This window comes from Rhincodon typus, chromosome 1 (genome assembly GCF_021869965.1).
Source record: "Rhincodon typus isolate 14 chromosome 1, sRhiTyp1.1, whole genome shotgun sequence".
Taxonomy (NCBI): Eukaryota; Metazoa; Chordata; class Chondrichthyes; order Orectolobiformes; family Rhincodontidae; genus Rhincodon; species Rhincodon typus.
The window spans coordinates 86,530,767-86,653,044 of record NC_063332.1 but is presented as its reverse complement, the minus strand read 5'-3'; the positions used below and the strand labels follow the sequence as shown (position 1 = coordinate 86,653,044).

The following is a 122,278-nucleotide window of genomic DNA, read 5'->3' as shown; positions in this document are numbered from 1 at the left end:
CCGGCACCCTAAACCCCCATCCACCCATCACCCTAAACCCCCATACACCCGGCACTCTAAACCCCTATACACCCAGCACCCTATACACCCATCACCCTAAACCCCCATGCATAAGGCACCCTAAACCCCTATACACCCGGCACCTTAAACCCTCAGCCGCCTGGCGCATTTACTTTACATCCTTACTTTTTCACAGTAGCTGTCAAAGTGCTTGGCTGTGCTGAATGCAGCCCACTGAATGTTGCCAAAGGCGGTGTGGTTTCTACGATGGTCGTCTTCATTGCTGGATCCTGGACAGGATTGTGACCACTAATTGGGCACCTTACAGGAGGATGAGAGATCATCAGAGAATACACTATCACATCATGCCCTCTCACCTTCCACCCATGCAGATACACTCACATCCATGGGTATGCATTTACACACTCAGTATCACGACCTGGTGAGCATTTGGCAGAAACACACAAAGAGTTGATGGAGACTGACAGAGGCCTGAGTAACAATCTCTTCATTGGAGAGCCCTTGTCTCCCAGTATCCATCCCTGTGGCATGTGGGTGTTGCAGAACTGGGAGAATCCTGGTAAGTTGATGTTGTGTTTTCTTCTTAGAAACGATGCATATGTACTTGAAGAATCCAGTTGCATTGGTTGCAAACAGGTTGTTCATTGATCAGGTAGAAGCTCTTCCTGTTGATGAAGGTCACTGGCAGGTCTGTGGGATGCAGTCGATCATAGCCTACATCAGAGCAAATCTACAGGTGGCGCTGAGATCAGTGGCTCACACAGTTTGACAGAATGGATTAGTGCAAAAATATACATAATGATAGGCCCTTTGTAACAAGTTATTGATCACCACCTTGATGCAACAATGAGTCACCAACAGCGAGATTGCTGGAAAGATCTGGAAACATCAAAGATCAGCGCCATGGTGACCTTAATTGTCCCTGGCATCAGAGATCACCAACAGCGTTGAGACTCAGCTTAACCTCTATCATGACTCACAAATCGATGACAACCTCCCAGAAGAAGGACAGCCTTCAGCAACCTGACTCTTGAATATTTGAAGGGAATTGAGCCTCTGAGGTTACACACTCACAAGAGTAACCAGTTCCGAGCACAGGAGCTGCTCACATGCTCCTCTTATACCCTTCTGTATCTGTACCACAAGGCTGGTTGTTGCTGTCCCATTGTCTGTGGCTGCACCTTTCTCCCTCCCTGCTGCTTCCCATGCAAAGTCCTAAATCCTGAGTTCCTACTCGCTTACCACCTACTTACTGAAGTGATGAAGCTCCATGGTTCTTCTGCATTCTTTCCAAAGTCTCATGTCAAGTTGCTGTCAAAAGATGGTCAAACTCTGTTGCCCGTACTTTCAAAAGGCATCCAAAAATTCTGGTCCCATGTGCATAGGGGCAATCTGGCAGGTACAAACCATAGTCATGCTTTCAGGGAAGGAGAGGGACGTTCCTTCTTATTTGGGGCTTATTGTGTGCTCATGACTTAGTACTGATGCACAGACCAACTCAGTTTGGGCACTGTCTACAACTTTGTTTTTAACCTCTGGCCAACATTATGCTCCACAGTAATATTTTCCAAATTAATGGAGGTAAAGTACCTCAAGTATATTGTGCTAAATCCTTCACAGATATGAACAAAAGCCTAGGGATTCATTACCACTGTGAACATGGTTCTAGTTATTTTTATTCTTTTTGATATTGCCTTTTGATGAAAACTTCCTCCCTGTCTCTCAAAGTTTGCATTCAGAACTTATTAATTAGCTGCCAGTTTCCCATGCTGTTGCTCACCTCTGCTAGAGTGATCAGATAATGTTTGTTGACATCACATGATTAGAAGAGAGACTTTTATTCAGTTATAACTACAGATGTTTATGGGTAAATAAATCATTTTTCACATGACACAAGGTTTTCTTGAAAAAATCCATTCTGCTCATTTTATAAGATAAGGATTTGTTGTCATGTTTCACTTTAGAGTTTGCACATGCAACACTCTATTAACTAAAATATTTTGAATGGTTGGTGCTAAGCAGACCAATAGCATTTAATCTTCTCCCCACATGGCAATTTGTTCCTTTATATATAACTAATCTGTTTATCTGACTCTACCAGAACTTTTTTTTTAATTTGTTGGATGTCAGCTTCACTACTAAGGCAAACTTTGTTACATGACTCTATTTATCCTTGAGAAGGTAATGGTTTGCCACTTTCTTGAACCTCTACAATCCCAGGTTTGAGATAGGGGTGGAGGTGTGTGGTTAAGGAGGGAGTGGAGGATAGGTGCACCCATCAAGTTCTTAGAGAAGGAGTTCCATAATTCTAACCCAGCAACGCTGAGGGAATAATGATGTAGTTCTACATCAGGATGGTGTGGAGTTGAAACCAGAAAATAGTTTTTACTTACCTGTATGATGAAACTGCTCTAAAAATGGAAATTAGGTCTGATAATTATCTCAAAATCTACTGCACTTTGAGAAATTCTTAAATATTGTGGCCACCCTCTTAGATTTCACATTCCAGAATCCTGGAGGACAAACAATAGTTTCTGGAGATGCCTTGTCCTTTATGAAACTTTCATTTTCAGGAATGTATTTGTTCCGTTTCTTTCCAACTCATGTCCCCACCCCCTAAGTTTCTATCCAGTTCTCCTAAAGTCACTGATTTAACTAGGAACTTTGTCACCACTGAATGATGTCTATTCTTCAACTGCAACACCAGCAATGTGTCTTGAGTGACCTTGTTGACATCAAAGGGGCATGAAAACTGTGAACGATTGTGTCCTCTCTCATTGTCCAGTCACAGCTGGTATCCTTCAGGGAAGGGCCAGCAACAGGAACCCTGACAACTGTTTTGAGGTGACCAGTTACTATGGTGGCTCTAATACAAGACCATGCATTTCACTACTGCGAAAATTATGTATCCATGAAATATCTTTAGGTTGTGGACTTTAAGCTGGAAGCAAAGGATACCATTAATTCCAAATAAAAATGTGACTGCTTAATGTGTTGCATTTTGTTTCTGCCAATATTATAAAATTGAGACCAGAGTTCAAAAAAAACATTAAATAAATAACAGGGCCAGAAACTGTTCTTCCACCTAACTTTCAGTGGTAGAATTACAAATATACACATATATTACTTTGTGGTAAAGCGATGTTAGTAAGTTTAGGAAAATTATTAAGTACACGCTGTTTTAAGTTCATAAGAGGTTGGCTTCACTGTGTAAACAAAAAGACAATATGCTTCTAATGGTGAATTCCTAACCCAATTAATACAAATTGTGAGCAACTTCAGCACTGGGGGACTTGCTTCATTGTTTTCTGGTAATCAGTAGCCTACAACTAACTGATTGTCTTTAGGGTTCGAGACCAATGTAGAGTTCAATATGCTTTAACATGGGATTTACAAATCCATTCTGTCACTTTAGCTTGCCAATCTGGAAGGCCTTTCTTTCCACACTTTGCGTAACTTTTAACTTTTAAAACATTGGCCAGGTTTGGGTTGAATGAGAAGGTTAAGATTTAAAACTGTTTCCCGACAAAAGTCCACTCATAATACCCATTTCCAGCTTTAACTGAGGCCAGAAGGAAAGGATCAAGTTTGGAGGGAAGAGATGTGGGGTAGGTTTGACTAGCCGAATCTAAGCAAGAAGATTGCATTTTAATTATGATAATATGATTGCAACCTATTATTATTGCTGTCAGACAGATCTCCCCATGCAGAGAACCCCGTCGCTTCTTCAAAGCCAGCACTTGGTGAATTCAGGAGGAAACTGCCTTCAAACCTACCCCCTGGATCCAGGTACCGGTCTGAGAAACCTGAGAACAGATCCATCTCCTTTTGTGTCCTCGAAATATTTCCACCACCACCGCCACCACCACCACCATTTCACCCCACAAGGCCCAGCCTACCCCAGCCTCACTGCAACCTCCAATCCCCACCCTATTTCCAGTCTCCAATTCCCTTCCAGTGCAGGGCTTCTGTCAGACCCCACCTTCTCAGTTCCATGACCTTCAGCTATGTTGCCCCTTGTGGTCAGCAGCACATCCAATCAATTCCGCTTTCCAAGCAACAATCCCTCAAGCCCATCAATCAGGGTTGGCCTGCAGTTGGCCTGTTTCACACAGTGTCAACTTAAAAGTGCCACCTTATGGAGGGGAGAGTTCTTAACTGCAGGTTCCTTAGGATCTTTCTTAATGGCCTATTTACCACAGGTTGGTATAGCCTGGGGAATGTTATGTTGTGGTAGTTATGCCCCTACCTCTGGACTAGGAGTCCAGGGTTTAAATCCCACCTCTTCCAGATGTGTGTAATATTATCTGTGAACAGGTTAATTCAAAATATCTCAAAGGGGCCAAAGAATATGCATGCTTCAAATGTTGCTGCAGCACATTTTTCTCCAGCTTTCATTAACCCTGGATAATGTCAGTAGAAAAAGTTATTTAAATTTCTAGTAATTTCTATGTGTGCAGCCAGCTATTTACATTAGATTTAAGTTTAAAAAAAAGCTATTCCTCAGACCACTAGCTTTTGAACCCATACAAAAGAAATTTTCATTAAACAATCCACAAACCACATCTTCTGTATCAGAGGTTTGATCTAAGAGGGACTGTTATAGCAAATTAAAATCAAAGCATGTTGTCGTTAAGAAAAGTCAAAGTGAATTAGCTTAAGGGAATATTGGAAAGTACTTTGGTGTGCACTTTTTAATTGTGTAATCATGTCTGCAAATTACATATCAATGAGATGGAACTTTGTGCAGGCCCACATTTGTTAATGTAACTAGGCTTACAATGTGGTTCCCAACCAGTGAATCTGTGACCAGCTGAAAATTATGCCTCAGGTCTCATTAAGATCTCAGTGATATTAACAAGGGGTGCTGCCTAGCATATTCTATCTCCATACAAATTTGCCCAAATCTCCAAGAATTATTTTAACACAGAAGGTATGTTTTGGAAGGATCATCGACCAGTAACTGATGGGATAAAATAGCTAATGCTGGGCACTATGATATACAATTGCAGTTTTTGTTTAAGTGGACATTGGTGATCATGGAGATGCAGAGGATTGCTTAATAGAGCATTCCCAGCGTTTGCTCCACTGATCAGTTACTCATTTCCGTGAGGGGACATATAACAGCAGTTAAGGAGCTTTCTGCTTCTTTTACCCAGCCATTTAGGGGACATCTGCAGAGCCACTTCCACCAAACGGCAGCACCCATAACACAGGCACAGTATACTGTCCTGAAATATACATTTTCTGTCTGGAGATTTTTTGCGAGGAAAACCAACATACAACCAAACCATGTTATATCAAGGTAATACAAACAGGCCAGCTACAGAAGTCTTCAATATGCTCTTCATAGACTTCATGAATAGTTTTATAAATTGGTTTTATTGTGCTATATTATTTACAAGTCAAAACCCCAAAAACCAAATTTATTTAAGATGAAAAATGGTGATGGAAATGTTTGCCTTTAGTGTATCAGCATAGCTAGTGATGAGTCAGATATTGAACTGCTTTTTTGACTGTGGCCCTAGACATACAGAATGTTTTTTTTAATGTAATGATTTGTACTGTTGAAAGTAATCACGTTGCTTTGCAGAGATTTATATTTTTCATAAATGTTCTATTTAATTAAGAGTTTTGTTACAAAGTTGCTATTTATTAGAGAAAATAATGTTGAAAATGTGATGAGCAATAAACTGAGTTGTGGATGCATTGTTTGTATTAATTAAATTGAGTATGGAACAGATCTTCCCCGGGTCTTTGTATTTTATATTGAAGGTAAGCTTTCAAGTATCTAGTGTAAACTTGTAATTACAGCCTTGTCACATCTAAATTGTTCACACAGCAAATTATTTCGAAGTTCACGGAGTATTTGTGTAACATGTGACTTGCAAGCATATAAGCCAACAAATTCAGTCCTAATCATGTCCCCTGTTTCCATTATAATGAACAAAAACACTGTAATGGTCCTGCATAAAATCAATTTCCACTTCCAAATAGCCAGGGGCCAATAGCACAATATGGCCTCTAATTGAGCATTCATTGGCACTCTCACTCCCAGCGATCAGAATGCCAGGTGCAGCAAGTGGAAGGATTTACGTTGATGCAGCGAGGAGTGCTCTTCACAGACTCAAGTTGTCGAAATACATTGGAAGGAAATGTTGCTACTTGATCTTGAGCACCTTGCTAACAGTGAATGTCCAAAATTAATTCCATGGCATTAATACCCCTACATTTGATGAGCACAGTATTCACAGTAAAACTATTGGGGTGGGGCTGAGGTGGAGGTAAGGGTCCACTCAATCCCAGGATAATAAAATTCCAATTGTAATTTGATTGAGGACACAGTAACCTTCAGCAACACAACACAAAGCAGCTAATGTGTTGACAGTAAACTTTTCCTCTGTTGTGATTAAGTATTTGGAATGTTGTTTTCTCAGATCAGAAGTATTTCCTGTACGTGTAATTACTACAGCTAGGAATCTTAGCACCAGACATAGGGCCAGGAAAATCAGAAGCAGTTTCCATCCTGTGACTTTCTGGCTGCTGATGGTGATCAAACTATTCCAGTTGAAATTTAACTGCTGGAAAAGATATCTGAAAATGAAACAAATGTTCACAGGTAGCAGGTGATTAGCCAAGGTCTTTTCCCTCGTGTAGGGGAGTCCAAAACTAGAGGGCATAGGTTAAGGTGAGAGCAGAAAGAGTTAAAAGGGAGCTGAAGGGTGACTTTTTCACACAGAGGGTGGTGCGTTTATGAACGAGCTGTCAGAGTAAGTGGTAGAGGTCCAAACAGAGGCAAGTGGGACTAGTTCAGTTTAGGAAACCTAGTCGACATGGACTAGGTGGGCCAAAAGGCCTGTTACTATGCTGTATGACTCTGTATCCCAGTTACAGGTAATTGGCCTACCCTGAGCAAACTACATTCCGCAAACATTCAGTCAGTAGATTTAAGTAAAATGTCATCGCTTCATCTCTTTGAGTGCCCTGTGCCTGGGTCAAGAGGAGAACTGAGGCAGCAGAACTTTCTGTTCCTTACAATAGGTTAACCTGCAAGCATGGAACAAAGTTTATTCCCCTTTGAAAGAGCCTGAAATGTCAGCACTGCATTAACAAGAGTGCAGATCTGTTGGACTGAATTACTGTCTTTTTTTCTGGACCTATGCACCGATGGACCTAAGCAATGCACCAGAGTTCAGATTTATGAAGATTAACAACTGGGACCATTAGTCAAATCCCAGCACTGTTCTGTTTCTTAAAATGTTGTTAAACAGCTTTAAGAAACAACTAAGTAGAGAAAAGTCTAACAGATTAGACATGGGAAATGCAGGTTTCCAGGGAAAGGGTAGGGGGATGGGTCTCTTGGGATTCTCTGATGGTTGGTGTGGACTTGTTGGGCTGTTTCCACACTGTTGGGAGTCCATGATTCTATGATTCCTAGATGAAAGCAAAATATTGTGGATGGTGGAAATCTGAATCAAACACAGAAAATGCTGGAAAATCTTAGCAGGCCCGGCAGCATCTGTGGAGAGAGAAACAGACTTAGTGTTGTGATTCCAATATAGCCACTTCAGAGCATCTTAGCTGTTATTTAGAAATAAAAATACCTTGCAAAGACAACCATGATAGCACAATAGGACACTTCCATTAAACACTAGCAGAGAACAGCCTCATCCACCAACCATGTACACCTTCAATAATTAGGAGCACTTGGCCTTTGGGCATGGTTTCTTGCCATCTGTAAATAATTGGAAAATTACTCCTGTTAACTCAATCTAACAGAATGATTAATCAGCTGGATTGTCACGTCAGGAATCTTACAGTTCTATGTTTTATCAATCATTCATTTAAACATTCAGTCAATACTGCTCAGATACTAAATAACCATTCTCCTTTTCTTTCTTTCTGAGCCATCTTACAACTCAGGGCTATCAGCTTAGGACTAATCAGAAGCAACAAAGAAATTGTAATCTTAGCAGTGGCAGATATCAAGTGCTAATCTTTAAAGCAGTGTTCAATCAGCTGTGTAAAGTGTCATTAATAACTGGAACAACAGTTCACATGGAAAGTGAACATAATAGAACATAGAACATAGAACATTTAGAACATAGAACATTACAGCGCAGTACAGGCCCTTCGGCCCTCGATGTTGCGCCGACCTGTGAAAACCAATCTGAAGCCCATCTAACCTAAACTATTCCATTATCATCCATATGTTTATCCAATGACCATTTAAATGCCCTTAAAGTGGGCGAGTCTACTATTTTTGCAGGCAGGGCATTCCACGCCCTTACTACTCTCTGAGTAAAGAACCTACCTCTGACATCTGTCCTATATCTATCACCCCTCAATTTAAAGCTATGTCCCCTCGTGCTAGCCATCACCATCCGAAGAAAAAGGCTCCCACTGTCCACTCTATCTAATCCTCTGATCATCTTGTATGTCTCTATCAAGTCACCTCTTAACCTTCTTCTCTCTAACGAAAACAGCCTCAAAACCCTCAGCCTTTCCTCATAAGACCTTCCCTCCATACCAGGCAACATCCTGGTAAATCTCCTCTGCACCCTTTCCAATGCTTCCACATCCTTCCTATAATGCGGTGACCAGAACTGTACGCAATACTCCAAGTGCGGCCGCACCAGAGTTTTGTACAGCTGCAACATGACCTCATGGCTCCAAAACTCAATCCCTCTACCAATAAAACCTAACATACTGTACGCCTTCTTAACAACGCTATCAACCTGGGTGGCAACTTTCAGTGATCTATGCACATGGACACCGAGATCTTTCTGCTCATCCACACTACCAAGAATCTTACCATTAGCCCAGTACTCTGTATTCCTGTTACTCCTTCCAAAGTGAATCACCTCACACTTTTCCGCATTAAACTCCATTTGCCACCTCTCAGCCCAGCTCTGCAGCTTATCTATGTCCCTCTGTAACCTACAACATCCTTCTGCACTATCCACAACTCCACCGACTTTGGTGTCATCCGCAAATTTACTAACCCATCCTTCTACGCCCTCATCCAAGTCATTTATAAAAATGACAAACAGCAGTGGCCCCGAAACAGATCCTTGAGGTACACCACTAGTAACTGAACTCCAGGATGAACATTTCCCATCAACCACCACCCTCTGTCTTCTTACAGCTAGTTTCTGATCCAAACCGCTAAATCACCCTCAATCCCATGCCTCCGTATTTTCTGCAATAGCCTACCATGGGGAACCTTATCAAATGCTTTACTGAAATCCAAATACACCACGTCAACCGCTTTACCCTCATCCACCTGTTTGGTCATCAATTAGTTGCAATAATTTAGATTACAGACTCAGTACGAAACAAGATCCTAGAGCATTACTGCATAAATATGATTACTCACAGTTATGCACATTACTTCCTAAATCAGTAGGCAGGTTGTTCTGTTATCTTCCATGACAGTTATTATTTTTGATGTATTATTTCTCCGCATAACCCAGCTCCATTTCTGTATATTAAATACACATATATATAAAATATACAGCATGAGAGGAATCAGTGGAAGCTGTTAGACTACCACTACAGGTAGCTGTGATAAAGGTTAAAGCACATTAGAAGGTTATCTAATTCAGTAACTACTGGGCACACAAGCAGACAAGTGGCGGTCACAACTGGTCTCAGCGCTGGGTGGCAGCAAAATATTGTCAGTGATATCTGGCACATGCCCAGCATAACCCAGAAAAGACAGTCAAAGTCCAAATTCCTGGCCAAAGGGGCATGGGGGCAGTTGTAAATAGGTTTCACTGGACCCCTCCCATAGAGTTAAGGAAAAATCTGTTGTCTGGTAATTTTCAACCAATTTACGAGATGAGTGAAACTTATCCACACGAGTTTGTTCAGCTCCAGCTGTTACTCAAGCAGTGAGAGAAGAGGTGGTTCCCTAGGTGGAGAAAACTATTGCAGATAGATTCAAATGAGGGAATGCATTTTGCTGGACAAGTGATTAAGGAAGTTTGTAAGCTGCTGGGAATAAAACTGAAAAATACGAACTCAAGCATGTTTTAGTGAATGAATAGGACATTAAAGAGAGCGCTAGTTAAAACCATCCAGGTGATGAGCTGAGTATGGGCAGAACCGTTGTCCAGTATCCTAATGGAGTACAGGCAACATCCAGTACAGTGAGCAGATTAACTCCATGTGAGTTAATAACGGAAGGGCGATGAGATTGCCTAGGGATGATATGACTGGTGGCAAGGCAGTGGGACCTTAGAACATAGAACATAGAACATAGACCTGTGAAAGAAAGGGACTTTAACCATTGCTGTGAGGGCTCTGTGTAAACAGCTACATGGATTGAGACAGGAAGATAGCGATCAACGGATTATATACTCAGCATGAAGGTAGAGGCAAAAAGAGAACAGGTAATGGTGAAACTGACTCCAGAAAAATCAGGTTTTGCCCCTAATTGATTAGGACCTTACAAGGTAATAACGATTAGCAATATTTGTGCCAATGTGATATGGAAGGGAAGGGATGCTGGTCACCTTGGTCACAATTGAAGCAAGTCACTAACTGATTTTTCCAGGAACAATTAGTCATGAGAGTAATTTAATATGTTAACGATAGTAGTGGCATGTATTTTGGGGATACTAACTGGCTCCCCAACAACTCCTGAGGAACTATCAACAAACGGTTAATGTAGGGTGGACCAGGGACAATTTAACATAATGACTTGTGACATTATTACTAATGCTGGCCAGGTGGAAGGAGAAGGAATGAGTAACAAAGTAATTGTCCTATGCTTACAGTTTACAAACAAATGACAGCACTCAGATCTTCCTCAGGTAGACTCATAACAATGACATTGACAAGCGATTGTGTGCAGCTTGTCTGCAATGTCACCACACACATCTCGGAAACATTTCAAAACCAATCCAAGGATGGGCCCTATGCCAATGTGGTTTAGTGACAGCGTCAGCTAATCCAGAGATGTTAACAGGAAAGTGGTGGTTTTGCCCACACAACAATGAGCCTACCACAATGGTAGTGACAATGATCACACACACTGCCCACAGTGGAGCAGGGTTTGGAGAACCAGGTGTATAAGTAACTGACCCACCTTGTCCAGCTTTAATCCCAGGACTAGGAAATGGACTAGTGCTAGTAAAGGATTATGTTTATAGAATAATATGCACCATGAGCTGGTACCCATCATTCTAAAACACTCCAATATTGCCTGAGTGACACTCAGTTCAGATCCAAGTGTTATCTGCAGCTTTGGTAAACTAAGCAACAATGTAGGCATCTTGGTCGACCAGCGGCAGGTGGCCAATGGCTGCACCTCCACTCACGGAAAATGTTGACTGAAATGCAAACTGATTAATAATGTTCACCACAGCATTTCAAACAAAGGACATCAGCAGGAAATTTGATTGATTTGGCAAAAGTGGACCACAAGGTAAGGACCTGAGAAATATCTGTCAAACCTGTGATCAGGAATGCTGCTGGCTGCCTGGACTATGTGTGCTCAAGCAGATGAGGGAAAACCTGTGACAAATTCATGACAGTAAGGTTCCACCAAGGATGGAAAAGGCAGAACTGGTGAAAATCTACAGGATGCAAAAAGCTAACATACAGGTGGAGGAAGACATTGAGGACATTTTCAGTTTTCTCCTTTCCTCTCAGCAACTGAATTATTGGTGAAACCAGTTTGTTGATTTCCTCAATGTGTTATCTGGACCTTCTTGCTTGGTTTGATACCTGTTAGTTGTTGTTGGGGACTTTTCTTTGCAAGGTGGGGAGTTTGAACATTTTACTTGACCTTGTCCCTTCTTATTCCACTTACTCCCTAATAGCAAACTTGAATTTGGAATGGATAGCTGTTCACTGTAGTGTGCAGCAAGCTGACTTGATTCAGTGTAGATGCATTTGTGTCTATCACAGAACATTCTCTCAAGTGGTGTAGTTGGTTTAATTGCTGCCTTTTTGCTTGAGGTTCTTCTCGAGTTGGCACTTGGAATATGAACTCTCTTCAGGTCTGATAGCAGTGGAATACATTACAGCTAAACCAGCACATTTGACTAACTTATGGGATGAAACAAATGTTTCACTCCAACATAACTCTTCTGAGTATATCCTGCTTGTTATACAGTCATAGAGTCATACAGCATGGAAACAGACCCTTCGGTCCATCCAGTCCATGCCGAACATAATCCCAAGGAAAAGTAGTCCCACCTGCCTGCTCCTGGCCCATATCCCTCCAAACCTTTCCTATTCACATACTCATCCAAATGTCTTACATTCTGCTGTGAGCTGATAGAGCCCAGTGAAATTTTCTACTGGCTTCTCCTTGAACTTTTGGCCCTTAATCCCTTACACATTTTACATGAGATTGAGGTCAATTTGTGTCCTTCTAGTCAGGAGAAATAAAGTGCTTGGTTGTGAAGTACAAGTTTCAAGCTCTTCTTTGGTCTAATCAAATTCTTATAACATCATCACAGTAGGTGGTGCATTCTCAACAAAGTATTAACATTCCATATTCTTTCAGACCCGAAACGCACAACCCCTTAACAATGTTCAACACGCTCCCTCACCTCCGACATAATTACCTGCCCTCAGCCCCTGACAGTACTGACACTTCTCACATAGGCTGGGCAGGAGCTGGGCATTTGGAAGATGAGAGTGAGTGCACTGTCCAGAGGCAGAGGGTGATGGAGATGGTTGGGGGGGTGGTGTGAGCCAATTATGCGGGAGAGGGAGTTGGAGTGAGAGTATTTTTAGAAAGGGGAGAACATTGTTAGGAAGGGAACAGACATTATCTGAAGAGTGGGGTGAGTATTGTCAGGAGAGGGAGTGAACATCGTCATGGGGGGATGGTGGTGGTGGTGGTGGTGGTGCGGGGTTGTTGCACATTGCCAGCAGAGAGGGTGAACATTATAGCGGGGAGGAGGGGTGCGGGGTTTGGTTTAGTAGGAGGGCGAGCCACGATAGGGTAAGCAGGTAAACATTGTTGGGGTTACCTGTGTGCTTTGAAGATCCGGCTGATTTACTTAGAATGGTGTTGCTCATCAGACTTTACACCTGCGACGAAAATCTCTACATGAATCCAAACAATTTGAACCTGTATCGTTCTGGCTTTCTGATCCAAATGTCACAGGAAATTGCAAAGATCTGGGTGGTGTCAAATCAGCATTGGAAGTTTAATCTTCCTACCTATGTACTGTACATGTCCCTTTGTCGGGTCTACCTCTTGGTTCTGAGGCACGTCAGGGACTTGAGTTATTTGCCTCTTTCCCTGTCAAGTAAGGTGGCCATGATGCAGCTAGGAGAATATGAAAATGTGCCTTTTGTTTAAAGACCAACTAGTTCAGAAGTTAAATTGCAAAATGGTATAAATGTCTGCTCCTGAGAGCACATATTTGTTTAGATAAACCAGTGTCTGTAAGTAGGGAGTTAGACTTGCTGAGTTTGGATGCTGAATATGCATGGGGGCAACCTCTTGAACCCAATTTAATTTTTAACTGCTCGAAGGCTGTTGAACCAATCTGCAAACAAACACCTTTTCAGCAGCAATTTGAAAGAATGGCTTGTAAAATGATTCAATGTAAATATTGACTACAGTTAAGGTCTAAACTTTTCATCAGACAAACACATGTTACACATTGGAACACAGTGAAGCTGAAAATTCGAATGAAAAGGCTAGACAAATTGTAGAACAACTCTTCACTACTAAGTAAGTATAGTGAAACAAAATGTGGCAAAGAGTTTCACACCACAACCAAGTTGCAAAGTTATCGGTTTAATTTACTGCAAATACATTGAGCTACAGATTGATTCAACAACAATAACTTGTTCTTCTATATCATCTTTCACTTAGAAAACATGCCTCAAGGAGACATCATCAACCAATAGATGAGCTTCATGTATTTATTTCAGATTTCCAGCATCCAGGATTGTGCTTTGTATTAACTTGAAGGCTACCTTACCTTTTATTTAAAAAATCAATTTCAAAGCTTCCAAGAATTCTGGCAGAACAGTGCAAACTGTAACTAACTGCTGTAGCTACATAACATCAACAATGAAGACAACTACGTTCCAAATGTCTGCTAATTCTGTTAAATTTCTGTAGTTACCCATTTTTCTGTGGGCTTGCCTAGACACATGCAGTCCTGTTACTGAAAGGAAAGAAGTGTTCTTCTGAATTCAATCTCTTTAAGGACCAAGGCAACATTTCCACACTACATTTAGAAAAAGCTCAAGATTACAACATTTGTGCTTTATCACAGAATTGAAGTTAACATAAAATAGGCTCCATGTCAACTTCATTATTAAATTTAACATTAGTCATTTCCAGCAATATGTTATGAATGCGGCGGAAAGTTGTGTATAATTTGAAAGCTGAAATAAATACTTCAACTTCAGAAGGATTGCCACTAACAAATCATCGATCATTCATAACATTGTGGATGTTACGAATTTGGAATCAGGATCAACATATACTGTTCATGCCACATGCCATGTGTTAGAATGAAACATAATTTTGTTAACTAACCATTATTGAATTCTAGATGGATAACAATTTAATTTTTTTTTACATTGTTTAACAATTCCCCTCCTTTTCTTTACTCGCAACGTCACTAGCTCTTCCACTGGCATCTTGGATATTTGCCATACCATGTGCAGTGAGGGAAAAAGGATTCAATTCATGGGGCCTCTTTATCCCAATAAAGCCACACACTTAGCATAAGGTTTTGTCTCCATGACAACAAGGAAGCAAACAATATCTTGAACATTTTTGAATGGAAGTTTAATGCTGATATGGGATCAAAGCTCTCTCTTACAGATTTAATTCCATATGGTAACAGAATCCCAAAGCTGTGGCGCACTGCTGCACTCTGATCCATTGGAGGTCAAGGCTTCGTAAATTTCATTCTCTACTAAACTACCAACTCCAAATCACGACCAGAAAAATTGCCATTTTAAATGTTATGAAATGACCCCGGATTAGATTCCTCAGTTATTATATTTCCAGAGAGGTTACTTCAAAATGTTAAGCTCCCAGGTGAGGAACTGGTTTCCTTTAGTTATTCACCCAACCCCTCAGTTGATCGCAATAGGGTTAAGACCCCTCTCCTATAGATACTTTGCCCCCAATCCAAATGAACTTATATTTTAAAATGCAACAAGATCAGGACAATATCCAGGCTTGGGCTGACAAGTGGCAAGTGACATTCGTGCCACACAAATGCCAGGTTATGACCATCACCAATAAGAGACAATCTAACCACTGCCCCTTGACACTCAATGGTGTTACCATCACTGAATCCCCCACCATCAACATCCTGGGGGTTATCCTTGACCAGAAACTCAATCGGACTCACCACATAAACACAGCAGCTACAAGAGCAGGCCAGAAACTAGGAATACTGCGGCGAGTGCCTTACCTCTTAACTCCTCAAAGCCTGAGCATCTTCTACAAGGCACAAGTCAGGAGTGTGATGGAATACTCCCCACTTGCCTGGATGAGCGCAGCCCCAACAATACTCAGGAAGCTTGACAACATCCAGGACAAAGCAGCCCGCTTGATTTGCATTACATCCACAAGTATTCGCTCCCTCCACCACCAACGCTCAGTAGCAGCAATGTGTACTATCTACAAGATGCACTGCAGAAATTTACCAAAGATTCTCAGACAGCACCTTCCAAACCGATGACCACTTCCATCCAGAACGACAAGGGCAGCAGATAAATGGGAACACCACCACCTCCAAGTTCCCCTCCAAGCCACTCACCATCCTGACTTGGAGATATATCGCAATTCCTTCACTGTCGCTCAGTCTAAATCCTGGAATTCCCTCCCTAATGGCATTGTGGGTCAACCCACAGCAGGTTGACTGCAGCGATTCAAGAAGGCAGCTCACCACCACCTTCTCAAGGGCAAGAAATGCTGGCCAGCCAGCAATGCCCACATCCCACAAATGAATAGAAAAAAAAACCCATCCTGGTCCACCCACGTCATCGCAATGAAAGGTGAAGAAAGCCAACAATGCCTCTACCTCCTCAGGAGGCTAAGGATATTCAGCATGTCCACAAGGATTGTTAACATTTTTTTATAGATACACCATAGAAAGCATTCTGTCTGGATGCATCACAGCATGGTATGGCAACTGCTCAGCCCATGACCGCAAGAAACTACAGAGAGTCATGAGCACAGTGCAGTCCATCATGCATCCAGCCTTCCATCCATTGACTCCATCTACACTTCCCGCTGCCTTAGGAAAGCAACCAACATAATAAAGACCCTTTCCATCCCAATTACACCCTCTTCCACCCTCTTCTGTCAGGCAGAAGCTATAAAATTTTGAATACATGTACCCACACATTCAAGAATAACTGTTTCCCCAATGTTATCAGACTTGTGAACATACCCCGCAAATGTTAATTCTGATCTCTCTCTCTGCACCTTCTCTGCAGCTGTAACACTGTATTCTGCATTCTGTTCTGTTAGCCTGATACACTTCATATGGTACAATCTGCCTGTACAACACACAAAACAACACTTTTCACTGTATCTCAGTACGTGACAACAATCAATCAAACCATCCTTGAATTAACAAAAGATTTATGAATGACTAAATGTGAGAAGAAATAGCTGCACAACATGCATACATAAAGCTTGGAAATAAGAGTTGAGTCGAAAAAGATAGAAGTTAAATAAATAGAAGTTGCTGGAAAAGCTCGGCAGGTCTGGCAGCATGTGAAGAAAAATCAGAGTTAAATTTTCAGGTCTGGTCATCCTTCCTCAGAACAGGACCCAAAATGTTAACTCTGATTTTTTTTCACAAATGATGCCAGATCTGCTGAGCTTTTGCAGCAACTTCTGTTTTTGTTTCTGTTTTGCACAATCTGCAGTTCTTCCAGTTTTATATTCAAATCAATCCCTGAATTATTTGTGAAGAAAGTTGAACATTGCCTCTGTTGCAGTGAACACAAATAGTAGTATTGATGTTGCAAGTTAAACAGTTGATTTTGAGATTCCTGGCTTTGTAGGTCGCCTGAAATTCTTTTGTCTAAAGACAAGAACAGGCACAAATTGGGCTGAAACTCATTTTTAACGCTATGTTTTTTACCCAGGCTACTGTCTTTTTTTCCCATTATGTTTACAGTCTGAAGTATTCCCAGAAAATTGCAAATTCAGTTTATAGTGTAACTTTTTCCTTTGAAGTTCCTTTATTCATTCACAGGATGAGGGCGTTAAGATTATTGCCTGTCCCTAGTTGCCCAGAGGGCAGTTAAGAGTCAACCACATTCCTGTGGGTCTGGCGTCACATGTAGGCCAGACCAGGTAAGGATGGCAGTTTCCTTCCCTAAAGGACATTAGTGAACCTGATGGGTTTTTCCTGACAATCGGCAATTGACTCATTAGACTCTTAATTCCAGATATTTATTGAATTCAAATTCCACCATCTGCCCTGGCGGGATTTGAACCCGTCCCCAGAATGTGATCTGGGTCTCTGGATTAACAGTCCAGCAATAACACCACTAGGCCATCACCTGCCCATCTTTGACACATCATCAGGTGTGACATTCCAGAGTCTCATACTCCAGACAACCACTGAATTCTGAGGAAGGGTCACTAGACCTGAAACGTTAACTCTGATTTTTTCTTCACAGATGCTGCCAGACCTGCTGAGCTTTTCCAGCAACTTCTGTTTTTAACCACTGAATTCACTTCAACAGTCAACTTTTGGCTGCATGCTCTTTTTCAAACAAAAATACATTGCAATTAAAGTTTAGCATGCTCATTCATGGTCAGTTTAATGATTCATAGTTATACCATTTAATGAGAACCATTCCTGTTTAAAGATAATTTTATATTCAGAACTGATTTTTTTGTGTATAAAGGGCATTGTCAGACTTACTAAGTAAATCATCCCTTCCCCATGACAGAAGAGGATGAGATAAGGGACCTAGTAGGAGAGAATATTCTATAATGCACAAAAACTGAAAAGTTCAGAAACAAGACTTATTGTATTTGTGGAAAAGTTCATTGCTGCTTTTGCTGGTAGCCAACACAAAACAAGCAGAACTACATGTACAAGAGGCTTGGAAACAGAATGTGGCCAAATTTGAACATTGATGAATGTGTTTTTGGCAGATTTGTTTGGAGCCCATGATGTTAATGCAGAAATGAATATGAGTCTGAAAATGATCTGAAAGTAAATTCTTATTTCCAGTGAAGCCACATCTAGGGAATACATTCCTCTATCTCACCAGAGTTCTTTTTACAAGTGGAAAAATCTCTGAAAATTGTAATTCTGTATCAAATGCCAAAGCAAAAACTATTCAAGTACATCAAAGTGGTTAATACATAAAATACATAAGAAATCAGTTGTGGAAGCCAACTTGTTTGCTCTTAATCTGTACAAATTAAAGTAATTCAATCTTGAAATAACCAATATAAAAAAATGCAACCAAATCTTGAGAGATAGCAAGAACTGCAGATGCTGGAGTTAGAGATAACACAGTGTGAAGCTGGAGGAACACAGCAGGCCAGGCAGCATCAGAGGAACAGAAAAGTTGATGTTTCAGGTCAGGCCCCTTCTTCAGAAATGGGGGAGGGGAAGGGAGCTCAGAAATAAATAGAGAGAGGAGAGCTGGTGCTGGGGAAGGTAGGTGGGATGGTGTTAGGTGAGTGCAGGTAGGTAGTGGTGGGGATTGGTCAGTGAGGTGGGAGGGGCGGATAGTTGGGAGAGAAGATGGACAGGTTGTGTCAGGTTAAGGAGGCCGGGATGAGAGGGAGGGGTGGTCATGGGATGAAGCCGGGGGTGGGGAGATTTTGAAACTGGTAAAATCCACATTTAAGCCATTGGGTTGTAGGCTCCCGAGGCGGAATATGAGGTGCTGCTCCTCCTGTTTCCGGGTGGCGTCATTGTGACACTCATCCCCACCTCCTTGACCTGACACAACCTGTCCATCTTCTCTCCCACTATCCGCTCCTTCCACCTCACTGACCAATCCCCACCACTGCCTACCCGCACTCACCTATCACCATCCCACCTACCTTCCCCAGCCCTAAACCTCCTCTCTATTTATTTCTGAGTTCACCTCCCCCTCCCCCATTTCTGAAAAAGGTTCCCAACTAGAAACATCAACTTTCCTGCTCCTCTAATGCTGCTTGGCCTGCTGTGTTCCTCCAGCACCACACTGTGGTAAACAAATCTTGAATTACCTCATTGCAGATGACAGTGTGATGCTCCTTAATTTACAATTTCTTCAGTAGTATTTGCCGTGCTGGAGATTGGCATGAATTATAAAGTAAAATACAGATTGATTCTTTTATTTTGGGTGGACGTGCCTGTGTATATATTTACGGGGCTCTGGTAATATCCATCTCCAACGATTAGCATGAGGCGTTGTTTATGAAAATTTTACAGACTCCCAAGTCCTGGCTTTAGTGTGTAAAAAAAATTCTAAACAAATAGGGCTTCTTCCTCTAAAGACAGTCCAAACACTTGTAATTTATGAGAGTTCAACATTTCAGAGTGGCTCTTAAATCTGTTCAGGTGTGAGTAGTTTTAGAGAGTCCATTTGCCAGGTTTCACAGTAAACTTTGTTGTTGTTCCCAATTTATGATTTATAATTGCAACTGCTAAGTTTCCTGGGCTCCCAGTTCTTATGAGCTTTTAATTGTTTCTTTCAAGGTAGAACATGCTGAATTTCACTTACTAATTTTGAGAAAATTTTATTTGAACGTTGTGTCCAATCGTTGAATGATGGGTGAGAATTGTTTGATGCATAGCTTGTGTTTACAGCTGGAAAACAGAAACCACTTTGGTCCCCTGAAATAAAACCAGAAAACGTTGAAATGTACAGCAGCACACTAACAAAAGCAGTAACTTCTATTTATGTCACTGTTCACACCCACAGGACAATGACACAGCACTTTGTAATAAAGAGGAAATGGATTTTGTGGAAAAATGAGCAGCTCATAAAGGGAGGGAATGAAGAAGCTCAGAGAGAGATTATTGAATGGGGGTTTCAGAGTATAGAGTAAGGTAACATGGCAGAGGGAACTAGATAAAGAATTCTAGAAAGAACAAACATATTGAACAAATACTTGAATTGAAGGCACCACAAGCCAAAGAGATATCTTTTTGACAGAGGAGAAGACAAAATCAGTAAGGGAAAGCACAAGAAAGGAGCAATGAGGGATTTGAAAACACAGACCAGAGCCTGATATGGACAGGGGGTGATGGAAGGCAAGAGACTGAGTACAATTGTGCCACCCATAGGTCAGTTTTGAATGAATTTGATGTTTCGGAAGAATTAAAGTCAGTTGGAAGTGTGTCGAAGATGTCAAACCTTGTGGAAATGGAACATGGACCAGGATTTCAACCTCTAAAAGGGAGACCAAGAGACAGAAGTGGAAAAAGTAGCAGGGGTTGAAGAAAATGTTTGGAAGGAAACGAGTCTAATAGAATAATCAAGACTATGCATTTTCTTCGATAACAAGGTATAGAGCTGGATGAACACAGCAGGCCAAGCAGCATCAGAGGAGCAGGAAGGCTGACGTTTCGGGCCTCGACCCTTCTTCAGAAATGGGGGAGGGGAAGGGGGATCTGAAATAAATAGGGAGAGAGGGGGAGGCGGATAGAAGATGAATAGAGGAGAAGATAGGTGGAGAGGAGACAGACCGGTCAAAGAGGCGGGGATGGAGCCAGTAAAGGTGAGTGTAGGTGGGGAGGTAGGGAGGAGATAGGTCAGTCCAGGGAGGACGGACTGGTCAAGGGGGCGGGATGAGGTTAGTAGGTAGGAGATGGGGGTGGGGCTTGAGGTGGGAGGAGGGGATAGATGGGAGGAAGGACAGGTTAGGGAGGCGGGGACAAGCTGGGCTGGTTTTGGAATGCGGTAGGGGGAGGGGAGATTTTGAAGCTTGTGAAATCCACATTGATACCATTGGGCTGCAGGGTTCCCAAGCGGAATATGAGTTGGCCTTCCTGCAACCTTCGGGTGGCATCATTGTGGCACTGCAGGAGGCCCAGGATGGACATGTCGTCTGAGGAATGGGAGGGGGAGTTGAAATGGTTCGCGACTGGGAGGTGCAGTTCTTTAGTGCGAACTGAGTGTAGGTGTTCTGCAAAATGGTCCCCAAGCTTCCACTTGATTTCTCCGATGTAGAGGGGGCCACAATGGGAACAGCGGATGCAGTATACCACATTAGCAGATGTGCAGGTGAACATCTGCTTGATGTGGAAAGTCTTCTTGGGGCCTGGGATGGGGGTGAGGGGTGAGGTGTAGGGGCAGGTGTAGCACTTCCTGCAGTTGCAGAGAAAAGTGCCGGGTGAGGTGGGGCTGGAGGGGAGTGTGGAGCGGACAAGGGAGTCACGGAGAGATTGGTCCCTCCGGAAAGCAGATAAGGGTGGGGAGGGAAAGATGTCTTTGGTGGTGGGGTCGGATTGCAGATGGCAGAAGTGTCGGAGGATGATGCATGGACTTCACAAGCTTCAAATTCTCCCCTCCCACTACCGCATCTCAAAACCAGCCCAGCTTGTCCCCGCCTCCCTAACCTGTCCCTCCTCCCACCTATCCCCTCCTCCCGCCTCAAGCCCCACCCCCATCTCCTCCCTACTAAACTCATCCCGTCCCCTTGACCTGTCCCCCCCCCCCGGACTGACCTATCCCCTCCCTACCTCCCCACCTACACTCATCTTTACTGGCTCCATCCCCGCCTCTTTGACCGGTCTGTCTCCTCTCCACCTATCTTCTCCTCTATCCATCTTCTATCCGCCTCCCCCTCTCTCCCTATTTATTTCAGATCCCCCTTCCCCTCCCCCATTTCTGAAGAAGGGTCTAGGCCCAAAACGTCAGCCTTCCTGCTCCTCTGATGCTGCTTGGCCTGCTGTGTTCAGCCAGCTCTACACCTTGTTATCTCAGATTCTCCAGCATCTGCAGTTCCTACTATCTCTACGCATTTTCTTCTTCAAGTTTAAAACTGGAGCAGAGACAGTCAAGGTTTTAAATGTTTCAGAGTTTAAAAAATTATTGACAGATTCTTATTTTAGAAACTTCAGGAGTGTTTTTAAAATTAAAGTGAACGGTTTGTTTTATTTAGTGATTCAGAAATGAGAGCACATTACAAAAGTAAAGTGGTTTTCATGCAAGATCTGCTTCCAAAGGGTTCCACAGGAATCATTCAAGTTCATTCAACATTAGGTCTCTCACAGTCACTGCTGTAGTCAGAAAGTTCCAAAAAAATACTTTTACAGTGCTGAAATAGGCATTGGCATCTATTTGTTAATTTGTTACACTTGGAGCCAAACTTCACAAACATCACTTGAAGATATTAATGAAAAACTGTCTGCTGTGATCCAAGGCTGGGCAGGTAATGTGAAAATCCCTGTTCTAGCAAGAACTTATTTTCACAAGGCAATATTTTACATGTCAAATCGATGAACAAAGGAAAACATACTTGGGTTTGTTGTGGAAGATTGGATCATTACAGCTGACATTTGGTCAGCTCAAATTGAACATTCTGAAGGCTCCAAAAGCAGTAATTAGCTATGACCCTTGAACCTCAGATCAGTTCAAATAAGTTTCAAAAATGCTAGCTACACATAAGGAAACATAAACAACAAATTGCATTCATGTAGTCCTTGATAATAGTAAAACATACGTTTGAAAAATGGCAATAAATGAAAGGTTTCAATCAGAGACAGTGCATTGTTAAAGTCAAATTGTTTTATATTTGATAGGTTTTCAGAATTCATATTAGTGTTCTGAGATTATATTCTGCAGTTCAGTGGGGACAAATGTCCAATTTGCTGGAGTCAGCAAAAAATGGTGGTGAAAAGGGCAAATAAAGCGAGAGCGGGCCTGCAGACATACTCCCCCACTTCCCACCACCTCACCAATTAATTACAAGTGTGACAAAGGATATTGGGGGCTTACTTGACTTGCAGCAACTACAGCCTTTAAATACTAAACAAGCAGCCATTTAAAGGCATCAACTCGCCACTGATGTGATTACCTGGCTTCCTAATGGGCAAGAAAGGTGGCTGGAGTTCTGACTGGAGAACCAGGGCAACCTGCCTGCCAAATGTTGCTTCCATTTGCCCAACTTGGTGCCAAGGACAGTCAGCAATGAAGCAGGGGCAGGGAGTGGTGGCAGCTGAATGACAAACCCTTGACTTCGCCTCTGATCCATCCCCTGACATCCGTCTATCTGCAACCCCAGCCCACGCAAAAGACCTCGGTCTTTAGGACTCAGGAGATCCAGCCTCTGATTGGCCAACAGCTTCTGTTATGATTGGTTGAGAAGCTCACCCACCAGCTGATTGGAGCTCAATTGGCTGAGCTTCTTCAGAGGTGGGGATTGGTGACTCAGTCAGCACAGAACACAAGTCAGAGAATCACAACCAGTTTGTTTATCCATGAACAGTGAAACCCAAAATACTTCTTTAAAAACAAAGGTTTGAATGAAAGAAGAGAAAGATCTGAAATTTATATTGCACCTTTAACAATGTCCCAAAAGGCTTCAAAGCCAATGGAACACTTTTGAAGTGTAGTTATTCTTGTAAAATTAGGGAAAATAGCAACCAATTTGCATATATGAAGACCCCACAAATAGCAGTGAGATAAATGGCCAGGGAAACAGTTCCAGTTATATTGATTAAGGAACAAATACCGGTCAGGATACCAGGAATGCTCTTGCTCAAATTGACCACTGATTTTTGTTTTCCATTACAATGTAAGGCACACAAGATTCATCTGTAACAGACAATTTAAATACACACACTGCACAAAGAGCATTAGAGAGCAATTCTTTATTCTACTGGCAATAAATCTTTATAAACTTTAATGTAAAAGTGTAGCTTACAGCAGTAGTTCCCAACCATTACAGTATCGAGGCACACTTCAATGAGAATCAACTCCACAACACACTTTCTCACAACACACGTACAAAGGGGAGGCCTTGGAGAATTGTACAGATCCAGTCAGTATGGAGGCCTGATGTCAGCACATAACTGCCTTTAATGATAGATATGAAGACTCTGGAGGAGATCAGACACATGCTCAGCTACAGCAGAAATGCTTCCCCAAGTTTTTGCAGAACACTTCTCACCTTGTCCTGGCACACCAGTTGGAAACCACTGGCTTAGAGAAATCAACTATTTACAATAGATATTCATTCCATGCTGTGAATCCATCAGGATCGTGTTGTAGAAATTAACTCCTACTCTCTAAGCAGCAAGAAAATGGCTTCAATGGGAGGAGCTCCTACTGCGAATGTCCCATGACCACATAACATCATTTAGCTTGCCTCCTAGGAAGAAAGAGGATTGGTCTCTCCTCAAGGCTTCTCAAACTCAGGGGTTTTGTCCAAATGGTCTTCTGCAGTTATTTTGTTCACTCCATTACCACTTCCCAGCTTTCTATCTACCATCCGTGGCTATAGTCTATACCGTTCATGGACCTGCCTTTCAATGCTACCCCACAAGTCTGGAAATCTGCTCCAACTCTGGTGTATCTCTCTCTCTCTCCTCCTCCCCCCCACCCCCATATGGAGCTTCTCTAGGTTAGGGGTGCTGTTAGTTGGTCTGGTTAGACTTCCAGCAGTGGTGTACCTACTCCCATTCCCGTCTCACTTTTCTAACCACTGTACCAGGCTTCCTTCTTAGATGTTCTTCCATTACCCATGGCCTCTGGCAAGCTAGTAAGGGAGAGACAAAGTCACCAGTCTCTTCAGGAATGGGGTCCAGAGGAACGGATGTGCTCTCTCCCCCAACATCGACCCCTGCCGTCAGAGACTCTGCTACACATGGTGCAACATCTTATGTAAAGACAACACATAAGACAGAACTGAAGAACCATCTTAAGTTATGTGCTGAAGTTTCCTTTGTGAAACCTAAACCCACAATTTCTGAAGAGAGAATGCTGCCACAACAACAGCTGAAGGACAAAACTTACAAAGCATGTGTTATTTCTCTTTATGGAATTTGAAATCAGAACCTTAACAAGCATCAGAAATTGAAACATAATAGGAATGACTCTTTTCATTGGCTCCCTTAACATTTCTCAATCTTAACATCTAGCAAAAGCTTTCAAACTGTTCACAAATATTTCAGAAAAATCAAAGAATGCGGATGCTGTAAAGCAGAAACCAAAACAGAAATTGCTGGAAAAACTCAGCAGTTCTGGCAGCTTCTATGGAGAGAAAATAGAGTAATGTTTTGAGCCTGAATCAGAGCCCAACACATTCTGATTCCTGAAATGTTAACTCTGCTTTCTCTCCATAGTTGCTGCCAGTCCTGCTGAGTTTTATCCAGCTATTTCTGTTTTTGCACAAATATTTCAGAGATAATTAACAATCGCAATTAATATCGGGGCACTCAAATGACATTCAAAAGACTTTGGAAGCTATTGGTCATTGCTAATTGCTATTCTACTTTTTAAGATGTATCGAAGAAGGGTTAGGCAAAACTATTTAGTTTGGAGAAGAGCCAAGCATCATTTCCATTAAGGTGATTATGCACACAAGCATTGCAATGATGTGTCTCTGCAATACTTGTTTATAGGCAAATAGAGAAGGCTTACCAAACATACTTTTTTCCAGGAAGGTAATGCCTCTAACTCATATACTCCACTTTTCTAGCAAGAATTTAGCAACCGAATGAAGTGGTGCTTATTCTAGTTCATGTCTGTACACTATTTATACATATTGTATATAGTTTCTTATTTTATATGCAGACTGTATAGGTTTTGAGCATCATGTATTGCCTCAATCTGATGCATACTTTCACCATAATCATTCTTCATCAAGCATAACTTGCCAATTTCACACATTTCAATGACTGAAGGTCACATTTCACTTAGATAGACTTGGCACAAGTTATTACATTGAGATTTAATTGTGTAATAAATAAAATACCCCACTTGTTGTGACACCATGTTGATTCTTCAAATATCGTGTTAAAGCTGACAAACATCTTCCAAAATTCAGATACTAATGGTTCAAGATGCAGTTTTTTTTTGTTATTCCAATACCTGAATTGAAGATAAAGAGGATTTCTGATGCAGTAGAGATTGGGTAGAATCCATAATAACAGAGTTTGTCAAGAGTAACCTAGAATGATAAGTGAAGTGAAGGACCACAAGGTATAAGTAAATTGCATCACAACAGAAAATGTAAACTGAACGTTGGACTTGAACCAGAAAGTTGTAAGGGACTGTTTCAAACAATAAGGAAATACTAGAAAACGTCATGGTAAGTAAAAGTAGCTGAGATTATTTTATATACTGAGATAAGAAGGGTGTGCTGAGGTAAGGAGAATTATTTTATGAGCCCTTACTCCTAATAGGCAGACTCACCCACTGACCAGCACGTTGGATAGTTTTCAGATGCAACAAGCAGCACTGAGTCATAAAATTATCCCTTACATAGAGTAATGAAGGGCAACTTCAACTCGGTGTAGACTGATAATGTCAGCACACAACCAGAATTTGATAAAAGTGATCAAATGTGTTGATACTATAGAGTAAATTAAGATAAAATTTGCTGGAAATATTCAGCGGGTCATGTTCTTACGACAGATTATTGACTCTAAGCCTTACCCATCGATTTGAAGCTCCATCCCAAGGTTTTGCCTTCCAATGCCCACACTTCCCTCCACCCTGTCCAACATGACCTGCCACACTGCCTTCACCAGTGCCTTTCAGTTTGGTCCCAGCTAGAACTCCAAATTATTTGGTTGTCCAGCTTCAAAACAGACCACCACCTCCTTGGTCTACAGCCAGTGTTATCAGTGGCCAGTGCTCTTGCTTAGCACTGCCAGTGTACAGAGTTGCTTATGTCTGACTGACCAGCAGCTCCATGAGGCGGAAGATCCTCTTGGAGGCAGGCAGACATCCCACTTCAAACTAATTAAAAGATTGTTTTAGTTTTTTGGGTGACAGTCAGCACCAGCTATAAGAGGCTTGGATGCAGGACGTCTGCACTTATAATGGAGGGAAGGTGATTGATGAAGCAGCTGAAGATGGTTGGGCCTAGGACATTACCCTGAGGAACTCCTGCAGAGATGTCATGGAGCTGAGATGACTAATCTCCAACAACTACAAACATCTTCCTGTGTGCCAGGTATGCCTCCAATAGCTGTTTTCCACCCAGTTTCTATTAATCTCTGATTTCCTAGGTCTCCTTGAAGCCACACTCCAACAAATGCAGCCTTGATGTCAAGGGCAGTCACTCTTACCTGACCTCTGGAATTCAGCTCTTTTGTCCATGTTTGAACCAAGGCTGTAATGAGGTCAGGAGCTGAGTGGCCCTGGCAGAATCCTAACCCAATCAGTGAGCAAATGCTGTTTGATAGGACTGTTGGTGACACCTTCCATCACTTTACTGATGATTAAAAGTAGAATGATAGGGTAATAATTGGCCAGATGACTTTATCCTGCTTTTTAAGTGTAATAAAGCCTGAGTAATGTTCCACATTTTCAGGCAGATGCCAGTGTTATAACTGTACTGGAAGAGCTTGGCTAGGGGACTCAACAACTTCTGAAGCAAAAGTCTTCAGTACTATTGTTGTCAGGGCCCATAACCTTTGCTGTATCCAGTACCTTCAACTGTTTCTTGATATCATGTCAAGTGAATCAAATTGGCTGAAGACCTGTGATGCTGGGATCTCTGCAAAAGGCTGAGATGGACTATTTACTCGGCACTTCTGGCTGAATATTATTGCGAATGCTTAAGCCTATCATTTTCACCTTGGCACTGTGGGTAAAAAGTCAGGAGGGAATTTCTTAGGGTGTCCTCAACATTGACTCCATGAAGTCTCATGGCATGATGTCAAATATGGCCAAGGAATTCCCCTGCTGATTACCACTATTCCCAAACACACCCCCAAGCCTTCAGCTGATGGATAAGTGCTCTTCCACATTTAACAGCTCTTGAAGGAAGTACTGAGCATGGCAAGGACTCAGAATGTGCTCTGGGTGGCTTGGAAACTGTTCAGGTCCTAAAGGACATAGCTGCTAGACGGGGTCTGTGATAGGTCATGAGGGAAAAATATACTTGAATTGAATTAACTTTATTGTCACATGTACTCAAATGAGTACAGCGAAAAGTTTATAAGTTGCCATTTACAGCACCATCTTAGGTACAAAGTTACAAGATTAGTTACAATGTAACAATATCACCAACATATGGCACCATCCTAGATACAGAATACCTTGGTACAATCCTTAGTTACAGAATCCTCAGTTACTTGTCCTCACCTTTACCAAGCTGCCGGCTGTAGATGCATCTGTCCATGACAATATTGGTAAGAGTGACCACTTTGATGTTGCCGTGGTGGTGAAGTCCCATCTTTGCATTTTGGATACCCCTTGCTGTGTTGTATGGCACTGTCATTGTGCTAAATGGGACAAATTTTGAACCGATCCAGCAACTAATACTTAACCTCCAATAGATACAGTGTGCAGACTCATAGCCTGGCATGTCCCCCAGTATACCATCAAGCCAGGGGATCAACCCTGGTTCAGTGAAGAGTGCAGGAGGGTATGCCAGGAGCAGCACAAAACATACCTAAATGCCTGGTTAGAGGCAAAAAAAACTGCAGATGCTGGTATCCAAGACAAACAGGAGGCTGGAAGAAAACAACAAGCCAGGCTGCATCTGGAGAAAAGGAGCAGTCAACGTTTCAGATATTACCCCACATCCTGTCCTGAAGATGGGTAAGGGAGCTGCAGATGAAGTGGGGGAAGGAGGGATGGTGGCAGAATGGTGGTGATAGTTAAATGCCTGTCAACCTGATGGGGCCAAAACAGAGGACCACTTGCATGGCAAACAGCATAAGTGGCAAGTGACACCCAAAGCTAATTAATTCTACAATCAATGGATCAGAACTAAGCTCTGCAGTCTTAGCACCTCCAGTCATGAATGATGATGGACAAATAAACAATTGACTGAAGGAGGTGACTCCACAATTTTTTTTTCCATTTGGCAGAAATAATGAAATAGAAGCATATTATGAAAAGAGTGTGAGATTGGAGAGGTCTGAGATGCAGAGTGTTCAGGGTGTCCTAGTGCATGACTCAGTTTTCTGCAAAGTTAAACCTGCTTTGCACTATAAGTAATTCATAATTTCATAAAGAAGTCCAAAAATGCTTCTATATCTTATGAATTCTAATTTTGAAGGTTTACAGTCACGGTTTTCCACTCATCTATGGAGTTCATTAAGTAAATTATCTAAAAATTCTCCTGGAAGTTGAATTCTTCTATTCGATCTTGTTTGTTTAAATCTTATTTTTGTTCTCAGATTAAAGCATTCTATGGCTTTTGAAAATTGCTCAAACATATCTGTAGTTTTTTTGATATTTTGAAAATTAATAACATGATGCCACAAAACATTGAATACAGTAGTGTTCAGCCTCAGATTTAGTGTTTAACTTTGAAGCAATCCTGTATTTTCAGAACTGTCTTCTGCAAGATGTCTAACCTTGTGTTCTATTTGGTCCACCCTGACAATAAATCTTTGCAGAAGTAAACTTACCTTTTCATTTCTTCTCAATATGCATATTCATTCTTATTCCTGCAAAACTGTTTTGAATCTGATGCTTCTTAATACGGTTTATGTTTTTAAAGCTTTGTTCTTGTGTGCATCACGGCAATTTTAAGTACTATTGCTACACAGTTTGCTAGACTCTACAGTGGCAATGTTTGTCTGCTAGTCTTTTAACTTTGGATTACTTTGCAGAATTGCATTAAATTCTTTCAGTGAAGCTTTTAAATTCGGTTACATAGCTTTAAGCTTTCAAGTTCTGTTTCCTTGCAATACTGTACTTCTGTTTTACCATCTTTTTAAATTATCAAAATGTTGGCTACCAGCCTTTTTCAGGACTTTCTGCCTTCTGCAGCCACAATAGAACTTTCTTGCTTTTAACAGGGCAAACACAATACTTTTTATTGTGTGTATATTTTTAGATATGGTTTTCTGCCCACCGCCTTTATAAATCTTCCCCCAAAATTGTGGTTTAATTACTGAGTCCTGGTCATTTTAAGTCTAAAATTTCTTCTGACTTTGCTACTTCTACTAAACTTTCTCCCCCCAAATTTCTCTAGATTTGTTTTTTTGCCTTAAGTAAATTCTGAGACCTTCCTGACACTTGCAAGGCTGGTATAAGTTAGTTTTGCATCCTTTCACTGTCCCTCGTAGTAGTTGAGTCTTGTGCAACTTTGTCAAATCAGTGACAATGCGAATTTTTGAGATTTCTCTTTTTTTACTTCCTTGCCTTACTTTTGTGATTTTTACGATGCTTTTGTACAGTTTTTCTCCCTTTTCCTCAGGGATGTATAAGCTTACTTCTGAAGCCTCAATTACTCCCCACAGATTCCTCCACAAAACATTCAGTCTTTTTCTGTTTCACTAGCTCAAACACAGTCCAAGGGCCGAGACAGCTCATGAAATTTCAGAATGAAACCAAGTGAGGATGAAAATGTGTCACTTTAAAAGCTTGGTAAGAACACGCAAATTACACTGTTAGATTGAGAAGCCGTGTAACCAGTTAAAATATGTAAAAATATCTAAGCTTGCATAGTTTGAAAGGAAAATAGTTACAAATGAGAAAATTCCCCTTGAACAGATTAAGCCTCACTACATATTTTTAATTTATGAATTTGACAAATGACCTCTTAGAAGACTGGAAAATGGGACTCATCTATTTACAGCAAACCAGGATTATAAAGGAAAGCATTGTTTGATAAAGGAGGTCACTCCAGAAGCTTAAATGAGAATCTGGCAATGCATTCTTATGTTATTGGACTAACAAATTGATCATCAACTGAACGAAATTAAAGACATTCCAGAGTGTTCCATAAAAGAACACATAAATTGCCCACACCCTCCATAACGATTACCATTACAGGGGAAGTTAAAATGAATTGTTTGGAAACAAATAGAAGTTATAAAAGCAGGCTAATGATCCAGTTTGTCTATGTTGGCATTCTGTTCCACCTTCTTTGCTCCTGCACCCCCTTCATCTCAACCTTACAACAATTCCATTCTTTCATGTGTTTATCTATCTTCCCCTTAAATATCACTTCATTATTCTTCTCAACTACACTTTGTGGTAGGTGAGTTACAATGAGTTAAAGATGTTCTTTTTCCTGATGTTTCTTTTTCCTTTTAAAAAGTAGACTTTGTATTAACAGTATATTGAAGTCAATGACGTAATGTTCAGACTATCTTTTTACACCTTTAGTTCAGACCAATGGAATGAAACTGATATGAATTATCTGATATAATCATCTCTGTTATGAGGAGGAAGTGTTATGGGGCAGCCACATAATTAATTTAAATGTAGGAGTTACAGAAACTTGATAACTATTGTGCAGAGACTTGTAGTTCTGTTTCACACTCAATACTCACATTGCATTACACTGGATGTCCAAGCCCAATGGTCCCAATGAGATATGATAACATAGGGGGATTGCTGTCAGATTAGGAAAGTAAAAGCAAAGAGATAAAATCCCAATGTGTAAGTGGCAAGGCTGTATTTAGTGTCCAACTCCAGGTGAATTTGAAAAGGTGATGATGACCCTTTCCCTTGAATTAACCCAGCTGTGTTGGTGGTGTCCAATCACAGAAACAGCTACGCATCTGGAAATGTAAGGGAGGGAGGAGATCAGGAAGATCACAATCACCGGAGAAGGGGGACTGGGTAAATTACTGGAGCTACAGTCTGACAAGTATTTGGAACATGATGGACTTCATCCAAGGATTTTAAAATAAATCGATGCTTTGGGTTTCAATTTTCCAAAACTCCATAGATTTGGGGCATGCCCCATTAGATTGGAAGATAGCCAGTGAATGTTTTTTATTCAAAAAAAGTAAGGGAGACAGAATGTGGGAAAGAACAGGAAGGTTAGCTTATCATCTGTCACAGGGAAAATGTTTGAATCTATTATTAAAGAGATTACAGCAGGGCACTTAAATAAATTCAAAGTAATCAGGCAAAGTCAACATAGTTTCCAATCATAAAACTATATGTAACCAATCCATTGAAGTTCTTTGAGGAAGTACCACGATGTGGATAAGTTGGACTGTGAATATACTGCACTTAGATTTCTAGAAGGCATTTTGATAAGGTGCCACATCAAAGGTTATCGCAAAAAATAAAACTTCATGTTGTAGGGGGATATTTAATCATCTTATTTAAGGAAGGATGTAAATGTTTTATAAGCAGTTTAAAGAAGAGTTACCAGACTAATACCTGAATGACAGGAAGAGTTATGAGGCAAGGTTAGATTGGTTAGATTTATATCCACTGGAGTTTAGAAGAGTAAGAGATGACTTGACAGAAATAAATGAGATCCTGAGGGGTCTTTGCAGGTAAAAGGTCAAAGGATGTTTATTTTTATGGGAGATCCAAGAACTCGGTGCCTGTTTAAAAAGTTGTCTGTTTAAAACAGAGGTGAGGTGAAATTCTCTCTCACGGAGGTCATGAGTCTTTGGAACTCATTTATTGAAAAGACATTGGAAGTAGATGGCTGAAACCTAAATATTTTTGGCTAAGAGTCAGTTTTGTCAAGTTTTTTGGGGCTTCTCTCCATGAGATCTAAAGAGTTTCCTCACTGCACTTTACTAAGCTCACCTCATTAACCAGTGAATCCACCCTTGTGCTGCCCCTCTCAACCCATTCCAGCCCCATCCTACTCTAGAGAATACAGACTCAGTTTGCACCTTCTCTCTTCATAGCACAGTCCTGCCATCCCAGGAATGATCTGGTGAACACTGGCTACACTCCTGCTATGGTAATAACATTCTTCCTGAGAAAAGACGACCATAACTGCACACAGTATTGCTGGTGCAGTCGAACTAAGCTCCGCGACAATTGAAGCAAGACTTCACTACTGTACTCAAAACCTCTTACAAAGGATAACATTCCATTAAAACCAAAAGAACTGCAGATGCTGTAAATCAGGAACAAAAACAGACATTGCTAGAAAAGCTCAGCAGGTCTGACAGCATCTGTGAAGAAAAAAAAATCAGAGTTAATGCTTCAGGTCCAGTGACCCTTCCTCAGAACTAATGGTAGCTTGAAAATCATTGGTTTACATGCAGAAAATAGAGAGGGAATGGGTTAGGGAGTAAACATTAGATAAAGGATAAAGCCTGAAGAGAGAAAAGAGCAGTTGGATAGACAAAGGCGTTGGTAACGATCAGGCTGGGAGGGTGAGTAGTTGTTAATGGGGACTGTTATTGACTAACATAGGTAGTGTGTAATAACAGGCTATGTGATAACAAGGCCTGGTGTGTGGGGTAGGGGTTTAGGACATGGGAGAGATTAGGCCCTAAAATTACCGAACTCAATATTGAGTCCAAAGGACTGGAGGGTCCCCAAGTGGAAAATGAGGTGTTGTTCTTCTGGTTTGTGCTGAGCTTTGCTGGAACACTGCAGCAAGCCAGAGACAGAGATGTTGACCAGGGAACAGGGCAGCGTGTTAAAGTGGCAGGCAACAGGTAGCTCAGGGTCTTTTTTGCAGTCAGAACATAGATATTCTGCGAAGCGGGCACCCAGCCTACACTTCATTTCGCCAGTGTAGAGGAGACCACATTGTGAGCAGCGAATGAAGTAGACTAGATTCTGGGAAGTGCAGGTGAAGTGTTGCTTCACCTGGAAGGTATGTTTGGGCCCTTGGATACTGGGGAGGGAGGAGGTAAATGGGCAGTGTTGCACCTTCGCTGGTTGCAGGATAAGGTGCCATAGGGCTGTGGGGAGGTGTTGGGGGTGAAGGAAGTGTGGACCAGGGTGTCCCAGAGGAAACGGTCCCTGCAGAAGGCGGAAAAGGGAGGGGAGGGGAATATGTGTCTGATGGTGACATCTTGCTGGAGGTGGCAGAAATGGCATCTGATGATCTTCTGGATGTGGATGCTGGTGGGATGGTAGGTATAGACAAGGGGAACCCTATCGCTGTTGTGGGAGGGAAGAGAAGGGGTGAGGGCGGAAGTGCAGGAGATGGGTCGGAACCAGTTGAGGGCCCTGTCGACAACGGAGCTGGGGAATCCTCGGTTGAGGAAGAAGGTGGACATTTCAGAGGCTCCCTTGTCAAAGTTGGCGTCATCTGAGCATATGCGATGGAGACAGAGGAACTGAGAGAATGGGATGGAGTCTTTACAGGAAGTGGGGTCTGAGGATGCATAGTCCAGGTAGCTGTGGGGGTCGGTGGGTTTGTAGTGGCCAGTCTATCCCCAGAAATGGAAACAGAAATGTCAAGGAAGGGGAGGGAGGAGTCAGAGATAGGCCAGGTGGAAGTCAGGACAGGGAGGAAATTGGAAGCAAAATCGATGAACCTTTCCAATTCTGGACAGTACTGATGATATATCGGAGAAAGAGTTTTGGGTGGGGGCCAGAATAGGACTGGAACAAGGAATGTTCCACACACCCCATGAAGAGACAGGCATAACTAGGACCCATGCGGGTACCCATGGCCACCCCTCTGACCCGAAGAAAATGAGAGGAGTTAAAAGAGAAGTTGTTGAGAGTGAGGATGACCTCAGCCAAGTGGGGGAGGGTGGTAGGTGGGGATAGTTCAGACCTTTGCTCCAGGAAGAAGTGGAGAGCCCTAAGGCCCTCCTGGTAGGGAATGGACATGTAAAGGGATTGCATATCCATGGTAAAGAGAAGATGGCTGGACCCTCCAAACTGGAAGGGACCGTTCCCTCTGGGACACCCTGGTCCACTCTTCCTTCACCCCCAAAACCACCCCCACAGCCCTATGGCACCTTCCCCTGTAACCAGCAAAGGTGCAACACCTGCCCATTTACCTCCTCCCTCCCCAGTATCCAAGGGCCCAAACATACCTTCCAGGTGAAGCAAAACTTCACCTGCACTTGCCAGAATCTAGTCTACTGCATTCGCTGCTCACAATGTGGTCTCCGCTACATTGGGGAAACAAAGCGTAGACTGGGTGACCACTTTGCAGAACATGTACGCAAGTTCTGCTCGCAAAAAAGACCCTGAGCTTCCAATTGCCTGCCACTTCAACACACCACACACCACCCTGTTCCCTGGCCAACACCTCTGTCTCAGGCTTGCTGCAGTGTTCCAGTGAAGCTCAGCACGAGCTGGAAGAACAACACCTCATTTTCTGCTTGGGGACACTGCAGCCCTCCAGACTCAATACCGAGTTCAATAATTTTAGGGTCTAATTTCTTCCATGCCTCAGCCTCCTACCCCACACACCAGGCCTTGCTATCACATAGCTTGTTATTACACACTAACCTATTGTTAGTCATTAACAGTCCCCATTAACTGCTATTCACCATCTCAACTAGATCGTTATCAACTCCTTTGTCTATCCAACTCCCCTTCTCTCTCTTTGGGCTCTATCCTATCAATTACTCCCTGCCCCATCCCCCTCCCTATTTTCTGCCTATAAATCAACGTTTTCCCAGCCATCAGTTCTGAGGAAGGGTCACCGGACCCAAAACGTTAACTCTGATTTTTTTTCTTCACAGATGCTGCCAGACCTGCTGAGCTTTTCCAGCAACATCTGGTTTTGTTTATAACATTCCACCAGCCTTCCAAATAGCTTGCAGCACCTACATGCCAGCCTTCAGTGACTTATCAACAAAAGTACGGTCCCTTTGTACATCTACGTTTTCCAACCTCTTAAGAAATTTGGGGCAGCACAGTGGTGCAGTGGTTAGCACTGCTGCCTCACAGTACCAGGGACGAGGTGCGATTCTAGCCTCAGGCGACTGTCTGTGTGGAATTTGCACATTCTCCCTGTGACTGTGTGGGTTTCCTCTGGGTGCTCCAGTTTCCTCCCACAGTCCAAAGATGTGCAGGCTAGGTGGATTGGCCATGCTAAATTGCCTGTAGTGTTCAGGGATGTGTAGGTTAGGTGGGTTATATGGGGATGGGGCTCGGTGGGATGCTCTGAGGGACAGCGTGGACTTGTTGGGCCAAAGGGCCTGTTCCCACACTATGATTCTATGAAACATTCTGCACATCTGTTCCTCCTACCAAGGTGGATAACCTCACACTTTTCCACATTATATTCCACCTGCTGTGTTCTAACACACAGTAAGCCTGTCCAAATCTTCTTGAACAAACTTAGCCGTTAGCAAATTCACATTGACTGTGCTAATCAAGTGTTCATTTATCATATCCTTCATAAAAAATATTCTTGTATTTCCCTACTACTAATATAAATATTAGATCTGTAGTTCTTGTTTTATCTCTTCTCCTTTCTTAAATAGTGAGCTGACATTCGCCACCTTCCAATCTACAGGAACCATTCCAGAATATATAGAATTTTGGAAGACAATCATCAATGTATCAACTATCTCTATAGCCACCTCCATCAGCACTCTGGAATGTAGACTATAAGGTCCCAGGAACTAATCAACTTTCGGCACCATTCATTTTTCGAAAACAACCTTCTCACTAATACCAATTTCCTTCAACTCCGCATTCTCCTCATTACTTGGATCTGTAATCCTGGGAGATTACTTGCATCTTCTTCAGTAAAAACAGACAAAAAGGGTTGTGGAATCTCTCAGGGCTCAGAGTCAGATGGCATACGGTGAGCTAGGTGGCAGAATCAGGCCATGAGTGCAGTGTGGTCCCTCTCGATGTTGAGATAATCTTGGTCATAACACAGTCAGGAACAGCCTGGCTTCAAGCAGTGGGGTGAAAGGACAGTGTATGATGACACCAGGAATGATCACCCCATATACCAGGGACCAGGTGAGAATGACAGGCAGGTGTGGGTGTGTGTTGACAAGTTTGGTGGGAAATTAGTGGGGTTAATGGGATGCGTTATTAGGGGATGTGGATGTTGGGTGGAACGAGAATCACCAGCGTGTTCAGGGTGAGACTGCAAGCTACTGGCAAGGAGCATTCACTGTCATAGAGTCATACAGCACAGAAACAGGTCTTCCATCGTGATGGAAATTGAAAACACACATTGAGGAAGAAAATAGCTGTGACCACACCCAGAGTGGGTGGTGTAAGTGACATTTCCTGTGAAAGGCGATCTGCAACAATCACCAAATATACAGCATTTAAAGAGAAAGAATATTGGTCACAGGTACATGAACCAGTTTGAGAACTCCCCCCTAAAATGGCTTGAGAAACTTTAAGTTCTCCATCTCCCTGCTGGTCTTGACCTCTGGGCCTGGTTGTGGGACAGTTTCTCCAGCAAAGAGACAAAAGAGAGTTGAGGTACGATGGGAGTGGAATGGAAAAGCCATTCGTGGTGCTGGTCGAGAAATAGAGGTAGTGAGGTATTCTCAGTGAGTGAGTAGGAAGCACAGAGGATAGGGAAGTGTTAGCAGTTTGGGAGAAAAAGCTGGATGAGAGCCATTGTTTGGACATGACGCATGCAATAAGGAGAGTAGTAGAGCATGGGTCTTGGTGAGAGACGTGCGCAGTGGTAGGCTGAGAGTAAGCGATGGCCCCAAGAGTGTGAAGTATCAGAGAAACAATGGGGACACTTAGCCCTGAGGAGCACTGAAAATTATTGAACTTCTTCCTGCATTGCTGTACATTACGTCTCACCTGGGAGACCTCTCCTGGTGCTCTGCAGAAGTAAGCACTGCCCTCCTCCCCAACACTACATTCACTGGCACCTCCTCCAGCTCCCAGTTGTTCAAGCAGGATGCCAGCTTTCCTTTCTGGGCCATATCATTCGCACTGACAGTTCAACACCACCGTGTGAAGTGCAGTTCCTGGTTTGCAGCATCTGAAATAGGGTGCAGCTCGACTTTAAATACGGTAATGGTGGCATGAACCCTGGAAGTTCCTGGGAGTGGGGCGAGCAGTTCCGTTTCACCTCCATGAGAAGGTTGCTGTAGCACTTGGATGCATGAGGAATGAGGTGAAGAGCAGAAGATTGCATGTGAAAAGTCACTGGGAGGCACAGTGAAATGGGTACTATGAATCTCACTCGATAAAATACCAACTCAAAATGGAAAAATTCAGCCCACGGTGACCTAATCAATTTAATTCCTGGGCACTTGCAATATGAGATTTCAGAGCCGTCCAATGAAGATTCTTAGTTCAGTTTCCATTTGTTCTGCTACTGGAGGAATAGCCACTACCTGACACCTCCCTTCTGTACATGGGAAATCAAGCAATAATTCGCATGGACAAACAAACCTCTACACTGCCACCCATACTGCTTTGCATTGATATCTTAACCACTATACAGGTTCCTATATTTACTTTTTGTTGGCTATTATAGATCAATCATCTATGTAATCCATTATTTCTTTTTCAAAACAACTTTATACTTCTTAAGATAACAAGGTGTAGAGCTGGATGAACACAGCAGGCCAAGCAGCATCAGAGGAGAAGAAAAGCTGATGTTTCGGGTCTGGACACTTCTTCAGAAATGGGAGAGGGGAAGGGGGCTCTGAAATAAATAGAGAGAGGGGGAGGTGATGATAGAAGGTGGATAGTGGACCAGATAGGTGGAGAGAAGACAGACAGGTCAAGGAGGCGGGGATGAGGCTAGTAGGTAGGAAGTGGGGGTGGGGGTTGGTCAGTGAGGTGGGAGGAGTGGATAGGTGGGAGAAAAGACAGACAGGTTAAGGAGGTGGGGCTGAGATGGGCTGGTCTTGGGATGAGGTTGGGGGTGGGGAGATTTTGAAGCTTGTAAAGTCCACATTGAGACCATTGGGCTGCAGGGTTCCCAAGCGAAATATGAGGTGCTGTTCCTGCAACCTTCGGGTGGCATCGTTGTGGCATTGCAGGAGGCCCAGGATGGACATGTCGTCCAAGAAGTGGGAGGGGGAGTTGAAGTGGTTCGCGACTGGGAGGTGTTGTCGTTTGTCACGAACCGAGCATAGGTGTTCCACAAAGCGGTCCCCAAGCCTCCGCTTGGTTTCCCCGATGTAAAGGAGGCCACATCGGGAACAGCGGATACAATATACCACATTAGCAGATGTGCAGGTGAACATCTGTTTAATGTGGAAGGTTTTCTTAGGTCCTGGGATGGTGGTGAGGGGGGAGGTGTAGGGGCAGTTGTAGCACCTCCTGCGGTTGCAGGGAAAAGTGCCGGGGATGGTGGGGCTAGTGGGGAGTGGGGAGTGTGGAGCGGACGACGGAGTCACAGAGAGAGCGGTCCCTCCGGAAAGCAGATAAGGGTGGGGAGGGAAATATATCCTTGGTAGTGGAGTCGGATTGCAGGTGGCGGAAGTGGCGGAGAATGAATTGAATCCGGAGGTTGATGGGATGATACGTGAGGACAAGGGGAATTCTGTCTTTGTTGTTATTGCGGGGAGGGGCTGTGAGGGCTGAGGTGCAGGAAACGCGAGAGATGCGGTTCAGAGCATTTTCGACCACTGTGGAGGGGAAATTGCGATCCTTGAAAAACGAGGATATCTGGGATGTCTGGGAATGGAATGCCTCATCTTGGGAGCAGATGTGGTGGAGGTGAAGGAATTGGGAATGGGGATGGCATTCTTGCAGGAAGGTGGGTGAGAGGAGGTGTATTCTAGGTAGCTGTGGGAGTCGGTAGGCTTGAAATGGATATCGGTTTCCAGGTGGTTACCAGAGACTTAAGTTGGAGACTTGGACACATACTGCTTCAGGCACACAGCGTCACCGTCAAACTTTCCCAGATCAGTCAGATGTTGAGTAAACTGCTCAACTGGCCCAGCAGCATCCCTTGATCACAACAATAAAAAATAAATAAATTTTTCTGATGAAGGGTTTAGGCCTGAAATGTCAGCCTTTATGCTCCTAGATGCTGCTTGGCCTGCTGTGTGCATCCAGCCCTGCACCTTGTTGTCTCGGATTCTCCAGCATCTGCAGTTCCTACTCTCTCTGATTCAATAAAAGGGTATCCTTTTCTGCATTACTGTAACAATGTTTTCAATTTCCCATGAATCATTCATAGACTCCATGAATGAATTGGATCCAATTCATCCAAAATCATAAATTTCACCTGGATTGGAACGAGAGATATCAAATAGAGTGTCTATCCTGCTAAATCAGTGCAGTTCTATGTACTGTTAGACAAGTACCATTGTCCATAATTAAACATTATTAGGAGCCAAGAAATGCAAGATGGGCACTAATAAATTCAATACTGAAAAGAAAATGGTTTTGCACAAAGGTTCTTAGTTTCACTGTCACTTTGTCGCATCTCCCACCCACCCACCTTCCAAGCTTGTGCCTGGTTTTTAATTATACCATCATGGGATGGGTAGGCCAGAGTTTATTGTTTATCCCCACTTGCCCTGGACAAAGTGGGGGAGGGGTGGGTGAGTCATCTTCCTGAACTGCTGCAGTCCTTGGGTTGTGGGTAGGCCCACAATGCCATTAGGGAGGAAGCTCCGGGATTTTGACTCAAAGTCACTGAAAGAATGGTGATTTATTTCCAAGTCAGGATGGTGAGTGACTTGGAGGGAAATTTGTGTGGCTGGTTCCCCCATGTCCTTAATTACCTGGAAAACAATGAACAGCCAGTGTGCCTCCAGGTGCCAAAAATCTGACCTTTGACACGTCATGAGTGATAGCCAAAAATTTAGGCAAACAAGCTAACCAGACATTATCTAATTCTGTGAGCTCATTTCTGCATAAGTGTATACAACATCTGTATATCTGCAGCATGCTTTCTGTGGTTCATAGTATCAACTCATATAGACCGTTCCTGGTATTAGAAATAAAAGCAAATACAAAATTGTGTAGAGATGCAAAGTAGGGGTTGTGGGAGAAGTATCAGTTCTACAGAATGTTGCCACAGGATAATGATAAGTTAATTGCATCAGAAACAATCATGAATTTGAAATGTGAATGCCTATAATAAAACTATTCATCCCAAACTTTCTCACAGTTGTGGGTGAACCATTGGGGTTATTAAAGTGGATAGGGAATCTTATACATGGGTCTAAAAGGATTAATACTTAAATAAGATCAGTAAACACCACCCACTGTGAAGATGTCACAGAAATATGGTTCGAATAACGAAGAAGTTTGTAGGAAAATGATCTGTGTTCCCGAATAGTGTCTGCTTTAATGTAAGACACATTTAGGTAATCTGTAAATAGTATCATGAATGCAACAAACTTCATATTGTTTACTCAACAAAACCTTGTAGTTAGATCAGAAAGATGGACATTCTAATCCACATTAGACTGCTTTGGACTTGACTTAACCCACACACTATATGCTTGCAAAGGTGAGCCCTGTCACAACACAGTAAGCAGTGGTGACCAGCACCATTTCAAAATGATGCCAACTAAGAGAAATTAGAAATTAGGCCTTCAAAAAAAAACACCCAAGGAAAGCAAAAGACATGCCGGTGACCCAGAAGAGATCAAGAGAAACAGATATTGCTGATTGCTGATGACAGTGAACACAACAACATTTGGTCAAGATGGCGGCAGAATAGGACACTCCAACTGGAGCTCCTCCACTCCTGTTTAATTCCAGTTTTCTCTCTCTTTTTGCCCCCTTTTCCCCTCTTAGTGTTCTCTCATGAGGCAGAGTGGCTGGAGGCCCAAGCGGAGCAGGGACGGTAGTTGACTGGGGACCCGTGCGGGTGGTCAGTGGTTTATGAGCCCGGGTAGACCATGTGTGGAAGCCCCATTCGCGGATCTACTGAAAGACTGGAATCCTTGTCTTTTTAACTTTGTTCTCAATTTTTTAACTTGTACTATGAACAACTGTAAGTAATGTAACATTTTTGCCTTTCTTTTTTCCTTTATTTCTCTGTTTTGTACCTAGGATCTGTATCTAGGTACTTTGTACCTAGGATGGCATCATATGAGTTGACATTGTAAACTTTTCACTGTACTCCTGTACTTGAGTACATGTGACAATAAAGGATTTTCCATTCTACAAACCTGGTGGCAGCACTCAACACAGAAGAATAATTCAGAGAATGATAGAAAAATCATGTTGCTCCTGACAGCTTTTATACTGGAAAAGTGGAAATCAGCAGCTCCAGCTCAGAGTTACAGACTATACCATGAGGAATGTGGAAGTGGTTCCAAGTTAGAGTTGAGATGGTGATTCAACCTGATATCGTGATTGAGTGAGTCACAACCAAAAGTTCCTGGTGCATTCATTCAAGTCAAATGAGCAATAATTTTCTTTTAATTGCACCAATAGCACCAATCAGGAGTTACTTCCATGGCACGTGAATACCAAGAGGCAGGGCTGGAAAAATGAAACCACAAGAGAAACCTTCTTTATTCCAGGTACAGAGGGCCCAGGAAATCACTAACCAGGCCGTTCAAAGTGGATAAGTGTTTGGGAACTTTTCAGGAGGCAAGGAAAACACAGCAGGAGTCATAGTGATAACACAGTGTGGAGCTGGAGGAACACAGCAGGCCAGGCAGCATCAGAGGAGCAGGAAATTTGATGTTTTGGGTCGGGACCATAGTGAGGCTTTGAAACGTGGGAAAGCCATTCAGGTGGTGAGTGAAGCAGGGGTACTGAAATAAGCAGATCAATCATAAGAGGAGGAGATAAAAGTTGACACAGATCTCCAGAATCATTTTTATTTCTTAAAGTAGAAAATCCTCAAACAAAAAACAGACCAGATAAGCCAAAGCAGAGGACAGAGTAGAGAACAGACGGTAGAAGTCCTTGAGAATGCAATAGAGCAAAGAAGTCTCAGTGTCATGGACAATATCCAGCTTTAAAAACCAAGCACTTTTACTATAAGAAAGAAGATCACTTTCAGAAATCCAGCAATGTAGGTCACAGCCACAGAAAAGCAAAACATTATAGAATTACCCACAGAAAGGGAGAAAAATGAAGTCGAACAATCTCCAGAGGAAGATAAATCCAAAGACTTCCTAAGGGAAATTAGTAACTGAGACATAACATTTTAGGACGCAGGCATTTACATCAACAAGTAACACACCGACATTCACTGGTACAAGTTCCAAAGAATTGTCAGATAGAGAGCCTTGATTGACATTCAGCCGCATGATGAAGGCTGTTCTGCATGCAACTCCACAGAAGACATTACTAAGAAGAAATAAATTGCCTGCTGTAACAGGGACCCCATCAACAGCTGTAAAAGAATAGATCTTCATCTGTAAAATAAATGCAAGATGTTAAAAACACTTTAGTTCAAGGGAGAACCACAGAGCTCAGACAGAACATTTCTGAATAAGAATTATACTGGACTCAAAATGTTACTCAGTTTCTGTCTCCACAGACCCTGCCAGATCTGTTGATTTTCTCCAACATTGTCAGTCGAAGCCAACTACCTTCTATCCAACAACCTACCATTCTTTCAAGAGAAGGGAAAGAGAACACATTTGCGGAGAGCAGCGAAACCTCTAGATGATCTGAATTTGTAAATTCAAAGGCTTGGGGAAGACAGGGTAATGATAAATGTAAATATATAAGCAAATGCATAACAACAGAATAATATAAAAATAATATAGGGAAGAAAGATTTGGAGGGGGATGTATATACTGACATACCTGAGGCTGGTGTGTTCCTAACTATCTCTGTAGTAATGTAAACCATACTCATACGATCTGTAAATTGCTGCACAAAAGGAATGAATTTGCTTACTCATCAAGACTTTTCTAGTTGGAGCAGAAAGATAGATATCTTAATCACTCTAAACCACTTCAGGCTTGACTGAACCCACATGTAATGGGGATGAACAAAGGCTGGTAGACCCTAATTTCTCCAATTCTCCATCTTTTTTCCTGTTTCTCCTGTGAATGGATTGCTTAAATTCTCCAGTGCTGGATGTTTTATTCCTCCTTTTATTGCTTTCAATGCAATGTGAACCTGTAACAGACAACCATTCAGAATTTGGCAGTGATAACAGCAGGCCACACAGATTGCATAAGGTCAGTATCCCTATAGAAGCTGGATGTGGATAGGGTGCATTATTTTACTACTGTTTTTATTCAGACTTGTTGGCTGTGACTTATATATTCCCAACCTTCAAAGCCTCCCATTACTCCCAGCACACTACCCCCCGCTAAGTGGATTTCCTCAGATGCACCAATCGTGGTTTGGACACCAGTCAAAATATACTATTACCCAATTCCAGGAATTCTAACAAAATTCAGCAAATAATTCTTTCATGCATCTCACCTTGCATCTTACTAGCAAGGTGGCTCAGTGATTAGTACTGCTGCTTCACAGCGTCAGGAACTGGGTTCAATTCCACCCTCGGGCAACTCTCTATATGGGGTTTGCACATTCTCCCCCTGTCTGTGTGGGTTTCCCCTGGGTGCTGCAGTTTCCTCCCATAGTCCAAAGATGTGCAGGTTAGGTGGATTGGCCATGCTAAATTGTCCCATAGTGTTCAGTGATGTGTAGGTTAGGTGGATTAGCTATGGAAAGTGGAGGGTTACAAGGATAGGGTGGGTGTGGGTGGATGGGATGCTTTTTGGAGGGTTGGTGTGGACTCGATGGGCCGAATGGCCTGCTTCCACAATCAGGATCAGAACAGGATTGTTGGTCTGCAAGTCCATTAACATTAAATGGCACATTACATTAATCAGGTTCCAATCAACCTTATTTTAGGTTTTCATATGACTCTAAAATTTGTACTTAGTTGCTCAGCAGTTTGAACTCTACATTATGTCTGTTCAAAAGTTACCTGCAAGATTAAGTTTTCAGTGAAGACTTCAGCAACCTGTCTTGAATATCTATTTCAAGGAGTGAGGAAGACATTATCATTTCAACAAAGTCTTTTTGAAAACTCAGAGAAGTATGATGATACCGGTCTTGTGTTTTTCTGAACAGTTAGTATATCTATTCATCAACTGCTATGTGCCTCCAGTTTCCATATAATTCTACCTTTTGTAAATAAATTACAAATTAGTTTTGTCTGAACCATGTAATCTGACAGCATAGTCTATGGTTTCTTCTGAAGTAAACAGGAGAACATTAAGGACAGTCTATTTTGTTTACAAATGCATAAGGTGAAAAAATACAATGGTTCGTCCTGTGACAAATTATCATTCAATTCACCTATAAAATTCCAGTTAATAAATGATAAGTTCATTTGGGAAAACATTATAATTTTGCTGTAAACTCAAATTAGGAGAAAGCCCAAGTTATATCCCTATCCCTGAACTAAACGTAACAATGAATCATTTACTGAACAAGTATATTGTATTCATCAAAACATTCCCAAGAGTAAGAGACCAGTAAAGAGTTAAACGACTTGCTGCTCGGTGAGTGTGCAAATAAATTTTGATTTCCAGTCACATGATGTTTTAATAACCAATGGCTTCAGTTAAATGTAGCACTATGAGAGGGTCATGCAAATCCAGTGTTAAATAGGCTGAAACATATATTTTAAATTCAAATGCAGGTTGTGTGCAGTAAACCAAGCCATGGGAGATTATAACTAGAGCAGCATGTCTTTGACTCAACAAGGCTAAGCCTCAGGTACAGATATTATTCCCTTCCTTTAACTTGGGCCATCAAGTGAAAAATTTCAGCTGGTTTAATAATTAATGCATGATGCAGCACCTTTTCTGGTGGATGAAATGCTCCTTTGTTTCTCTACAATTAAACAAATAGACTATTAGATCAAGGCGACACTCCTACTTCTCCAAGCTGCCTGACAAAAGATGCTGTTGTCACCTTCTGAAATACTAACAAATGATCAGTTCTGTTTGACTCTTCTTATGGAAAAATAATCTTCTCCTGTAATGGATCTGCTTCACTGAACTGTTCTTTATGAGTACACACTTACGTTTGAAGTACATGTGAGTAGCACTTTAGGCTGTTTCACAGACAAGTTTAGTTCAACAGATAGTCAACCAAGAATCAGGATATGTTTCACAAACTAATTGTGTTTTCTGCAGCTTTGTGGACTTTAGACATGCATTCATTTTAGTGGGAAGTAGTTCATAAACGTGCAACTAAGAAAAATGTTCGAATGTAACTTCTGGTGTACAGCTTTGTTTTAAATTTGTTCAGTTTTATTCTTCAGCTTAAACAGATTCCTGATTCAGATAGAAAGTTGTAGGTCCGATATGTGTTAATGTTACATTGCGGACAATTATAAGGAGACAGTGAATTCCAATGGTATACATTGTGCTAGCAGCACTCAATATATTTTTAGTTAGTGACTATAGCTACACATCCTGATAAGTGCGTGTAATTGGATTTATAAAGAACCAGCATATGGTTTGTTTTGGGGCCACACCCTAATGAAAACAGTGAGTTAATGAGCAGGTTTATTTCAGAAAATCCACACAGAAAGTATAATGGTTTTTCTGCCTCATTATTACCCAGTCTCTGGACGTGGAGCTAAAAACTAGTTTTGTAGAACCAGGTCTGTAGAAGCTAAAGTAGGTTTCATTTGGTGGTGAATCTTTGCTCTTCACAATAAGCTGATACGATTATATACAAATAATTTAGACTGGTTTCATTGCAAGGAGCTTGGATGACATTATAATAGATGCAATGTAGATCGGTCACTTTTTAACCATGCTTTGCTCAAACATAAGATTATTACAGGCTTGAACTCACTTACTCAGCTTAAATTTAACTTTTTTATTAATCATACATGAAGCAACATTTATTGGTAATGCCTGTGGTGATTAGGAGAATATAGTGGTTTGTTATAATAGAGGCATAAATGAAAACTTTATATAATTTATATTATTAATACCTGTAAAAGATTTTGTGTGGAGCTCCTTAATCGGTTGCAGGATATACGAGTATACGACAGGTGTATTATACTATACAACACAAACAGACTGTCTGTCAACTTCAGCACCTGGAAAGAAATCTACTGGAGCGGAACCTTCACTTATTGTGGAATCGCCTGATCCTCATCTGATTGAAATCCATGCAAAGAAAAGTCTTCAGTTTTTCAATGGAAAGGCAGTGGTCCACTCCATCAAGCAAAGATTACTCCATCTAATTATACAGGTCTCTCGTGCTCCCAATGAAGAAAGAAAAATATACAAGTATTGCTCAATGAGCAGAAATATACTTTTGCATTTTAACTGTTGTAACATGAGGTTGCATGAATATAATGCTGTGCACAAAGCTTATGAATCACCTATAAAGTGTTCTGACTATCAATATATTTTTGAGACCAATTGCGAAGAATTAGGCATGATTTTAGAATATCTAGTTATAATGGAAATGATTATAATTAATCATCAAGATTTTGTGATCAGCAATAAGTTAATCCCAAATAGAAAATGTAAGCTGGCATGTTTCAGGGGAGTGAAGTTTGAATAATGTACTGTTCTATTTTATATGGTAACTGGTTGCCTCCTCACCACCAGTGCAGTTGGTAGGGGTGATGTGTACTGTAAATATTTGCATTATTTCGGAACAGTCAATAATGGATGTGGAACAGGAAGATCAGGCTAGCTGGCAATCAAAAATAGATTCTAGGAAGGGACCGAGAGAAGTGATGTTGGTGTATGCTAAAGTTATAGAAGATGATAGAGATTTGTGCATTTTTCCAGTTTTTATTAGTTCATTCTTATGGAGCTCATTATTACATTAGAGGTGTTATTTCTATGGTTATGTGTTAGCATACACAATGAATCTATGTGGCTTGATTTTAAAGAAAATGCCAGTGATGGCTAATGGAGCTAAAAGGATAGTAATTGGTAGTGACCTATGTACAGGCCAGAAATAACTGCATATGACCCTAATCAGAGATTGCCAATGAACTGTGAATCCCAAAAGGACATTTTAAGTAACTCAATACTTTGACAAGTGCCACATTGGGCTAGTTGCCATTTTGGCAAAGGTTGTCAGTTAGGTTGTAGGAGAAGCAGGAGAAGGGAACCATTAGCTGAAACTGGCCCTCAGGAATCCTATAGAACATTAAATGGTGCATTTCTGCCCATCTCCAGCTCCGTATAAAGGCAAGTTTAGAAAATCATTTACTTACTTCTAATGTTGGTGGTCTCCAATGTCTCCTATCTGTGAGGATTTTAACTGGGCCATGTTAAGTGCCAAATAAAATTAGCATTTTGAAGCTTCTAGTTTTGCAAACATGTCCCTCTGGATGCTTTAGACTTCCCACTAATCTAATCAAGAATACTAAATCCTCTTTTAGGTGGCCACTATACAGTCAGAGGTATTTCAGTGCTTTGAAATTAATTTGATCTGCCATTTTCTGCACCTCGATGGGCCGAACGACCTCTATCAGCACTGTAGGGATTCTACAATTCTATGAACCTCCCGCGTCTAAAGGATTTTCAAAAATCAAAATTAATGCATTTAAATTATCAGTATCCATTGCTTTAAAAAAAGAGAGCACAGTGGCTCAGTGGCTAGCACTGCTGCCTCACAGAACCAGGGACCCATATTTCATTCTAAATGTGGGTGACTGTCCATGTGCAGTTTGCGCCTTCTCCCCATGTCTGCGTAGGTTTTCTCTGGGTGCTTCGGATTCATCCCATAGTCCAAAGATGTACAGGTTGGGTGGATTGGCAATGCTAAATTGCCCTGTAGTGTCTAGTGATCTGTAGACTAGGTGACTTCGCCATGGTAAATGCAGGATTATGGGGATAGGGTAGGGGGCTAGATCCGGGTGGAATGCTTTTCAGGCGGTCGATGTAACTCGTTGAGCTGAATGGCTTCTTTCCACACTGTAGGGATTCTATGATTCAAAGTGCTTTGTGCCTATGGAAACAACCTTTTTAGATCTGATGCATATCTTATGAACATTGGAACAGTTTACCAGATGCAACACCTCCATACCCAGAAAAAAAATGAGGTGGTATTTGTTTTTTATCTAGTGAGCTGCCTTTTATTTGGTTACCTGCCATTCCCATGCTTTGTTGTTTACACATACAACATCCATCACTGAACATGAAAGATTAAGGGCTCTGGTGTAGTCAGTCTGGTTTTCCAAGCAGTGGTTCACAGTTAATCACAAGACAATTATGAAACTAATATCCAGCAAGACAGCTTCCTGTAATTGTGATCTGATGCTAAGACTTGTTAATTCAGAGGCAATGAAAATAATCCAAGCATATGCCCATTTGATTTAATACTTAATTAATGTATTTTATAACATATAATTCTTTGCCATTTTTATTTAAAATATTACCTTCCTTAGCCAGGTATAGTTAGACAGTTTCTGCTAGCCATAATCTTTGCTTTAAGGTATGGCACAGAATCAAAGTGTCAGGAAGCAGGATTTTCTAGTCTCTCTTACACATTAATGTCAATATGAAACACAACAGAGGTTTATAAATAAAGGAGCATTAGTTCATAGATTTGCTCATGTTATGCTTCATTAACCAGATCTGCCAAAAAATAATTCAAGGGGTTCTTTCTCTCCTCCACCACCACACCAGGTATGAGTGCACTGAGGGAGTTCTGGCAGACCAGTATCAGTCTTCTGTAGTCTGGATCATCCCTCTGCAAGGCATAGAGCTCTCATTGTGCCTAATGCTCACAATTTTACTATGCATGATTTGAATGCAGCACAGAATGCAAAAACCAAGCATTAAACTTAACCCATTACAATCTTTTTTTATTATTTAACTTCAATTTTTTTCATCTAACCTTACAAAAAAGAAAGCAATATTGCTGTAAGTACAACAGAATAGAATGCTACATGCCAACAAGTGGAAGTGGATTTTCATATTGGTCTTCAGAATACCACCAGCTTTTGACTGGTCCAAAAGCCATCTATCTTGGCTGTGGCAAAATGGCACTTACTATTGCGAGTGCTGAGGAGCAGGCCCTCATTGTAAAACAAAATGGGACAGGCACTGCACAGAAATTCTCCCACCTCCTGCCATAATTTTGATAAAAGATCATGGAAAACCACAGAGATGCATTATTAAAGGCACTTTCTGTCATATATCTGGGATTTCCACCAGACTTCCACCAACACGACTGTAAAAGATAAGAATGGTACCATATGGCATTACTGGTGAATATACTTTGTTACAAAGAAATATACTAGCACTGAAACTCTGAAGGAACATTTTCAGGTTTCCACCCTATTTCTGGTAGGAAAGCAGTGAATATTCAAGGAAATTTCAAGGCCCATATCTTCTAAACACTGCGACGATCCAGCCAAGATATGTCAAAACTGAAGTGAGCCTATATCAGTTAGCAAAAAGCTGAAGGGATTGAAAGAACCAAAACTGCCCATCACTGCAGTATGGCTGAAGTAAGTTTTTTTAATGTGAATTTTTATTTTAAAATAATGAAAAAAGAAGTTTGAAATTTTTTTTGCCCTTCTAAGTGTCACAGATATTCTGCAGAAGATATTAAAATAGGAGCAGGAATAGGTTATTCAGCACATTAAGCTTGATTCACCATTCACTGCAATCATGGCTGATCACATGTTTCAATACCTTTTCTCCCCCACACTAACCCCACATCCCTTTACACCATTGGTAATTAGAAATCTGTCAATTTCTAACATAATCATATTCAATAAGTGAGTGTCCACAGCTCTCTGGGGCAGAGAATTCAAGTAGAAGAAAAAACTCTGCAATTCTGTTTTAAGTGACTTCCTCCTTACATTGAAATTGTCCCTGCTTCTTTCTACACTCTTAACTGTGATTACCCAATCTATCCCCTTCATTCCAATAAGACTCTCATTCTTCAAACCTCTAGAGAATACAGGCATAGTTTCCCCAAACTCTCTTCATGTGACAGTGCTGCTGCCCAGTGAGCTAGTCTGATGAATCATCATTGCACTCTCTCTCTATCACAATAACAGCCTTCTAAGGTAAGAGGACAGAAATAGCACACAGTAGTTGGTTGTGGTCTATAAAGGTATAGCTTCTCTACAACTGAAGCAAAAACTTATCTTCAAATCCTCTTGCGGTCAAGGTGAATATACCATTACTTGCCTGCCGCTCATTCACCTTCAGTGACTTATTGATAAATATGTAGAGACGCATTTGTACATTTTATACTTTCTAATCTTTTACCATTTAGGACATAACCTGCACTTCTATTCCTCCTAATAAAGTAGGCAACTACTCATTGTTTCCACATTATCTTACATCTGCCATGCTTTTGTTTATTCATCAAGAATGTCCAAATTTGCTTGAAGCCACTTTGCATTGTGTTACAGCAGACATTCCACCTAGTTTTATGCCATCTGATAACTTGGAAATATGACTATTGGTCTCCAAGTCTCAATCATTGAACATGGGGGTCCAAATGTTGATCCTTGCAGTACACACTGGTCACAATGCCAATGTGAGAATTATCAATTTCCTACTTTGTTTTCTATCTGTTAGCCAATCCTTAATCCATGTTAGTGAATTACCCCAAATTCCACATGTTTAAATTTTGCTAACCAATCTCCTGTAAGGCACTTTTCAAAGCCTTCTGATAATCCAGGTTGGTGACTTCCATCAACAATTTTGCTAGTAATGTCCTCAAGAAATTCCAACAGGTTTATGAAAGAAGATTTTCCAGTCATCAATCCATGCTGGCTATGCAATCAGATTATTATTATCCTAGTGTCTATTTATCATAAATAAAAACAAAGTTTTGTAGATGCTGGAGATCCGGAATAAAAACAGAAATTACTCGAAAAACTCAGCAGGTCTGGCAGCATCAGTGGAGAGTGACACAGAGTTAATGTTTGAGTCTAATATGATTCTTCTTCAGAAATATCGATTTATTACATCTTTTAGATGACATAGGTTCTAACATTTTCCCTCTCTCTGATGTAAGGTTAGCTGGTCTGTAATTCCTCATTTCCTCTGTCCCTCATTTCTTAAATAGTGGAGTGACAGTTGCTACTTTCAAATTTACAGGCACTAATTCCAGAATCTGCAGAATTTTCCAGGATTAACACTAATGCATCAACTACCTCTACAGCAACCTCTTTCAACACTCCAGGAGCATAGAATCTCAGGTCCCAGGATTTCTCCACCTTCAGCCACATTAATTTCTCCAACACAACCTTACAATTGATAATTTTCTTCAATTCCTCATTTTCCATTGCCCCTTGGCTTTTTAATACTGGGCAGACTCTTATATCTTCATCAGTGAAGGCAGGCACAAAGTGATCTCTTAGCTTCACTGCCATTTCTCAATTTCCCACTATAAATTCTCCTGACACTACCTGTAATTGACCACCATGTGACTTGGCCCTTCCTGTTAACTCACTTGTGGGAATTTTCATAGTCAATTTTAAGTTTTTTGCTAGTTTAGGTTCATATTCTTTCCCCCCTTTCTTTATCAGTTTCTTGTTCCTCCTTTGCTGTACTCGAAAATCCTTCCACCCTCTGGTTTCTCATTATTTCTGGCAACTTTATAAGTCTTTTTTCTTAATCTTACGCAACCCTTTACTTCCTTTTTAGCCACAATTGACTAACATTCTTTTGAGTTTCATGCCTTGAAGGAATGCATAAATTGCTGTAAACTATTAAATAATTATTTAAAGGCTATCCATTGCCTACATCTCATTATACCATTTAGTATGATATTATTACAATCCAGCTCAGACGGTTTACCTTCATACTTTCAGAACTTCCAATTTTCAGATTTAACATCCTGGCTTCAGATTGAACTACCTCACTTTCAAACATAACATACAATTCTATCATATTACGGTCATTCATCCCTATTGGTTATTTTGTAACAAGATTATTGCTTAATCTTTTTTCATTATGTAACATGAGATCAAAATATACATTCTCTTGTCAGGTCCCCACCATACTGCTCTAGGAAACCATCCCCATCACACACCAGAAACTCAGCAACAGCATTTGTGCTCATTAGGTTTACCAAGTGTATACACAGATGGAAGTCACTCATGATTACCCATGCTACATGCTTATCTAATCTGATTCATACCATGCCCCATTCTGCTATTACTGTTTGGTAGCCTTTAAACAATTTCTACTAAAGTTTGCCCCTTGCTGTTTCTTAACTTCACCTAAAGAGGTTCCACATTTTCACTGAGATCTTCCTTTATTAATTTACTGATATCATCTCTTATTATTAGTGCAACACCACCATTTTTTGCCAGCCCTTCCTAAATGTCAAATAGATAAGAATACTTAATTCACCTTGCAGCTATGTTTCCGTAATGGCAATTAGATCATTCCCATTTACCTTTGTTATTTTAAATCATTTATCTTAAGAATGCTGCATGGATTCATGCAGATGCCCTTAATGTGGTATTTTTGAAACTATTCCGCATTCTAAACTTAGTTGATGTTTGTCTGCATTTCACCTGCCTTCTAATTTCACTTGCTACCTTTCTACTTCCTATTACCAGCTTTACTGCCTATCGATTTGAGCTAACCCTGAAGGATCCCATCCCACTGAAACAAGTTTAAACCTTCCACAACAGCTCTAGCAAATCTCCCCACAAAGATTTGGTTCTGTTAAGATGTAATCCATTCAGGTTGTACAGGTCCCACCTACCCCAGAACCAGTCCCAGTGCCTCAGAAATCTGATGCCCTCCCTCCTACACCAGTTCTTCAGTCATGTGTTCAAACGAGAATGTGAAAATATTTTGGTTGTTAATGGGTATTCAGGACAACCGGGTGTACAGGACAATTATACACAGTTCTCTGGAGTTACAGAAGAATCTGCATTTGTACCAGTGATGCAAGCTGTTCAGTGCAAATGTTTAATGAAAGCCAACTGATCTTAAAAATAATTGTACTTTTGAGAATTGATTGTGGCCAAATGCTAAGAGAGTAACTGTGAAATTCTGCCAGTTAACTGTAATTGATTTGAGAAGCTATCTGCATTTTGATATATCTATAAGGTCTTGTGTGAAACTCAAGAATTACTTGTGAGGGAGAGGTTCCTTAGTGAAACAGATTTATGTTTAGAAAAGTGCCAAAATACGGAAGAGCTTAAAGGTTTACATGCATTAGAGCTATAGACAATTTAAGTGCAGTCCATGTTTTAGTTAAGAAGGTGCGACTGAAACCCAGCAAACAGGTAATAACAATATCTCAGATTCTCCAGCATCGGCAATTCCTACTATCTCTATAACAATATGTGTGTTGTGGGTATGATAAACAATAAAGAAAGATATCACGTATAGCGCTTACTGCAGAAGAATTACAGGAAATGCACTTATTTTGTCTCAATGTTATGTCAAGGGTCAAAGAAAAACCAAATGTCATTCAATAGCAGACACAGATAGTGAAGCAGAATTAGATGTTATTACATCAGCAAGCCTGTTGTCAGCAGTGGAGGTGAGAGCTGCTGATAGAAGTCACTGCCCCAGCCTGTAGAGCTACTTTGTATGTTTACAACAGACCAGTTAACTTCCAGCTGGTTTATGTAACATGATCATCAGCAAACATCAGATAAGCCTGAGAAAGGTGCACAATGAGCAAACAAGCCAGGATCTTGCAATGTATAATGAGACTGCATTAAAACATTTGCAATGCTTCAGAATGTACCCAAAGACCAGGAAGAAATACCAAACAGAATTTTAATCATTGAATAATTAATAATTGCAAAAAGCCTTGATGAGAACATACTTGAGTAACTTTAAAACCAAAGAACTGCTGGAAATCTGAAACAAAAAGCTGTTTTTGCTGAGTAACGTTGATTTCCTTAGCTAAGGAAGGGTATTCTAGCTTCGGTGAGTGAGCAACAAATGTTCGCTAGATTGATTCCTGGATGAGGTGATTGACCCATGAGAGATTCAGACAATTATATGCTAAATATCCATCCATCAAAACCTTTATACGGATTCTAATTATTTTGTTATTACTGACCTGATCCTAACAGGTCTGTAAATCCCTGTTTTCTCTCTCCATCCTCTCTTAAACATGGGGTTACATTTGCAAACTTCCAATCTGCAGGCACAGTGCAGAATTCATGGAACTTTGGAAGATGACCTGAAACCACAGATTAAAGTCAGCTCTTCTGTTTTTTCGTGGTTTCTCTTTCCATTAAGTTTTCTTCCATTGAATCAATGCTGTAATGAGGTCAGGAGCTGTGTAGCCTTGATGGAACCCAAGCTGGGAGTCCCTGAGCGGGTTATCACTGAGCAAGTGTTGATGACACCTTCCATCAGTTTGCTGATGATCGAGAGTAGACTGGTGGGACAGTAACTAGCCAGGTTGCATTTGTCCTACCTTTTGTGTACAGGACATACCTAGAAAATTTTCCACATTGTTGTGTAGGTACCAGTGTTGTAACTGTAATGGAACAGCTTCGCTAGGAGTGCAGAAAATTCTGGAACACAAGTTCAATACAATTGCCAGAATGTTGTCAGAGCCCATAGCCTTTGCAGTATTCAGTGCCTTCAATCGTCTCTTAATATCATGTGGAGTGAAACAAATCGGCTGAAAACTGTTGTCTGTGATGCTGGGATCCTGCAGGGGAGGCCAAAATCCATCATCCACTCGGCACTTCTGGCTGAAGATTGCTGCGAAAACTTCAGCCTTATCTTTTGCACCGATGTGCTGGGCTCTTCCATCATTGAGGATGGGGATATTTGTGGAGCCTCCTCCTCCAGTGAGTTTTTTAATCGTCCACCACCATTCAGACTGGATGTGGCAGGACTGCAGAGCTTAGATCTGATTCGTTGCTTGTGGGATCACTTAGCTCTTTCTATCACTTGCTGCTTATTGTATTTGGCACATGAATAATTGTGTTTGGTAGCTTCACCAGGATGACACTTCATTTTAGATATGCCTGGTGATGTTCCTGTCATGCCGTCCTGCACTCTTCATTGAGCCAGGGCTGATCCCCTGGCTTAATGGTAATAGGAGCCTGGGGGTAAATGCCAGGCCATGAGATTGCAGATTGTATTGCTGTATGCCTCTGCTGGTGGTGATGGCCCACAGTGCCTCATGGATGCCACTTTTTACTTGCTAGATCTGTTTGAAATCGATCCCATTTAGCATGGCAGTCATTCTACACAACACGATGGAGGGCATTCTCAATGTGAAGACTGGACTTTGTCTCCACAGTGGCTGTGTGGTGGTCACTCCTAGCAATGTACCTGCAGCTGGCAGATTGGGGAGGGAGAGGTCAAGAATGTTTTTGCCTCTCATTGGTTCTCTTACCATCTGCTACAGACACAGTCTAGAAGTTCAGTTCTTTAGGATCAATAATGCTGCCACCGAGCCACTCTTGATGGTGGACATTAAAGTCCCCAACACTCTGCCACCCTCAGCACTTCCTCCAAGCGGTCTTCAACATGGAGGAGTACAGATTCATCAATCAAGGGAGGACGGTACATGGTAATCTGCAGGAGTGAATGTTCCAGGTGGTCAATGGGTGATGACTTGTCTTGCACAGTGTTTAACGTTTTGAGTATTGTTGGAGTTTTATCATTTCAGGCCAGAGTAGAGTATTTGATTACACTCCTGGCTTGTGCCTTATAGATGATGGATAGGATCTGAAGAGTCAGAAGGCAAGTTATTCTTCATAGAATTGCCAGAATCTGATCTGTTCCTGTAATCACACTATTTATATAGTTGTTCCAGTTAAGTTTCCGGTCAATTATAACTCTCAGGATCATGATGGTGTAGGGAAAATCAGAAATGGAAATGCTGATGAACACCAAAAGATAAATAGGTTCTCTCCTGTTGGAGATGTTATTGCCTGGCACACATGTGGCACAATTTTAATTGCCATTTACAAGTTTTGAGTGGAAGGAAAAGGAAGGTAAATAATTGGTAAAACTTTAAAAGTAGCAGAAGAACAGAGTCTTAAAGGTTCAGAAACATCTTATAAAATAGTAAAATAAGTTAATAAAATGGGTTAAAAACAAGCATGTTGAATTCCAGCTATACAAAGAGAGACTAATCCTGTACAATTCATAGTAAGATCACCCGTAAAGGATGAGGACACATTTAACTGCAGCCTAACAACATTGTAATGGAAAAATGGTTTGGAAATCTAATTTCAGTTTTGGCTGCTTTAATTTGTTTGGACATAAGGGAGGGACAAGCCAGCACTAAGACATTACGTTAAGAACGCCCAATATGTTAGATGGTTGCATTTATTCAAGCGCACCACTAGGTAGCATAGCTACCAGCATATTCCGAAATGGGCCAACGTTGAGTCATGCAGCAAGGGATACAGCCAGCATTGGGAGGGGTGGGCAAGGCAGCAGCCTGAGGGCTTTCTCAAGAGAGAAGTGGCCAGAAAGATTTGTCACACTTTCATGACTTGAACATGTGCAGGTGGCCAGTGGCCATCTTTGCCTGCTGCTCGCAAAACACTTTTGTTTAAAAAGTTCTGTCATGGGATGTGGGTGTCGCTGGCTGGCCAGCATTTATTGTCTCTAGTTGCCCTTGAGAGATGGTGGTGAGCTGCCTCCTTGAACCTCTGCAGTTCCATTTGTTGTTGGTAGACCCACAAAGCCAATAGGGAGGGAACTTTGACCTAACATCACTGAAAGAATGGCGATATATTTCCAAGTCAGGATGGTGAGTGGCTTAGAGAGGAACTTGCATGTGGTGGTATTCCCATGTATCTGCTCGGTAGAAGTGTTGTGGGTTTGGAGAGTGCTGCCTAAGGATCTTTTGTTGCTGAATTTCAGCAGCACACCTGAGTGGCTACTGAGTATCAGTGGTGGAGGGAGTAGATGCAGTACCAATTAATTGGTCATGGGGCAAGTGGGGCATATTTCATCGCACTTCTGACTTGTGTCTTGTAGATGATTGACAAGCTTTGGGGAGTTAGGAAGCGAGTTAATCCTTGCAGGATTCCTAGTCTCTGATCTGACAATTAATTGGTCGTATTTATATGACTAGTCCAAATTCGATTTGAGTAATAAACCAAAATATAATTGTTTGGGAGTGGCCTTGGCCCCTGACTGTGTGGATACACTATGCTCAGGAGCTGCTGGCCAACTTTACTGGGCTCAGCTGGAGGCATTGCCAGGACTACAGCAAGGAGCAAAGAGAAGTTGCCTGCTCCAGAAAGGTAATTGCTGGAGTTTTGAGGAGAGGGATGATGCAGAAGCCCAAGGATGAGCGGAAGGTGGCAGCAGTGATGCAGAAGGAAGGGGAAAGGGGACATCTTGGTGGGATTGCCCTAAATGCAGAGACAGCAATCCCCGATTGCGATGACTCCTATCTTTCTTCATAAATTTTGATCATGAGTGCCATAAAGAGTGGCCTACCTGACCACCCTTGACAGCTGGATTATGTTGTGGGTAGTACAATATGCAGATCACCCTGCTAACAAGCCAAATTGACTTTTAATTATTCATTTACATATAGTGGGTGGGTGCCTGGCTGGCTAGGGCTGTGTGTGGGAGTGGGAGAAGAGGAATCGGGTTGTCCTTAATCCGTTGTCCTTAAATACTTGGTAGAACTATTCATCTTTGTTTTGGCATAGTTCCAGGAAACCAAACAGCTGGGCCCAATGATGCCTATCACACTGACAACAACAGGAAGATACTCTGATAGACTCGTCATGTTACTGTACATCAAGAAATATCCGAACTGACCACAAGACTCCTACAACCATTGGGCATCAGAGTGGCACACAAACCTACGTCAACCTTACCCACTATGAACAGAACCAACTTGATATACAAGATTCCATGCACGGACTGCGACAAACATTGCATTGGACAGACAGCAAGGAATCTGGCCACAAGAGTACACGAACACCAACTAGCAACAAAAAGACATGACCAATACTCACTCGTCTCCATTCACACGGATAAGGAGAACCACCAGTTTGATCGGGACAACATCAGGATCCTGGGACAGGCCAAACAGAGACAAGAACGGGAATTCCTAGAGGCCTGGTTCTCCACTTAGAAGGCCATCAACGAACACATAGAGCTAGACCCTATATATACTCCACTGTGAAGAAAAACTGGAAATGAGGTAATCAAATCCAACAGACGCCAGATTTTAAATATCAGGCGGGAAAACACAACAACGCTTCATTGGAGACTGCACTGATGATGTTACCCAGCAGGGTAATGAAACGTTTGTGAACTAACAAACCAGCTTGGCGAGCAAAACAACCACAGTACTTTTACAGTTTATAGAAGGTGAAAGACAATGGTCAGGAGTAGTGTGATGCTTTGAAAATTGATTGTGATATTGTCCTGTTTTCTCCTACTACACAAAATAGGAGAGAAAATCCTGGTCTATGACTCTATGATGGTCTATGATGGTCTATGACATGGAATATGTCAGGTCAGGTCCCCTGATTTGTTTTTTCTTGTATATTGATGTCTGTATTGATGCCATTTCCTACTCTCCCTTCAAAGTGAATAATTGCAACAAACTTATCTTCTAATTTCGACCTTGTCTTGCTTTCCACACAGTCCATCTCAGACTCTTCTCCCTCCCTGGCTTGATTTTTCTTGATTCTGATGGAGAAGCTATCAACCAATATCCACCATAAATCCACAACTCTCTGCTGTCTGTGGATTTCAAGGCTTTGGGTCTAGTGCGGGAAAGTGGGACCAAGTGTAGGTGGTAGTGTATATTTGGCAGTACAGACTCAATGGGCCAAAGGGCCTTTTCTGTACTATATGATTCCCACAGCTTGACTATGCTTTGAAAGGACTCTATTCTGATCCCGCAGCAACTTAATTTTAGTCATATCTGTTCTGATGGGCAGCATTTCAACATGTGTTCCTTTTTTGTTCAGTGGAGAATTTCTTTCCATTGTGGTCGATTTATTGATTGGGCCTTTGACTTTACAGCTTTCTGCACACAACACTGAGTTTAACAATTTCAGATCACAACATGCTTCTTTTTAAGTTGCGTATATTTGTTAATAGGCTGAGGTCACAAATCTTCTCCAGTAGACCGACAAATGCCATTTTCCCCAGGTCTGCAGATGGAAATACATAAGAGATGATAAATTCATGAGATGATGAATATTTACCTAAGTATAAACCTTTTTGTCTCACAATGAACAAGAAGTGTGTGATATCAACTGTACGCTGCACTGCAATAGAACAGATTTCTAGTCTGTACTGTTTTGTAGCAGAACATGTTATGTCAATTGAATTGGAGAATAATCTGATGATGCAAGTTGATGGTAATACTGGACAAGGCAGAGGCAATAGTAGAACCTGCTTACTTTTCTTTTCTCAGAGACAAAAAAAGACTGCAGATGCTGGAATCCAGATAGATAAACAGGTGGCTGGAAGAACACATCAAGCCAGGCAGCATCTGGAGGAAAGGAGCAGTCAACATTTGGAAAGGATGATACCTGAAACATTGACAGTTCCTTTCCTTCAGATGCTGTCTTTTTTTTATTTTCACTTACCATGGTGGTCAACGCTGAACATGTTCACAAGAGATTGTTATTGTACTTGTAACAAAAGAATATCAAAGATTATTACACAAAAGAAACAAAACAAACTATGTTACAATAGACAAAAAATACTGACATAATCTCAAGACAAATATCAGAAAGAAAAACTCATCCTTCTTATCTCAGCAATAGCCCTTATGTACAGTCAAACCTCAGCGAACACTTACCCCTATCTCCACGATAAAGCTTCTTACTCAGCTGGCACAGCTATAATTGATTTCTTTTACAGGTAATTGCAATATTTTAAAATCAATTCTTCTATTTCACCCCGCGACAAACTGCTAACTCAGCTCACATATTATTTAATATAGGCTCCCTAAATTCATGCCTTGAACAGCTTTGTAGAATGCTTTCCTCTTTGATACTTTCATAGCTACTGGAGGATTCTTCCCACTAACCTCTAAGCAACTCGAGATTTCTCTCCAGCACTGATTACTTGAAGACAGCTACTAACAGCACCTCTGCTGCTAGGGGCCTTTTATCTCTACATGAACCTGCTACTGCTCCCACCCACCTACACACACACCATCCATCAACATCCAACCACACGTTCTCCAGATCATAAAACCCAAGTTAGCAAGCACCATGGCAATATCTCCTTAGGTAGCTTGCCAGTCACTTAGCTGAAATCCCATGATTACTTGTGAATGCTGTTTTGCTCCAAGGGGATCCATAAGCCAGAAGAACAAAACTTACTGCACAACCCCTAAATGAATACATTACCAATTGAGATTTTTTTTTTCGTAACTTTTACTTTAACGCTCTCCACTTGGATCACTGCCCATGTGGTCACTGCCCTTTATCAGTCTTCTTCTTTTTAAAGTGCCAATGTTTTGATCTTTTTTCCACCAAAGTTCCAAAACAATGCAACAGCTTATAAAACATTAATTACTGCACCTAGAATTTGAGGAAAGCTGCCTTATTGAACTGTTAATGTCTTTCTCTTTCATGTTGGCAACTCATTCAGTCCCAAAGGCATCTAGGCATTACAAACCGTGCTTCCCACAGATAGAGGGGAGGGGGAGATAATGATGTGGCAAACAAGGCAGGACTTGTTTGAGGAGTCCCTGAAATATTTTTGCGTGGGGCCCCTCAATTCTGTTTAGCAATGGGCAGCTCTTTATACAACACAATCTTAGACAGATTGAAAGTTCCAATTTGGTTCCCTTGAGGACAATGTTTGGTTGACATTATTCCTGATATACAGGCTAAAGCATGATTTCAGTTTTCTTTAAGTTCATTTTCAAACCAAAAAGCTATGCCTCTTGGAAAAAAAATGTGCTGTGATTTGTGATAACAAGGTGTAGAGCTGGATGAACACAGCAGGCCAAGCAGCATCAGAGGAGCAGGAAGGCTGATGTTTCGGGCCTAGTTTCAGGACTTGAGCCAGGCAAGTGCAATCATCAATGAAAAGATCAAGGATGGGCTTTTCCTGTGTCTTTGTATGAGCTGAAGATACCTGAGGAAACATACATAAACTGAATCCTTAACATCTTCCATTGTATCATGCTGAAGAAGATGGTGAATGAGGTCAGGACCACTATATACTCCTGCTTCACATCACTGGAGATTTGGAAGGGACTGAAGGGATCGCTGTTGTGTTCAGTTATCTGTACTGACTTTCACCAATAGGCCATAAAAAGTCTCACTGAACTTGGTACATCATGCTGGTTTGCCATACTTCAAGGCTTCAGGTGGAATTCCATGCTGGTCTTCTTTTTATTGATGCTGATTACAGTTTGGTCCACAGATGACTTCTTTGTCTAAGATAACAAGGTGTGGAGTCTTCTGTTTTTGGATGTGGTTGTTGGCAGTATCAAACAACAGTTCATTTGGTGCTGAAGTGTGTTCCAAAGACCAGTGAAATGAGGCTGACAGCTTGTCAGAGTGTTGTGCTATGCCATCAGTGAACCTCAAGGGGTTTTGATATGATATGCTGGTCTATTGACAGATCTGAAAGCTTCATAGATGTTTCCTGATTTGATTTGATTTGATTTATTATTGTCACAAGTACCTAATTACAGTGAAAAGTTTTGTTTTGTGAGCAGTACAGGCAGATCATAACATACAAGGGCGTACAGATCATAAGACAATTGAACAAAGTGAAGCATACAAAGTTACGGCTGCACAGCAAGTGTATGAAAAGCAAGACGAACATTAGATTTCAAATTTGAGAGGTCCATTTAGTAATCTAATAACAATGGGGAAGAAGCTGTTCTTGAACCTGTTGATATGTTTGTTTAAGCTTCTGTATATTCCACCTGACAGGAGAGGTTAAAGGAGATTATAACTGGGGTGGGAGGGGTCTTTGATGGTGTTGGTTGCAATTTGCGGCAACAAGAAATGTAGATGGAATCAATTGATGGGAGGTTGGATTGTGTGATGTTCTGGGCTGTGTTCACAACTTTCTGTAGTTTCTTACATTCCTGGGCAGAGCAGTTGCACACAGCGTTATGCACACAGATAGAATGCTTACTATGGTGCATGTGTAAAGTTGGTGAGAATCCTTATGGACATGCCAAATTTCCCTAGCCTCCTGAGGAAGAAGAGACGTTGTTGTGCTTTCTTGACCATCGCACCAACATGGGTGATCCAGGACAGATTGAATCCTAGGAACCTGATGCTCTTGACCACCTCTACTTCAGCTCCACTGATGTAGATAGGGGCGTGTCCTCCTCCTTGTTTCCTGAAGTCCATGATCAGCTCATTAGAATTGCTGACGTTGAGGGAGAGATTGTTATCTTTGCACCATGTCAACAAGCATTCTATCTCCTTCTGTCTTGTTACTGTTTGATATCCAGCCTACAATGGTGGTGTTGTCAGCAAACTTGTAGATGGAGTTCAGATGAAATTTGGCCACACAGTCATGAACGTACAAGGGGTATAGTAGGGGGCTGAGTACGCAGCCTTGTGGGGTACCAGTGTTCAGGATTATCGTGGAGGAGATGCTGTTGTCCATCTTCACTGATTGTGGTCTGTGGGTCAGAACGTCAATGATCCAGTTGCAGAGGATGGAGCTGAGACCTAGGTTTCAGAGTTTAGAGATTAGTTTAGTTGGGATTATAGTCTTGAAGGCAGAGCTGTAGTCGATAAGTAGAAGCCTGACGTAGGTATCCTTGTTATCGAGATGTTCCAGGGATGAGTGTAGGGCGAAGGAAATGGCATCTGCTGTGGACCTGTTGTACCAGTAGGCAAATTGCAAGGGATCGAGGCAGGCTGGGAGTTGATGTGAGCCATGACTAACCTCTCAAAATACTTCATAATTATGGATGTCAGAGTCATCGGGCAGTAATTGTTTAGGCACGTCGCATGTATTTTCTTTGGGACTGGCATGATGATGGTCTTCTTGAAGCAGGTGGGGACTTCAGATTGTAGCAAGGAGAGGTTGAAGATGTCAGCGAACACTCCTACCAGCAGGTCAGCACACGACCTGAGTGCATGGCCAGGGACTTCATCTGGGCCAGTTACTCTCCTTGGGCTCACTATCAAGAAGGCCGATCTGACATCGGCAACAGTGACTGAGGGGACAGGTGCATCCGGAGTTGCCAGGGCAGGTGACACCATTTCATTGGCATTCTGCTCGAAACAAGCATAAAAAGCATTGAGTGCATCAGAGTGCATAATGTCATCAGTATCAGCATACAGTTGACTTTTCTCTAAGTGTGGCCCAACAATCGTTTTGGATATTCTTCAATTTAAGTTGAAGGGTGATTTTTGCTTCATGGAAGGCTATATTTTCTTCTTACTGGCCAGCTGAGCGTGAACAGCTGATCTTTATGTTGCTAGCAGATCCTGGATTTATGTGTCATTTCCATCAAACCAGTCACCATTCATCTTGGTGCTGGGTCCAATGACCACATTGGAAGTGTCCAGTGCAGCTTTGATATGTCCCCTTTCAGAGCAGTGAGATCAGGATGTTCCAGTCTGGTCTCGAAGGCTGATGGATATCGGTCTCTATAAAATGTAGTTTGCAAGTTGTTAATTCGACACTTCTTTGGTGGTTTGTCTCCAGGTCTGTTCTCAGACTTAAGTTTGAAACACAAGTTCTGATGTAAGCAAATGAGCCACTAGTCTTTATGACAGTCATCAGTGGGCATGACATAAAAAGTATAGGAGCACACTTAAGAGGGAAATCAGAAGAGCAAAAAGAGGGTATGAGATGGATCTGCTAGATAAGGTTAAAGATAATCCCAAGAGGTTCTACAGCTATATTAAGAGTAAAAGGGTGCCAAAGGAAAGAATAAGTCCCCTTAAAGATCAGTAATGTCGTCTATGTGTGCAGCCACAGGAAATGGGGGAGATTTTTAATGAATATTTCACTGAGGAGAGAATCATGGATGCTAAGGAAATAACGGACACAAGTGGGGATGTTTTGGACTGCATACATCTTACCAGAGAGGAGGTGTTTGCAGCCTTAGATCGCATTAAGGTGGATAAATCCCTGGGTCTGATCAAGTCCATCCTTGGATGTTGTGGGAGGCTAGGGAAGAAATTGCAGAGGCCCTCGCAGAGATTTTTGCTTCATCTTCAGCCACTGGTGAAGTTCCAGAAGGCTGGAGGTTAGCTAATGTTGTCCCATTGTTTAGGAAAGGTAACAAAGACAAGCCAGGGAACTACAGGCCAGTGAGCCTGACATCAGTTATTGGAGAGGATACTGAGGGACAGAGTCAACCAACCTTTGAGTAGCCAAGGTCTGATTAGAGATAGTCAGCATGGATTTGTGCACGGGGAGTCATGTCTGACAAAACTTTTACAGCTTTTTGAAGAGGTAACCAAGAGGATAGATGAGGGTAGGGCAGTGGATGTTGTCTGTATGGACTTTAGAAAGGCCTTTGACAAGGTCCTGCACAGCAGGCTAGTAATGAAGGTTAGATTGCACAGGATCCAGGGAGAGCGAGCTAATTGAATTCAACATTGGCTCCACGGTAGGAAGCAGAGGGTAATAGTTGTATGTTGTTTCTTAGACTGGAGGCTTGTGACTAGTGGTATGCCACAGGGGTCAGTGCTGGGACCTTTGTTATTTGTTATTTATGATTTGGATGTGAACGTGAAAGGCATGATTAGTAAGTTTGTCGATGATAGAAAATTCGTTGATATCGTTAGGTATCGTTGATAGTAAGGAAGGTTATCAAAAATTACAGAAGGATCTTGATGAGATGGGTAAGTGGGCTGAGGATTGGCAAATGCAATTCCATACAGGTAAGTGTGAGGTGTTGCACTTTGGAAAGTCAATGTAAGGTAGGGCTTATACAGTAAATGGTAAGGTCCTGAGCAGTGTTGTGGAACAGAGGGACCTAGGAGTACAAATATGTAGTTCTTTGAAAGCGGCGTTACAGGTGGACAGGGTGGTGAAGTAGGCATTTAGCATCCTGGCCTTCATCGGTCGTGGCATTGAGCGTAGGAGTTGGGATGTTATGTTACAGTTGTTTAAGTCGGTGAGGAGTATTGTGTACGGTTTTGTTCACCCTGTTATAGGAAGGACATAGTTAAACTGGGAAATGTGCAAAGAAGATTTACAAGGATATTGCTAGGACTAGTAAGCCTGAGTTATAGAGAAAGGTTGGCCAGGATAAGACTTTATTCCTTGGAATGAAGGAGAATGAGATGTATAAAATCATGAGGGGCATACTTAGGAAAAATGCATTTTGTCTTTTTTCCCCAGGGATGGGGAATTGAAAACTAGAGGGCATAGCTTTCAGGTGAGAGAAGAAAGATTTTTGAAGGACCTGAGGGGCAACTTCTTCACACAGAAAGTGGTACGTATATGGAATGGGCTGCCAGAGAAAGTGGTTGAGGCAGGTACAATAACAACATCTAAAAAACATTTGGATAGGTACATGGATGGGAAGGGTTGAAAAGGATTTGGACCGAATGTGGGCATTTGGAACTAGCTGAGTGAGCACCATGGACCAGTCTGGGCCGAAGGGCCTGTTTCCATGCTGTATTACTCTATTACTCGATGACTCTATGACTTGAGTATGTAGATCAATTTTAAGTCACAATAGTAACTGAAGGCATCTATCAAGTGCCAGGGTTTGGAAGGGGGAAACATCTAAGTCTTTTTGAAATGATCTTTTTGTTGAAAGAAGGTGTTGGTTATGCATTGCTACTTTTAAGACCATAAGACATAGGAACCATGGGAACAATAGTAGACCATTCGGCCCCTTGAGCCTGGTCCGCCATTCGATAACTCCATAGCCTGCCTTTGGCCTATATCCCTGAATAAATTTGCTTAACACACATTAATCTCCCTCAGATTTAAAATTAACAACGGATCTTATATCCCCGACCACTGGTAGAAGAGAGTTCCAAACCTTTACCAGCCTTTGCTTCCTAACTTTGATTCACTCCACATGATATCAAGAAATGGTTGGAGACACTGGATACTGCAAAGACTACAGACCCTGACAACAGTCAGGCAATAGTACTGAAGACTTGTGCTCCAGAATTTGCCACTCCCCTAGCCAAGCTGTTCCAGTACAGTTACAACACTGGTATCTACCCGACAATGTGGAAAATTGCCCAAGTATGTCCTGTACACAAACAGCAGGACAAATCTAACCCGGCCAATTACCGCCACATCAGTCTCCTCTCAATCATCAGTAAAGTGATGGAAGGTGTTGTCAACAGTGCTATCAAGCAGCACCTGCTCAGAAATAACCTGCTCAGTGAAGCCCAGTTTGCGTTCCACCAGGGTCACTCAGTTCCTGACCTCATTACAGCCTTGGTTCAAACATGGACAAAAGAACTAAATTCCAGAGGTGAGATGAGAGTGACAGCCCTTGACATCACGGCTGCATTCAACCAAATGTGGCTTCAAGGAGCCCTAGCAAAAGTGGAATCAATGGTTATCAGGGGCAAACTCTCTGGTGGTTAGAGTCATACCTGACACATTGGAAGATGGTCATGGTTGCTGGAGGTCAGCCATCTCAGCTCCAGGGCATCTCTGCAGGTGTTCCTCAGGGTAGTGTCCTAGGCCCAACCATCTTCAGCTGCTTCATCAATGACCTTCCCTCCATCATAAGGTCAGAACTAGGGATGTTCACTGATAATTGCACAGTGTTCAGCACCATTCGTGACTCCTCAGATACTGAAGCAGTCCATGTTCAAATGCAACAAGATCTGGACAATAAAAACCAAAAGAACTGCGGATGCTGTAAATCAGGAGCAAACCCTTCTGAGGAAGGATCACCAGACCCGAAACGTTAACTCTGTTTTCTCCTCCACAGATGCTGCCAGACCTGCTGAGCTTTCCAGCAACTTTGTTTTTGTTCAAGATCTAGACAATATCCAGGCTTGGGCTGACAAATGGCAAGTAACATTCGGGCCACACAAATGTCAGGTTATGACCATCAAGAATAACAGACAATCTAACCACCATCCCTTGACATGCAATGGTACTACCATCACTGAATCCCTCACTATCAACATCCTGGAGCTCATCATTGACCAGAAACTCAACTGGACTCACCACATAAACACAGTGGCTACAAGATCAGGTCAGAAGCTAGAAATACTGTGGCGAGTAACTCACCTCCTGACTCCTCAAAGCCTGTCCCCGATCTGCAAAGCACAAGTCAGGAGTATGATGGAATACTCCCCACTTGCCTGTATGAGTGCAAACCGAACAACACTCGAGAAGCTTGACACCATCCTGGACAAATCAGCCGGCTTGATTGGCACTACATCCAACAAGCATCCACTCCCTCAACCACCGATGCTCAGTAGCAACAGTGTGTACTATGTACAAGATGCACTGCAGAAATTCACCAAAGATTCTTCAGACAGAACCTTCCAAACCCACGACCACTTCCATCTGGAAGGACAAGGGCAGCAGATATATGGAAACACCACCACCTCCAAGTTCCCCTCCAAGCCACTCACCATCCTGACTTGGAAATATATTGCCATTCCTTCACTGTCGCTGGGTCAAAATCCTGGAATTCCCTCCCTAATGGTATTGTGGGTCAACCCAGAGCGGGAAGACTGCAGCAGTTCAAAAAGGTAGCGCATTACCACCTTCTCAATGGCAACTAGAGATGGGCAACAAATGCTGGCCAGCCAGCGATGCCCATATTCCACAAATGAATAGAGAATAAAAAACTTCTCTCCTAAATGGGCTGACCCCAATTTTTAGACTATGCACCTAGTTCTAGGATCTGCAACCAGTGGAAATTGTTTATCTTTATCTAACCTGTCTTTTCCTATTGATATCTTGAAACTTCAATCAGATCATCCTTTAGCCTTCTAAGTTGTAGAAAAAACAGGTCTAATTTGTATAATCTCTCCTCATAATTTAACCCCTAAGTCCAGATATCAAGCAGAAGTAGGATATTTGGCCTATGAATTCTACTCCAAGATTCAATGAGATCATGGATGATCTGATAACCTTCAGGTCCACTCTGCACTGAGTTCCAACAATAAGCATATGTTTTCGTGGCACTTTCCAATTCCAAGGTTTCTGAGCACTCTCTTGTATATTAGACTGTCACAGCCAACTCAGGCATGAAATCACTACAAACACAATGTTGTCTTCACGAGGGGCATTCTGGGTGAGTTCGGAGATCTGTGTAGAATATATCTTTGTCAGCTGGGTTAGCCCTCAGGGTTGGAGCAGAAATACTGCTGAGAGTTGTAGCTGCTGGTCTTGAAGGGATAGGTGCAGGGATATGTTGTGTTTAGAATGGTCAACTGGTAGGCTTGAAGGTCTAGCAGTGATATTCTTCTTCAGCATGAAGCCATCACTGAGGAGGCATTGGTCAATTTCAGAGATCTTTCTTTCCTTGCTGTTTTATTCATCACTGGTAAACCAGCTGTCGATACAGTGTGGAGCTGGAGGAACACAGCAGGTCAGGCAGATTCAGTGGAGTAGGAGAGTTGATGTTTTGGGCCTAGACAAACAACAAAGAAAATTATAGAACAGGAACAGGCCCTTCGGCCCTCCGAGCCTACGCCGATCCACATCCTCTATCTAAACCTGTTGCCTATTTTCCAAGGATCTGTATCCCTCTGCTCCCTGCCCATTCATGTATCTGTCTAGATACATCTTAAATGACGCTATCGTGCCCGCCTCTACCACCTCCGCTGGCAACGCATTCCAGGCACCCATCACCCTCTGCGTAAAGAATTTTCCACGCATATCTCCCTTAAACTTTTCCCCTTTCACCTTGAAATCATGACCCCTAGTAATTAAGTCCCCCTCTCTGGGAAAAAGCTTCTTGCTATCCACCTTGTCTATACCTCTCATGATTTTGTAGACCTCAATCAGGTCCCCCCTCAACCTTCATCTTTCTAATGTAAATAATCCTAATCTACTCAACCTCTCTTCATAGCTAGCGCCCTCCATACCAGGCAACATCCTGGTGAACCTCCTCTGCACCCTCTCCAAAGCATCCACATCCTTTTGGTAATGTGGCGACCAGAACTGTACGCAATATTCCAAATGGGGTCGAACCAAAGTCCTATACAACTGTAACATGACCTGCCAACTCTTGTACTCAAATCAGGACTGGTGAAGAGTCTAGGCCCGAAACTTCATCTCTCCTGCTCCTCTGATGCTGCCTGACCTGCTGTGTTTCTACAGCTCCACGCTGTATCGACTCTGACTCCAGCATCTGCAGTTCCTGCTATCTCCTGGTAAACCAACAACATGCAATACACCATCTGACATTGCTGTTGAATTATCTATTTCCTCTTACTCTTCCATATGTATTTGGCAACCAAGTTCTTCCAATTCTTTGTGACCTGTAAATTCTCATCCTGTTCTTTTTCACTTCCATGCCTATCACTACTCAATTATGCAATCTCTAAATAGTATATCATTTATTCCTAGCTGCAACACTTCCCAATTCAGCTGGGAAAGAAATACATTTACCTGTACTTTTTATTAATTCTTATTCCCATTTTACTCCAACGAGATACCACTTTTTTGGCTAAGATCTTGAATATCTTCCTTTCCTCAAAGAAATCTTTCTGAATTCTTAACAGAACATATGTCTCATTACAATTTGCAGGTATTGGGACAGGATATGACTAACTGTCACAGAAAAAGCAAAACTTCTAGTCCAGAACATGACAATTATTGAAGCCACTTGAAATGCTTTTTTTGTTTTGTCATTGTCAAGCAATGTATCCATCCACATTTTGTCTATGAGGGTGTGGCACTTGGAGCCTGCAGTGAGGGTGGGGTCTCGATGAGGACAATGACTCCAGGCCATCCTCCAGGCAGGATGCAGTTGACTGAAAATAAAGAAGTACTCCTCTATGTCAACACCCACACGCCAACCTGAATACTTATTACTGACAGATATAGTTGAAAATATTTAACTGCTCTGACAGGGAGAGAGAAAAACAGAATTAACATTTTCAGGTTGATTATCTTACATTGTTTCTCTGTCCACAGATGCTATCTGATCTATTGAGTATTTGCAAAATTTTTTTGTTTTTATTTCAGATTTCTATCCTCTAGAATATTTTGAGTTGCTGCACAGTCATTAATTTGTTTTATGGCTACAAAGTAAATTATTCTCTTTGACAAATTTTGTAGGTTTTCTTGTGAAGTTGCATCTTTCAGCTACTCTGATATGGTCATTGGATAAAATCACTACCTGGTGCAGCGCTATGGTCTGCAAGACAACTACCTCAAGCTTATGCAAAATTAGGTGATCTCTGACAGGGCAGAAGTTTGCGATGTCACAGTTATCAAAGAAAAAAGTCAGTGTCTTGGATCACAGCGTGTATCCAAGTGGTTCTTTTCAGATTCAGATATATATAATTAAGAGAAGGCTCGACAACAGTAGTTTGCTTAAATATGAATGTTTATTATGTAATAATAATGATTATAGTGGTAATAATAAATGGAAGAGAAAAGAGAAAAAGCAACAAGTCTCACGCCCTCCTGCCCGTCAGGGGCCCCTCGATTAATGGCTGGTCTGGAAGCTTGGCCTAGCAGGGGAATGTAGCTACATCTTATACCCCAGACCGGCAGATTCAGAGGAGTAGGAGAGTTGACATTTTGGGCCTCTTCTATGGGGTCATCCTCTGTGGGTGTGAGGGTGGTCTGTTACCCTATTGATCGCTATGGTTGATTCGGCTGATCTGCCTGGCTAGGCAGGTGTCCCTCTTCCCTCACAGCTCCATGTGCATCCCCCTCAAAGCTCAGCACCCGATCGCAGAGAATGACCCGCGAGGAGAGGACCTGTCCACCGGTCTAGGGTATATGACATAGCTAAACTCCCCTGCTAGGCCAAGCCTCCAGACCAGCCATTGATCAAAGGGATTTCTCTCCACAGATGCTGTCAGACCTGCTGAGCTTTTCCAGCCACTTCTGTTTTTATATCTCATCATAATTGCAGGGATTGGGACAGAATATGTCTAACTGTCATAAAAAAACTAAGATGCTGGAGAAACCCAGCAGGTATAGTAGCATTTTTGAAGTGATAAACAAAGTACTGATGAAGGGTCATCGGGCTTGAACATTTACTCTGTTTTCCTCTCCACAGATTTTGCCAAGAACAGATGAGTTTCTCCAGCATTTTCTGTCTTTGTTTCAGAGTTGCAGCATCTACAGTTCTTTGCTTTATTTTATGTCAAACTGTAATTGTGTTTAATCATTTCATGATGTAATTTTGTTCTTTTATTTTTAAATTTTACACAGCTTGTTTCTCCTAGGATTTAACTACAACTGTTCAGATGGGGTGCAGATGCTGTAGAATGATAAGAAGGTGAGAAAAGTTTTAGATTCAACATATTTAAGATGACGTTAAATGACTTTGCTGGCTCAGGCTGCACAAAATCCTAACATTCTTTCTTGACAGGCCCGAACTCAAACCCCAAATGCTATCCATCATGACTATTTTCTATGCCACAATATCATCCAATGCTTTAGTGTCATTTTCTATCCCATGAAAAGCCCTTGTTATGTTATCTATCATTACCAAAACCATAGCGCCTGTATATCTCCGCCGGAAAACAGCAGAAAAGGACTCATTATGTTGAAGGTAGTCAAGTCAGGGGGCTCCTTCACCAAAGGCACAACAGAGGCAATAGATCTGACTGCTCAGGTTGCAGATGTCTTTGGGATTGACTGTTTGACACTCCTTCCCAGCATTCCCACTTTCTAGAATCCCAAACTAACATTGATAGAAAAGCCATCACCGATTTTGAAGAACATTCCCCCAAGAAACTTTATCTTCCTTTACGAGTCTCCAGAAAGCTGATGTTTTCAATTAAGACTTCACTGAGTTTGGATGGAACTACTCTGCCTGATTTCAGGTGACATTCATACAATTCTACATTGTGCAACATTTTCTGTTCATTAGTGTTTCTTTGCACAGACTTGTGCTTCAGTGCATTCACAGGGGCTGTTATAACACGCCAACATAAATTGCACATCACCCTGCTCACCAGTTGTTACTGTTGTGAAGTTAAGTAGAGTACTTATGAATTAGAAGGCAGAATGTTAGAATTTGTTTGCAAAAATAATAAGGTGGAATAGGGCATGGTCCCTTTAAGAGGTTATGTGCTTTTCTAGGCTTGGAGATAAAATCAAGTCTGCAAACAGCTGCAGATGCTCTGTAGTTGAAACATATGTGTCAATTGGCTGTGTGGTTGGCAAACTAGGCTTGTTTTGATGTTAAGGCAACCAGCTTGAATATCAGTCACTTAAGTTAAACCAGGCCCTAGATACCAAAACCCAATTAAATTTAACTCCAACGGTGTTGACAACCTAGGACCAATCCTATTATAAGAAAATTGACTGGTCATCAAGGGAATATAAGAAGAGGGTTTTTGAAAATCAGTGAGACCGTGAACTGCCATTGGAAGAGTAAAACTCCGGCTCCCACAGAAATGCTTAAGCTTTCTGATTAAGCACCATCTAAAAGGTATCACAGCACGTTTAGCCCATATTTCTGTCACAAGGATTCGATGAAGAAAGAATTCCTGACTGAAGAATAGCAGTAAAAGCACGGAACATTCCAGAAGATGCATCCTGACTGTAGTTTTGAGAGCCTAAGTGTTATTTTATTTTCCTTATTACTTTGGTTTATATAAGTGGGATTTATATCTATTGGAACTGCATGCCACTAGAATTTTGTTCTGTTCGGGAATAGTTAGTAGGTAAGGGGGAATTGTTCCTTTTGTCAGCAGTTCTGTTAATTTGTTCACTGTTAGAGTTAGACAAATAAACTGTTATTTGTTGCTTATAAAGTGAGTATCAAGGATTTCCTTCAGATTGGGAGGTGAAAGGCAGGTTATACCATTTTTCCTATTTCCTTTAGCAGATTATAGGTGAGGCTTCTCTGGGTGTTTTGGTTTTAATTATTAGAGAGGTTCAACCTCCTCACCAAAACATGTTGGGGGCTCGTCCAGGATCTGAACAGATTTGGGGTACAAAAGTTCCCAGCAGATTTAACCAGACTTGGGGGATTAGTGTCCTAGATCTTTACATAAAACTCAGGTGAATAGTGGAAAATCTGTTTAATTTCAGTTACTTGTAGTTGGTTAAATCAAAAGTTGGGGAAATGTGTCTTAACATTGCTAAAGAGGTTTTGGGGTTTGAGGATGCTTCCCAAATTTCTCAAGAAAGTTTAGAAGAGCAGAGGAAGGATACACTTTTAGACTCAGCAAATGGGCTAAATTTGGGTTTAACTAGGGATAAGAGGATTGCTGAAATTGTAACCGAGTTAGCCAAGCATTTAGGTATACCAGAGAAACAGTCAAGTGCAGCGGAGTTAGAAAAAATTAAATTGCAAATGAGACAACTGGAGTTAGAGAATGAAAGGAAGGAGAGAGAGTTTGACTTACTTTTAAAAGCAGAAGAGAAAGAAAGGGAAAGAAGATTCCTAGCTAAGAGAGATGAAAGGGAACAAATGATCGAATTGGCAAAGATAAAGTTGGAACTTTAAACAAAAAGACTTTAAATGACAGAGGTAAACGTACAAGATAGAAGTGATGATGAGCAAACTCATTGTGGCCAACAGCCTGGTTGGGATATTTACAATGCCCAAACATTACCAAAATTTGATGAAAAAGATGTAGAAGCCTTTTTCACTTCCTTTGAGAAATTGACTAAACAGATGAACAAAGGATATGTGGGTAATGTTAGTTGAGACCAAATTGGTGGGCAGGGCTAGTGAGGTGTTTGCAGCACTGTCAGAGGAGGTGTCAAGAGAATGTGAAGGAGTAAAACAGACTACTTTGAGTGCCGAAAAATTGGTACCAGAAGCATTTAGACAATGGTTCAGAAATGCAAGGAAGGAACCAGGTCAGACTTCTATCAAGTTTGAAAGAATCAAACAGAGCAATTTCAATAGATGGGTGAGAGCATTAAAGATAGAAAAAAACATATGTCAATCTGAGAGAGATTATTCTGTTGGAGGAGTTCTAAAACTCACATCCAGAGATGATAAAAACTCATGTTGAGGAACAAAAAGTTACCAAAGTAAGAAGAGCTGCAGAGATGGCAGGTGAATACACATTAGTGCTTAAATCGAAATCTAGCTTCCGACAGCAATTTCATTCTGTGAGGGATAGAAATTGGGAAAGACGGAGATCCTTCAATGAAAAATAAAAAGTAGATCACACTGCGAACAGTTTACCACGTGTGAAAAAAGAAACCCAAGAGGGTGAAAAAGAGATGAAAGATCTCAGGTGTTTCCACTGTAAGAGAGGGGGACACACAAAGTCACAGTGCTGGTGGTTTAAGAGAGGCACTAGGAAAAAGGATGTGGTAAAAGAGGCTAAACCAGTGAGATTAGTTGAGGTAGTGAAGGAAATCCCAAGAGAAGCTGAGGAGCTGCACGAGAGTGCACAGTCCATTCATGGGCTGGATAGTTAGATAGCACCTGATCTCTTCAAAGACTTCACCTGTGTTGGTAAGGTTTACTCAGGAAGAAGAAGAGGAGAAGGGAAAGAAGTTAAAATATTGAGAAATACAGAAGCAGGTCAGTCTCTAATAGTAGGAGGTGAAAGTATTTCCACTCCTTGTAAAATGTTACCCAGAAGAGTGATAATCTGTGGAATAAATGGAGAGAGATTGTTTTCCCCTGTGTAAGCTAAGGCTAGAAAGTCCAATCAAGACTGGAGAAGTGATAGTGGGAGTGATTGGACGGGTGTCTATTCCAGGAATACAGTTTGTTCTTGTAAATGACCTGGCAGGATCAAAGGTGGGAGTGTTGCCCTTTGTAGTGGAGAAGCCAAAGGAAAACACTGAAAAATTAAAACAAAAATACCCTGAAATTTTTCAGGGCTATGTGGTGACAAGATCCCACAGCTATAGGTTAAAGCAAATGGAAGGACGAATGAGATGAGGTCCAGTTAGCTGACACTCTGTTTGATGAAATGTTAATGGAAGGACCTAAGCAGGTAGAGGAACAGGCAGAGGTGTTTAATTCTGAAAGATTAATGGAGTTACAACAAAAAGAGGAGACAATAAAGGATTTATATCATAAAGCCTGCTTGAAAAATGAATCAGAATGTATTCCAGAATGCTATTACCCTAAGGATAAGGTTCCAGGACTGGAACCAATGTCCTAGGGGCTGCTTTTGCTAACGCTGTTGGGGAGGATTTAAACTAATGTGGCAGGAGGATGGGAACCAAATGAGGAGGTTAGTGGACAGTAAGGAGGTAGTAACTAAAGCCTGTAAGGAACTAGATAATGAAGTCAGTGTGACTAAAGGGAAGAGTAGGCAGAGAGCAGATGATGAATGCAGAGGGACAGGTGGTCTGAGGTGCATTTGTTTTAATGCGAGAAGTGTAGTAGATAAGGCAGATGAACTTAGGGCTTGGATTAGTACCTGGGAGTATGATGTTATTGCTATTACTGAGACTTGGTTGAGGGAAGGGCAAGATTGGCAACTAAATATCCCAGGATATAGATGCATCAGGCAAGATAGAGAGGGAGGTAAAAGGGGTGGAGGAGTTGCATTAATGGTCAAGGAGGATATCATAGCTGTGCTGAAGGAGGGCACTATGGAGGACTCGAGCAATGAGGCAATATGGGCAGAGCTCAGAAATAGGAAGGGTGCAGTAACAATGTTGGGGCTGTACTACAGGCCTCCCAATGGCAAGAGTGAGATAGAGGCACAAGTATGTAGACAGATTATGGAAAGATGTAGGAGCAACAGGGTGGTGGTGATGGAAGACTTTAATTTTCCCAACATTCACTGGGATTCACTAGTGTTAGGGGTTTAGATGGAGCAGAATTTGTAAGGAGCATCTAGGAGGGTTTTATAGAGCAGTATGTAAATAGTCCAACTCGCGAAGGGGCCATACTGGACCTGGTGTTGGGGAATGAGCCCGGCCAGGTGGTTGAAGTTTCAGTAGGGGATTACTTTGGGAATAGTGATCACAATTCCGTAAGTTTTAGAATACTGATGGACAAAGATGAGAGTGGTCCTAAAGGAAGAGTGCTGAATTGGGGGAAGGCCAACTATTAGCAAAATTCGACAGGAGCTGGGGAATATGGATTGGGAGCAGCTGTTTGAGGGTAAATCCACATTTGATATGTGGGAGGCTTTTAAAGAGATGTTGATTAGAGTGCAAGACTGACATGTCCCTGTGAAAATGAGGGATAGAAAGGGCAAGATTAGGGAACAATGGATGACAGGTGAAATTGTGAGACTAGCAAAGAGGAAAAAGGAAGCATACATAAGGTCTAGGCGACTGAAAACAGCCGAAGCTTTAGAAGAATATCGGGAAAGCAGGACCAATCTGAAACAAGGAATTAAGAGGGCTAAAAGGGGTCATGAAATATCTTTAGCAAACAGGGTTAAGGAAAATCCCAAAGCCTTTTATTCATACATAAGGAGCAAGAGGGTAACTAGAGAAAGGGTTGGCCCACTCAAGGACAAAGGAGGGAAGTTATGCGAGGAGTCAGAGGAAATGAGTGAGATTCTTAATGAGTACTTTGCGTCGGTATTCACTGTGGAGAGGGACATGACAGATGTTGAGGTTAGGGACTAATGTTTGATTACTCTAGGTCAAGTCAGCATAAGGAGGGGGGAAATGTTGGTATTCTAAAAGGCATTAGTGTCGACAAGTCCCCAGGTCCGGATGGGATCTGTCCCAGGTTACTGAGGGAAGCGAGAGAGGAAATAGCTGGGGCCCTAACAGATATCTTTGCAGCATCCTTGAGCATGGGTGAGGTCCCAGAGGACTGGGGAATTGCTAATGTTGTCCCCTTGTTTAAGAAGGGTAGCAAGGATAATCCAGGTAATTATAGACTGGTGAGCCTGACGTCAGTGGTGGGGAAGCTGTTGGAGACGATACTGAGGGATAGGATCTATTTACATTTGGAAGAAAATGGGTTTATTAGTGATACACAGCATGGTTTTGTGCAGGGAAGTTCATGTCTTACCAACTTGATAGAATTCTTTGAGGAAGTGACAAAGTTGATAGATGAGGGAAGGGCTGTAGATGTCATATACATGGACTTCAGTAAGGCGTTTGATAAGGTTCCCCATGATAGGCTGATGGAGAAAGTGAAGTCGCATGGGGTCCAGGGTGTACTAGCTAGATGGATAGAGAACTGGCTGGGCAACAGGAGACAGAGAGTTGTAGTGGAAGGGAGCTTCTCAAAATGGAGAACTGTGACCAGTAGTGTTCCACAGGGATCCGTGTTGGGCCCACTGTTGTTTGTGATATACATAAATGATGTGTAGGAAGGTACAGATGGTCTGATTAGCAAGTTTGCAGATGACACTAAGATTGGTGGAGTAGCAGATAGTGAAGGGGACTGTCGGAGAATGCAGCAGAATATAGATAGATTGGAGAGTTGGGCGGAGAAATGGCAGATGGAGTTCAATCCAGGCAAATGCGAGGTGATGCATTTTGGAATCCAATTCAAGAGCGAACTGTACGGTAAATGGAAAAGCCCTGGGGAAAATTGATGCACAGAGAGATCTGGGTGTTCAGGTCCATTGTACCCTGAAGGTGGCAACGCAGGTGGATAGAGTGGTCAAGAAGGCATACGGCATGCTTTCATTCATCTGACTGGGTATTGAGTACAAGAGTTGGCACGTCTTGTTACAGTTGTATAGGACTTTGGTTCGACCACATTTGGAATACTGTGTACAGTTCTGGTTGCCACATTACCAAAAGGATGTAGATGTTTTGGAGAGTGCAGAGGAGATTCACCAGGGTGTTGCGTGGTATGGAGGGTGCTAGCTATGAAAAGAGGTTGAGTAGATTAGGATTATTTACATTAGAAAGACGGAGGTTGAGAGGAACCTGATTGAGGTCTACAAAATCATGAGAGGTATAGACAAGGTGGATAGCAAGAAGCTTTTTCCCAGAGTGGGGGACTCAATTACTAGGGGTCATGATTTCAAGGTGAGAGGGGAAAAGTTTAAGGGAGATATGCGTGGAAAGTTCTTTACGCAGAGGGTGGTGGGTGCCTGGAATGTGTTGCCAGCGGAGGTGGTAGAGGCGGGCACAATAGCGACATTTAAGATGATTCTAGACAGATACCTGAATGGGCAGGGAGCAGAGGGATACAGATCCTTGGAAAATAAGGCGACAGGTTTAGATAGAGGATGTGGATTGGTGCAGACTTGGTGGGCTGAAGGGCCTATTCCTGAGCTGTAATTTTCTTTGTTCTTTGTTCTTTGATAAAATCTTAAGGCAAACATGGAGACCTTGGCAGGTTGGTGCAGATAAGAAATGGGTGGAAGTTCACCAGATTGTGTTTCCAGTAGTATACAGACAGGAAATATTGTGGATAGCACACAAATTACCTGTAGGATGGAGGAAGACTCAGGCTAAGATATAGAAGCATTTCTATTGGGTGGATTGCATAAAGATATGGTTGAATTTTGCTGTACCTGTCATATGTGTCAGACGGTAGGAAAGCCACAGGCAGTAATAAAACCAGCGCCTTTGATGCCAATTCCTGCATTTGAAGAAACTTTCACATGGATTATAATTGATTGTGTAGGTCCCTTCTCTAAAACCAAAAGTGGGAACCAGTGTTTCCTAACCATAATGGATGTGTCTGCAAATTTCCAGAGGCAATTCCATTATGGAATGTCAAGGCAAAAAAGTTTAGAGGAGTTGTTTGCTTTCTTTACCTGTTATGAACTACCCAGGGAGATTCAACCAGGCCAAGGGTCCAATTTTACTGACAAATTACTTAAGGAGATCATGGATAGTTTAGTCATCCAACAAATCCATACCATTCTGAATCTCAGGGAGCATTGGAAAGATGGCATCAGACCCTAAAGACCATGTTGAGACCTTATTGCCAGGATTACCCAAAAAAATAATTGGGATAAACATATCCCATTTATACTATCTGCTATTAGAGATGCTCCAAATGAATCCACTCATTTTACTCCATTTGAAATGATATTTGGACATGAAGTAAGAGGGCCGTTGAAATTAATTAAGGAAAAATTGATAGGTCTGAAGTCAGAGATCTCACAGATGGATAATGTATCTGAGCTGAGAGAAAGATTAAACAGAGGGGGTGAATTAGCAAGGCAACATTTGAAGATGGCACAGCACCTAATGAAGCAAGAAGCAGATAAGAAATCTAAAATTTGGACATTTGCCTGTGGGTAAAAAGTATTGGTACTGTTACCAGTGGTAGAAGATCCCTTCAAAGTAAGGTTTAGTGGTCCCTATCAGATTGAGAAGAAATTGAGTCAGGTGAACTATCTGGTAAAGATGCCAGATAGGAAAAGCCTCTCTCGGGTATGTTATGTGAATGTGCTGAAACCTTATGATGACAGGGAAAGGAAACCAGAGAAACAGGTACTAGTTACTGCCATTCATTGAGGAATCAAATCCAGATGATTCTGATTTTGATGTGCCTCATAATAAATTGAATAATGAGGATATGCTGCAAGAAAGGGATAGGGTAGTAAGCTATCTGTCTCAGCAACAGAGAACTGAATTAAAAGACTTGTCACAGCACAACGAGGACATATGTAGAAATAGAAATGGGAAGGACTAATACTATAGTACATGAGGTGGACATAGGTAATGCTGTTTTGATAAAACAACACCCCTACAGGCTTAATCCTCTCATAGCAGCACATGTGCAGAAGGAAGTGGAAGCGATGCTCCAAGAAGACATCATCGAGCCAAGTCAAAGTGCATGGAGTTCACCAAATGTATTGGTTCCCAAACTCAATGATTCTGGATTACCAGAAGGTCAACGCCATGACTAAATCAGACTCATACCTGATTCCAAGGCTGGAAAACTGTGTGGAAAATGCTGGACAAGCCACTTATATCGCAAAGTTGGACTTACTTCACAGTTACTGGCAAGTACCTTTGTTGGAGAGAGCAAAAGAAATTTCTGCTTTTGTAATTCCAAATGGGCTATATCAATTTAAAGTAATGCCCTTTGGAATGAAGAATGCTCCAGCCACATTTCAAAGACTTAAGAACAGAGTTGTGGCGGGATTTACTAATTGTGCCATCTATATAGATGACTTGTAGAGATCTTTAGCCATTCATGGAAAGATCACATGGTGCATTTGGCAGAGGTCTTTGAAAGACAACGGAAGGCAAAACTGGTTATAAATTTAGCAAAAACTGAATTTGCTAAGGCAGAAGTGACATTCTTAGGGCTCAACATCAGGTACAGACAGATGGCACAAAGGAATGTGAAGACGAAGGCCATCAAGGAATTTCCAAAACCATCCTCAAAGAAGGAAGTGCTACTTTTTTGGGGTTGAGTGGATTCTACAGGAAATTTGTACCAAACTTTAAAAGTATGGTGGCACCACTGACGGATTTGTTAAAGAAGAGCATGAAATTTTGGTGGATAGAACAATGCCAGGGGACATTTGAGAATTTAAAATCAATGTTAACCACCACACCAGTTTTAGCTACGCCAAATTTCTTGAAACGCTTTAAAGTTGCTATCGACGCAAGCAATATAAGGGTTGGAGACGTGGTGTTGCAGGAGGATTATTGTGGCATGGAAAGGCCAATTGGTTATTTTTCAAAGAAACTCAATAGCCACCAGAGAAAATATTCAACCATTGAAAAATATTATTGAATTTGTTACTGGCCTTACAACATTTTAATGTTTATATTACGAACAATGTATCAGAGTCAGTTGTGTATTCCGATCACAACCCTTTGTCATTTTTTGAAAAATTTAAGGACAAGACCACCAGATGATTTTGTTGGAGTCTTATGTTACAAACATTTAATTTACAAATTGTACATGTTGCAGATCATGAAAATGTTATTGCAGATGTGTCATTGTGGGTTTAAAAGAAAATGTGTGTATAAGATAGAACTAGTAGTGTTCAATGTTATATGTATATAGAATTAATATGAATTGTGTAATTTTAGACTAATGCATTTTGGATTTGGTAATGATGGTGTTAAATTTAGAAAAAAAAAAAGAAACTGTCTATTCAGAACGATGGTTAATTTTTTTTCTTAAGTGCGGAGGTTAGAAGGCAAAATGTTAGAATGTGTTTGTAAACATGATTGGGGGAAGAGTGCGTGGTCCCTGTTAAGAGGTTATGTGCTTTTCTAAAGTTGGAGATAAAAACAAGTCTGCAAGCAGCTACAGATGCACAGACAGTTCTGAAATTGAAACATATGTGTCAATTGGGTGTGTGGTTGGCAAACTGGGCTTGTTTTGACATTAAGGCAACCAGCTTGAATATCAGTCACTTAATTTAAAGCAGGCCCTAGACGCCAAAACCCAATTAAATTTAAATCCAATGGTGTTGACAACCTAGGACAATCCTATTAGAAGAAAATTGACAGGTCCTCAAGGGAATATAAGAAGAGGGTCTTTTGAAATTCAGCATGACAGTGAACTGCCATTGGAAGAGTAAAACTCTGGTTCTCACAGAAATCTTTAAGCTCTCTGATTAAGCATCATCTAGAAGGTACCATGGCACTCTTAGCTAATATTCCTGGCATAAGGATTCAATGAAGAAAGAATTCCTGACTGAAAAATAGCAGGAAAGGCATGGAACTTTCCAGAAGACTCATCCTGACTATAGTTTTGAGAGCCTAAGTTTTATTTTATCTTTGTTATTACTTTGGGTTATATAAGTGGGACTTATATCTATTAGAACAGCATGTCATTAGAATTTTGTTCTGCTTGGGAATAGTTAGTAGTTAAGGGGGAATTGCTCGGTTTGTTAGTAGTTCTGTTAATTTGTTCACTGTTAGAGTTAGATAAATAAATTGTTATTTGTTGCTTATAAAGTGGGTATCAGGGATTTCTTTCAGATTGGGAGGTGAAAGGCAGGTTATACTATTTTCCCCATTTCCTTTAGCAGATTATGAGGTGAGGCAAGCTTCTCTAGGTGATTCGGTTTTAATTATCAGAGGGGTTTGACCTTCGCTCTATAACATTACTCAGCATCAATGAGGTATTGAATCTGGGATCTGTTTGTCTGCTTATTTGATGAGTTAGTACATTGAACAAACAGCAGAAAGGGAGACATTGATCCCATCAGCCTTTCTGTGAAGCAAAAGGGCAGTGTGATAAAGCCCTCAATAGCATCATCGGTTCTTAACACTTCCCTAACAAAACAAATGCACTTGGCAACATTTATTCTTGTTGTTTCAGGTACATCTTTGGACCTACTATTGTAAGAGAACTACCGCCCAACAGTGTGAAAAATGAAAAAAATTATAGAAACAATGACATTAAACGTGAGACGTCATTTCACAACAGCAACATCAAAACTAACAATATTGTCACTTCAACTTTGGACAAAGTGATAAACTTGGAAGAACAAAATATAGAAATTATAAGGAAGGAAATGAAAGTATCAGAAAAGAATTTAACATGTGCAGAAGAAAAAACAGTGGAAGGTGTTGAAGACAACACTGACAATGATGTAATATGTGCATTGAATAATAAACTTGTACATCCAGAGTCTTACACAGTTCCAGAACTTGACAAAATAACTCAAACCACTAATACAGGTAACTGTTCCTCAAACAATAACTTAAGAGAGACATCTGAAGATGAACTGACACAGCACCATGACCCAGAAACAGAAAGTGATTGCCAGACAATCAATGGGCCATCCACAGAACATCCCACTGAAGCAGAAAACATGGAGAAAGCATGTGAAGTGCATGAAGGAGGAGAGAAAACAATTGACCTGGAAATTGACTTTGTAAATAACAGTAAACTGTTGCATATGCAAAATGATGAAGCAAATCGATACAATCTGGAAACTGACACAGAGGAAGTCAAATCTTCATCCAACCAATCTTCTAATTCGGAAATGAATACCATAAATGGGTATGAAGATCTAGACAACATGCCCTCTAGTATTACTGATGAAGAACTCAGCAATGATTTGTTTGAAGAAGTGAAACTCAGGATAGATGGGGAAGATCCGGAGGTGGTTGCTGCACTTGCAGCACTGGAAGCAGCAACAGCAGGACAGGATGATGACCTGGAGGATTAGACTGTACTAAACAACATGGGACTCACTGAAACACACTGATATTAAGCATTTAATATATTTTTGGGCTTCGAATGGCTTCCCTAGTCATCAGAACCTCAAGACTGTGGCATCTGATTAACATGATGCAAACCGGTTATTGTTTCTAAACTGAAAAATATCTAAAAGATAAAAGGACCAGGGCATGGGTCACTTGACTTGGATATTTTTGGCAGGCAACCATGCCAATTTGGGCACAATAAGAGTTCCCATTGGAAGGTGGGATCGGGGTATTGAAAATAAAGAGCACAGACAACATGCACGTGAGTGAATCAAAATGCTCGAATCAGTTCCAGCATCTTGGAAGCTTTGAGTCCCAGACACACTACAATACCCAGATAATTATTCTTCTCCTGCATTTAGATCAAAGAACAAGAAGGGGCCAGGAGCTGTAGTAACTCTGGACGAATCATTCTGTTGGCCTGATTTCCTAGTCATTTCATATGCTCTGAATGGGGCAGATCAAACTTGTGTTTGTTCCCAGCATGATGGAAACTCTTCTAAGTTCTTTCTTTCAGCATACCCAACTTTTCAACCAGCAAGAGCACTTTCAGCGTCATAATCTTTCAATTCATCTTTACCAATACCATCATGTGGTACTTTGTGCCTGGTATAATGTAGAAACAGCACCATTGGTGCATTAAGTCTGTCATTGTATTTTTCTTTGAGATTTTCAGTGTTTATTCTCACTCTTTTGCTCACCCCCTTAACCTTAATCATTGCTCTTTATGAGCAGCTCGCTGTAATGTAGAAACGTCATAATACAGAGGGCAACGATTCAATCCATTATATCTCTGGTGGCCAAAAACAGCAATCTAGCCTAATCCCACTTTCCAGACCTGTAGGCTTCAACACTAAGCAGTACCTTTTCAATGTGATGAGGTGTTCTGTCTCTTGCAGTTTTTCAATGAGTGAGTTTCAGCGCTTCCTTTATATTCAAACCTAAATTATTGACCTTTTGAATGAAAATCAAGAGACCCAGCATTGAACCTGCTGGAACCTCAATGGGAAGTTATGGAAGTAACTCCTGGCCATTGTTACATGCCACTTTACATCCAGTCTGCCACTTTCCCCTTGGTCTGATTACTTCTTACTTTTCAGATTAGTCAGCATGTGGGATCTTGTTAAAAGCCTTCCTAAATCCCTTGTAAACTACCAAACTACCCTCATCCACCCTCTTTGCTACCACTTCAAAACTAGCAATCATTAAGACTGAATCTTCCCTTCATAAAGCCGTGTTGACTATCCTTGATTAATCCACATTTTTCAAAACAACAATGAACACTATCCCTCAGAATACTTTCTAGTAATTTGGGCTGAGTGCCCTGTAATTACTTGAGCAATGCCCTCCTCTCTTTTTAAACAACAGTTACACTATTAACAACTGTCACTACATCTGTAACCTCAGAAGATTTCAGAGCCTCCATTACCTCCTTCCTTGTTTCTTTGAGCTGCGTGGAGTACATTTTAGGCATAATGAGTTTCCTACTTTCAAAGACGCTAAACGCTTCAATATTTCCTCTCTCACTATCTATGCCAATACAATATTTCAGACTTCTTTTTAAAGTACAATGTTTGCATCATTCCCATAACCAGTAAAAACAAAATATTCATCAAGAACCATGACCATGTTTTCTATCTTCACTTGGTCATTAATTGGCCGTGCACTTAATTATCTTCTTGTTTATTAACTCTTTCTTAAACATCTTCAGATTCTCCTTGATGTTACTTGCTGTTAATTAATGAAGCCTTGTTTTTGCTATCCTAATTTCCTTTTAGTTTCACCCTGCATCTTTTTTACAACTTCCTCGTTTTCTGCAGTATTGAGTCTTAGTTGTTGACATAAGCTTGGTTTTACCTTATCATACATTCTCTGCTCTTTGACTTACTTCCAGGGCACTTAGTTTTACACATCTTGTCCTTCAAATGACTTAGTCATGGTCTCTTATCCAAGCTCTTAACTGGGATAGGAGACCAATCCTCATTGCTTTTAGCAAGTGTACATTTGCCCATTGTATGCTGGCTGATTTAAACGCAGCAAAACTGTTGTAGTGCCATACACTCTATGAAAACTTTCCATGGCACAGTTTTTTGTTTGTTTACAAATACACTGAGCCACATATATCTTTGGCAAAGGATTTAATACAGAACAGATATGTTGGTGTACTTTCTACAAAGTACACAATAAATCCCTGCAGAGAAAGAGCAAACATTCATGCTGTAGTATATGGTAAAAAGGTATCTGTAGCCGAAATTTTACGAATAGACAAAAATGTAATCAAATAAAAAGCTCATTGTAATGCAGAGTAAACTGGCGAGGAAGCAAACAACATAAAAATACATATAAATACAGTCAGCATCTCTGAAATTGGTATTAATAGGAAGAAGCTCATGTTTATATTACTATCTGGCTGATGAAACCTGTGTCTTTTAAATTGTGGATAAGATGTCAAATGCAATCACAAAAACTGCCATAGATATGATAGTCCAGACAGCTGGAGTGATGAATGTACTGTATATATTGCAAAAGGTCAATGTACTGACTGTGAATGAAAGCACTTATCATTTATTGCGATAATCTCAGAAGATGTGAGAGCATTCTGGAGTAACAAGTCTCAGCAGGACTTGATTGGAAGTTCTGTACATAATATATTCAAATACAATATTGTAAATACTATTTGAATTGTTTTATCAATTGTAAAGCTTTTCTATAACTGTCAATGCTTTATATGAAACTTAATATGCAGCATGTTAGTTAATGAAAATTGAAGCTGCAGCAAAAAAACTATCACTTTTCCATTTAGAAATGTTAATTTGGATAATATTAACTTATATAAAGAAACATCATGAATATTATTAATTGTTTTATTTCTGGACATTTTATGTGGACTATAATAAAATATTTGTTATAAATTACAATCCTCTATTATATTATAAACTTTATAACACAGCTCTTTGTGAGTATTAGGTAAATTAGCAAGAGTTATTTTCAAAAAGAGCAACAGTGTTATCGGTAATGCATATCTCAATTTCCCGCTTAGTCATACTTGGAATTTCTTCATCATATTTTCCAACACGGGTTCAATTTAGCATTCAGGCATTTACTATAAACATCAAATACAGACAAGCATCACACTCAGTTTTCAAATCTCTATATATTGCTCCTATGATATCATAAGGCATGTGAACCCTTTCCTGTGGATCATTTTGGCTCTAGACATTGCCACTTTCCTCCAGTTACACCTGCAAACATGTTAAGAACGCTGCAGTGTTATCCAAAGTTGCGCATCCTTCACTGACAATAGGACAAACTATGAGGCACTTTGTTTAATTCGCTCACCGAGAATAATAGACTCATGCACACTTTGGTAGCTTCTGAAAATGGGCACAGAGATCACAATTTTTGATCAAACCATGCCCTCGATTCTGAAACAGGAAACCACACACTACCTTGGCATTGTAGCATGTGTCCAGGACAACGTATACTACTGAGCAATGGCCTATCTGATTCAAGCCAGTTACTACTCCGTAAAGTCAGCAGACAACTCCAACAGGTTTTGGAATTCACTTCAGAAGTGAGTTTGAAGTGAGAACAGCATTTTTTTTTAAAAAAGGCACCATGTGACAAAGGGTTTGCTCCAAAGTTCTCCAATAGTACTGGAAGCCTTGGTGCAAGCAGGAGTAAGTTCCCTTTCAAGAAGCTGCACCAGCGTAAGCACAGAAAGCCATGCAGTCAATGCTAGCAGTCTAACCACAAGGACCTGGGTGCAGTGTTTCAAGAGATTTAATGATCTCACAAGCAGTGAAGTTCAGTCAACGCATTTTCAAATACCTTATCCTAAAACCTGCACCTCCACCATCACTGAGTTCAATGCATTGCATCCCCATTACTCATTTAACAACAATCTGCATCAAGCACAAATCATGCCTTACATTGACAGTATCACCTCACCATCACAAATTTTCACACACAGTAACATTATAATTTAAGACAAAAACATTTAAAACCTGGTAATTTTAAACAGCACCATAGGGGAGACAAAGGGAGTTTTTGATCATTCAATCGCTGAACAATTGAAGCTTACGATCGTAATCACATTACTAAGCATCATTGTTCATGACCCCTTATCTCTCTCTCTCATTCATTCTGCCAGAAAAGTAGAAATGGTCTTACAACTCTTCAACATCCATTCTATCACAACTTAATCAGTGACACAAACACTGGCTTATGGACACATAAAGTGAAATAAGGCATCCTAATAAAACACACAAACAGAAACGTAATCCACTCATGCGTAAAATTTCCTTTAATACAGCAAAACTCATTGTGGCTTGTTTACAACTTATCTTTCTCCAAACATTATCATTAACTTCAAAATTTATTTCCCTCACCTTCTCTGTGTACACAGTAAATAAATACAGCTGCAACAGGCAGTTTTTAACTCTTTTTGCTGAACTCTTCTGAATGAAAACAAAAAACATCTTCAAGCAAAACCCTGGTGTTGGAATTCAAACATTCCAATATTTTCTAGTAAATTTAGAACTATTAAACTGTCCTTATCATCATCTATCCACCCTTGGACAAATATAACTACTTCTACAAAAGAATCCACACTGTAGTTCTCTGAAAGGGCTTTACTATGCCGATTTAGTCAAAATATTCTTCCAAAGACATTTTTTCCAATTATCTTTATGCAACATTATGTATCTTTCCAAGACTCTTTACTGGGTCAGCTTAATGGGCCACCTTTTGTAAGATATCTTCCCTGCAGGAACTAGGTCAAAAATCACATGACACTAGGTTATCGTCCAACAGATCTATTTGGAAACATGAGCATTTGGAGTCTCGCTCCTTCTTCAGGTGTTAGTAAGAGAGGTGGCATCAGACACAGAATTTATAAGCAAAAGGTAAAAATGTCATAGAACTGATGCAAATGTATTGAACAAACCGAAGATGGCTGTTGAATCTTTAATCAGTTAGGAAGGAGATGCAGATTTTGATTGATTAATTAGTAAATCCCAGAATTTCTTTCAAGTCACTGCTCCAAGATAACTAAAGGTTTTTGTCAGTACATCAGAGGTAACATTTCAGGTCAGACAATGCATTTTAGGTGTGAGGCCTTGTTTAGAATCTGTCTGTGTTTTAACTTGGAGTCAGAATGGTTCTATTTCCAAAGTAGGAATTTATAAAATGCCACATTGACTGTCTACAAATTATGTGCTTTTGAACAAAATAGCATGTATCTGCAATTACAAATCTACAAATGCAAATTCACCCCATAGATTTACATGTGTGTGTGTGTATGTGTATGAGAGAGGGTCTGTGTGAGTATATGAGACAGTTTGTGTGTATGTATGCGTGTGTGTGTGAGAGTGTGTAGTGTGGTGTGGTCATCTGTAGTGCAACTTTAACACAAGGTCCTGGTTGAGGCCGTACTCTTGGGTACCAAACCTCATGGGTTCATGTCACACTACAGGAGACCCCACCACACTATACACTCTCTCTCATATACATACTCTCTCACACACACTCTCACACTCAAGCCTACATACACACACACATGCACATACACACACACACATAAATCAATAGGGTGAATTTGCATTTGTAGATTTGTAATTGCAGATGCATTCTATTTTGTTCAAAAAGCACACAATTTGTAGACAGTCAATGAGGCATTTTATAAATTCCTACTTTGAAAACAAAACTGGTCTGACTCCAAGTTAAAACCCAGACAGATTCTAAATGCTGATTTACAGCATCTGCAGTTTTTTCGGTTTTTAGGTTCTAAACAAGGCCTCACACCCAAAATGCATTGTCTGACCTGAGATTTATCCTCAGGCATACTGCTAAAACTTTTGGGCATCTCAGGATAGTAACTTGAAAAAAAAATCTGAGATTTGCGTATTAATCAATCGAAATTGGTGTTTCCTTTCTAACTGATTACAGATTCGACAGCCATCTTAGATTTGTTCAATACATTTGCCTCAGTTCTACGACCTTTTGATCTTTGGCTTATACATTCTGTGTCTGATGCCACCTCTCTCACTAACGCCTGAAGAAGGAGCAAGACTCCGAAAGCTTATGTTTCCAAATAAACCTGTTGGACCTGGTGTTGTGTGATTTTTGACCTTGTCCACCTCAGTCCAACACCAGCACCTCCACATGCGGAAACTAAACATCACTGGTTCCCACATTGTATGAAACTTGTTTCAATCCACTTTGTTTAGGGGTTTCAGGTTTTCCAGGGTTTCAGGTTTTCCAGGGTTTCAGCACCAATGTAGAAGACCTTGAACTGTAAGACCCGGTCAATTATAATTATAGACATTTTTAATCAACCTGTTCAGATCTGGAGCAGGTGGACTTGAACCCAGGCCTTCTGGCTCAGGTAGGTAAACTACCGCCATGCCACAAGAGCCCTAGAGTAAGCCTGTATTTGCTGACCAGGAATCAAACCCAAACCACAGTGATAAAAGCACCAAATTCTAATGACTAGACCACCAGGGAAGGTTATGACATTCAGTTACAATTATCAACTGAATTTGAGAAATCTTGAGAAAGGTTATTAGTATTGATTAGTTATGAGACCCATTCAATAAAACACAGTGACAAATACATATAAGAAACACAGATAATGAAGGGCTTCTCCCTGCAAGGCCTAGTCATTTTTCTTGCATAATGATCCAAAACAGGAAATGCTAGCCCAATTTTACCACTTGATGCAAGAGATTGCCACTGCTGGGATATCCCAGAATGGACCATCATCCCTAGCACTGGCGCCATCTCTAAAAGGGTGTTTTCCATCAGAGAAGCATTGTCAATCCAGACCTGCCCTGCACAGTTCATAGCAAAGTTGGCGGAGAAGGGAAACTTGGTGCCCTGTTTTGTGGGCAGAGTCTGGAGTTTGTGTCGGACAGTGTGGTGCTGAGGAGGAATATCCTTTTCTACTAGGACTGGCTGATGAGGCCACGACCCTAAATCCTGCCAGCCTGACTGGGGTTGCTGGCCAGGTGAGGGCAGTTTCAACCATCCAGCTATGCAGGACAAAGGTCAATGTCCTTCACCACTCTGCCACCATCTTCCCGCCTTCACACTCACTGTCTCTATCTCAGTTACTGCACCCACCAAGGTACCACAGCTTTGTTTATTTGTTCTCACAAAGCCTAGCTCTCAATACCACTAGCCGTGTATGCCCTCTACACTGCCTACACACTCAATCCAGACAGTTCAACATCTCACTCCCAATTACAACAGCATTGACAGTTATGCCATCCATTTTCATCTGACTCAATCCCTCCCTTTGGCTCCGTGGAGGACAAAACGTTCCATAATAGACCAAGACATTCAGCTCCTCACACTTATGAGGAGAGGGGCCTCACCCTGACCACCGAAGCAGCTGAGTATTAAAGAGGGGAAATTTCTGCACCCAGACAGTAGTGAGCCCGTGGAATTTTCCACCACAGGAAGTGGTTGATGCCAAAACATTGTATGTTTTCAAGAAGGAGTTAGATATGACTCTTATGACTAAAGGAGTCAAAGGTTATGAAGAGAAAGTGGGAATAGGGTACTGAGTTGGATGATTCTGTGGATTGCAGTGGTTCAAGAAGATAGCTCAGCACCACCTCCTTAAGGGCAGCTAGGGCTGGGCAAAAAAACTGGCCAACCAGCGATGCCCACATCCCACAAATGAATTTTTGAATGGCAGAACAGGCTGAAAGGGCTAAATGGCTAAATGGCCTACTCATGTTCCTATTTTCAAAATTTGGATTTTATTTGATTTATTGTAGTCACAAGTGCCTAATTACAGAGGAAAGCTTTGTTTTGCAAGCAGTCCAGGCAGATCATAGCAAACAAGAATATACAGATCATTGCAAACAAGGTTATACAGATCACTGGGTGCTTAGGCAGGGCGAGGCATACAAGGTTATGGCTGCTCAGTAGGTACACAAAGCAAGATCAACATTCTTCAAAGCCAGAGAGGTCCATTCAGCAGTCTGATAACAGCAGGGAAGAAGCTGTTCTTGAACTTGTTGCTGCTTGTGTTCGAGCTTCTGTATCTTCTGCCTGACTGAAGAGGTTGGAAGAGAGCATTAGTGGGGTGGGGGGAGTATTTCGTGATGTTGGCAGCTTGGAGTTGTTGGTTGGTTCACCAAGCTGACTGGTTTTCATTCAAATGTTTCATCTCGTTTCTAGGTGACATTGTCAGTGCTGTGCAGCCTCCACTGAAGCGCTGTTGTTCTGCCCTGCGCTGAATTTATGAGATCCGGTCCGTCATGGTGGGCAGTCTTTTCCCTGGTAAACTTGATCCCAGTGAATATGCTGTTAATAACGGTGATGTGTTTCTTCTAACTTTGCTTGTGGACGATACCTTCAATTTCATCAGGGAAGAGGAGAACAACGATCAACTCCCGTGGAACAAACAAACAACGGGAAATTCCTTCCCAGCATATACAGAAAGACTACACACACACACCAACAATCCTGAAATATAACAATAACCACTTCAGCATCCAGAAACAGAGCTGTGTCATGACTCTGTTTAAACAAGCAATAACTCACTGCATCACCCCGGAGCTGCGCATAAATGAAGAGAAACACCTATACAGAGTCTTTGCAAACAATGGTTATCCTAATAGCTTCGTCCGCTGATGCCTGGCAAATAACACCAAGACACTGTACGCCCCAACACACTGGCCACCCTATTGTGTTAGGAACACATCAGAACTGACTCCAAGACTCCTACGATCTCTTGAATAAGGATAGCACACAAACCAACAGCCACACTTTGCCAGTTACTCTCAAAGACTAAAGACCTCATACCCACAATGAGCAGGACAAATATGATGTATAAACTACCATGCAGCAACTGAGAGAAACACTACGAGGACAGACGGGCAGGAAACTCGCCACCAGGATACGCGAACACCAACTCGCAACAAAATGGCATGACCAACTCTCCCTCATTTCAATACACTCCGATATAGAAGGACATCAATTTGACTGGGATAAAGTTACAGTACTAGGACAAGCAAGACAAAGACAAGCACGAGAATTCCTGGAGGCCTGGTTTTCAACCACCGATGCAATTAACAAACGTGTTGAAATGAACCCCATCTACAAACCACTACGGTACTAAACCGGAAACAAGATTGCCCATCATGACAGACCGGACCATATAAATTCAGAGCAAGACAGAACAACAGTGCTTCAGTGGAGGCTATACAGTACTGACAATGTCACCGAGAAGGGAGAAAAAACATTTGCATGAAAATTATTTAGTTCGGCGAACCATCCAGCAACTCCAACCACAACCCGAACTACAGATCTTCGTTAAAACATGAAACACTGACAGGCGAAACACGCTCAAACAAGGCCGAAAATGGGAAACCTATGCCAGTTGGCAGCCAATCCACAGCAACAAGAAGTGTAAATGGAGTCCATGGATGGGAATTTGGCTTCGTGATAGTCTGAGCTGTGCACATAACCTTCTGTAGTTACTTATAGTTATAATAGATTTTAACATTCTCCTTTCAATGGAGATCAAGCCAAAGTTCTGTAATGTGTCACGCTTTGACTTTTTTTTAAAAGATGGTAAGATTACATGGTCACCTGTCAATCAGCAGGAACTTGTTCAGAATTTAGAGAATCACAAGAAATAAAACCATGGTGCAAGATACTGTTGTACAGAGAATTGGAGATTCGAAGACTGTTTTTGTGGCATTCAAGCAATCCTCATAAGAATTAATGAGAGGCAACGAGAAAGGAAGTAGTTGAGTTTCATACTTTGAGAATGAAAGCATGATTTATAAACAGCTATGGGTTTGCTTTAGATTCAGAATTGAAAGTTGGTAGGGATAAAAAATATTAAATTGGTACCTATTGTTTGAAACCTGTTGTTCTCACTGCTTATCACATATTCATTGATCGTATCAGAGATTGTTTCTTGGAGCAGTATGTTGTGGAGCCAACCAGGGAGCAGGCTATTCCGAATTTGGTAATATGTAATGAGGAGAGATTAATTGATGACATCACAGTTAAGGATCCTCTAGGGAGTAGTGACCATAGTATGATAGAATTCAAAATTCAGTTTGGGGGTGAGAAAGTACAGTCCCACAGTAGTGTTCTGGAATTAAACAAAGGAAATTACATAGGCATGAGGACAGATTTGGCCTGAGCAAATTGGGCAGGAAGTCTAAAAGGTAAAAGGTAAGACAGCAGATGAGCAGTGGCAGCTGTCTAAGGACAGTATCCCAGTGAGAAAGAAAGATGGTAAGAGGGTGGAGGTTAAAAAGAAACATCCATGGCTAAACAAGGAGGTCAAGGACAATATGAAGTCAAAAACTAAAGTATACCATATTGCAAAGGCCAGTGGCAGTCAGGAGGATTGGGAAACTTTCAAACCAAAAAAAAACATAAGAAGAGTGATGGTAAATTATCAAAGAAAACCAACAAAAAATATCAAAAAGGATGGCAAAAGTGTCTCTAAGTATATAAAAGGGAAGAGAGGCCTTAAGGGGAACGCTGGTCCCTTGGAAGACGAAACTGGAGAGTTAATAGTGGGGAACACTGAAATGGCAGAGATGCTAAATTAATATTTTGTCTCAGTTTCCATGGTGGAGGACAACAGTACCATTCCTATTGGAACAGGCAAGTCAGGGGCCATAGAAAGGGTAGAAGTTAGAAAAATTAGCATCAATAGGGAAAAGGTACTCTGCAAACTATTATGATTGAGGGCACACAAGTCCACCGGTCCTGATGGCCTATATCTTAGGGTATTAAAGGAAGTGGCCGCAGAGATATTGGATTACAATATTCCAAAATTCCCTGGACACTGGAAAGGTTCCAGTGAATTGGAAAAAAATGCTAATGTAACACCCTTATTCAAAAAGGGAGGGCTGCAATATGTGGAAAATTACAGACCAGTTAGTTTAACATCTGCTGTTGGCAAGGTATTAGAATCAATTATCAAGAAAACAATATCATGTCATTTGGAAAGTCAAAACAACGCTATCCATCAGAGCCAGCATGGTTTTATGAAGGGCAAATCATAGCTCACTAAATCTGCTAGAGCTCTTCAAAGATGTAACAAGCAAAATTGATAATAGGGATCCTGAAGATGGAATAAATCTGGACTTCCGGAAGGCACTTGATAAGGTGCCGCACAAAAGGTTAATTCACAAGGTTGGATCATATGGGATTAGGGGTAATTTATTATCTTGGGTAGGTGACTGGCTGATGGACAGAAGTCTTAGTCAGGATAAATGGGTTTTTTCTGTATGGCAGGAATTAACTAGTAGGGTGCCGCAGGGTTCCATCCTTGGACCCCAGCTATTTATAATCTACGTTAACAATTAGGATATAGGGATAGATGGCTCTATAGCCAAATTTATGGGCAACACAAAAATAGGCAGGATGGTAAATTGCAATAAGAACCTTCCAAATGGATATAGATAGGTTAGGGGAGTGGGCCAAATGTGGTAAATGGAGTTTAACGCAAATAAAGTAGGAGGTCATGTATTTTGGTCAGAAAAATGGGAAGGTGACCTATTATCTAAGTGGGGAGAGACTTTGCAGTGCTCCGGTGCAGAGGAATCTGGGTATCCTCATTAATGAGTCACAAAGCTAGCAGGCAGGTACAGCAGATAGTAAAGAAAGCGAATGGAATGTTGGCTTTTATAGCTGAAGGTATAGAATATAGAAGGTAGGGAAGCATTGTTGTAACTATACAAGGCATTGGTGAGACCACACCTAGAGCATTTTGCACATTTTTGGTCCGCTTATTTGAGAAAAGATGTAGTGGCATTGGAGGCGGTTCAGAGGAGATTCGCTAGATTGATCCCAGAGATGCCACGTTTGTCGTATGAAGAGAGATTGAACAGTTTAGGCCTATACTCTCTGGAATTCAGAAGAATGGAGGGAGATCAAATTGAGTACTCAAGATGATAAAAGGTATTGATAAAATAGACATGGAGCGGACGCTTCCTCTTGTGGGATATTCTAGGATGACAGGTCATAGGATAAGGGATAGAAAATTTAAAGAGTTTGAGGAACATAGAACATAACAGCGCAGTACAGGCCCTTCAGCCCTCGATGTTGCGCCGACCTGTGAAACCAATCTGAAACCCATCTAACCTAAACTATTCCATTATCATCCATATGTTTATCCAATGACCATTTAAATGCCCTTAAAGTTGGCGAGTCTACTACTTTTGCAGGCAGGGCATTCCACGCCCTTACTACTCTCCGAGTAAAGAACCTACCTCTGACATCTGTCCTATATCTATCACCCCTCAATTTAAAGCTATGTCCCCTCATGCTAGCCATCACCATCCGAGGAAAAAGGCTCCCACTGTCCACCCTACCTAATAGAGACATATAAGATGATCAGAGGATTAAGTCACCTCTTAACCTTCTTCTCTCTAACGAAAGCAGCCTCAAGTCCCTCAGCCTTTCCTCATAAGGCCTTCCCTCCATACCAGGCAACATCCTGGTAAACCTCCTCTGCAGCCTTTCCAATGCTTCCACATCCTTCCTATAATGCGGTGACCAGAACTGTACGCAATACTCCAAGTGCAGCCGCACCAGAGTTTTGTACAGCTGCAACATGACCTCATGGCTCCGAAACTCAATCCCTCTACCAATAAAACCTAACATACCGTACGCCTTCTTAACAACGCTATCAACCTGGGTGGAAGAAACTACTTCTCTCAAAGGATGATGAATCTGTGGAATTCACTACCCCAAAGTGCAGTGGATGCTGGAACAACGAGTAAATTTAAGGACGAGTTAGACAGATTTTTAATTGGTAATGGGTTGAAGGGTTATGGGGAGAAGGCAGGAAAATGGGGGTAAAGAGCTATCAGCCATGATCATATGGTATAGCAGACGTTGATGGGCTGAATGGCCTGATTCTGCCCCAATATCTTATGAACTTATATTCATAAAATTTTCCTTCATTCATAAAGACTGGTTTTTCATACCTTGTTAGGTCAAGCACAGAGGGCTATTACCATAAATGAAGAATTTGGAAATTAAGAGTTTTAAGTAAAAGGGTTTTACTCCTTGAAACCGCTCCCCCCACCCCAAATACAAGAATCATTGGGTAATTCATGGCAGCTGTCTTGACCACATTTGTTACTTGATGTCCTCTACAGTTTTCTAACCACAGTTTGTCTTTTAACTCAGAATTACCTCATATATAGATGCACAGACAGACAGCCAGACAGACAGAACTGTGAAATTAAACATCACATAGTAGTGTCATAGCAGAACTCCACTGAAAGCCAGGTTTTACAAAATTGTTCATATTTCAAGATTTTATTCAAAAATAGTACAAATTTGATAACAATTGTAAATACAGTGAATAATTAATGTGCCAGTTTGAAAGAATATCCAATTTAGCAACAGTGACTGCACATTGAAAGATATTTTACTTAAATGTCAATCTGCTTAAATCACATTTCTTTTTAAATGTTTGAAATGTAAATTTGCAGCATTATATAAATGGAAGTAATAGCAGTTTTGTTGAAATCTAATACAGTACCATGGATTAAATTTCCAGATTTGAATTAAACATTTTTCCTCAGTTTGAGCATTGTTCAAAACGTATGTTGCACTCTGATGATGCCTTTACACAAAGAAGTGGTTTGATAAAAAATACATCCTTCCAAAGGTGATGCATTTGTAAAGGAGAAAGATATACAGAATACATACAATCTATAAAACGATAAAATCCCAAAATGAATACATAACCATCCAAAGGAAATTACGACTGAAAATCTGGCATTACTTCAAAGACTTAGAGAGAGTTTAAAATTGAATACTGCACAAAATAACATTTCCAGAACACATGCCATTTACAGCTATTGCCTTTTAAAGTGCACCACCTAATTATAAAGCTGCCTTAAGTATTAAATGCTTCACATTACTCAGAATAAGCGGTTGCAACATTTTCTATAAGGGAACTTTAAATGCTGCAGAACACCACATTTGTTTTAAACTAATCACTGGTTACACTGACGATGGACTACTTCCAAGAATATAGGTTTTGAACGAGGATTCCTAGGCAAGGAGTTGATGGAGCATTCAAGAGTGTTACTACACCTGGGGTCAAAATAAGTTTCCTCACTCAGCTTAATTACCCCCTTAAACAAAATTTTTGTTGGCAACTCTTCAGCCAAGGGGTAAAAGTCAGCTGAACCCATAGCTAAATATTCACACAACTTGGAGCCTCAGTGGTTCCATTTTCCCTGACACTTACTCAAAGAATAATAAAATACACCTGCAAGAACATTAATTATTGCAAAATAGGAATAAGACAGCTTTCATCACAAGTATATATGTAGATGTGTATTTGTTAAAGAAGCATTATTGCACATAATTACAATGTAAACATTACAAAACAGATTTTGGTGACATTTTACTGTTCTGGTCAATGTTCAGTAAACATTTATTGTTATAGTGTTACAAAAGTTTATTTGAAGGAAAGAGCATAGAGCACATTCTTCATGCAAATACAGACAATTACTGCAAGCAGGTTATTCACCATGCAGCAGTATATTCTATCTATCTAAGCTTGATGCTGCTTCCATTTTCTGTCCAGGTAAGTACACTTCCCAACAAGGTTGCTATATAATCAATGTATTACCGTAACTCTGCTCGTGAGCACGAAGTAAACCTCCAGTCTTATAATTCATAAGGCACAATGAAAAATGCCACTATCCAATAAGCTTGTTTTTAAAATTACATTTATAATTATATTTTACAATAGTTTTTCAAAAGCAGCTATGCCATTTTCCTTTACAAAAGAGTGTTTACAAATACTGAATCAATTATCACTTTGCAATGGTTCATTGTATACAATTCCTAAACTATCCTGTCAGTTTGGTACTGAATTAAGTTTCATTGTATTTATTTATGCAGGTTGATTCCCATTTTGTTGTATGTTTATTTCTGTTCACATAAATTTGCAAATAAAAATACTGCATTCACTTCAAACAGCAATACATACATATTTGCAGAATTTACATTTTGGTTACACACACTTTCTGCAATCTTCTTATCTTAGAAGTGCAAATTTGGAATAGTTTGTGGGAGGAGGATGCCCTTCAGCACCTCACTTTAAGTATCTTTTCCCAATTAGGAAAACCCACTCAGTAAATCAGGAGGTTCTGGAAAATGATGGGCAATACCCCTAACCACAATGTCTTTACCTAATCTCCATGCGAGAACGTTTTCCTCCTGGACAAGAGCAAGATTTCTGCTAGGCTTTTTATGTTCTATCACAATAGCCAATTGTAGCTGCTCAAGAGCTGTCCTAGTTGACTTTATCTAATTTATCACAGATTAGGAATCATATCCAGGGCCTTTGGGATACAAGAATTACATCTTGAAATTATTTTTAAAATTTAGCTTAAGTAACAAATTTATTTCTAGGTTAAGCGTTTTTATAATAAAACCTGTTCATCAAATACTTTGGTACTTTTGTCCTCAAACCATTTAATACCATGATGTTGTTAACATTAAGTAACTGGAAAAGATTAAAGGCACAGTTTTTCTTCTATAAAAGGCAAATTCTTTCGCACTCAGGTCAGACTTTCCCCTCCCCAATATCAGAAGAAACTGCCTTAAAATAGTATGACTGCCTACTTTCCTGTTGTAAAGGAAACAAAATTAATTAGGTCCATCCAATTGTGTACAGTCCTACGGCATTGTAGCTCAGTGTCAGACTGTTTCTTGGTCAGTTGAATATATTTTGGGGCAGAGGTTAAGTCATTATCTAGAATTATACCATTCATATGCCTACAGTCATAGCATTTCAAAGAATAAAATCCTTCTTATCCCCATTTATACCATGCCAAATCCACAAATGCTTCATGTACACACTAATGAAGAGCAACAAAAAAAACCCTGAAAATTTACGATCAGCTTATTTGTTCTGAGATGGGCTCCCATTTCTAATGGATGTAATTTACAGCATTATGATCATTAAAATCCTGTTAAGTTGAATCAATGATAATTAGAATATTTCTTATTTTTGAAAATCAGGTGAGGAATTAGAACACTCAGAAATATACAAGGAAACGGAATGCAACTATGAAGCATGAAGTTAGTTATGACAACAGGTAGGAATGGTGGATGCAGAATTTTTTTTAAATGATTATGTTGACCATTTAGTCCCAATGTATAGATTCGAGGTTCAAAGAAGAAAATTAATCTAATTAATATGATTTGATCATTGCTAATTTTTATCTTGTGAATTCCCACATATAAACACATTATAAAAATATAACAAAAGACATTCGGAAAAAAAATCCAACTTTCGCACAATCATCGATGCAAATGTCAACTTCATACTTTGGTTTTCACTCAAATATTCATCACTCCTCAATCTGTTCTTGACTGAAGTGTTCACGTATCCCCTGCTAAGAGGTTCATTCTTATTGAAAACAGAAGAGAAGACATTCAGTTTCATTATTATTAGCAATTAAACAGAACATTGTTCAGCAGAGATGCTCATTCCATTTGAAAATGTTTTCATTAAAATGTCATTCAAACCAAAAGAATAACAATATAAAACATTCCTCCCAACATGGGTCAGACCCAAGGCCTACAATCTTTTTTGTAAAAAAAAAGGCTAGCTCTTTGGCAATAGCAGGGTGCACTGGTAGATCAGCAATGTGGAAGTATTTCTAGTCCTAACACCAAACTGCATTTGAATAAATAAACCCAGACACCCATCCAAAATCCAACCAGATTGCCTACTGGTCAGGTAGTCAGTGGGCGTTTGGCAAAAGGATGGCACAGTGGTGGATCTCTAGGAATGGAGCCAAAAGTTAGAGGGTTTACTCACATCATAATAAGAGGGGTATATGGCATTTCCTTTCCATGAGGTTTGAGGGCGAGGGAGGTAATGGTGAAATTGGGGACTGACTGAAAGTCATAGCAATTACCATGCCAGCCCTACTGTCCTGAGTAAAACAAAAGAACTGATCATTGACTTCAGGAAGAAAGGAGGATGACACACTCCCATCTACATCAAAAGAGCGGAGGTTGAGAGGGTCGTCAGATTCAAGTTCCTAGGAGGAGTGATGATAACCAACAATCTGTCCTGGACTTCCCACGTAGTTGCAACTGTCAATAAGGCCAACAACACCTCGTCTTCCTCAAGCAGCTTAGGAAATTCAGCATGTTCATAAGGATCCTCACCAATTTTACAGATGCATCATAGAAAGCATACTATCCACGTGCATAACAGCCTGATATGGCAACCGCTCTGCCCAGGACCGTAAGAAACTACAGAGGGTTGTGTGCACAGCCCAGACCATCACGGAAGCCAAACTCCCATCCATGGACTCCATTTACACTTTTCATTGCAGAAAGGCTGCCAACAAAGACCCCTTGCACTCCCATAATGCTCTCTTCCAACCTCTTCTGTCAGGCAAAAGATACAGAAGCTTGAACACATGCACCAATAGGTTCAAAAACAGCTGTGTCCCTGCTGTTATTAGACTGCTGAATGGACCTCTCGGACTTCAAATAATGTTGATCTTGACTTGAACATCTCCTGTGCAGTTGTAACCTGTATCCCTCACTCTCTCTGAGCACCCTATGATCTACATGTCCTTGTTTGCGTGACTACAATAAACAAATCAAATAGTCCGAAAAGAAGGCACTAAATTCCAATGAACACAAAGCAGATGTTAATTGGCTACATATTCAAGTACAGGCTACCTCAGCTATATCTCTTCCTGTAGGCTTTTGGAGAGAAAGCACGTTGTCAACCAGCAACTTCAAACCGTGGAATGAATCATCTCCCCTACTAACACCATTTTAATTTGGTCTCTCCTTGGCTTCCTCTCAGACTTGATTCTTGTAATGGTCCAATGCCACTGGTGGACAGTGTTTACTATAACTTATATAATTGGGGATTCAGTTTGGTTGGTAGTGCTTTTTAAGGAGGTGGGTTCTTCCCAAGTTAGGAGCTGGCTTCCGGACAGAGCAAGAGATACAGAAAACAAAAAAGGTGGAATCTGGTGTTTCTGCTAAATTATAGATTTACAATAAAACCCTGTACATTGCTAAGGCTTTTGCTTTCTAATTGAATATTAGGAAATCAGTCCATCAAACAAGTGCAATAGACAGCAAGAAACAAGTGGTCTGCAGTATAATGATTAGTTTTGATCAGAGTCTGGGTCTAGTGATAGGTCTGACACCTAAAAGGCACAAGTATTCTGCAAAAGCAGTAATCCTCCATTTAAAAAAAAAAAAATCTAAAATTAAAGAATCTAATGGTGACCATGAAAGTATTATCAATTATTGGAAAAACCCATTTGGTTCACTAAGGTCCTTTAGGGAAGGAAACTGCCATCCTTACCTGGTCTAGCCTACATATGACTCCATACTCACAGCAATGTTTAAAATGATCTGGCAAGCCACTCAGATCAAAAGTAATTAGCATGGACAACAAACCCTTCTTCAATGTCCACAACGCCACCAATTTTGGGGACATCTGCAAACTTACTGACTATACTTGATATATTCGCATTCAAATCATTTATATAAAATGACAAAAAGCAGTGGACCCAGAATGGATCCTTGCAGCACATCGCTGGCACAGGTCTCCAGTCCAAAAACCAACTCTCCACCACTACCCTCTGTCTTCTACCTTCAAGCCTATTTTGTATCTAAATGGCTAGTTCTCCCTGCATTCCATGTGATATAACCTTGTTATCCTCCTTATCCTTAAAGGATTATGGTCAGTCCCAGAAATGCTCCTCCACTGAAATGTCAATCACCTGGTAGGGCTCATTCCCCAGTAGCAGGTCTAGTTTGGCCATTCCCTAATTGGACTATTTACATACTATTTCAAAACAAAATAAAAATCCATCCTGGACACACCTAACAAATTCTCCCTCATCCATGCCCGAGCACTAAGCAAGTCCCAGTCAATATAGGTGAAGTTAAAAATCACCCATCACAACAACCTTGTTGTTTTTACACTTGTCCATAATCCATCCATATATCTGTTCCTCTATCTTCCACTGACTTTTGGGAGACATGTAGTATAAAGTGAAGGCACTCTTCCTATTCCTGAGCTCTAACCATATGGCCTCACTGAATGAGTCCTCCAAGGTGTACTCCCTCAGTTCAGCTGAGATATTGTCCCTAATGCAACTCCCCAACTCTTTTCCACCTCTATCATGCCTGAAACATCTAAACCGCGGAACATTAAGCTGCCAGTCTTGTCTGTCTCTCAACTAAGTCTCTGTAATAACTACAGCATCATAATTATATGTACCAAGCTCTAAGTTCTTCTGCCTCATCTGTCATATTCATCTTGAATACACTTAGACCACCAGTCCCATCATGTTTAGTCACTTCTCCCAGTCTGTTCTTTGTTTTTGTCTTACTGGCCTTAGATTCAGACTCCTCCTAATCAGATTTGCTGACCTACTGCTCTGGTTCCCACTCCCCTTCCTCACTAGTTTAAACGCTCTCAAGTGGTGCTAGCAAACCTCCCTGCCAGGATATTGGTGTCCCTTCAGCTTAGATGCAACTTCCCCATCTTGTGAAGGTCCCTCCTGTCCGGAAGACATTCAAAATGATCCGTACATGTGAAGTCCTCCCTCCTACACCAGCTCTTTAGCCACATATTTGACCGCACTTCCTTCCTGCTCCTAGCCTCACTGGCACGTGGCACGTGGCACAGGAAGTAATTCCGAGATTAGAACTCTAGAGGTTCTATGTTCCAACGTCGTACCCAACTCCCTTTGTAGGGCTTCATCTCTCTTTCTGCCCATGTTGTGGTACTAAAATGGATCACAACCTCCAGCTGTTCACCCTCCTCCTTCAGGACATTGTGTGCCCACTCAGACATCCTTGACCCGGTCACCAGGCAGGCCACACAGCATCCTGGAGAATGGCTTCCAGCCACACAAATGCCTGACTATAGAGTCCCATATCACAACTGCTGTCCGACTCTCCCTGCTGGACAACAGTGCCAGTTGTGGTGCCATTGATCGGGCTGATGTTTTCTCCTTGAGAGGCCCTTCCCCCGCGCCCCGATCCAACCCCCAATCCACCACCAGTGCACAATGCTAGCAATGTGTCCCATACAAGACGCACTGCAGCAACCCATCAAGTCTCCTTCAACAGCACCTTCCAAACTTACAATCTCCATCGTCTACAAGAATAAAAGCAGAGGACGCATGGAAACACCTCCAGCATCACCTGCAAGTTCCCTTCCTAGCCATACACCTTCCCGATTTGGAACGCATCACAATTCCTTCACTGCCACTGCGTCAAAATCCTGGGACTCCCTTCTTAATAGCATTGTGTGTACACCTACACCAAATGGACTGTAACGAATCTAACATGGTGGCTCACTACCACATTAAAGGGCAGTAAGAGTTAAGAAATGCTGGCTTAGTCAGCGATGTCTACAAGCCATGAAGGAATGGAATAAGATTTTCAATAAGACATAATTAGTCTCAGTATAAATGAGTAAATTATTCTAGATATTTATGGAGCATAGAACCAGAGGATATACAATCTGTACAAGATGAGGTGTTTGTTTTCTGGGATTTTAAAGATTTGAGAGTGAGTTAGGAGTGTCGTCCATAGCTCAGGAGTAATATTGTTGTCTCAGATCAGATGCTAATACAATCAAGCTCCGAAACATAGAACATAGAACAGTATAGCACAGTACAGGCCCTTCGGCTCATGATGTTGTGCCGAACTTTTACCCTAATCCTAAGGTCTATCTAACCTCCACCCCTACCTTATACTATCATCCATACGCCTATCTAATAGCCGTTTAAATGCCCCCTAAGGAGGCAGACTCCACTACCCACTCCGGCAATGCATTCCATGCCCCACTACTCTGAGTAAAAAACCTACCTCTGACATCTCCCCGATATCTACCTCCACTCACTTTAAAACTATGCCCCCTCGTAATAGCTACCGCCACCCTAGGAAAGAGTCTCTGGCTGTCCACTCTATCTATACCTCTGATCATTTTGTACACTTCCATCAAGTCCTTCGTCGTTCTAAAAAGAAAAGCCCGAGCTCTCTCAACCTTTCCTCGTAAGACCTTCCCTCCATTCCAGGCAACATCCTGGTAAATCTCCTCTGCACCTTTTCCAACTCTTCCACATCTTTCCTGTAATAAGGTGACCAGAACTGGACACAATACTCCAGATGTGGCCGACCCAGGCTCTTGTATAGCTGGAACATAACTTCATGGCTCTTGAACTCAATCCCTCTATTAATGAAAGCTAACACACCATACGCCTTCTTAACAACTCTATCCACCTGGGTGGCAGCTTTCAGGGAACTGTGGACATGAACCCCAAGATCCCTCTGCTCCTGCACACTGCCAAGAATCTTTCCGTTAACCCTGTATTCAGATCTTAAGTTTGTCCTTCCAAAATGAATCACCCCACACTTTTCAGGGTTAAACTCCATCTGCCATTTCTCAGCCCAACTCTGCATCCTATCAATGTCCCGTTGTAACCTAGAACAGTCCTCTGCACTGTCCACAACGCGACCCACCTTTGTATCATCCACAAACTTACTAATCCACACTGCCACTTCTACATCCAAATCATTTACAAAAATCACAAATAGAAGAGGACCCAGAACAGATCCTTGTGGTACACCACTCGTAACTGAGCACGATGTTGAATATTTTCCGTCCACTACCACCCTGTGTCTTCTAAGGGTCAGCCAATTCTGAATCCAATCTGCCACATTTCCCCCTATCCCATGCCTCCTTACTTTCTGCATGAGCCTACCATGGGGAACCTTATCAAACGCCTTACTTAAATCCATGTATACCACATCCACTGCTCTACCTTCATCCACGTGTTTGGTCACCTCTTCAAAGAGGTTAACAAGGTTTGTGAGGCATGATCTACCTCTCTCAAATCCATGCTGATGATCACGAATCAAACTGTGCCCTTTCCAAGTGATCATAAATCCTATCTCTCAGAGCCCTTTCCAATAATTTGCCCACCACTGACGTAAGACTAACTGGCCTGTAATTTCCGGGGTTATCCCTGTTCCCTTTTTTGAACAAGGGAATGATGTTTGCCTCTTTCCAATCTTCCGGCACTATACCCGTGGACAGTGAGGACGAAAAGATCATCGCCAAAGGCCCTGCAATCTCTTCCCTCACTTCCCACAGAATCCTTGGATAAATCCCATCAGGCCCGGGGAACTTATCTATCTTCAACTTCCTCAGAATTCCTAGCACATCTTCCTTACTAACAGCAACCTTCTCTAGCCTACCAGCCTGTTTCACACTGTCCTCCTCGACAACTAGGTCCCTCTCAGTTGTGAATACCAAAGAAAAGTATTCATTAAGGACCTCTCCTATCTCTTTAGGCTCCGTGCACAAATTCCCTTCACAATCCTTGATTTGCCCTACCCTTTCTCTGGTCATTCTCTTATTCCTCACGTACGTGTAAAAAGCCTTGGAGTTTTCCGATATCCCATCTGCCAAGGTTTTCTCATGCCCGCTTATAGCTCTCCTAAGCCCCTTCTTCAGCTCCTTCCTGGATAACTTGTATCCCTCTAGAGCCTTTTCCGTTCCTTGTTTCCTAAACCTCACATAAGCATCCTTCTTCCTCTTAACCAGTCGTTCGACTCTCTTGAGAACCAAGGCTCCCTCACTCGACCGCATCTTGCCTGCGAGGGACAAACATATTGAGCACATGCAGTTTGCATTCCTTAAACAATCTCCACATTTCAATAGTGCTCTTCCCTGACAGCATCTGTTCCCATTTTATGTTACCCAGTTCTTGCCTAACAGAATTGTAATTACCCTTCCCCCAATTATAAAACCTTATCCTGCTGTATGTACCTATCCTTTTCCGTGACTATTGTAGAAGTAACAGTTATGATCGCTACCGCCAAAATGCTCTCCTACCAACAGGTCTAACACTTGGCCCAGCTCATTGCCAAGCACCAAATCCAAAGTGGCCTCTCCTCGTGTTGGTCTATCTACATACTGTGTCAGGAATCCTTCCTGAACGCACTGGACAAAATCTGCTCCATCTAAACTATTACAACTAAAATGTTTCCAATCAATATTTGGAAAGTTGAAGTCACCCATGACTACAACCCTGTGACTTCTGCACCTTTCCAGTATCTGCCTCCCAATCCGCTCCTCCACTTCTCTGCAACTATTAGGGGATTTGTAAAAAAACCCCAAAGTGACTGCTCCTTTCTTGTTCCGGACCTCAACCTAAACTGACTCTGTAGACATATCATTCTCAAACTGCCCATCAGTAGCTGCTATACTAGCCCTGACTAGCAATGCCACTCCCCCGCCTCTTTTTTCACCCTCTCTATTTCTTTTAAAGCATCTAAATCCTGGAACTTCCAACAACCATTCCTGTCCCTGAGTTACCCAAGTTTCTGTAATGGCCACAACATCGTGGTTCCAAGTACTGACCCAGCTGAAACCTGGAACTTGATTAGTTAATTTGCACAATGGTATTAGCTAATGGGAAATATTTTTTAAATTAAACTCAAATCCTAAAATTTTATAACACGTTGATTGAAACGGGAGAGAAACAGCTATTGGGCCCTCAACCCTAACCCTGGATGCAAGCCCTCAACCATTCTTCTCTTCAATGAGACATAGAAACAAAGAGTAGGCCATTCAACCAAACATGAAAGTGGATATACCTCTTGGTAGAGGAGACTAATTAAATCAAAAGAACGAAGACAATCCCATAATTTCAAATCTCTAGAAATGAAAAAAATACCTTACCGAATCACAAAACTCTCTGCAAATCCTTTGTTTCCTGCAAAGTTTCCTGAAAAGATATTACAGAAATTTTTAGAACTAAGCAGGTTCCATGCAAAAATGTCAAATTATTTTTCTAACAAATGGCTTGAAGATACTTTCAGTTATCGACAATCCTCAGTACATCCAAACCTTCTGTCTTGTTCGTGATTGATAAAGAGTCAGACTTGAAACGCTGATCAGAATTGTGTTCTTGAAATAAGACTCCAAACAATGGGCCCAAAATCCAGGGCAATCAAAGCAGCAGGCGCAATGAGGGTACAGCGTTCTTGTAACCTTACATCCATTAAAGTGCCTGAATTGTAGGTTCCCCCTACCACTGCACCACGGGGCAGACCACATTTCAACCTTCACCACCTACCTCCCAGCCAATCCTCAGGGACCAGGTTAAATTCACATTGTTAAGTGGATCTTCTATTCACAGAAACCAATGGTGGAACAGTTAACATTGGGGACAGTCAGGAAGCCTGGATTAGTTGAATGGAGATAGCTCAAAAGATAATGAAGCTGGAGGAGATTAGGAAGAAGGAGCAAGACCACGGAAGGAATTACTACCAAGGATTACAACTTTAACATCAAGAAGTAGCTTAAGAAGAGCCAAGGTAGGTCAGTGAGCACAGGGTTGAGAGGTGAATATGGCTGAGAGCGAGTTATGGAAAAGACTGCAGAGTTTTGGATGACCTCAAATTTATATAGGGTACAAATTCACCAGGGTATCAGAATTTCAAACTTAAGATGCAATAATAACACAAATGAGAGTTTCTGCAGCTGAAACAGGGGCAAAGTTGGTGATGTTATAAAAGGTGGAAATAAAATTGTGGAATGACTGATTCCGGTAAAGCACAATATTTACATGAAACTCAGGGATGCTCTGTTTTCCTACTGGGCAGGAAACAATTGTGTCTTTTAAGTGGCTAGTTTCACTCACCTCTTTTACATCCAATCTTCCTGGTGAGTTTGGCTCTTCTTGGTTGTCTGTATTTGCCTCATTACACATATCTGGAGGTGCAGCAATCAACACCTTTTGATCATTAGAATGAGGTTTAGGATCAACATGTGTAACACGAAACCTAGGAGGACAAAACAGTGGGAATGGGTCATCTACACAAGCATTATACAAATACTGAATTGATATTTACATCTTAATTCATTTCTCTTTCCAAATACACATTAATTTCTAAATATATATTACTCTCCCAAAAGAATATTCACATTTAGTCCACTGTTTCAATCTTGATATAGTGTCTCCTGACGATGAGAGTTTAAACAACAAACATTCAGAACTTGTCATAAAAGAGAACTCTCATGGTGTAACAGTGCTCAGCCTGCTAGTATAGAAATTAATTTTAAGAACATAAGAAATAGGAGCAGGAGCCCGCCACACCTCCCCTCCCACCCCACTTCATTATTCATGGAGATCATGGCTGATCTTAAACAATAAGACCATAAGAAATAGCAACAACAGTAGGCTGTTTGGTCCCTCAAATTTACTCTGCTATTCAATAGGATTATGGTTAATCTTTTGTGAGGTATCTTTCTGAAGACCTTCTGGAAGTCCAAATTCAACACTGGTTCAGACTTCCTCAAAAAATCTCTATATAAAAAAAAAATCAGTCAGATACAATTTCCCTTCCTTGAAGCCATGCTATCTCTGCTTGATTAGATTATGATTTTCCAAATATCCTGCATTCCAAATATAATAATCGATTCCAACATTTTTCTGACAATGAATGTTAAGCTAAATTAGCCTATATTTACCCCGCCTATAGTTAACTTCTGCATTAACACCATTTTCCTGCACTATCCCTCTATCCCTCATTTAGATCTAGAAATCTACCAAGCTCTGCCTTGAATGTGTTCGATGACATAGCCTCCACAGGTCTCTTGAGGCTAAGAATTTCAAAGATAAACCACACTTTGAGTAAAGAGATCATTCCTCATCTGTCAGAAATACCTATCCCTCGTTATTGGCATTCCAGCCAGGAGAAATGTCCTTCCTGTATTTATTCTGGTCAAGTCCTGTAAGAATTTTGTATATTTGAATGAGATCACCTCTCAATCTTCTAAACGCCATAGAAAAAAGGCCCAGTATATTTAAGATTTTCTCATAGGATAATCTTTCCATTCTAGGAATTAGTTTGTAAACATTTATTCCACTTCTTCTGTGCAAGTGCATCTTTCCTGATTCAACCTCACGTAATACTCCAAATATCATATGAGGAACCAGTGGATATTTGGATCGCCAAAAGGTGTTCAATAACATACTGTATGTAAGGCTACTTAGTAAGGGAAAAGCACACACAGTTGGGGTAGAATATTAGTGTGGATTAAAGACTGGCTAACTAACAGAAAATAGATCTGGGATAAAAGGTGGCATTAACAGGATGACAATCTGAAAGTAGTGCAGTACGACAGGAATCAGTGCTAGGACCAGAACTACTTACAAAATATATTAATGATTTTGATGAGGCAAACGAATGTACAATCATCAAGTTTGCGGATGATACAAAAATTGGTGGTAAGGCAAATAATGAGGACAACAAAGAGTCTAGACGAAGATATAGACAGGTGCGCTTTTGCTGTTTGAAAAGAGCTTATTATTATTTAAATGGAGAAAGACTGCAGAACGGTGCAGCACAGAGGGATTTAGGGGACTTCTTGCAGGAATCACAGGAAACGAGCATCCAAGTTCAGTGGGTAATAGGGAGGGTACATGAAATGCTGGCCTTTATTTCAAAGGGAAAAGAGTATTTAAAAAAATAGTTTTGCTAAAACTATACAAGATACTAGTCAGACCACAGCTAAAAATGTGAATGGTTTTGGGTCCCTTATTCAAGGTAAGATATACTGGCATCGGAGCAGAGAGATTCTCAAAGTTGATTCTTGGCTGGACTTTCGATAACAAGGGCAAACATTTATGTCAGAGATGAGGAACAATCTCTACTCAGAGGGTGGTTTATCTTTGAAATGCTTAGTCTCGGTCAGCTGTGGAGGCTAAGTTGTTAAGTATGTTCAAGGGAGAGCTTGATAGGTTTCTAAGATTTTAACAAGGGATACAGGGATACCACAGAAAAATGGTGTATGGTGCTAAGGTTGAGTAGATTGGCTTATACACATTGGGGGATGAGAAGATGTAGAAAGGTTGTTTCCTCTTGTCAGAAAGTCTAGGACCTGAGGGCATAATCTCAGACGAAGGGGTTGCCTTTTTAAGACAGAGGAGGAAGTTTTCTCTTATAGGATACTGAATCTGTGGAAGGAGTCACATCAGACTTGAAATATTAACTCTGTTTTTCTCTCAACAGGTACTACTAAACCTGCTGAGATTCTCCAGCATTTTCTGTGGTTGTTTTACTCATTATCCAATCCACCATGCCCTGCACTGTAAAATATACATTACCTTCTTTGTCCAAAAGCACTGCCAAATATTTGGATTGCCATGGAAACCATCTGTCTATGAAGCATGATGTGTTGTTACATCAATGATGGCTTTATGAATTAGAGAATGCTGGGGTATTATAGACTCAATGCTGCAATCAAATTCTTGCAAATTTAACAATAAGAGAAAGAGACTTGTATTTATATCGGAGGCAGTAAGACAAAAGTTCACCAGATTGGTCCCTGGGATCAGGGGATTGTCTATGATAACAGGATGAGTAAGTTGGGTCTATTCTCTTGAGGTTAGAAGAACGAGAGATTTATACATTCAAAACTATTAATATGAGCTGGACAGGGCAGACTCAGGGCACGTCTCTCATCTGGGGAGTCTAGAACAGGTGACAGATTTTCCTTCAAGCATGGTTCCCAGAACTGAACACAATACCCCAGCCAGGGCATAACCAATCTTCATAAAGGCTTAGCACAGCTTCCTTACTTCTGTACTTCAGGACTCTGCTTCATTCAACAAAGTCCGCACGTGCCTTTTATAAGCACCCTTAATCAGCCTCCCCTTCTGCCTTTGCAGATTTGTGAGCACCCCTTTAAAGTTGTGCTACAAAACTCATCCTGCAAAATTTCTCTATAACCCTCCACATTAAATGTCATCTTTTATTTTAGCATCTTCCTAGGTTTGTTTATTACTTACGCACACCAGATCTATCCAATGCAATTTGGATTATTTTAATGCTCATATCTCTTTAAATTTAATTATTCTGATTTATATGTTTTAATTTTCAATGGCCCTTAGCTTAAAATCACTTCGCACCTCCATCACTGCCCATTTACTCTGTTTAGCAAGCACGCCATTTAGCAGATTCATCTTTCATCCAATTCTTAAAAGTTCTCCACTTAGTTTCCACATAGAAAATATTGAAGTAGATTTCCAACAGTGAGATGACATTCTATTTACTTCTATTAAGCATTCAAAAAAAATGAGGGTTAAATGAATGTTTTAAATATTTGCAGATTGCAAATAGAACCCTTTAGAATTCGAGCCGATTACTCGATTACACAGGACAAATGAAATGCAAACCATTCACCATACTTTTAGCTTTCCACAATATATTTTACCTTCCCACAGCAAATACTGTGACCTCTCCAGCTCGACTCCTTCTGAAGTCCTTTGACTGCTTCGATTTTCGATGGCTGCAACGTGAGCACGTGCTTTTCCCTGCAATTCCTCCAACAGTATGCAGATGATGTCCATGCACAGAGTGATTGGTTAGGCTTCCAGATGGTGATACAGGGCTGGTAGGACTTTCAGGAGTAACAGGACTTGGAGGTCCATTAGGACTGTTGGGGCTTGTAGGGCTTGGCACAGGAAAACAATGGTTGGAAATTAATTCTCACTAGACAAGACTGAAAATATTCACAATATTATGAATAGCAAAAAAGCATCTGTAAGTTTCAACAATTAACCTTACCAATTAGATTTCGAACTATTTCAAATGTATTTAAATATCTCCTCTAAATAATATGTTAACGTAATTAAGCAACACTGTGTCAGATACAGACTTTCACCTTTAGAACCCAAGTCAAAATTAGCTTGAGAAATGGAAATAAATTGTGTTTGGTTTCCTAATTACATGAGTCCTATAAGAAATGGGTTTGGCCATTTTAACAAAATTCCTAGTGATATAGCAGAAGTAGCCACTAGGACAACAGAAATGGCTGTTCAGGAAATGCAAACAGTACTGTAAGGTATTATCTTATGAAACTTGGGATAGAGTAGAGGCAGCTTGCAGAGTTTCTGTGGCATAGTGGGTAGCATTCCTCACCTTTGTCTCAGAAGCTTTTGGTTTGACTCCCACTTATGAACGAGGGCGTGTTCCTAACGTGGCTAAACAGGTCAATTATAAACTTGTAAATTCTTTCAATATGCCTAACTGCAGTAAGTGCAAGACTCTGCTCGTTAGCCACACTGCAGAAAGGAACAGCAAACTATTACAATACTTTGCTGGCATAAACCTGAACCAACATGAATGTCAAAAAAGTAAAGTCCATGGCCTCCAGAAACGCTTTAGGGCATAGTATGTAGGGGGAAAATTGCAATTGTAAGAAAACCTGCAACTTCTGCATTATAAAACCATAAGAAATAGAAGTAGGCCAATCAGCGCAGAGTCTGATCCAATCCTGAATGAGATCATGACTGATCTGATAATCAGTAACTCCACTTTCCTGCTCTTTCCACATAATCAGCAAGGGAATCAAGGGTTAAGTATACAGTATACATTAGATCTTCAAGCAAAATGTTTAATGAAGGTATTAAAGGATATATCAGTTATACTGCTACCACTCCTGGCAGTGGGGTCGCAGTATTTCCATTGTGGTGTGGGTGAGTCCTAGGAAAAGTAAATCCTACCTGTATTTAATGGCCAACTTAATTTTTAAAATTGAATTTGTTCATTAATGCATGAATTTCTCATTGAGAAATGTAAACAAGGAGGCAGATAATGCTTTAAAATAGTAAATGAAAGTATTCTCTATTGTATTTAATTAGATAAGTGGTAGGTCAAAAAACAGAATAGTAATCTTGGAAAAACATTAATGTGGAACTTGAGGGTTCAAATATAAAAATAATTCAGAGATTAAATGGAACATAATTGTATTAAAGCACTTGGAACTAGCATAGCCGACACTTCAAAGTGGCTCTTTCAACAGATTCACATTTCCTCCTGATTTCCCCCCTCCCCTTCTAGATTGCTTTTACTGATGATTTATAATTTGGTCTAAAGAGTACTTTTTTTTAGAAAGATAGAGGATTGAATTTTCAGTATTCAGAATATGCAGATCTGGTATATGCTGTTACCAGGTATGGAGGGACTGTGTTATAAGGAGAGGTTGATCTAATGTCTGACTGGATAGTTTGCCCAGAGAAACAACAATGTCCACTGGCATCCAGCAGTTTGAGCTGCATAGTTCACACAATTCACTAAGATGCAGCCATAGTATTTCCACTGGTTACATGCCTCTGAGGTTCAGTAAAATCTATTTATTTATTTTAAAAAGTAGCTGAAGACATGCTAGAGGATAAATTCCACAGACTTTTTCCAGGTAACATTTATTTTTCAGTCTGTTAAAAAAGGAACTGTACGCAAGTGCAAACGTTTGCAGATAAAGAGAGACAAGGGAGACAGTGAAATGGAAGGAAATTTAAAAAATGGAAGACACAGGTGAACTTCCAGCAGCTAAAAGAACACTAAATATGGGTACAAATTTTCCAAAGTCCAGAGGAGCAAAACCTAGACTTGTGTTGCAATCTGGGACATAATTACACAAAGATCCCAGGGCCTTAATCTAAATAGTGGGGGGTGTTCAGTTACATGGAATATTAGAAAATCAAAGGTAAAGGAGAAGGAAGGATGCAGGACCGATCATTACCAGAAAATAAAAGGAAGAGACAGAATGTATGAATGTCATATTGTACCAAGGAACCATAAAAGTGTAGGGAAACTCAATTATAGAACAAACTTTGTATCTTAACAGACTTTGTATCTTAATGCATGAGCATTCAGAATAAAGTAGATGAGTTGAACACACAAGTTGCAGTAAGTGAATATGATCTCACAGCCATTACAGAAAAATGGTTAGAAAGAAATCAAAACCGGGAACTTAACATTCAAGGATCTTTGACCTTCCAGAGGGACAGGAAGAATGGAAAAGATGGTGAGGTAGCTCTGTTAAAAAAAGACAAAATGAGACAGTTGAGAGACAATCAAGGCTCGGATGATGAGGAGTTCATTTGGGCAGAGATTAAAAAAAAAGAACAGCAAGGGAAAGATGTTCATAAGAGCAGTGTACAGACCTCCAAGTAGTAGCTACTTTATAAAAGGAGCATGTAAAAAGAATACAGCAATAATTACGGGGAACTGTAATCTTCATGTTGATTGGATTAATCAAATTGGAATGGGTAGCTACAACAAGTTCAGAGTACATTAGGGATAGTCTCCTAGAGCAATACGTCATGGAGCCAACCAGGGAGCAGGCTATCTTAGATCTGGTAATGGGCAATGGGCAGATTTAATAAATGACCTCAGATTAAGTGATCTCCTAGGAAGTAGTTAATTTAATATTCAGTTAGAGAGTGAGTAGCTTGGATTGGAAGCAACTACATTTAACTCAATTAAAGGGAATTACTGAAGTGAACTAGGTGGATCGATTAACAGGAATGACAGGAAGCAAGCAGTGGCAGATTTTTTTTTTGGGGGGGGGGGGGGGGGGGGGGGTGGTAATTCACGATTTTCAACAAAAATACATCCCAGTGAGGAGGAAAGATTCTAAAAGCGGGATAAATCAACCATAGCTAACCAAGGAAGTTAAAGAAAAAGCATACAAAAGCCAGTGATAGCACTGAAGACTGGGATAAATTCAGAATCCAGCAAAGGAACACTAAAAAGATAAGAAAGAAAGAAAGAAAATAAACAACAAGAGCAAACTAGCAAGAGACATAAAAACTGACGAAAAGAGCTTTGTTAGTATACAAAAACAAAGAGAGGGGTCAAAGTGAACATAGGCCCCTTAGAAAATGAATCTGAGGAGATGGTTATTGGGAAGTTAAACAGATATTTTGCATCAGTTTTGTTTTTATGGTGGAGGATACTTCAAACCTTCCATTAATACTAAAGAATATGGGGAAGGAATCAAGTACCATCACCATCACTGAAGTAGCAGTAGTATTAGACAAACTAATGAGGCTAAAGGCAGATCTGTCCCCTGACCCTGATGTCTTGCATCCTAGAATTCTAAAAGAGGTAACAAAAGAGGTAGTCGATGCATTGGTTTCAATTTTCCAAAAGTTCTTGGATTCTTGAGAAGTAAAAGAAAATTGGAAAACTGCTAATGTAACAGCCCTATTCAAAAAGGGACAGAAGCAAAAAGCATGGAAGGATACACTGATTAGTCTAAGATCCATTGTTGAAAAAGCACTGTAATCAATTATTAAGGGAGTAATATTTCATTGGAGTCAGTTCAGAGAAGGCTCACCGGCATGATCCCTGGTACAGAGGGATTGTCTTATGACCAAAGGCTAAACAGATTGTGACTATACTCAGAGCCGTAGAGATGTACAGACAGAAACAGACCCTTTGGTTCAACTCATCCATTCCGACCAGATATCCTCAATTGACCTAGTCCTATTTTCAAGCATTTGGCCCATATCCCTCTAAATCCTTCCTTTTCATTTACCCACTTAGATGTCTTTCAAATGTTATAATTGTATCAGTCTCCACCACTTCCTCTGGCAATTCATTCCATACATGCCTACCCTCTGCATGAAAAAGTTGCCCATCTCCCATACTTCCGCCCTCACCCTTTCTATTCCCTCCCGCAACAGCAACAGGGTTCCCCTTAACCTCACCTACCATCCCACCAGCATCCACATCCAGAAGATCATCAGACGCCATTTCTGCCACCTCCAGTGAGATGCCACTACCAGACACACATTCCCCTCCCTTGTCCGCCTTCCGCAAGGATTGTTCTCTCCGGGACAGCCTGGTCCTCACTTCCTTCACCCCCAACACCACCCCCACAGCCCTACGGCACCTTCCCCTGTAACCGCGAAAGTGCAACACCTGCCCATTTACCTCCTCCCTCCCCAATATCCAAGGGTCCAAACATACCTTCCAGGTGAAGCAACACTTCACCTGCATTTCCCAGAATCTAGTCTACTGCATTCACTGCTCACAATGTGATCTCTTCTACATTGGGGAAACGAAGTGTAGATTTGGCGACCGCTTCGCAGAACATCTATGTTCTGCTTGCAAAAAAGACCCTGAACTACCTGTTGCCTGTCACTTCAACACACCACCCTGCTCCCTGGCCAACATCTGTCTCTGGCTTGCTGCAGTGTTCCAGCAAAGTCCAATGCAAGCTGGAGAAACAACACCTCATTTTCCGCTTGGGGACCCTACAGCTCTCCGGACTCAATATGGAGTTCAATAATTTTAGGGCCTAAACTCTTCCATGTCCCAGCCCCCCACCTCACACACCAGGCCTTGTTACCACATAGCCTGCCATTACACACCCCCTGTTGTTAGTCACTAACAGTCTCCATTAAAAACTATTCACCCTCCCAGCCTGATCGTTAGCAACTCCTTTGTCTGGCCAACTGTCTTTCTCTCTCTTTGGGCTCTATCCTATTGTTTACTCCCTACCCCACCCACCTCCCTGTTTTCTGCATATAAACTGATGTTTCCCCAACCACCATCAGTTCTGAGGGAGGGTCACCAGACCCGAAACGTTAACTCTGAAATTTCCTTTACAGATGCTGCCAGACTTGCTGAGCTTTTCTAGCAACTTTGTTTTGTTCCTGAAAATGTTGTCCATTAGGTCCCTTTTAAAGCTTTCCCATCTCACCTTAAACCTATGCTCTCTAGTTTTGGACACTCCTACCCTGGGAAAAATACTTTAGCTGTTCACCCTATCCATGCCCCTCATGATTTTATAGACCTCTTTGGATCACCCCTCAGACTCCAACACTCAGGGAAAATAGCCCCAAACTATTCAGCCTCTCCCTACAGCTCAAACCCTCCAACACTGGCAACATCTTTGTAAATCTTTTCTGAACCCTTTCAAGTTTCACAACATCCTTCCTATAGCAAGGAGACCAGAACTGAACACAGCATTCCAAAAGTGGCCTAACCAATGTCCTGTACAACTACAACATGACCTCCCAACTCCTACACTCAATGCACTGACCAAACAACTTCTTCACTACGCTGTCTACCTGTGACTGCACTTTCAAAGGACTATGAGCCTGCACCCCAAGGTCTCTTTGTTCAGCAACAGTCCCCAGGACCTTACCATTAAGTGTATAAGTCCTGCCCTGATTTGTCCTACCAATACTTAGCACCTCCACGTATTGGAATTAAACTCCATCTGCCACTCCTTGGCCCATTGGCCCATCTGATCAAAATCCCATTGTACTCTGAGGTAACCTTCTTCACTGTCCATTACACCACCAATTTGGGTGTCATTTGCAAACTTACTAACCATATCCTCTATATTCACATCCAAATCATGTATATAAATGACAAAAAGGAGTGGACTCAGCACTGGTCATTGCAGCACATCACTGGTCACAAGTCTCCAGCCTGAAAAGCAACCCTCCACCACCACACTGTCTCCTAGCTTCAAGCCAATTTTGTATCTAAATGGCTAGTTCTCCCTGTATTCTTTGTGATCTAACCTTGTTAACCAGTCTACCATATAGAACCTTGTTGAACACCTTACTGAAGTCCATGTAGACAACGTCTACCATTCTGCCTTCAATCCTCTTTGTCACTTACTCAAAATACTCAAGTTAGTGAGACATGATTTCCCACACACAAAGCCATGCTGATTATCCCTCATCAGTCCTTGCCTTTCCAAATACATGTAAATCCAATTACTCATTGGAGTTTAGAAGAATGAGAGGCACTCTCATTGAAACTTATCAGGTTCTTATGGGACTTGACAGGGTAAATGCGGAGAGGATTTTTCCTCGTGGGAGTTTGGGATCGGCGGGCACAATCTCAGAATAAATGCCAATTTTAAACTGTGTTAAGGAGAAATTTCTTCTCTCAGGGGGTTGTCTGTTTTTGGAACTCCTTGCCACAGAAAATTGTGGCTCAGAGTCTTAGACATACACAAGGACTAAAATAGATAGATTCTTGGTTAGTAGGGGAATCAAGAGTTATGGGGAAGGGAAGGACAGTGGATGTGAAGAATGTCAGATCAGCCATGATTCTATCGAATGGTGGTGTAGGCTCGAGAGGCCAAATAGCCTATTCCTATTTCTCATGGACCCTTACTGAGGTCCTGATGTGTGTCCAGTGCTTTAATTGCCCAGAAAGTTTACATTTTATTGCCCTGATTTGCACTGGCCAGGAATTTACATGATCCTGACCTCAAGATTGCAGGCTTAGGTCAGATATGTAGGGCCAACCAACATACTTACCCTGGGAATGCTATGCTGATTAACACATCATCTAACTCAACAGACTATCTAACACAACTGAATGGAGTATCACAACCGAATCTCCCAAATCACCTTCCCCCAACCTAACCGCCCAATTCAGCCACCCACTCTCACTCATCTATTCACTATCGTGCTCATTCATTTAAAGACTTTATATCTTTAGAACCACTTCACTTTCCATAAACCATTACTTAACAAATTTGCCAAAACATATTGGTTGGCTGCAAAGAAAGTATTCCAAACTGTCCTTCTGCAAAACAGCCATCAACAACTATCACTAGAGGGCGACAAAATACCTAATTTACAAACATATGCATTATAATTCCATGACAACAAGGTGCAGGGCTGGATGAACACAGCAGGCCAAGCAGCATCATAGGAGCAGAAAGGCTGACGTTTCGGGCCCAGACCCCTCATCAGAAAAGGGGGAGGGGAAGGGGGTTCTGAAATAAATAGGGAGAGAGTGGGAGGCGGATAGAAGATGGATAGAGGAGAGGATAGGTGGAGAGGAAACAAACAGGTCGAAGAGGCGGGGATGGAACCAGTAAAGGTGAGTGTAGGTGGGGAGTTAGGGAGGGGATAGGTCAGTCCAGGGAGGACGGACAGGTCAAGGGGGCGGGATGAGGTTAGTCGGTAGGAGATGGAGGTGCGGCTTGAGGTGGGAGGAAGAAAAGGTTAGAGAGGCGGGGACGAGCTGGACTGGTTTTGGGATGCGAGATTTTGAAGCTTGTGAAATCCACATTGATACCATTGGGCTGCAGGGTTCCCAAGCGGAATATGAGTTGCTGTTCCTGCAATCTTCGGGTGGCATCGTTGTGGCACTGCAGGAGGCCCAGGATGGACACGTCGTCTGAGGAATGGGAGGGGGAGTTGAAATGGTTCGCGACTGGGAGGTGCAGTTGTTTATTGCGAACCGAGCGGAGGTGTTCTGCAAAGCGGTCCCCGAGCCTCCGCTTGGTTTCCCCGATGTAGAGGTAGCCACAATGGGTACAGCGGATGCAGTATACCACATTGGCAGATGTGCAGGTGAACATCAACCAGGTACTACAGCCACATCACCTTCCTACGGAACCAGATCATCCCCAATGGACTACAATCCACATTCAAGCCTTCCCAAGGCACTCATGGCATTGAGATCCTTCAGAAGTGTTTCTCCCTGCGACTCCTGAAACACACACTTGCAGCAATGCGCCAGCATCTCCAGGCACTACAATCAAGCCTACCCCAGCTCAGACCCTTCCTCTCCCAGACCTGCAAAGGACCTCTCCTGTTTTTTATTCTTCATAGGATCCACAGCCTGAACTCTCAATTCTACTCAGCTTTATTGGACACTAAAAACCGTAAGTACAGTAAACTTACTGGTGCCTCCCACCCAAAATGGGCTTCCTCCACCCCCCAAATCCCCAGCCATACCCAGGACCTTCCCCACAATGGGTCCGCCGCCATTGGCCATGAGGCCACTATCGGGGAACCCACAGATGACGTCACATCCGCCACCGCCGGGTTCCCCACTTCCGGGACAGCGAACACCATCGCTGCTGTTGCCACCGACACTGAAGTCGCGACTACCCTCACCGCTACTGCCGCCGCCTACCCCGCTCCTCCCACCACCGACACCGACGCAACTCCGCCCACCGCCGACACAGCCAGTAGCTCCAGAGGGGACAGTAGCACCCAGCCCTGCCGAGTCTTCACCACTCCCCCAGACCTACCCCTTACTGAGGACGAACGGTCAGTCCTCAGCAAAGGGCTCACCGTTGTCCCCCTCCATCCACAGATCAACGAATACCGCTCACGCTTGGACATAGAGCAGTTTTTCCGCCGCCTCCGCCTCCACGCTTACTTCTTCAACCATGAACCTAACCCTCCCTCTACTGACCCCTTCTCCCGCTTCAAACACACCCCCTCCTCCTGGACACCACCCCAAGGCCTCCTACCCTTCCTCGACCTCTTCATCTCCAACTGCTGTCGAGACATCAATCGCCTCAACCTCTCCACCCCTCTCACCCACTCCAACCTCTCCCCCGCAGAACATGCAGCCCTCCACTCCAATCCCAACCTCACCATAAAACCCGCCGACGAGGGAGGCGCAGTTGTAGTATGGCGCACTGACCTCTACGTCGCCGAGGCCAGACGCCAACTCTCCGACACCTCCTCCTACCGCCCCCTTGATCATGACCCCACCCCTGAGCACCAAACCATCATCTCCCAAACCATCCACAACCTCATCACCTCAGGTGACCTCCCACCCATGGCCTCCAACTTCATCGTTCCCCAACCTCGCACTGCCCGCTTCTACCTCCTTCCCAAAATCCACAAACCTGACTGCCCTGGTCGACCCATTGTCTCCGCCTGCTCCTGCCCCACCGAACTGATCTCCAACTATCTGGACTCCATTTTCTCCCCCTTGGTCCAGGAACTCCCTACCTATGTCCGTGACACCACCCACGCCCTCCACCTCCTCCAGAACTTCCAATTCCCCGGTCCCCAACACCTCATCTTTACCATGGACGTCCAGTCCCTCTACACCTGCATTCCCCATGCAGATGGCCTAAAGGCCCTCCGCTTCTTCCTGTCCCGCAGGCCTGACTAGTCCCCCTCCACTGACACCCTCATCCGCTTAGCCGAACTCGTCCTCACCCTCAACAATTTCTCTTTCAATTCCTCCCACTTCCTACAGACAAAGGGGGTGCCCATGGGTACCCGCATGGGCCCAAGCTATGCCTGCCTCTTTGTCGGTTACGTGGAACAATCCCTCTTCCGTACCTACACTGGCCCTAAACCCCACCTCTTCCTCCGTTACATTGATGACTGCATTGGCATCGCCTCGTGCTTCCACGAGGAGCTCGAACAGTTCATCCACTTCACTAACACCTTCCACCCCAACCTTAAGTTTACCTGGACCATCTCTAACACCTCTCTCCCCTTCCTGGACCTCTCTGTCTCCATATCGGGCAACCAACTAGAAACCGATATTCATTTCAAGCCCACCGACTCCCACAGCTACCTAGAATACTACTCCTCCCACCCACCTTCCTGCAAAAATGCTATCCCCTATTCCCAATTCCTTCGCCTCCGCCACATCTGCTCCCAGGATGAGGCATTCCACTCCCGTACATCTCAGTTGTCCTCGTTTTTCAAGGACCGTAACTTCCCCCCCGGCTCAGTGGTCGAGAACGCCCTCAACCGTGTCTCCCAAATCTCCCGCAACTCATCCCTCACACCCCGTCCATGCAATAAGAACCAAAAAAGAATCCCCCTCATCCTCATGTACCACCCCACCAACCTCCGGATCCAACGCATCATCCTCCGACACTTCTGCCATCTGCAATCCGACCCCACCACCAAAGACATCTTTCCCTCCCCACCCTTATCTGCTTTCCGGAGGGACCACTCTCTCCG

General features: G+C 41.6%; 2 protein-coding genes across 9 annotated transcripts in view; one reads left to right on the top strand and one right to left on the bottom strand.

Moving 5' to 3' along the window:
* The first annotated feature begins 45,324 nt into the window (after nucleotides 1-45,324).
* On the top strand, nucleotides 45,325-86,584 carry LOC109937986. Of its 4 annotated transcripts, none has more exons than XM_048600589.1 (3): nucleotides 45,325-45,396; nucleotides 71,871-71,937; nucleotides 82,774-86,584. In XM_048600589.1, exons 2-3 carry the CDS (start codon nucleotides 71,906-71,908, stop codon nucleotides 83,627-83,629), a joined length of 888 nt encoding a protein of 295 aa, XP_048456546.1. In that variant the 5' UTR covers nucleotides 45,325-45,396; nucleotides 71,871-71,905; the 3' UTR covers nucleotides 83,630-86,584. The 4 variants fall into 4 exon arrangements, with proteins under 4 accessions (XP_048456546.1, XP_048456550.1, XP_048456538.1 ...); XM_048600593.1 differs by lacking the exon at nucleotides 45,325-45,396 and adding an exon at nucleotides 45,580-45,719 and having other exon boundaries at nucleotides 71,885-71,937; XM_048600581.1 differs by lacking the exon at nucleotides 45,325-45,396 and adding an exon at nucleotides 45,580-45,719.
* An 11,418-nt stretch (nucleotides 86,585-98,002) lies between these two features.
* The window catches only part of rell1 (RELT like 1), a 65,552-nt gene continuing 41,276 nt past the window's right edge, over nucleotides 98,003-122,278 (bottom strand). For all 5 annotated transcript variants that reach the window (XM_048604342.1, XM_048604327.1, XM_048604310.1 and 2 more), the window contains 4 exons: nucleotides 111,991-112,230; nucleotides 108,413-108,554; nucleotides 107,449-107,494; nucleotides 98,003-100,104 (listed from right to left, as the gene is read on the bottom strand). In XM_048604342.1, coding sequence (XP_048460299.1) covers nucleotides 107,453-107,494; nucleotides 108,413-108,554; nucleotides 111,991-112,230 — 424 coding nt within the window. In that variant the 3' untranslated portion in view covers nucleotides 98,003-100,104; nucleotides 107,449-107,452. The remainder of the gene's footprint in view (nucleotides 100,105-107,448; nucleotides 107,495-108,412; nucleotides 108,555-111,990; nucleotides 112,231-122,278) is intronic.

What these genes read in the sequence shown, in the direction of transcription:
- LOC109937986 (XM_048600589.1), top strand. Translation starts at nt 71,906, where the DNA reads ATGGGGTGCAGATGCTGTAGAATGATAAGAAG. An exon ending in TGCTGTAGAATGATAAGAAG is followed by an intron (nt 71,938 to 82,773) that starts GTGAGAAAAGTT and finishes TTGTTGTTTCAG; the next exon opens with GTACATCTTTGGACCTACTA.